The sequence below is a fragment of the Rana temporaria genome, chromosome 1, assembly GCF_905171775.1.
Source record: "Rana temporaria chromosome 1, aRanTem1.1, whole genome shotgun sequence".
NCBI classification, from domain to species: Eukaryota; Metazoa; Chordata; class Amphibia; order Anura; family Ranidae; genus Rana; species Rana temporaria.
In genome coordinates, this window is record NC_053489.1 from 385,441,122 (window position 1) to 385,585,300 (window position 144,179).

General features: G+C 44.8%; 1 protein-coding gene across 1 annotated transcript; it reads left to right on the forward strand.

The window, feature by feature from the left end:
• The first annotated feature begins 17,690 nt into the window (after positions 1-17,690).
• On the forward strand, positions 17,691-92,529 carry LOC120911588 (MPN domain-containing protein-like). Its single transcript, XM_040322537.1, has 3 exons — positions 17,691-17,776; positions 89,963-90,055; positions 92,345-92,529. The coding sequence occupies exons 1-3, from the start codon at positions 17,708-17,710 to the stop codon at positions 92,429-92,431; spliced, it is 249 nt and encodes an 82-aa protein (XP_040178471.1). The 5' UTR covers positions 17,691-17,707; the 3' UTR covers positions 92,432-92,529.
• The last annotated feature ends 51,650 nt before the right edge of the window (positions 92,530-144,179 follow it).

Consider the following 144,179-nt stretch of genomic DNA (forward strand, 5'->3'; position numbering starts at 1 on the left):
TGGGGCTGCCAGCACCTTCAAGGCTTCAACACAGGAGTGGAAAAAAATATAACTGCGCTAAACCAGGTTTTAGTGCTCTTATCAAAGAAAACTAGAGGGACAGATGCCCCAAAAAATGTGTGTCAGTACCTAATGTAAATGACACAGTGGTACGTGCTTATATAAATAAATTAAAAATAAAATAAAATAAATGACCATAAACCTAGATTGGGGCTCCAACTGCCTAGAGACCCAACACACAATTTAGGCATCAAACACCTCTACCACTGCTGAAAGGTGATAATGCATGAACTAAACAGTGTTAAAATATAAAAATTGGAAAACACCAAAAAGTTCGTATTTTTCAAACGTTGATATCATAAGGAAAGAAAGAGTCCATATTAGTGTCAGTTGTTAACACCCGTGCCAATATCGACATGCAACTTCTTGTGATCTATACAGGCTTCTGTGTGAATCCACCACCAGCTATTGCAATCTGCTTACCAGATATGGCGGTCCCAACGGACCAAGTCCAGCATGTAATTCCAAAAGAGAACCAGCGTGTGACTCCAAACGCAATTGCTACTAGTTTCCTGATGCAGCAAACTCCACATTTAGTGTTCAGTATACCAAACAGGGAAAATAAAAAAGAAATGCTTCCATAGCATAAAAACCAGGGGTAACTTTATTCAGACAATATACGTGATCTTGCGCAGCATGGCCATCCTGTAGTAGTAAATCTGCTATCAGGTGATCAGCAACTGATTAACATCATCAGCAGACGAAGTGATTCTTTCACGAAACGCGTCGGGTGAAGCGAGCAGGAAACGCTGGTGTCATCCCCTCTCATAGTACCTCTCTACTCATCCTAAATGTGAGTGCAATACCTATGTGTTATTGTCTGAATAAAGTTACCCCTGGTTTATATGCTATGGAAGCATTTATTTTTTATTTTTCCTGTTGGGTATACTGAACACTAAATGTGGAGTTTGCTGCATCAGGAAACTAGTAGCAATTGCGTTTGGAGTCACACGCTGGTTCTCTTTTGGAATTACATGCTGGACTTGGTCCGTTGGGACCGCCATATCTGGTAAGCAGATTGCAATAGCTGGTGGTGGATTCACACAGAAGCCTGTATAGATCACGAGAAGTTGCATGTCGATATTGGCACGGGTGTTAACAACTGACACTAATATGGACTCTTTCTTTCCTTATGATATCAACGTTTGAAAAATACGAACTTTTTGGTGTTTTCCAATTTTTATATTTTAACACTGTTTAGTTCATGCATTATCACCTTTCAGCAGTGGTAGAGGTGTTTGATGCCTAAATTGTGTGTTGGGTCTCTAGGCAGTTGGAGCCCCAATCTAGGTTTATGGTCATTTATTTTATTTTATTTTTAATTTATTTATATAAGCACGTACCACTGTGTCATTTACATTAGGTACTGACACACATTTTTTGGGGCATCTGTCCCTCTAGTTTTCTTTGATAAGAGCACTAAAACCTGGTTTAGTGCAGTTATATTTTTTTCCATTTGTGCTTTTTATGTTGTTTGACGTAATAATTGCTGCTTATAATTCCTACATTTTCTCTATTTCACATAGCGCAGTTGCTTTCTCTTTTTTTCAACACAGGAGTGCTTTGGGGGTGTCTGTGAAAAGACTACATTGGACTGTGTCTGTCTCTCTGGCATCATGGATGGTATCATAACTCAAAGGCAGCAGGCAGAGCAATGATAGAGTGTCTGCTGCCTGTGAGTTATCATAATGCTGTTGATGTCAATCAGTTGTTGATCACCTGATAGCAGATTTACTACTACAGGATGGCCATGCTGCGCAAGATCACGTATATACGTAATCCGGCATTTCTGGGTATGGGAGCCAATCAGCGGCTCGGCCGGACTCGATGTCCACCGGTACCCGCTGATCGTTATGTTATGTAAACAAGGCAGATTGCCGTTCTGTCAGTATGGAAGACATTGATCCTGTGTTCTTGCAAAGCAGGTACAGGGATCTATGCCTTTCCTTAGTAAAAGCACCTCCCACACATTTAACCCTTTGATTGCCCTAGATGTTATCCCCTTCCCAGCCAGTGTCATTAGTACAGTGACAGTGCATATTTTTAGCACTGTTCGATGTATTAGTGTCAGGCCCCGTACACACGACCGAGTTTCTCGGCAGAATTTAGCCAGAAACTTGATCGGAGCTGGATTCTGCCGAGAAACTCGGTCGTCTGTACACTTTTCACCGAGGAAGCCGACGAGGAACTCGTCGGGCCAAATAGAGAACATGTTTACACTTTACCCTAATGTAACCCCCCACCTGTGAAATCCCCCTAATGCAATCCCCCTAATGTAACCCCCCTCCTGTGCAATCCCCCCAATGTAACCTCCTGTGCAATCCTCCTAATGTAACCCCCTCCTGTGCAATCCCCCTAATGTAACACCCCCCGTGCAATCTTGCTAATGTAACCACCCCTATCCTGTGCAATCCCCTTAATGTAACCCCCGTGCAATCCCCCTAATGTAACCCCCCCCCCTGTGCAATCCCCCTAATGTAAGCTCCCGTGCAATCCTCCTAATGTAATCCCCTCCTGTGCAATCCCCCTTAATGTAACCCCACGTGTGCAATCCCCCTAATGTAACCACCCCTACTGTGCAATACCCTTAATGTAACCCCCGTTCAATCCCCCTAATGTAACCCCCCTCCTGTGAAATCCCCCTAATATAACCCCCCTCTCTACATTCACAGACCTTAGATCAGAGTGGCTCTATCAACATACATGCCCTTCCTCCTAGGCTCCTCCTCCAGTTGTTGATATACTATCAGTGTGGAGGAGGAGCCTAGGCTCTGTCAGCTCTGAGGAGTGTAATTGTGATAGGCAGCCTGCACCTCTCCCCGGTGCAGGCTGCCTGAACTGCTTGCTTCATTTAAAGTCCCGCTCCCCCCTTTTTCCATCTCCCCAGCTGACTGTCACAATAATAGGCAATTGCTATTCCCGGGGCACTGGGCTATGGGACTCCTGAGCTGCCTTTCTGCCTCACAATATAGTCTCCTCCTCCTCCCTCCACGAACATCATTGCGAGTGAAGCAGACACAGCAGCTGCCAGCATTAGTAACACTTTAAGTATTAAGTAGCCCCACAATTAACACTACTTTGTCACACCCGCGGGTGACCTCATAATTCTCTTCTATATGCCCAAGAGGGGGCCATGACAGATTAGATGTACTGTGCCCCATGATTTCAGGAATGCATAAAGCACAAAATGCACAGTCCTCAACACGGTGCTTTTAGATAGATCATTTTGCCCCTTTAAGCCATCCGTCTCACTGTTGGTCTGGGGCTCATAAAAATTGGCAACTAATCTATTGAATTGGAATTTACATTTCATTTAGGTTAGAGTTGTAGCTCATTCGTGCAAAATTTGACACTCTGCAAAAAAAAATACAGGCTTTCAGGAAGTGACTGGATCATCTCCTGAGCACCTCACAGCAGTGTTCCCAACAGTCAGTAAAATCCGGGCACTTTTCTCCTGCCAGTAAATGCCAGTCGGAGCAAAAGGTTGCCTTTAAAAAAAATGTCTGTGACGCTTGGCTCAGAACTGGGTATACGTAGCTCAGGTCCGGAGCCAGCCGAGTCCCTGCTACAGTGTGTTTGGGCGGTACCAGTGGGGGGTCGGTCTGGCAGAGGCGGTGCCTGAGCATGTCAAGTGATGTCATGGTGCAAGGGAGCCGAGCAGAGTGGCCAGAGCCTTGTGTGCGGGTCTGCGGGACAGGAGCAAGGCAAGCCGGGAGTGGGACTGTCGGTGCTGTTTGGACTGGAGGGGACTGAATTGACCACCTGGCATGGAGAGAGAATGTCACTGTGACTCAGGAGGGGACGTGTCATGTCGGTGATCTGTGCTGCTGCACCCTGCTGTCAATAACACTTTGAGAGTCAATTTCATGTGTGCGTGCCTGCCCATTCTAATTTCTTGCCCTCCTGCGTCCTGTCCCTGAGCCACTTACTATATTGAAAATAAAATAAGAAATATTCTCTTTGTAGGAACGGTGTATACACTGCTTCTAAAGCGCCCCTGCCCATTGAAATGGGCAGCGGCGCTGAACCGCCAGCAAAGCACTGCTGCAGCGGCGCTTTGTGGCCGTTTTTTTTATCCTTTTGGGCCGCTAGCATTGTGCTGGCAGGATGCTCAAAAAAGTCTTTGAGGCGCCCTGCTAGCAGCCGAATAGCGCCGCAAAAACGACAGTAAAGCGCTGCTAAAATAGCGACACTTTACTGCCGAAGGCGCAACGCCCCAGTGTCACATGCCCCTCCCCCTCCTCTGTGAGATTATTTTACAGATTTCAATTTTATTGCAGGGGCATTAAAGGTAGGTGACAGAGAGAGAAGGGGGGGTGCAGATATGGGACACTGGGATGGGAGCACAGGAGGACACTGGGATGGGGGAGGGGAGTACGGGGGGGGGACACTGGGATGAGGGGGGGACACTGGGATAGGGGAGGGGAGTATGGGGGGGACACTGGGATAGGGGAGGGTAGTACAGGGGGGAACACTGGGATGGGAGCACAGGGGGGACACTGGGATGAGGGAGGGGAGCACAGGGGAGGGACACTGGGATGAGGGAGGGGAGTACAGGGGGGACAATGGGATGGGGGAGGGGAGCACAGGGGGGGGGGACACTGGGATGAGGGAGGGGAGTACAGGGGGGACAATGGGATGGGGGAGGGGAGCACGGGGGGGGAGGGGGGACACTGGGATGGGGGAGTAGATCACAGGGGGGACACTGGGATGAGGGAGGAGATCACAGGGGGGACACTGGGATGAGGGAGGAGATCACAGGGGGGACACTGGGATTGGGGAGGGGAGCACAGGGGGGACACTGGGATGAGGGAGGAGATCACAGGGGGGACACTGGGATGGGGGAGGGGAGCACAGGGGGGACACTGGGATGAGATCACAGGGGGGACACTGGGATGAGGGAGGAGATCACAGGGGGGACACTGGGATGGGGGAGGGGAGCACAGGGGGGACACTGGGATGGGGGAGGGGAGCACAGCGGGGACACTGGGATGAGGGAGGAGATCACAGGGGGGAACACTGGGATGGGGGAGGAGATCACAGGGGGGACACTGGGATGGGGGAGGGGAGTACGGGGGGCGACACTGGGATGGGGGAGGGAAGTACGGGGAGGACACTGGGATAGGGTAGGGTAGTACAGGGTGGGGGGACACTGGGATGGGAGCACAGGGGGGACACTGGGATGAGGGAGGGGAGTACGGGGGGACACTGGGATAAGGGAGGGGAGTACAGGGGGACACTGGGATAGGGGAGGCGACTACAGGGGGGGACACTGGGATAGGGGAGGGGAGTACGGGGGGGACACTGGGATGAGGGAGGGGAGTACAGGGGGGACACTGGGATGAGGGAGGGGAGTACAGGGGGGACACTGGGATGGGGGAGGGGAGTACAGGGGGGTCACTGGGATGAAGGAGGGGAGTACAGGGGGGACACTGGGATGGGGGAGGGGAGTACAGGGGGGACACTGGGATGAGGGAGGAGATCACAGGGGGGACACTGGGATGAGGGAGGGGAGTACAGGGGGGGGCACTGGGATCAGGTGATGGAGAACTTTTCATACAGAAACATTACTCCCCTCCCCCATCCGATCACCCCTCCCTCCTGTACATTGTATTACCCCCCCCCCCTCCCGGTACTGCAATTGTCCTATCCTGTCCCCTCTAATATTAGAAAATAGAGAATGACTATTTCTTCACCTTGTGCTCCAAGGCAGGGTGGCGACGCCGTTTACTTCTCCTCTGCGGCTCTCCCCTCACTCGTGACCCTGCAGAGACATTGTGGGCGGTGCTGGCGCCGCACGGGACGATGGAACTAGTCCTGACGTTTGTTTCTCCTGCTCGGCTCCTCCCCTTAGACACATGATCAGTGATGCTGCTCACTGATTAGCTAGGTAAGAAGGGAAGTGCAGCGGCGAGCATGGCGCCACAACCCGCCGGCCCGCGGCTGCTTTTAACTACCGCAGTCTTCAGCTATGCAAAAGCAGCCCCAGTGAACTCAGTGCAGCCGTCACCCCTGCACAATTGAAAAGAGCGGCGGCCTCGGCAGCGGCGATGGCCGCCGTGGCTGCGGCCCGCCGCTGATTGTATTTGACTGACAGGCAGAGACAGCAGGCAAAAGCAAGCGGCCTACCAGGAATTTTCCCGGTATCCCGGTAGGCCAGTCCGGCCCTGCCCTCCAGTCTCCTGCAGGCAGAGTCTCTCTGACTGAACCCCCCCAATCCCCAGTGCGGTGTAGTGAGAGAATCGGGAGGCGGAGCTCACTGTAATTTCTGTCGGGCTGGCTGTTGTTCACACTGCATGCAGGGAGAGGTGAGCTGAGTTTTTTGTGACAAGTCTCCATGGATGGAAAGTTGTAAACTTTCAGGAGGATTTGTTTTACTGATGCATTGAAGGGTTAAGATGACATTAGAATCGGAAGAGATAGTGAGTGTGTGTGGGGGGTGGGGAGCAGTGGCGTCTCCAGCTTTCATATTTAGGGGGGGCACATGGGGGGACAGGGAAAAAAGTAGGGGGGCCAACTATAAAATGCAATTTTATATATATACAATATATACAATATATATATAAAATCTCCTGGGGCCCTTTACTATGATCCCACAACGGGTCCTTTTACATGTTCTGCAGTGAGCTCCCTTCCTACTATACTGGGGCCCCCCAGGGTGGCAGAAAACAAGAGATATATGTCACCAGCACACCAAGAAAATATAAGGGTCCAAAGCAGTGGGAGAACTTTCAGGGTTGCAAAGGTTGTCTTGCCACCGGGGCCTGGTGTTCTGCCACTGTGGGGATCCCCAGCTGTCCTGTCCCTGCTATTGACAGCGCTGGTCTGGCATCTGTCTCCTTGGCAGGGGCGGCAGTCTATTAGGACCTAGTGCTGGTGACATTATGGGTGCATGCAGGGGAAGGCTGGCACTATTGGTTATAGAGAGGCGAGCCCCCAGCTGGTCACCTAGCAGCAGTAATGCTGTATAACCTTCTCTGTTGACATGCTGATCGGGATGTGATCCAGGTGATGCTCCCAGTCAGATCTAATAAATACAGTATTTATTAGCATCAAGAGTACAACCACATAAATATATTCAACCGTATGATCAGCAGCCATGTGGGCTCTATGCCTGTAAAGTGTGGGCTTTGATCAATAAAATCACTGATATTTATGACTAGGATTTGACTAAGAGCATCACCTGGATTGCATCCCGATCAGCATGTCAGAGAAGGGTCCACTGCTGCTAAGCAACCTGCAGGGAGCTCAACTGTCTACAACCAATAGAGATGGGCTCGGGTGTGTTTGAAATCCCACATGCCCGATCCCGCCAGGAAGCCGACACTCCACAGTGCTAATCACAGGCAGTGAGACATTTCCTGATCTGTGCAGCTGCAGACCGGGAAATGTCTCACTGCCTGTGATTAGCGCTGTGCAGTGTGGGCTTCCTGGCAGGCTCTGGCATGTGGAATTTTGAACATGCCCAGCCCATCTCTAACAACAAATTGTGCTGGCCCTCCTGTACATCAGCCCCATAAAGTAACCAGCTCTGGGTTCCAATGTCCTGCCGCCGCTGCCATGGAGACAGAGACCAGCGCTGTGAATAGCCGGGACAGGACAGTAACTCTGGTTGTTCCAGCACTGGTCCACACTGGGACGATTCCCCCATCCACCTATAATGTGTAGATGGGGGAATTGGATCATTTCTTTTTTTTTTTTATTCAACCTAATAGTTGAATGAAAAAAAGTGATCAATGTATGGGCTGCCTAAGAGCTAAGACCAGCCATAGACAGTTTAAATCTCAGCTGGTTCAGGAGGAACTGGCTGAGTTTTGAACCATTAATGAGCGGATTCTCTTATGATTATCACCAGTGGTTGTTGTATAGAATACAATTGCTGGGCAGGAGGGATATTCCCGTCAGCACTGTTTGTGTTGATGGGGGAATCATGCAAGTTTCTTTCCTGCAATCTGTGGATGTAGGAAAAAAATTTGCATTGTATATTACCTGCCTAACTGAAAGTGAAAGTGTAACAGAATGGCCCGTGACACCCAGAGACTTTTGAAGGATGGGGTTTACTCCTGTGCCAGCGTCACTATGCCCTTTTGGGCATAGGGTGACTGAGAAATGATAATGATAAATTACATGGGATGGGACATTTCTGATAATTCATGTTTTGCAGGATATCTTGAAATATTACAAGTTGTTAAAGTCTGACTCCGACAGGTCAATAGAGTGTTTTCATTCAATGGGGGGACACATGCTTTTGAGGTGTTAATTGAGTCTGCTCCTAGACATTCCTTTGTGTGATGCTAATACTGTTTTGTGTCCATTGTGCTAATTAGGTCTGCTCCTAAGACCTGTTCATTGTGTATGCTAATGACACTGTTAAGATGTGGAATGTGACTTGTCAAGCTGTAGTAATTAACCCCTCTAAATGCGGAGCCAGACCGTCTGGGTAATAAGTAGTAATTAACTCATCGGAATGTTATTATCTAAAATAATGTGTATGAAGCCCCCCCATTGTGTGATGTGTGGGTGGAGTGTGTCTTTGTCCCTGTGATTAACTGTAACATGCTTGTACTGTATATAACAAAGCTAAGTTACCATTAAAGGATTCATTCATTCGTTTTGGAGCCAGTACCAGAGCTTGTTTTGTCTCGTTTATTCTGGGAAATGAAATGGGTCGTGTCTGATGTCTGTCGGACTGTCGGATAACCTGTCGTGGGGCGATGGATTGGAATATCGTAAACGGTGGTGACCGTTACAGAAAGTAAATTGTGAATGTCTTGAAAGAACAGGAGAGGGGGAGGGAGACAGATGGGGGAGAGAAGGGATAGAGATAATGCAGTTCAGTGATTACAGTGTACTGCAGTCTGCAGTGCACACACATACCCACGGTCCAGGCTAGAATCTCAGGCATCATTCACACACATGCTGCTGATTTTCATATTTCCTGAACACACATCCCCTCTCTTCAGATACAGCACACCGAGATAGTGTGGGCGGGACTGAAAGGAGAAGGAGGAGGAGCTTTATTCCTCCCTGCTCGTATGTGAGGAAAGTGGGGGGGGTGGCTAGACTCGCTGGGCTGTAAAAGAGTGTCATAGACTGACACTTGGCTCAGCTTGCAGTCACCACTCTCAGGATTTACAGGCTGGTTCTCCTGTCCTAAGGACGGGAGAAATCAGTCTGTTTTTTCAGTAACTGAGATGAAGGCTTGGGCCCCCCTCCCCCACAGTGCTCATGGAGTCCTTTCTGCAACTCGCTCTTCTCCGTGCCAATGAGGATGCAGGGGAAGGAGCAGATCGGGCGGCTGTGGTTGTGTGAACGCTCGCATTATGCAGTGTCAGCGAGCAGAGGGAGGGGGAGGAATGCCCCGCAGAGCTGACTGGGGACGCTCTCCCTCTCAGGAGAGACTGTTACTCCAGCGGCGGCCCGAAAAAAAAAAAAAGCAAAAAAAAAAAAAATTTTTTTTTTTTTTGGGGGGGCACATGGTGGGGCACAGCATAATGTTGGGGGGGTCAGGGCCCCCTCTGGCCCCCCCCTAGAGACGCCTCTGGTGGGGAGTCTGCAGCCCGATCACAGCTGACAGTCTATCTCCCAAGCCTGAACACTTGTCTGTACAAACATCCCCAAATCCTCAGTCCAGATAATGTGAAGTCATTTATGACCAATCCATTCATGTAACCCTGTGTGTATGTGGTCTGATTGTACAGACTCTGTACTACAGAGTGACTCTGAGCTTGGATAACACAGTGTTGCATGAATGGTCATCCATTAACTTCACATCATCCAGGTATACAGAGTGCTAGGAGCTGGATTGAGCAGTATTGTATATAGTAGTGGATGAGCTTTTTTTCATTATAGACATCGCTATCTGACCACTTCTCAGCCCCCCACTCCCCCCAGCTTACATCACCCCCAGACAACTTCATACAGACACCACTCAGCTGCTTCCTACCCCCAAAAAAAGCAAGGGAAGAGGCGCCTCTAAGTGTAGATGTTTTAACGTAATTTAATATGTAAAAGAGTACAGGCAACTCACATTTAAGAAGTTAAAAATAGGCATTGTACAGGTTTCTTTAGAGGTAGTCATCAGTTCTGCCACTTGTGGTCCTTCTCCTGCTGGGCACTTGTGCTGAGCGAAGCTGTCTTTCACCGCTGTAGGGTGTTGAGGCCGGCGGCGGTGGGGAAGAAAGCTTGTAGGCCAGTCAAACAAAGTGGAGGTGTTTGTAGCAGTAGGATGGCACTGGTGACGTCACTGGATTATGCAACGCGTTTCCTGAGCGTACGAACTGCGGTGGTGCAGCAGTCGCGCTCCTTTATCAAGCTGAGCGCGACTGCCGCACCACCGCAGTTCGTACGCTCAGGAAACGCGTCGCATAATCCAGTGACGTCACCAGTGCCATCCTACTGCTACAAACACCTCCACTTTGTTTGACTGGCCTACAAGCTTTCTTCCCCACCGCCGCCGGCCTCCACACCCTACAGCGGTGAAAGACAGCTTCGCTCAGCACAAGTGCCCAGCAGGAGAAGGACCACAAGTGGCAGAACTGATGACTACCTCTAAAGAAACCTGTACAATGCCTATTTTTAACTTCTTAAATGTGAGTTGCCTGTACTCTTTTACATATTAAATTACGTTAAAACATCTACACTTAGAGGCGCCTCTTCCCTTGCTTTTTTTGTTACAGTCTCGGAAGTCTTCTGTTCTCCAATGATGGCAGCCCTGAGGTTATAGTTGTGACCCCTGCAAAAAACTCTCATCCGTCCATCCCCCCGGGTTTTTCCAAACCCCCCCCCCCCCCCTCCTCTACCTGGAGCATTAGACTCTTCCTGTACTGTGCAAATCTCATGCACACTATCTATTTATTTATTTATTTATATATATTTTACATATATATTTATTTATTATCACCTTCATTGTTGCATAATATTAAGGAATCATTGTATTCAGAATTTGCGCATTTTTCTCCTTGCTTCCTACCCCCCCCATCTGAGAGACATCATTCCATGGTCACTTACCTTCCCTTCTCTACCCAACATGGTTACCTGGTAACCCCATTGACACTGCAAGAAATTCCTCCCCATACTGCCCCCATCATACCCTCCACACTCCTCTCCTGTACATACTGCCCCCATCATACCCACCACAGTCCTCTCCTGTACGTACTGCCCCCATCATACCCACCACATTCCTCTCCTGTACATACTGCCCCCATCATACCCACCACAGTCCTCTCCTGTACGTACTGCCCCCATCATACCCACCACATTCCTCTCCTGTATGTACTGCCCCCATCATACCCACCACAGTCCTCTCCTGTACGTACTGCCCCCATCATACCCACCACAGTCCTCTCCTGTACGTACTGCCCCCATCATACCCACCACATTCCTCTTCTGTACGTACTGCCCCATCATACCCACCACACATCTCTCCTGTACGTACTGCCCCATCATACCCACCACATTCCTCTCCTGTACGTACTGCCCCATCATACCCTCCGCAATCCTCTCCTGTACATACTGCCCCCATCATACCCACCACAGTCCTCTCCTGTACATACTGCCCCCATTATACCCACCAAATTCCTCTCCTGTACATACTGCCCCATCATACCCTCCAAATTCCTCTCCTGTAAATATTGCCCCCATCATACCCACCACATTCCTCTCCTGTACATACTGCTCCCATCATACCCACCACACTCCTCTCCTGTACGTACTGCCCCCATCATACCCTCCGCACTCCTCTCCTGTACATACTGCCCCCATCATACCTACCACAGTCCTCTCCTGTACATACTGCACCCATCATACCCACCAAAATTCCTCTCCTGTACATACTGCCCCCATCATGCCCACCACAGTCCTTTCCTGTACATACTGCCCCCATCATACCCACCACAGTCCTCTTCCATATGTACTGCCCCCACCATACCCACCACAGTCCTCCTGCATGTACTGCCCCCATCATACCCACCACAGTCCTCTGCTGTATGTACTGCCCCATAATACCCACCACACATCTCTCCTGTATGTACTGCCCCCATCATACCCACCACACTCCTTTCCTGTACGTACTGCCCCATCATACCCACCACACTTCTCTCCTGTACGTACTGCCCCATCATACCCACCACACTCCTCTCCTGTACATACTGCCCCATCACCCCCTCCGTACTCCTCTCCTGCTGTGCATTGCTTTGTACAGCGGTAATACATTAAATGTACTACAAAAAAAAAGGTGTGCGCTGCTGAAGTGTTCGGGTTTGGCTTGAAGAAAGGGTGGCAACCCTATACACACCATCAGTTAAAAAAAACGTTTGTGTCAGAACGCGGTGACGTAAAACACAACGACGTGCTGAGAAAAATGAAGTTCAATGCTTCCGAGCATGCATCGACTTGATTCTGAGCATGCATGGATTTTTGACCGATGGATTTCCCCACAGACGATCGTTTTTTTTCTATCGGTTTTTTAACCATCAGATATTTTTAAAACAGGTTCTAAGTTTTTTCACCGATTGGAAAAAAAATTATGGGGCCCACACACGATCGGTTCTTCAGATGAAAACGGTCCATCGGACCATTTTCATCAGACGAACCGATCGTGTGTACGCGACATTAGTCTCCTGAAGAATTCCTCCATATCTGACAATTTCTCTAAATTATACAAGTTGGTGGTTGGGCAGAATGTGAGACCTTTTGAAAGGACTGTTATTTCCGTTTTGGAAAGTTTGTGATTTGACAAATTGATGGTTCCAAGTTCCTCTGTTATATCCACATTTTCAGTCAGGTCAGCATTTACACAAGGGATACCTTCAAATTCTGGATTGGATTCCAGGTCACTGATAGCAGGAGGTATAGATGTTGTGTTTGCTTTATGTTGTTTAGGTTCTATCCAAAAGGTCTTTGTGTAGATTCTGGAGTTTTTTTTTTGCTTCCTATTCATGACACTATTCCTTCCATAAGAAAGGGTACAAGGACAAAACCATCAAGGCCAGCATAAACGCTGGATGTCACACCGCTTCCTCAAACTTAATCTATCTAAAACCAAACTTATAATTTTACTCCCCCACTTCGCTCTTCCCCTGATCTCTCTGAAAAAATCATTGGCACAATCCCATGCCAAGGTCCTAGGTGTAGTCCTGGACTTTGAACTCTCCTTTAAGCCCCATGTCCAATCACTGTCCAAATCTTCCCGCCTGAACCTCCGCAACATCTCAAAAATACGCCCTTTTCTAACTAATGGCACAACAAAGCTCTTATTTCACTCCCTGGTCATCTCTCGCCTCGACTACTGCAAATCCCTCCTCATTGGCTTACCGCTACATAGTCTATCCCCCCTTCAATCCATTATGAATGCTGCTGCCAGACTCATCAACTTTACCAACCGCTCTGTGTCTGCTACTTCTCTATGTCGCCAATCCCTCCACTGGTTTCCGTTCACCTAACAAATTAAATTCAAAATACTAACAACTATTTACAAAGCCATCCACAACTCTGCCCCAAGCTACATCACTGACCTAGTCTCAAAATACCAACCTAATTGTTCTCTTCGTTCTTTTTTTTAAGACCTCCTGCTCTCTAGCTCCCTCATCACCTCCTCCCATGCCTCTCCAATCCTATGGAACTCCTTACCACAATCTGTCCGATTATCTCCTGCTCTATTAGCTTTTAGACAATCCTTGAACACCCTCCTCTTCATCTACTCACACCTAACAACTGTATTTTCATTTTCTCCATCTGATCTTCCCCACAGCTATTACCTTTTGTTCCACTTGACCCTCCCTTCTAGATTGTAAGCTCTAACAAGCAGGGACCTCTGATCCCTGCTGTATTGAATTGTATTGTAACTGTACTATCTGCCCCCATGTTGTAAAGCGCTGCTCAAACTGTTGGCGCTAGATAAATCCTCAATAATCATAATACCGGTAATAATAAGAAAACCAGAACAGAAAATAAACCTCAATACAAAGAGAACAAACAAATAATGGTGTACCTTTATAGCGTTTTCAGGCAGAAAGTCGTGCAAATTTACCACGATTTTGCAGCGATTTTTGCGGCATTTTTTACTGTGTTTTGCTGCGATTTTGTACAGGTCACAAAGTCACCAATGTAAAAAGCAGAAAAACGCCCAAATCTGCCTAAAGAAATGTCCCAGAACTTGTTTGAGCTTCCGGCATTTTGGAGCTTCTGGCTTCAGGCGTTTTGGGTGAAGATGTGAACCATCTCCATAGAGAATAATAGATTTTTTCCCCCAGCGTTTTGTAGCTTCAGGCTTCAAGCTACAAAACGCTCAGGTGTGAATGGGGTCTTACACACGTCCACGTACAATCCAGCACTAGAAGGGATAAGAAAGATAATCAATGATTTACAACATTATAACAGATGATGAAACTGAAAGAAATATTCCAACAACCCCCAATACTTGCTTTCAGACAACCACCCAATCTCAGACATAAACTAATCAGCAGCAAACTTCATTCTGATTATGAGGTCACAAATATTGGAAGCAAACCCTGAATTAAAAAATGCTGCAAACTATGCAACTAGATCAATCTAACTAAGAGTGTCACACACACACACAAAAGGGACCTTCAGTATCCCAGGATCATACAACTGCACCTCCAGTAATGTTGTGTACCTCATCCAATGCAAAAGATGTAGCAAAGCATCTTACATTGGCAAAACAGGACAGATGTTGCGAACAAGGATGCATTTGCACAGAAAAATCATCAAGGAACATAAAGAAGATAATGTCCTACAGGTGTGCAGAAACTATTTCTCACAGTTCCACACTAAAGAAAACCTCAATGTCTTAGTTCTTAAAGCAGGGGTGCCCAACCTTTTGAGGAGCGAGGGCTACTTTATCGACTTAGTAACCGGTCGCGGGCCACAATGAGCGTCAGCGGCGTAGCGTGGCTTTGTCAGCCCCCGGGGCAAGGCAAGTAATTTGCACCCCCTAACCTGTGGAGTTTTAGCACTCCCTGAGTCCCCTCCCTTCCTACAATAGTACTGACCAGCCTGATTCCCACACTGACCACTACACTAACCTACCTACCTGATTTCTACATTGACCTACCTGACCCCTACACTGACCACTACACTAACCTACCTGCTTCCTATACTTGCCACTACACTGACCTACCTGTCCACTATCCTGACCACTACAGTACCTGATTCCTACACTGTCCACTACACTACCCACTACACTACACTGACCACTACACTGTCACCTACATTGCACTGACCACTGCACTGACCACTACACTACACTGACCACTACACTACACTGACCACTACACTACACTGACCACTATACTGCACTGACCACTACACTAAACTGTCCACTGCACTGACCACTACATTGTCCACTTCACTGCACTGACCACTACACTACACTACACTACACTGACCACTACACTGCACTGACCACTACACTGTCACCTACATTGCACTGACCACTACACTGACCACTACACTACACTGACCACTATACTGCACTGACCACTACACTGACCACTACACTATACTGACCACTACATTGTCCACTTCACTGCACTGACCACTACACTACAGTGCACTACACTGACCACTACACTACACTGACCACTACACTGACCACTAAACTACACTGACCACTACACTACACTGCACTGAACTGACCACTACACTACACTGACCACTGTACTGACCACTACACTGACCACTATACTACACTGCACTGACCACTACACTGTCCACTTCACTGCACTGACCACTACACTACACTGTCCACCTCACTGCACTGACCACTACACTGCACTGACTACTACACTGATCACTACAATACACTTCACCACACTGACAATTACACTGACTACCTCACTGCACTGACCACTACACTGTCCACTTCACTGCACTGCCCACTACACTGACTACTACACTACACTTATACTGACACCAGACGTTTTTTTTATTTTTACTGACTCTAACTCTGGCTGGCTGTTCCCTCTCTCCTTAGACTGTATCTATCCCCTAACCTGCAGCTTGTAGGTTTCATCAGTCTGTAGGAGAGGGAGAGCCTGGAGGGAAGTAAAGGCAGCGGTGTTCACAATGCGGTGGAGGCGGAAGCGGGACTCCAGGCTGGCCGCGATCACGGATAGGACAGCCCCACTATGATCACTGATAGGCCAGCCCCGTGGCCCCGCCGCGATCACGGATAGGCCAGCCCCACTGCGATCACGGATAGGCCAGCCGCGGCCACCGCACATGACCCCATTCTTCGCACTAATGCTCGGAGATGGTGGGTCGGGAACCCGCGATCTGGGCTTGCCGACCCGCCATCTCAGAGCAAGACATGGCGGGCCACATCGGAGGATGCCGCGGGCCACATGTGGCCTGCGGGCCAGCGGTTGGGCACCCCTGTCTTAAAGGGACCTTCAGAACTATCCAGGAAAGGAAAACTTTTGAACTAAGAATAATATTTCTTTTTGACACAAGAGATAATGGCCTAAATTTAAATATGGGTTTTCTTACTCATTATCCAACAGTTTTATGACCCTCTCTGTGACTGTCACTCCCATCCCCCCCCCCCACACACACCTCTAGTCTATAAGGCCCCTTTATCACGATAAGCACGATTGAATCCGCCTGTCTGTTTTTCAGGCGGATCCGAGCAGGCCACCCATTGACTTCTATGGGCAGGCGGATGTCAGCGGAGATGTGTCCGCTGACACCCTTTGCCATCCGACCTGCAAATACAGGCGTTTGGCGTTACGTTCAGTCATCCGTCTGGCAGGTTGGATCGGATAAGATCTGATGAAAATGGACATGCTGACCATTTTCATCCAATCTCCCTATAGAAATCTGCGGGGCTCTGACAGGAGATGGACCTGTCATCTGCCGACTCAGAGGAGACCTAGGAGCGATCTCATGCTGAGTTGGTGGACTCCGCTGAGCGGATCCACCTCATGTGGAAGGGGCCTAACTTTCCCTCTATTTTATCTATTTCACAGCAATTTAAAAAAACAAACAGTGCTCCACTTTAATCACTATGATGTTAATTAAAGCATCTGTATAATTTAGTTATGGCAGTAACTGAAAGGATGATTAGGAAGTTGCACATTTTACTTTTTGATGAATTCAGCTAAGATCTTTCTTTAAATTATTCTGTTTTTGTATGTATTATGCCTTACTTTATTTCTTGCTCATTTAACATTAATATTTTTCAATCAGATATGTCATAGTCTCTTCCTTCGTGGTTTGTCTTTGGTTGGATGGTACCATAGTCACCCCTTTAGTCCGGCTCTGCCATCACTACAGGACATTGAAGCTCAAATGGATTATCAACTTAAACTGCAGGGTTCTGACAATAGCTTCCAACCATGTCTTGGTGTGATATGTGGTGAGATTTTTTTTTTTTGCCTGCATTTGTTCCCTTGTACCATCCAATCAGTAAAAATGTTTGTGATGACACAAAATTCTTTATATTAGGACCATATTTCCATGGGAACCAGGGAGTTCAATCTACAATATCACCCTTCTGGGTTCTACCTCCAGCTGAGGTTAGCAAAGCATACAATTGTTTGGAGTAAGGGTTCAGCATGTTAATACTTTAAAAAAGTATTTTACGTATTGTATCATTTCTTTACAGCACCGTCCAAATGATTATGGGATGCCCATGGAGGTGGAAGTAACCTACATACAGGACAGCTTCTTAACCAGTGATGTCCTGCATGACATGGTAAATACATATATGTTTATATTGACACAGCCACAATTTATTTACTTCAAAATAATGTATCAATGTTTTTCACAAAAAGCTTTTTAAATAACCTTTTTTATTTTTTATAAACTATATCAGCTGACAATTTTTTCTGCTAATGTTACTTTTCTTTTTTTTTATATTGTTTCTATGTTTGTACTGGGGAATTTAATGTAGGTATACTCATGCATATGGAGACTCTACTTTTTATTGAAGAGTAGATTTATTTTAAGAATGCAAGTCAACGATGTTGACTTACTATAGCAATGGTGTTGACTAGTTTCTGTGATTATGTGCATATACCTCAATCATTGTAGTAGCATGGACATATACATATCTATATCTGAGAGATCTTACACCAAAGAGGTAGTTCCATCTACAATACACATTTATTGATAGGATTAGATAATATATACAAATTACACACCGGACAGTAATTTCAACACAATGTACAGTGTAGGCCCCCTGGCTTACATGGTATTTACAAATTACCCACAACGCCCATATTTACAATACAATATATTATAAGATACAAGTAAAGAGTTAGATTACCTGTTAAATTCAGGTCAGCCCATGGTGACTGGTGTCTGTCCCCACACCAAAAAAAAGAGTCTTAGCTTGCTCACAAAGCATTATATATGCAGTGGTTAATATAATTCTTCCTAATTGGTCACTGTACCTAGTAAATGTATATTGGGCACAGCCTGATTGGATAAGTCAAAGAAGGCTCTTGTTTACTGCCCATGTGAGATGTAATCAGGGAAAACAAAAGGCCACCCTTTGATATTGAGCTAATTACCGTAAGACTAACACAGCACCCAGTACTTTAAATATATTTCCTTTCAACTGAAATATATTTCTAATTGCAATATTATTTACAGCTGTTACTGGAGATTTCACATAAACCCATAAGGCAACAGATGGCCCCTTGTGGCCAGTTGAGAATATGAGACTCGGCCACACTTAGGTGGTTTATGGTTTATGTGTAATCTTCTTTAATACTGTATTTGCTGGCGTATAAGACTACCTTTTACACTTAAAAAAAATGGCAAAAAAGCAGGGGTCGTCTTATACGCCGGATCAGCTGCTCGGATGCCTGCTGGATGTGCGGTAATACTGTATGTAGCTTCGGCTACATACAGTATATACCGCTTAGCCAATCCCGGTGAGCGATGTATTCAAATGAATGCAGAGCCTGCTCGGATTGGAGTAACAACCTCTGCCAATCCGAACAGGCTACATACAGTAGCCTGCTCTGATTGGCTTTGAGAGGCATGGGCTGATGATGTTACAGCCTCTGCCAAGCCAAGCAGGCTTTGTATTCATTAATAGAATACATTGCTCGTGGTGATTGGCTCCAGCAAGAATGAAGAGGAATATGGCTCCAGAAGGAAGAAATATGAAGCATCGGAAGGGGGGTCGTCTTATACGGTGAGTACAGGCAAAAAATATTTAAAAAAATGTAAAATTAGGGGGTCGTCTTATACGCCCGGTCGCCTTATACACCGGCAAATACGGTATTTGGAACTTTGTCTTTGCCTTCTGAAATTAAAAAAAAAATTCTTTGAGGAAAAAAATACTTTTAAACTCTCCAGTCCACATTTCTGGATCTCAGTATCGGTAGTCATCACTTGTTCTGGATGTAATAAGCCATTAATAAAAATAATAGGAGACAGAACACACACAAAAAACACGGAGAATAAAAAAAAACATGAGGATCCTTGTTCTCAACCGTCCAATAATAATAGTACGAAAGTCCATAATGTCAATCTGGTCATGTTGCCCTTGCTTCTGGGACAGCCGTCCATGGTGAATCCAATTGGATACAGCATACAGTAATAGCCTTTATACCAGCTTTCCTGGCTTTCTGAGATTATACTTTATTAATGGGGGCCAAGGTAGAGAAAGAAAAACACTAGTACTTTTAAGACATATGCATTCAAATTAATGCTTATCTTGTCATTCTGAGTATTAAGGACCTTTGATTAGAATTGTTATAGATATACTGCAACATAATAATGAGACCCTTTCCCATTGACAAATTTAACAATTTGAATAGTTATGCCCTTCAGCCAGGTTGTCTGATTTTCATCCCCCATCTTTCTTCCTCCATTGTCATATGCCTGCAATGGCCCCACCTTCTGCTGAATACCCCTGTGTTTGTGTATCACCCTTCAAGTGTCCAGGGGGATCTTGTTGCCATCGCAACTCACCACAAACTCCTTTTACTGAAACTGTGTTCAGTTATACCAACCATGATGGGCTAAAGCTTTGGCTGTGCCAAACTTTTGTGCATATGGCTCTGTCCTTGGCTACCATGTGTAGCTACTGTATGAGTCCTGCCTTTAGCAGGCTACAGAAGAGGTCATAACTTTAAGAGTTCTCTGTGCAGATTTAGGCAGTGTCACCTAAGCAGACAAAAATAACATGATTTCAGAGTGCGGATAAGTGTGATGTCACCAGTTACTTGTGGTTTCAGGAACGATCAACCTAAATTACTTCTTAAGTACAATTGTACTATACTCTCTGCTATTTGCCAATTACTATGAGTCTCACAAGTCTCCGTATATCTATATGATATTCAAGCAATGCTCTTTGAACTTATGGCACAAAAAAGAAAACTGACCAACATTAAAAAAATTACCAATGACTACATATAATGACTGCCAAATATTAGAACTGTAGAGAGGACTGTATGTCACATATACAAAGAAAATAGTCACATGACTGTTGCTAAACCCAGGTGTTACTGTTAATATTGTCATAGTTGGTAATTGCTATAATGACATAAATTTATATAAAACAATTATGTCGAAAGAGAGAAAAAAAAATGTTGGAACTTTGTCCAATTCCAAAATGCTATAGGGAAGCTTTTAAAATTCTATATCAAAATGTTTAACTGTTTTAAATGTTCTCCCTATAATGTTCCCCATACTCCCCTCTTTTTTTTATTTCACCATAGCGAAACCAAACTCAAGAATCACCAAAAAAAATAAAGGTGATATAGGAAAGAAAAACAGTTTAGCAGTAAAGAAAATGAAAAAAAAAAAAAAAATGAAACAAAAAATAAATAAAAAATAAAAACAGGGGGGGGGTACAGATTTAATGCTGCCTCAACATGAGATTTGTGATACCCCTTTCTCTTTAAATTGTTAACCTCCCTGGCGGTATGATTATTTCAGATTTTAGGTGCTGAAAGCGGTACCATTATTTGCAAGGAAATTTGTCGTTTTATACTGTAGGCCTGTAATTCTTAGGAATAACTCACTTAAATCCAAATGTCTAGTAGGCATCCCGGGTATGAAATTTTTTTAAAAACAAAATTATAAATTATAATAAATAATTATAAATAATTATAAAAAATAATAATATAATTATAATAAAAATGATTCAATAATGTAATCAACTCAAAATCACTGAAATTTTCTTAGTTGCAGAATTGTCGGTGTCATTACTTTTATTCTTTTATGACGAATTTCCCCACAAATCGCTATGGCACAATTCTACAAGTGATTATAATTTATTATCGCTGTTTTCTAGCTGCTCTAAAACCATTTTTGACATAAAGGGACACTTTTGGTTGCTATGGACAATCTACAGTTTGCAGGTAGAAAGAACAGTTCTTATTATATAAAAGAACATGTAGGGCACTGGGCAGACCACTAGGGACAAGGGGGGGGGGGGTGTTTTTTTTACATACAGTACTGTAATCTATAAGATTACAGTATACTGTATGTAAGGTGTTTGTTTACGTTTTTGAATTTGGCGCCGTTCTCCACCCCCCTGCGTCGCAACGTCGCAGGGAACCGAGATCGGCGGCACATAGAGGCACTGTGTGAATCGAGCGAGCTACCGCTCGCTCACACAGCGCGGTGGCATCGCTGGATCCAAGGACAAGGTAAGTAAACACTGCCGGTGGATTCAGCGAGGCGAGCCCGAGTCTGACTCGGGGTTACCGATCGCAGGAGAAAAATTTAACCCCGAGTCAGACTCGGGAATACCACCGGGGGGGTTAAAGAGCATTGAATCTGTATTTTTTTAAACAAAAAACGATTGAAACTGCCATCAAACATTGCAGCTATACAAAAGGCAACACCCTCTCTCCATAGTGATTAACATAATAATTGATTCTCAGTGGAAATCTATTTGCAAGTCAAACAGGCTACATGAAGTTGTATCAGAGAGAGAGCCAGAAGTTTAATGAAACAGACCACTAAAAAAAAAAATATACCGTATATATTTTAGAATTTAGTTAGGCCTGACTGTAATTAATTCCATTCAAGGCTTCTCCTTAAAACACACATAACAACTGTGTTTTAAGGTCCTCTGTGTTTCAAAGTAATTTTCACAGTCTCTGTCCGATCATCCGCCCTTGTTTGTGTATTTCTCCTAAAATACAAAACTCAAAAAACATTAATAACACCTCACTATACCTCTCTAAGGCCCCGTACACACGTCCGAGGAACTCGACGGGAAAAACACATAGTTTTGCCCGTCGAGTTCCTTGTGAAGCCGCCGAGGATCTCGGTGAGCCAAGTTTCCCCGTTGACTAACGAGGAAATAGAGAACATGTTCTCTATTTGGCCCGACGAGATCCTCGTCGGCTTCCTCGACCGAAAGTGTACACACCACCGGGTTTCTCAGCAGAATACAGCTTCGATCGAGTTTCTGGCTGAGTTCTGCCGAGAAACTCGGTCGTGTGTACGGGGCCTGAGAGGTTCCTAATGGACTAACTAGCAGTGGATCCTTGGAATAGTCTTCCAGCAGAGGTAATGAGTCCATCAACAGTAAGTACAGTCAAAAATGTACAGACACACCCACATATCTATACTCTGACAAACAAAAAGTTATAGGAAAACATGGTGGGTTTGTAAGTACTTAAAGTCTAAGAAGACAACATGTAAACATAAAGGGGTAGATCCACGTACATCGGCGCATATATAGACCGGCGTAGCGCATCTCATTTACGTTACGCCGGCTTAACTTAGAGAGGCAAATACCGTATCCTCAGAGTATTTGCACCCGACGATGTGCCGGCGCAACGTAAATTCCGAGGTGTAAGCCGGCGTAATTGAAAGTAGGAAGGAAGTGGGCGTGTTCCATTCAAATGAGCCATGACCCCATACAAATGAAGGGCCGACCTTACGGCGCATGCGCAATGACGCTGACTATGTTCAGCACCTCTCTGTGTATGCTCAGAACTCGGCCCGGCGTAATCAGTGAGATACGAACTAGGACCGGCGTAATTAGTGAGATACGCCCAGGGCAAAAATATGCCCAGACATGCGCCCGTCCAGTGCAAAAGTACATCCTCTTGTTTCGCCCCCTGAAGCAAGGTGCTTTTGTTCTGTTGTTTGTAGGTGTTTGTGTTAGAGCCATGTCAGCAGCTCGGAAGAAGAGGAAGCTTAATTTCTCCCCACAGGAGAGGGCTATCATTATCAGGGCCATGGCACTGAATGATAGGTATCTCCATGGGGAAGAGAGTGCCAACACCACCCAGGCCAGGAGTAGGGAGATCCTGGCACAGATTGAAGATGATGTGAATGCATTGGGGAGTGAGACCAGGACCCCCAATGACATTTTAAAGAAGATAAATGATCTGCGGCGCGTGGTCCGAGGTAAGCTGGCCAGGATGACCACTCATGCCAGGGGCACTGGAGGGGGACCAGCAACTATGGAGACGCTCACTGCTGAGGAGCGTGTGGTTGCCCAGTGCCTCCACAGGCATCAAGTGGAGGGAGTTCCTGGCTTTGACTCTGTTACGGATGCCTTGAGGACAGGTAAGTGTGTTTTATCTCCTATCTGGTGTGTAGCATGTGTGGGGGTGGAAGGGAACATGTGACAAGTGTGTGGATCCTCCAACATGTGAATGTTTTGTGTCATCCACAGATGTGCAGGAGGGTGCTGGGCCATCTGATGCTGGTGGCCAGTCCACACCATCCCCCGGACATGAGTCTGAGTCCTCATTGGAAGGGAGTGGCCACACCTCTCCTCAGGAGGTGGTTGAGGAGGAGGAGGTCACAAGTGGCAATGAGGTGAGGCTCCATTTGGAGTTGTCTTCCCCTGTTGCTGCACCAGTCAGGCCTCCATCAGGGGTAGCCCCTCCCGCTCCTCCCCCAACAGGGCTTCCCCCCCAAGGGTCTCCCCGTCTCCTAGGCCCCAAGCCTCTTCGGGACACAGGAAGGTGACCAGGAAGACAAGGGGGGTGGCAGACGTTCTGCCAGAAAACCTCCGGAGGGACCAGGCCCGCCATCTGGGTCAGGTTGTGAGGAGTATGGAGCACATAGCAGACAGCATGGCCTCCATAAAGGAATCTATGCAGGATGTCGGATGCAATTCCTCAGCTGTGATCACCTGCATGGCTGATCTGCAGACCACCACAGCAGGTGTGGGTGAGGAGATCCACGCCCTGACAGAGGCTGTCAGGGCCAACACGGCAGCCATCCAGGCGGGGGTGAGGCTGCAGGAGGACACCAATGTGGTCCTCATCCGCATCGCCCTGGCGTTGGAGGGCAGGCCGCCAGGCATGCAGAGATCAGGGGATGCTTCTCCTCCTGATTTCCCCCCCCCATGAGTCTCCCCTGAGGAGCCGGGGCCGTGGCCGCCGCAGGCGTGGGGCACGGCAGCGCCGTTAAGTTATTTTTTTAATTTTTTTTTAAGTTCGACTCAGGTTATGAGTTTTTTATGTTTATTTTTCAATTATTCTCAGGTTATGAGTTTTATTATTTTTTTGTAGCCCAGGCAGGCTACAGTGTGACTGATGTATGAATGTGGGGGTGACATTCCTGCCGGAAAAGGGGTGTCACCCTCGGTTGTTGGGGAGAAGGGATCCCCAGGACCAGGGAGAAGTGATCCCCAGGTCCGTGTGAATGGTGTATGAATGTCCAGCAACATAATTGGAGCCTTGTCGTGGCGTTGCTGCTCCCAAGTCCTGATTGGTGGACTTGGGCTAATCCAATTTGATGAGGATGTGATGTGTGTGTGCGAGTGCATATGCAGAGTCACCTGGAAGGGAAAAGACAGGAGGATGTTAGTCGTGCATGTGCCCCTCGTGATGTCTGCATCATGGGGGCGGACAGTCATGCCTGACACCCATGTCACTCACCAACCAGCCAGCTGTCCCCATACATGTTCTGTTCAAATTCTGTGGGGATGGGGCTTTGACGGTATATGTAGCTGTCGTGGCTGGACCCTGGGTGTTTGGCACGGACGTGTCATATGAGGCATTGGGCATCGGCTATCACCTGTACGTTGATGGAATGCCAATGCTTCCGATTACGGTATATGTGCTCTGTGTCACGGGGGGGGCTGTAGTGCCACATGTGTGCAATCAATGGCCCCCCTGACAAAATCACGCATTGCCTTCACCCGCAGATGCTCCTGGGTGGGTCTGATGATTTGGTTGGCCATGCATCTGAGGATTGCGGGGACAACCTGGTGCACACATCTGCTAATGGAGGATTGTGCCATCCCAGCCACGACTCCACTTGTACGCTGAAACGAGCCACTGGCAAGGAAATGGAGTGTTGCCAGGACCTTGACCAGTGGCTCCACTGCATGTGAGCGGTGTGTCTGGCTGGTGATGTCATCTTTCAGGGTTGTGGTTAATTCCAGGATGGCAGTAGGGCTGAATCTGAAGATGCGATACACCTCAGAATCCACCATGCCAAAGACGTTTATGCGCGGTCGGTATATCCTCTCCCGTGCCCTCCTCCTCCGTGCCCTCCTCCTTCTACGCGCATCTAAAGCCAGTAGTATAGCTATGACCATGGATGCCCCTGGCATGTTGGCATACAGATTGTTGTCCTGCAAGTGTGGATGCTCAGCTAGTCCCTAACGGTGCTGCTGAAGCTGACCTGCACACGTCTGGTGCAAAGTTAAAGCTGCTTTTATGAGGGGTAACTTTAGACCGGACGTATGACCTATGCGCAGCGCGCATAGCCCGCGTCGGGCACACGTACATTCGTGGATCGCCGTATCTCCCTCATTTGCATAGCAAAACAATGGTGCGTCCAGCGTATTTTTGCGCCCACGATGCGCCGGCGCAGAAAAATTACGTCGGTCGGAAAAAACAATTTTTCAGGCGTATCTCGTTTTGTGGATACGGCGCATAGATACGACGGCGCATATTTACACTTACGCCGCGCATCTCGAGATACGCCGGCGTAAGTGCTTTGTGGATCTGCCCCAAAACCTTTACACATATTCACAGCACATGCGTCAATTTGGAAGGAAAAACAAGACAAAACACATCACTATAGCTGCAACTAACGATTATTTTCATAATCGATAAGTTGGCCGATTATTGTTTCGATTAGTCGATTAATCGGATAATAGCCTTAAAAAAAATTGCATTTTTAATTTTTTTTGGCCCAATTTGTTGTTGGGCAGATTACAAAACACAAATTCCGGCAAAAACACATTACATGCTTTTCCATTGCAGCTTCTCCATTAAAGTATATTGAACCAAAAAAAAAAAAAAATAGCACAGTTTTGCGTTAAAAAGTCCCCGTCCCTTTCCAAATACGCAGCAGCTGAAAAAAAATCATGGATGTGAACGTGTCCCATAGGAAAACATGTAAATGAACTGTAGTGTGTTTCTGCAAAAAGCACCAAAAAAAAGAGGTGTGACCCAGGGATGAGATGTTTAGTAACATAATGGGGTTAAAAAAAGAAAAACAAGTACAAAAAGAGCAAATAATCGCTACTGTAAGGGGTTAATTTTTTTTACTGTGGGACAGTGAAAGTAATATTTACAGTAGTGATTTGCTTTTTAGTTTTTTTTAACCCCATTATGTGACTGGCCGATTAATCGATTATGAAAATTGTAATTGATTAATTTCATAATCGATTAGTTGTCGATTAATCGATTAGTTGTTTCGGCCCTACACAAGACCTAATGAACCCATAAGGCCTCGTACACACGGACGGACTGTCCGCTGAAAACGGTCCGCCGGACCGTTTTCAGCGGACATGTCCGCTCTGAGATTTCTGTCTGATGGTTGTACACACCATCAGACAGAAATCCGCGCAGACACGATACGCGGTGACGTGGCCGCGCCGTCGCCACGACGATGACGTGGCAACGTGCGCGGCCCTGGAAGGTCAATGCTTCCACGCATGCGTCGAATCACTTCGACGCATGCGAGGGCTTTCGGCCGATCGGAGTCTGTACAGACGACCGAACATGTCCGACGGACAGGCTTCCAGCGGACATGTTTCTTAGCATGCTAAGAAACATTTGTCCGCTGGAAACCTGTCCGATCCGCCGGAAAATTGTCCGGTCGGACGTACAGACGACCGAACATGTCCGCTGAAACTGGTCAGCGGACCAGTTTCAGCGGACATGTTCGGTCGTGTGTACGGGGCCTTAGATGCAACAAGGTGCAAAGTAATGTATTATTATGTAGTTTCCGAGTGTCAGAGTGAATGAAACGTTACTCTAAGCCACAGGAAAGGAAAAACAAAAAAAAACAAAAAAATCCCTACAGTTTCTTCGAGGTATAGGGATCTAGATCTTCTATCTGTGCACAGGTTATTTATCAGTGAATACATTTCAATTTGTAAAAAAAAATAAACTGGTACCAGTATTGAGCTCATTACAAATGAAAAATAAAATAAAAAAACAAACATAAACAGTACAAAGCATGTGCATTAATGTGATCACACTTATTTATGGCCAAACAAAAAGGTGAGTACACACCCAAAAAAAAAATCTTTGTTTACACATGGACAGTTCATACACATGCATTCCATCACTCAGGCCCCGTACACACGACCAAACATGTATGCTGAAACTGGTTACGCGCGGACTTCTGTACGATGGTGTGTACAACCATTGTACAGAAGCCCTCTGGCAGACATGTACGGTGAAAACGGACGGACCGATTTCACCTTACATGTTTGTTCGTGAGTACCCGGCCTCAGACACAAACATTCATTTAGATTGAATCCCACATTTTTTAGATAGAGCTTTGGCAGTTTAAATTAATTTCTGTGTGTTTCTGCAAATGGGAGAAAAACAACCAACCAAGACCAACCAACAACAACAAAAAAAAAAAGCAAGCGTAAGCTTCTGTACTAGGCAATACTTTTACCCTATACCTTTAAATATTTATGGCAGCCTTCTGATCCTTTGGGGAAGATAGACACCTGTATTACTAATAACCATGTTTGAATACCTAGCCTAAGGCCCCATACACACGGGAGGATTTATCCGCGGATACGGTCCAGCGGACCGTTTCCACGGATAAATCCTCTCGAGGATTTCCGCGGATTTCCATTCGATGTAGTGTACTCACCATCGAATCGAAATCCGCGCCGAAATGTCGCGCCGTCGCCGCGATTATGACGCGGCGACGTGCGCGACGCTGTCATATAAGGAATTCCACACATGCGTCGAATCATTACGACGCATGCGGGGGATCCCTTCGGACGGATGGATCCGGTGAGTCTGTACAGACCAGTGGATCCATCCGTTGGGATGGATTCCAGCGGATAGATTTGATAGCATGTCATCAAATATTTATCCGCTAGAACTCCATCCCAGGGGATAAATATCCGCGGAAACAGATCCGCTGGAGTGTACACACCATAGGATCTATCCGCTGAAACCCATTCGCTGGGATTTTTCAGCGGATGGATTCTATCGTGTGTATGGGGCCTAATATACATTACCTTTGTTAGGTGTATGTATTTATGTATATGTACATCTATATTGATACATCTGCTTAATATGTAAATACTTTTTCATGAGCTCACTGCACCTGGAAAATATAACTTATAGACCATTTATTACCTTTTTGCCTTTCTTTGACACCCAAAGAGAGCAAACACTGCCATGTTGCTACATGTACATATTTACATTGGTATACACACTTGGATCTGGTGAAAATAAATGAATCAGATCATAGACATCTGAATGATACATTAGATCTGGTATTTCTTTCGCTGTTTCTACATTACTTATATTTAAAGCGGGGGTTCACCCTAAAAAAAAAATTCTTTATCTACCATACAAACTAGCATACTAGCGTATGCTTTTTTTTTTGCGGTGTACTTACGGTTTAATCCGTAACTTTCGTTTCAGACTCCGGCCAGGAAATGGGCGCTCCTATGAAGAGGGGTACATGATTGACGTCCAGCTATGGCGCGTCATGCCTTCCGAAAAAAGCCGAAATAGGACACGGACATATACGGCGCCTGCGCAGTCAGCTCCTAGTCTGTGCGCAGGCGCCGTATAGCGCCGTGAAGAGCCGAGTCCTACTCCGGCTATTTTTGGAACGTGTGACGCGCCATAGCCGGCCGTCAATCATGTTCCACTCTTCATAGGAACGCCCATTCCCTGCGGGTGTCTGAAATGAAACTTACGGATTAAACCGTAAGTACAGCACAAAAAAAAAAATACTGTAGCTGATGCTAGTATGCTAGTTTGGATGGTCAGTTGTGGTTTTGGGTGAACCTCCGCTTTAAGTGTTGTTCCCAGTAAAGTGAAGTCCCGGCAGATATCATAGATAAGTTGGGCCTCCCTCCTGTATTTTCTGTTTGAATGGAAACATGTTGTGATTTTTCCATTATTTTATTGGTATTTTGCCAATTATGATTACGTGACTTCAGTAGTTCAATCTCATTTTCAAGAGAGGTAATTGTGGTAATTAAAGCGGGGGTTAACCCTAAAAAAAAAAAAAAATTGTCTACCATGCCATTCAGCATACTAGCGTGAGCTACAGTATGCCTTTATTTGTTTTTTTGTGCTGTACTCAGTTTAATCCGTTAGTTACGTTTCAGACACCCCGCGGGGAGTAGGCGTTCCTATGAAGAGGGGAACATGATTGACGGCCGGCTATGGCGCGTCACGCTTCCCGAAAATAGCCGAAATAGGACTTGGCTCTTTAGAAAGCTATTTAGGGATTTTTTTTTTTTACCTTTACAACCCCTTTAAGTTCTTTCAGAACTGCTGTAATCTGAGATCGCTTTCCATGGAATTTACATCCAAAAGGGAGCATGAGGATATTTGCCTCTGGCTAGTAACTGCGGGACATGCCTATACTGTAGATCTTATATTTAGAGGCATTGTAATTGTAAGGGCCCTTTCACACCCACGGATCCTGTGAGCATCCGTCCTTCTACATCTGCTTGCTCTGTGGGGATGACTCCGTTCATCCCAGCTGAGCCGGAAGATGACAGGGACCGTGCAGGGACCGCCCTGTCAGATCTCCGCTCTCCTCTATGGGGGGATCGGATAAACATGTTCATCCCATCTGATCCGCAGACGGATGGAAAAATAGGATTTTCCTCCGTCTGTATAAACTGAGCACAGCGGAGACCGATGAGATCGGATGTTCATCCGCTGACATCCGCAATCCCATAGGGATACATGTATGTCCGTTTTTTATCCGAAAACGGATGGATGAAAAACAGACATACGGTCAGCAGGTGTGAAAGGGGCCTAATGGTGCCTCTTTCTGTTTGAAAAGGTGGCAAAGTCTCCTTTAGTGGGACTTGCTAAACAGGTATTGTTGCTTGTACTCTGGTGATATATCTTTGATTTCACAGAATTAGACCTTCTGACTACATGAAAATGCTTGTGCATACAGCCCATGATACATTGATATGAATCTTTAAGAGGATTTATAAAAAATCCACATTTAATTTAAAATTTTGGATGGGCATTCGATATTAGGAGGGTTTTGTACTCTGGGTGCTCTCTGTGTCCGTTTCTCCATTTGCCTAAATAATAAGCTGACCATAGCCTGTTTACATAAAGAAGTGGATTCTCATTATTTTCCTGTTTTGTTCTATACGCTGCTATTAAGCCTAGGTCAAAGGGAGGGATATAATATTTTTAGCAATTCATCTACCGTTTCATTGTAATCTGCTATTCTGACTCCGATTGTTGTGAAACGATCTATCCCCTATGAGACCTCTATGCCTGGCATGTATAAGCAGATATAATCACTGACGACAATCCTTATCAGATAGCTTGAACTCACCAATACCGATTCTATTTGCAGAAGTTGCTTTAATCCAAAACATCAGAATACAGTACATCAGATGACAGGTTACAGCAGATGAACAGGTTGTAGTATTGTGCGGTCAAAAGATGATACTGTCTGTAGCTTACTTATGCAGAATGCATGTGGCCATGTTACATGAGGCCTGTTAAGTTGTTCTCCATTAGACAGGAAATACAAACTAAGGATGAAGGGTGGAGCATTACACAGAGAGGAAGTGTGTCATAGATCAGACAAAGAAATACAGAATGTAAAAACAACCAAATATTAGGTTGAACGCTGCGCTGGAAAAAAGTAAATGAAAAAAATTGGCACAACTGAATATACTAAAAAAAGCTGCCAGCACAAAGAAGATAGCAATACACAACTCATAAATAGAATAAAGAAAAGGGTGTGCAGCGCTATATAGTGATAAACCAAACACAGTATTAAATATATGAACTAAATGATAAAGAAATACTGAGTGTAAAAAATGAGTGGAATTAAAAGGGGTTGTAAAGGTTCGTTTTTAATTTTCTGTTTTTCAGATTTGGTGTTTACAAGACTAAAACATTTTTTTTTGCTAGAAAATTACTTAAAACCCCCAAACATTATATATTTTTTTTCTAACACCCTAGAGAATAAAATGGCGAGCATTGCAATACTTTTTGTCACACCATATTTGCGCAGCGGTCTTACAAGCGCACTTTTTTTGGAAAAAATTCAATTTTTTGAATTAAAAAATAACACAGCAATAAATTTGGCCCAATTTTTTTTATATATTGTGAAAGATAATGTTACGCCGAGTAAAATGATACCCAACATATTACGCTTAAAAATTGCGCCCGCTCGTGGCATGGCGTCAAACTTTTACCCTTAAAAATCTCTTTTTTTTCTTATTTATTTTTTACACTGGAAAAAAAAATTGATCACTTTTATTCCTATTACAAGGAATGTAAACATCCCTTGTAATAGAAAAAAGCATGACAGGTCCTCTTAAATATGAGATCTGGGGTCAAAAAGACCTCAGATCTCATATTTAGACTTAAATGCAAAAAAAAAAAAAAATGAAAATTTTGTCATTTGAAAAAATGACAACAAACAAATGTCTCTTTAAGACGCATGGGCGCTCTCCCGCCGCCGATAACGGTGATCTTGCGGCGAATCCGCCGCGGAGACCACCGTTATCTTTTACAGGACCGCTCACACTAAAGATGGATATCTCGGTTGTGGCAGCAGCTGCTGCCGTTACCGAGATATCCATCTTTAAAATGCCGCCATATATAGTCGTAAGGCGGTCGGGAAGTGGTTAAGCTAGTGCATTGTTGGTTCACTTACCTTTTCCTTCCATTTACATTCTAAATGTTTGTTTTCTTTGTTTTCTTTGTCTGAATTTCTCACTTCCTGTTTCTCCTCAGTAAGGTATTCAGTAAGCTGTTCTAAATGACTTTCCACCACTCGGATGATGGTGGGAAGCTTACTGAGGAGAAACAGGAAGTGAGAAATTCAAACAAAGAAAAAAAACATTTAGAAGTCTTATCGAAGGAAAAGGTAAGTGAACCAACAATGCACTAGCTTAAAGGAACCAATTTAGGAAATAAAAGACGAACCTTTACAACCCCTTTAAATAAAAACCCTTATAACATATGTGAACACCAAAATGTGAATAATGATGAACAATGTAAGACAAACAATAATAGAATAAGGCGGTTAAGCATATTAAATGATGTGAAAAAATATTGAAAAATCGCAAAAATCAAAAATAATAATAATAAATGTAGGTAGTGGTGAAAAACGTTCCAATGAGAAAACTAAGGCAGTGTCCAGAAAGTGAATCTCGACTATAAAAACAAAGTCCCAATCCTGAGCGAGAATAACAACAATGAGTCAGTGTCCTTCCAAGATAAGCTATAAGGAAATCAGGTGAAAAGGTGATCATGAGAAGTGAAATCCTCCATCCAGATTAGAGAACACCCAGAGTGTGAGCAAATGATCTGCTTACCAGATAAAAAGACCACTCATGCGGTCTCACCAAGCACAAGGATATCTAGGTCTCCCAAAAACCTATGCTGTGGCTCAAGGCTGCAGAATACGGTATCACTCAAAGATAACAAGAATAAACCCTCATAGTGTAGTACTGATTGACTTCAGTTTAATGAAAGTAAAAAAGTTGCACTTACAAGAAGGCATATACAAATGCGTGGTGTATATTAAAAACGGGAACGGCGTCTCCTCGGGCTTTCTCTGCCTGTTCAGTGCCGTAACCATCGACCTCAAACAACGCAATGACATCAGTCAGCAGCCTAACCAAGAACAAAGAAATACAGAAAACTGTGCATTACCACAAAAGGTCACTAGATGGCAGTGTAGCGCTACCCCCTCAAGAGCCGCTGATTGATTTGGGATCGGCGTATTAAGTTACCTCTATGTAGTGTCTAGGGGTGAAGGTAGTGAGCAGAGCAGTAATCGAATGTCCAATCCGTAGATGAAGTTTTTTGAATGCTTTATTTTCCTGGCCCAACATGACCAACATCAACTTGAGGTAGACAGGAAAGGTTGATGAAAATAGAATAACTTTGCAGTATCAGGCTTGGATGAGGAAAAGCAGTCCTGCCTTCTGTAATTGTATCGTTATGTCGCCACTCCAGCCAGAGTGGGTGAAATGCCCCCGGACAGACCTCTGCCACAGGCCTGGCAGCCAGAGCTCCACTTAAGGTTGCTGGGAGGAACAAGTCTCTGCCACAGACTTGGCTCTGATTGAATGTTGAGACCTCTGCAACAGGCCTAGTGCAAGATTAAGTTGAACGGCAGAGCGAATCCTCCCAGTAAATCACGTTAGGGTCACCGGTTGACAGTGTGAGTGTACCTGTCAATGTCCGGTCACCAGATCCCCGATGGTTCTTTCAAGCCCTTTTGGATAACCTGCCTCCGGGTTCTCCTCAAGCCGATCCCCCACCGAACAGAATACAGCCTGGGATCTTCTCAAAAGAAGTGGGGACCCAGTAAGTCACTGGGGCCCCTTGGTAGCATCAGTTGCTCCAGGCCAGGAGGGCCCAGAGTCAGGAACTCTGCGTAGCACGCAACCCCAGGCCAGGTAGGCCATAGTGGTGGGGCCCTGTGATGTGCGCACACCCTAAAGGTGGGTGCCGCACCCGGAACCAGGAACCCGCGAAGAACCCAGAACAACGGCCTCCGCCACAGAAATACCCCTCCCCAGCATGCCCCGCGAGGGAAAACTCCTCCAATTGGCTTCTGGGAAGAAGCGCTCTGCCTGGACCCCTCTGGTGCCACCTGCCGCCCAGAGATGGAACTGCATCCCTGGAACGCAGACTGACCCACAGAACAATCCAGATTTGGCCACAGCTAAATTTGACAAAATCAAGAATGAGAGCAACATAACTCTCTCATTCCCCCCTAAATTTAACATAGCGTCCTTTCTGAAAGTAAAGGGGCGCTACAGCAGCATGTAAACAAAACATAACATCCATAGAAAATGGTTAAGAGAAACAGTATTATATACAACAAATCTATGCCCATTGGGCGGTCACATCTGCTCTTCCTTCTTTAAAATGGTCTGGTAGGGAAGACCATGGGGCAGATCCACAAAAGAATTACGCCGGCATATATCTTGATACGCCGCGTAATTTTAAATTTTGCACGTCGTATATTTGTTTTGTATCTACAAAACAAGATACAACGGCATCTCTGATGGATCCGACAGGCGTACGTCTTAGTACGCCGTCGGATCTTAGATGCAATTTTTTGGCAGCCACTAGGTGACGTTTCCGTCGATTTCCGCGTCGAGTATGCAAATTAGCTAGTTACGGCGATCCACGAACGTACGTCTGGCCGGCGCATTTTTTTACGTCGTTTGCGTTCTGCTTTTTCCGGCGTATAGTTAAAGCTGCTATATGGTGGCGTACTCAATGTTAAGTATGGCCGTCGTTCCCGTGTCCAATTTTGAATTTTTTACGTCGTTTGTGTAAGTCGTTCGGGATTTGCGTAGAATGACGTCACTGTCGTGAGCATTGGCTTGTTCCAGGGTTAATTTTGAGCATGCACACTGGGATACCCCCGCGGACGGCGCACGCGCAGTTAAAAAAAAACGTTGTTTATGTCGGGTCACGACGTATTAACATAAAACACGCCCCCATCACAGAGATTTGAATGGCGCGCCATTACGCCGCCAAAGATACACTACGGCGCAAATTCTTTGAGGATTTGGAAAAAAAAAAGTTACGGCGGCATAGTGTATCTTAGATACGCTGCGCCCGGCGGAGAGATTCGCCGAGGTACGTGAATCTACCCCCATGTGTTTAAGGTAACTGCCAATAGTAAAACTTTAACCTGATCTCTGGAGTTGGCAACTCCCAGCAATTTACATTGTTGCAAGACATTGTCTGCATGCAATGTTATATGCATTCCTGGCAATAGTTTGCCAATATTGTTAGCTACAAGTAGCACATTTTCTAAAGACTGTGGGCCAGATTCACAAAGAGATACGACGGCATATCTCCTGATACGCCGTCATATCTCTGAGATCCGACGGTCGGATCTATGCGACTGATTCATAAGAATCAGTCGCATAGATCTCCCTTAGATCCGACTGGTGTAAGTGACTTACACTGTCGGATCTTAGGCTGCAATCTTCCGCTGTCCACTAGGTCGTTTGCGTTCGGCCTTTTCCGGCGGATAGTTACCCCTGCTATATGAGGGGTAGCTAATGTTAAGTATGGCCGTCGTTCCCGTGCTGAGTTTCAAATTTTTACGTCGTTTGTGTAAGTCAGTCAGGAAAACGGACGGCCGGAATTTACATTGCCGCCGAAAACAATGACGTCCTAGCGACGTCATTTGGAGCATGCGCACTGGGAAATATCGCCGGCGGCGCATGCGCAGTTATATCGGCGCGGGAACGCGCCTGATTTAAATTGTACACTCCCCCTAGCCGCAGAATTTGAATTCCGCCGGGGGAGTTACGATCTGCCGGCGCAAGTTTGGAGGTAAGTGCTTTGTGAATACTGCACTAGCCTCGCAAAAGTGCACCGGCGGATCGTAAATCACATAGATTACGCGGATCTAAAGATCCGCTAATCTATGTGAATCTAGCCCTGTCTGTCCTCCCTAGCCATCCTTTGTGCTGTTGTTTCAATTCCTGTTGATATGCATACATGCACTTCATCCACTGCAAGAAATATCTTTCAATTTTTTTTTTTTTTTAATAGACTAAATCTTCATGGGCAACAGCTCTTTTCCTTCATTTACAAATTCTATATTATATTTATCTTTTGACATAAGTTATGTGCTCCTCCGTATACTAACAGTAGGCTCCCTATTGATTACTGTACAACAAAGCTATTTCTTATAGCCCCTTTCCTTTATTGAGCACATAGAGCACCCAATGTTCATATTTAGTATACAAATGAAAAACCATTTCATAGTGTGCCTTTTGTAGATATTGCAACCCCTTGTATATTGCTTAAAGAGACCACCAATTTTTTTCTGTCCCTTTGTCGGCTGCCATTTGTTGACTAGTTTCTGTAATTATGTGGATACACCTCAATCATTGTAGTAGCATGGACATATACATATCTATATCTGAGAGATCTTACACCAAAGAGGTAGTTCCATCTGCAATACACATGTATTGATAGGGCTACATAATATATACGAATTACACACCGGACAGTATTTACAACACAATGTACAGTGTAGGTCCCCTGGCTTACATGGTATTTATAAATTACCCACAATGCCCATATTTACAATACAATATAAGATACAAGTATAGAGTTAGATTACCTGTTAAATTCAGGTCAGCCCATGGTGATTGCTGTCTGTTCCCACACCAAAAAAAAGAGATAGCCTTAGCTTGCTCACAAAGCATTATATATCCCCCCTCCTTTCTGTACTGTGGTTAATATAATTCTCCCTAATTGGTCACTGTACCGAGTAAATATTGGGCACAGCCTGATTGGATGAGTCAAAGAAGGCTCTTGTTTACTGCCCATGTGCGATGTAATCAGGGAAAACAAAAGGCCACCCTTTGATGTTGAGCTAATTACCGTAAGACTTAGGCCTCGTACACACGACCAGACATGTCCGATGAAAACGGTCCGCGGACCGTTTTCATCGGACATGTCTGCTGGCACAATTTGGTCTGATGTGTGTACACACCATCAGACCAAATTCCCCGCGGACAGAAAACGCGGTGACGTGGCGGCGACGTAGCGGCGACGATGACGCGGCGACGTGCGCGAACCCGGAAGTTCAATGCTTCCACGCATGCGTCAAATCACTTTGACGCATGCACGGGATTTCGGGCCAGTGAAAAATTCGTAAATACGAAAATTCTGAATTAACAAATTTCTCAAAATTAGTTAAAACACGAATTAGAAACTAAACGATGAGTCGTACTGACCATCGGACATGTCCGACGGACAGCTTTCCAGCGGACATGTTTCTTAGCATGCTAAGAAACTTTTGTCCGCTGGAAACCTGTCCGCTCGGCCAGGAATCCGGTCCGCTAGGCCCTACACACGGTCGGACATGTCCGCGGAAACTGGTCCGCGGACCAGTTTCAGCAGACATGTTCGGTCGTGTGTACGAGGCCTAACACAGCACTCAATACTTTAATTATATTTCCTTCCAACTGAAATATATATTTCTAAATGCAATATTATTTACAGCTGTTAATGGAGATTTCACATAAACCCATAAGGCAACAATGGGGAATCTTCACTTAGCATTGTAAATGTTTATTTTCAAAATGACTATTCAGTTAGCTGAGTATGTCAAATACCCATAAAACACCATAGGACCACAGCACCAGGCTATGCAAGGGGCTTAAAATACCACAGGAAATCACAAAAAATAACCTTCCAAATTATGCTATTTTGAAGATAAACACATCAGAAACCTAACCTACAGTATAAATCATACAAAAACAACATAAGGGAAAATTGTTATCAAATACTTACTGTAATTTTCCTTTCCTGGCCCATCTTCACGTCAGTACACAATGGGTTAACACCTCCTCCAGAGCCCCACATGACCACCTGTATCTAGCTGACTATAAAGACAGCCCCTCCCCCAACTAGGATGTTCGATAACTTAGCCTGTGACAGGCCACTAGGGAGGGAGTCCTGTGCTGACGTGAGGATGGGCCAGGAAAGGAAAATTACAGTAAGTATTTGATAACAATTTTCCCTTTTCCTGGCCCACCTCACATCAGTATACAATGGGAAATAAAAACACGGTATAAGAATAAAACAGTTCCGTCTCTGTAGTATTAAAATACACAAAACAGCGCTAAAAAAATCAATAATGATAGACTCGTGGTAAAAACCACTGAATAAAGAAAGTCTTAGATGTATTCAAGGTGATGTAAACAATCCAAAGTGTTGAGTAGTAATCCTAGCATGCACCTTCCACCAGGGAAAACAATGATCTCAATCCACCGCGTGATGCACTCTCCCCAAGGGGGTTAAACTCACTAAACTGAAAATCAGAGCCTTAAAGCGGAGGTTCACCCTTTAAAACATTTTTTGACACTACACAAAGTCGCGCCATCCTACCGACACAAGGCCGGTGTTTTTTTTTTTTTGTCAGCACATACCTGTTAATCCCGATTTTCACCTCACGGCGATCCCGCTTCCGAATGGCGCATACTGCGCGTCACAGGTTGCCGGAAAAACCAGAACGTCGGTGTGGCTCTATACGGCGCCTGCGCACCGACGTTCGGGTTCTGTCGGCAACCTGTGACGCGCAGTATGCGCCGTTCGGAAGCCTGTCAATCACAGGCAGTGCTTGGGAACGCCCACTCCCGCGGGATCGCCGTGAGGTGAAAATCGAGATTAACAGGTATGTGCTGACAAAAAAAACAAAACACCGGCCTTGTGTCGGTAGGATGGCGCGACTTTGTGTAGTGTCAAAAAATGTTTTAAAGGGTGAACCTCCGCTTTAAGTAAGCGAATACATCAGCCACTTTGTCACGGACCATCACCAGCAGGCGGGGACATCAGGCACAGGAGCTCCACACAAGGTCATAAAAACAAGGAAAAGCAATATAGTGTAATCCTGTTTATTAATCCAAAGTACCCCATACACTAGACATGTGCACTGCCGAAAAAATCATTTTTTTCGTTTGTTTCATTGTTTTTTTTGCTTTTTTCGGAAATTCGGGAAATCCGAAAAGTTTGTTTTTTTCCGTTTTTGTTTCATTAGTTTTTCTTTTTTTGGAAATTAAAAAAATTGGGAAATTCGGAAAATATTTTTTTCCGTTATATTTGTTTTTTGGCTTTTTTCGTAAATTCAGGAAATTCGAATATTCGGAATTCCGAATTTCCGAATTCAGAATTTTAGAATTTCCGAAAAAGCAAAAAAACGAATAAAACTGATTTCTTTTTCAAATTTCCTGAATTTTTAAATTTCTGAAAAAAGAAAAACGAATGAAACAAAAACGAAAAAAAAAACTTCAAATTTCCTGAATTTCGGAAAAAAGCAAAAAAAAACCAATGAAACATAAACGAAAAAAAAGAATTTTCCCAATTTCCGAAACAAACGAATGAAACTAAAACAATTTTTTTTTCGGAGATTCAAAAATGTCAGAAATTTTCCATTTTCGAATTTTAGATGTTCGAACTTTAGATTTTCGAATATTACAATTTCGAAATTTGGAATTTTTTAATTTTCGAATTTCCAAAAATTGGAAAAAAAAAATATTCGGAATTTCAAAAATTCGGAATTTTAAATTTTTCTAATTTTTCAATTTTCGAATTTTTCAATTTTTCAATTTTCGAAATTCAAGAATTTTCGAATCTTGAAATTTCCAAATTTTTAATTTTCGATTTTTTTTAATTTTCAAATTTTCGCATTTTATATTTTCGAAATTTCGTTTTTTTTTATCTTCGAATTTTCAAAATTCGGAATTTTTCAATTTTCGAAAATTCCAAAATTAAAAAAATCGGAATTTCTAAAGTTAAAAAATTCGGAATTTCGAAAATTGAAAAAAATCGAAAAAAATCGGAATTTCGAATTTTCGAATTTTCGAAATTACGAATTTTTTAATTTACGAAAATGATCTTAATTATCAGAAATTCGAAAATTCTGAAATTCGAAATTTTCTGAAAATTTTCGAAAATTGAAAAATTCGTAAATACGAAAATTCAGAATTAACAAATTTCTCAAAATTAGTTCAAAAATGAATTAGAAACTAAACGATGAGGGGCGTGACCAGATGCAGGTGCGGAGGTGTGCTGTGTTTGTGGTGTGAGGCAGAGATGTGAGGTGAAAGCCGCGTCTCCTACGGCCCTACCACCCCCAGCATGTTGTTTAAATCCCCCTGCTGATTCCCCCTGGAAATCCCTCAGTGTGTAAATTCTGCTCTGCTGTGCAGTCCTGTGCAAAAAACTCACTGAACCCCGCCGAAACCAGCTGTCAGCTTTAACGTACCTGGCGGGGAGCTGCGGTGGTCGGGAGCGTTCCTGTGACCTGATCCGGGTCACCTTCAGCGAGGACGGAGGACGGTGGAGGTTTGGAAGGCGGCTGCCTGGAGAACCAAGCCCCTGATTGGTGAGCGGTGGTCAGCTGACGGGATCACATGACCAGTTCAGTGAATCCCAGCGTGTTGTGATCAGAGGACAGAGAAGGAGGGGACATTCGGGGGTTTCCCGGAGGCTTCCCCCTTACTTCCCCACTGTATCTTACACCGTGGGTACAGGAGCGGGTGAGTGAAAGGGGACATGTCCAAGATTCTGCTGCACTGAGAGCGGAGGAGAGCAGCTGCAAAAGTGTAGGAAAGGAAGGCTCTCATAAAAGTCTGCAGCCAGCAGCTGATTTATACAACAGGGGTGAATCGTGGAAGATCAGCGCGGAAAGGACACAGTGAGTAACCCAGTACAACACTGGAACTGTGCATTAACCCGTTAACTGACCAACTGATTAACTGACTAGTTGAGTAAACTAAAAACTGTACCAAACTCTTTATTTTTTTTTCTCCCCCCCCCCCTCTGTATAAGGAGGTGAGAGGGAAAGAACTGTTTTTTTTCTGCTGACTGTAATAAAGTAACTGTAATAACAAAGATCTGGCTGGCTAAAGCCAAAAGTCAAAGCTAAAAGGGGACCAGCTAATCTTTCCCTATACTTTGGGTGCATCTCGTTGTCCTTTTTTTTATCGTTCACTTCCATCTGTTAAAGTCTCTTTTAAGGACCATTAAGGACCACCTCCCATCCGGAATCCATCCTTTAGATTTTTTTTTCTCTCCTTAATAAAATTTTTTGGGGTACATCGTGCTGTTCTTTCTTGTCATCCATTCCCCTCCTTTTTTTGGGGGGGGGGGGATAGTCAGCCACAAGGCTAATATACAGCTAGCATACAGATACCATAGGACTTTTAAATACCTTTCCATCTGGAATTTACCCGTAATAAATTAAAGGAAGAGAAAGGAGTTTGTTTTTCTTTCGATAATAATGTCGGGCCCGCAATCACTAAGGTCAGCAAAGGAAAAGGGGGGTGTATCTGCCGTTGCAACGACTAAGCTGGAAAAATACTTTCATTCAACAGAGCAAACCCCAAGTAAAAGTGGATCATCATCCCAGACACCCCAGGCCCCCGCTAAAACAAATGCAGATAGAAGAAGCCAGGGCTAAGTAGGTGCAGCAGCAATTAAAACATCTGCTAATAAAACTACAGCCGCGGCAGTTATAGACCCAACAGTAACTTCCCCACCGGAAGATGCCCCCACAATAAAAGATGTGTTTTTGGTGGTGAATGAATGTAAAAAGACATTGGGGGAGTTATACGACCAAGTGAAGGGTATAAAAGAGGAATTGGTCCCGGTGAGAAGATACAGAAAACTAATGAATGAATATCGGAGGTGGAAGGGAGGATATCTTGAATAGAGGACGAATTGCACCCTGTCAAACAAGATGTTAAGAACACAAAGACCCAATTGGACAAATTTGAAGAAAAAATTGACGAATTAGAAAATAGACTTTGGAGGGATAATGTTAGGTTGGTGGGGCTACCAGAGAGATGTGAGGGGGCTAAGCCTATAGAATTTTTAGAAAACTGGTTTGTAAAATTATTTGGTAGAGAGAGCTTCTCACAGGCGTTTATGATATAAAGAGCGCATAAAGTCCCTTTTAAACCACCCCCCTCCGGGGGGCGCCCAAGATCGATGCTACTGATATTTTTAAATTATCATGACAAAGAGGCTTTATTGAGAAAGAGTAGAGAGATGGGAGATGTTTTCTTTGAAGGCTCTAAAGTCTCATTCTATCCTGATTTCTCCCCTCAGCTACAGAAGCGGAGGGCGAGTTTCATTGAGGTTGAACGGAAAATGCAGAAGGTTAATTTCTCATACGCTTTACTATACCCATCGCGGCTACGGGTGACAGCACTGGGTAGGACACTTTTTTTTGATACCCCTGAGGGTGCAGAATTATGGATGGAGGAAAAAAAGGTCAATTATCAGCAGGGGAAGGAGGGAACACTTAATCTCTAATTAGGGGATGGGATGGATTAAGGGGGACAATTTATAGAAGTAATGGGGAGTTGGGGGCTCAAATGAATGAGAGGAATAGGTCAAGAGTGGAACACTGAGAGAGATGGTGTGATTGGTGATGGGAGAGAGGAGTGTGGGGAGGGGGATGGGGGGGGTGAATGTAAGTATGGTAGTAGAGGAATCGGTCACAAAACTAGCCCCTAGGGGATACCTAGGAAGGTGTGGGAAGGGTATGCGGGGGGGGGGGTAGGGGGGATCCATTTTAGGGTGATATTACAGGGGAAAGGAAAAGGATTAAACACAGGGAGGGTAAATGACATATATACACAACAAGCACAAATCATGGTAAAAAATAAGAAAACACAGATAATATATCACAAAGGAATAAGTAAGATGTCACAAAATCTAAAGGACAAAAAGGATACAACACATGTATTATACGCTCACTAAATTGAAATTAGGTAATAGCCGTGCCCTATATAGGAAAAAATAAATAAAAAAGAGAAGGATGTACAAGGCTACTAGGTGGGGTGAATTGGGAATTGGTTATGTATTGTTTTTTCTTTATCTTCTTTTTCTGCTGTAGTTTTTTGTGTTCATTCCTTATGGGATTGTATATGAACTTTTAGTTATAGTATGTATAGAAGTAGGACCTAATGCAGGATAGAATATTAAAAATAGGATCTTGGAATGTTCGAGGGATGGGTACCCCAGCTAAAAGAGCAGTAGTATATGATATATTAGATGCAAATAAAGTTGGATTAATCTGCTTACAGGAGACTCACTATACAAATGATATTAGAAAACAGATTCAGTATAGGAAATTTCAATATCAATATCATACATCTTATTCAAGGGGGGTGACGATCCTGGTAAAAAGGGGGGGTGGTGTTTACTTGCAAGCACAATATTATTGATGAAGAGGGGCGCTATGTTTTCCTTCACTGTGTAATAGAGAATAGGGAATATATTCTTGCCAATATATACATTCCTCCACCATTTAACCACTTGAGATCCGCGCTATGGTCGAAAGATGTCCACAGCGCGGCTCTCAAGTGCCGGGTGGACGTCCCTGGACGTCCTGTAGTTGTTGTTCCCTGTGTGCGCACCGCTGGGGGCGCGCAGCGGGAAAAAACAACGTGCCCGGCGCATTGCTCGGGAGCCGATGCGAGTGCCTGGCGAGTGCCTGGCGGCCGTGATGTCCGCCAGGCACCCGCGATCGTCGGTGACACAGCAGGTGACAGCAGGGACGTGGAGCTCTGTGTGTAAACACAGAGCTCCACGTGCTGTCAGGGAGAGAGGAGACTGATCTGTGTTCCTTTACATAGGGACACAGCATCGGTCACCTCCCCCAGTCAGTCCCCTCCCCCCACACAGTAAGAACACAATGAGGGATTACATTTAACCCCTTCCTCACCCCCTAGTGTTAACCCCTTCACTGCCAGTCACATTTATACAGTAATTAGTGCATTTTTATAGCACTGATCGCTGTATAAATGTGAATGGTTCCAAAATTGTGTCAAAAGTGTCCGATACGTCCGCCGCAATATCGCAGCCCTGACAAAAAAATCGCAAATCGGCGCCATTACAAGTAAAAAAAAAAAATCATAAATCTATCCCCCATTTTGTAGGCGCTATAACTTTTGCGCAAACCAGTCGCTTATTGCGATTTTTTTTTTTTTACAAAAATACGTCGAAAAATACGTATTGGCCTTAACTGAGAAAAAAAATTGTTTTTTTTTTAAAAAAAATGGGATATTTATTATAGCAACAAGTAAAAAAAAAATATATATTTTTTTAAATTGTCGCTCTTTTTTTTTGTTTATAGCGCAAAAAATAAAAACCGCAGAGGTGATCAAATACCACCAAAATAAAGCTCTATTTGTGGGGAAAAAAGGACGTAAATTTTGTTTGGGAGCCACGTCGCACGACCGCGCAAATGTCAGTTAAAGCGACGCAGTGCCGGAAGCTGAAATTTAGCCTGGGCACGAAGGGGGTTTATGTGCCCAGTAAGCAAGTGGTTAAACTTGAGGTTTAAAGGATTCCTGTCATAGCAATGGGGGATTTTAACGAGGTAGTAAACAAGAAAATGGATAGGTTCCCAAGGGTAAATGTACAGAATACCTCAGAGAGCCGGCTGTATCAGTTTTTACAAGAGGCAGGTTTGTTTGATGTATGGAGGATGAGAAATCCAGAAGTGGTGCAGTTTTCCTGCTGCTCTAGTACCTATTCCACACTGTCCAGGATAGACTTAGTCCTGGGCAATGCGGAAGCTGCTCAAATACTAGGGGAAATAGCATACCAGCCTCGAGGGGTATCAGACCACTCCTTGGTGACAATGTGAGTAAACCTGGAGGGGAATAGGTCTGCCATGGTATGGAAACTAAATCCTCTGTGGTTTGAATTAATGGGGGATCCGGAGGAGACAATGGTAAAAATGAAAGAGTTTATAGAGTTCAACGAGGGAACTGCAACGAGGGGGGTGATGTGGGACACCCTGAAAGCATTCCTTAGAGGTCTATGTATGCAACAAGTGGCAAAAGTAAAAAAGGTTTCAAAAGAATGGGAAAATAGGATTAGAAAGGAATTAGAGAACACGGAAAAGGAATATATTGAAAATCCAACAGAGGAGAGGCAAAGAATATATCTGGATAAGCAACAGGAATATAAAATAGAGTTGCTGAGAAAATCAGAAAATAAGAGAATGTTTAAAAAACAAGCAGCATATGGGGAGGGGGAGGGGGTAGGAAGAATGCTGGCCCATTTAGTAACAAATTCTACCCCATCCGCTGTTCCGGCCATTAAAAGAAGTAATGTAGATATATCTACAAATGTGTCAGAGATCACGGAGACATTTAGAGAATATTATGATAAACTATATAGGTCTCAAAGAACAGCGGGTGGAGAGGAATTGGAACACTTCTTTAGGAACCTAGAATTACCAACTCTCACGGGAATAGAGAAAGAGCAAATGGAGGCCCAGATAACTCTAGAAGAGGCTCAGCTAGCAGTTAAAGAGATGGCTAATCAGAAATCTCCGGGCCTGGATGGGCTCCCGGCAGAGACTTATGGGTACTACGGAACTTATAAAAGTACTTAATGAGGCCATGGTAGAGGGGAAGCTGCCCATTTCAATGACGGAGGCCACGATAATAGTACTGCACAAAGAGGGAAAGAATCCATTGGAAACCACATCGTATAGGCCTATTTCTCTTCTATGTGCAGATGCTAAAATCCTGGCTAAAATAATAGCTAGCAGGTTAAATAAAATAATTACAAGACTTATACACCAGGATCAAACAGGATTTATTCCGGCCAGATCAACAAGTATGAATATTAGGAGGGTATTGCTTAACCTGCAAATACCCACAGAGAACAGTGGCAACAGGGCAGTAATGTCCTTGGATGTGGTTAAAGCCTTTGATAGCTTGGAATGGGGGTATATATGGCATGTACTGGAAACATTCGGGTTCGGCCCTACATTTATTAGATGGATTAAAATATTGTATAACGGCCCCAGTGCGAAAATTAGAGTTAACAACGAATATTCAGCAAGGGTAGAGATGGAGAGAGGCACGAGGCAGGGGTGTCCGTTGTTCCCCCTGCTCTTTGCCCTGGCAATGGAACCGTTGGACACTGCTATAAGAAGAGACAGGATAATGATGGGATTTGTGAGACCGACTGGGGAGGAGAGAATTGCTCTGTACGCAGACGATGTGCTCCTCTTCCTTGGTGACACGGGTCACTCCATTAGGTAGGCAATGAGTATTTTTGGTGAATTCGGTAGCATATGCAGGCTGGTAATAAATTGGGAGAAATCGGCTTTAATGCCGGTAGACCCAATGAGGAACCAGATCCTGGCTGAGATTCCACAGCTAGAGACAGTGGGGAAAATGAAGTACCTAGGAATAGTCATTGCACAGGATCTTAACAAATACATAGAGAATAATTTGGCTCCACTGCTTCTTAAATTTAAAAAAAAAATCGGTACCTGGCGACACCTCCCATTGTCGGTGGCAGGGAGGTGTAACCTGATTAAAATGATGTGGATGCCTCAATTATTATATGTATTACATAACGTGCCAATTACGATACACAAAAAATGGTTTAGGAATATAGATACCCTGTTTAGAGATTTCATTTGGAAAGAAGGACAAGCTAGAATAGGGCTGCAGACCCTGCAACTACCAGTGAGGAAGGGGGGAATGGCAGTACCACACCCACGCTGCTATTTTTTGGCAGCACAATTGCAGCATCTTGGAGTAAAAATAGATCCAGAAGGAGATATAAATGGAAGTTTAATGATTCAAGGGGCCCCTCATAAAACAATTATAGAGGTGCTGGAGGCTAATTCATTTATTAACTTAACCCCTATGGTTAAGATGGCAATTAAAGTATGGAAAGCCGCAACGGCAGCTGGAGGACAGGTGGGAGTGACAGAGAATGCACCTCTGTGGAACAACAGGAACTTCCGGGAACTGGAGACAGTGGGAGAAATTAAAGAATGGGCAGTAAAAGGGATAGTTAGACTGGCTCAGCTATATAAGGGAAGTACTTTAAAAACTTTCTCTACCTTAAGAAAAGAATACGATATCCCTAAATGCACGTTCTACAGGTATCTCCAAATTAGACACGCGTTAAATGCACAGTTCGACAGAGCGGGGCCAAATTGGATCAGGAATCTAGTCTCTCAAAAACTAGGTGGGGGGTTAGAAAAGAAAGGGTTTATCTCTGAAATCTACCCATATAAATGTGAGGGGAATATTGAGGGGCCAGAGCAGCTTAAATGTAGAAAGAAATGGGAGGAAGAACTTGGAACCATAACGGGCGATCAGTGGAGGAAGGTGTTGGAGAGAGGGCATATGGCGACAGTTTCGCCCGCTCAGAAGATATCATTTTTAAAGCTGATACACAGGACATACTATACCCCAAAAATATTATTTGGATTAGGTTGGAGAGAAGATGCAGGATGCACCAGATGTCAGGATACGGGGGATTTGGTACATATGCTGTGGAGGTGCCCAAAATTATTCAGGTATTGGCTTGGGATCATCGATATTATTAACATGACATATGGGACTAAGTTGGAGATGGATCCTAGAACGTGTATATTGGGAATATGGGAGGAAAGAGGTGGAATGGTGAGTACTATAACAGCAGTGTTAAGGTGCCCCTTTCAGGCAAGAAAACTAATCGCTCAAAGATGGCAAGCAGTAAACCCCCCAACAATAAGTGAGTGGACTAATGTAGTGACCTCAACAGTATGGAAAGAGAAAGCAGTTTATGTTAAGAGAAGAAATATCAAGGAATTTGATAAAATCTGGAAACCGTGGCTGCTTAGAGTAGGATACCCTGTGTAAAATAATGTTTATTAAACTGAAGAATAAGGGTGGGTGGAGGGTGGGGGGTGTTAGGATAAATAAATCAATGGGGAAATACATAAGCTTATGACATGCGGGGAATGAGAATTTTTTTGTAAAAGGAACATTATGAATGTAACCTGTTTTTATACATGATGAAAAAAAACGTAATAAAGAGAATAAAAAAAAAAAAAAAAGAAACTAAACGATATGCACATGTCTACCATACACTGAAAGCCCCCTTAAACCTATCTACGTACGTCAAATCACAATAAAATGAGCATGAAAGTGACCCCAGAGGGCGCTATCACTAGATCCAGCCATCAATGGAGAGCAGGGGAATCCTTGCAGACACCGTAGCAGCTTCCTAGTTTGGAGAGTGGAGTGGGTGAAGTGCACAAGTCACTTCCGGGTTAGCGGGGATGTCGTGGGTCACGCTCTGACGCGGCGTTTCGTCTAACGACTTCAACAGAGAGCGTATATCATTATTGATTTTTTAGCGCTGTTTTGTGTATTTTAATACTACAGAGACTGAACTGTTTTATTCTTATGCCGTGTTTTTATTTTCCTTTTAATTTTTAAACGGCTGCTCAATGGTTTTATATTGAAAAATATTTTACTATTATTGTCTCTTTAGGTGCTGCTTAGGGATCTGTGGTTTGATTTGGTGCTGAGTGGGTTTTCTGCAGGCCTTTACATACACCCCTCTATACATACAATGGGATATACCCAAGCAATAGGGCAGGAGAGAACAAACGAAAAGAGACACTGACAATCAAAAAAACAAAAATGCTAAAGCCAGAAACTCTCTTGTCCGAAACTTGCTGGTCGCATATTTAGCTTGTAATCCTACTCTAGGCTGCTGAACATCAATAGACTGGGGGATATTTACTAAAGGCAAATCCACTTTGCACTACACGTGCACTTGGAAGTGCAGTCGCTGTAGATCTGAGGGGAAGATCTGAAATGAGGGGAAGCTCTGCTGATTTTATCATCCAATCATGTGCAAGCTAAAATGCTGTTTTTTATTTTCCTTGCATGTCCCCCTCAGATCTACTGTGACTGCACTTCCAAGTGCACTTGTAGTGCAAAGTGGATTTGCCTTTCGTAAATATCCCCCACTGTGTGTTATTACCAACAAGGTTTAGTCACAGACCCACTACAAAACAGGAGGGGATAATGGACATGTGAGACATAAACAACAAAGGCCAGAGGGCCAGAGATTATCATAGGCTTGCCAGCCAGCAAAGCCAGGCTGGTGACCTGACTTTTCTCTACTCTAGTCAAAGCAGATTTCCAGGCACAAAAACTTTAAACATATTTCTCAATAGATACAATTGATACTAATCTGTAACGGGAGGGCCAGTGGAATCCAGAAGCTCTTACAAAGTATGAGCCAGGAACTAATGGACATATGTTGGATTGCTTGAACAGGGGTCTGTAATCCACAATATATTCAAAAATGTCTGCAAGAACTATGTACAGGTTGTTGATTCTGAACCCAACAGGTCAATTGAAAGAGTGACTCATTCAATGTCGGAACATAGACTGGTAGGGGTTAATGTCATCTGCTACTGTGATGTAAATGAACCTTAGTATGGCTCCTAAGAACCTTTCAATATGTTATGCTAATTGACACTGTATTGTGTGAAAGTTCTATTGATGATAGATGTGTGTTGTGAGTTAGCACAGTCTAAAGGTCAGATGTAGTTAATTCGCTCATGTAAATTATGTCTACTAAAGGAATGTGTATTGTATAGCAGGTGTCTATCTTGAAAGGTCATATCTTGGACTCACCTTGTCTGGGTAAATGATGTGTATTGAGGGGGGCTTGTTAGGAACCATTGTATGATGTTGTGGGTGGAGTGTGTCATTGTCCATTTGATTACTGCAGTATTCTTTTTGGTGTATATAAGAGCCTGCCTCCTCAATTAAGATTGTCTATTCGTTTTGAACCAGATAACAGAGCTGTGTGTCTTGTTTCTGGGGGAATCCGTATGGGTCTTGTTCGCCGGATTGTGGAGTGTCGATAAACTGTCTTGGGTTCGGAATGGAATATCGTAAACGGCGTTAACCCCTGTCCCATTTGGGGTTTCCGTTACATAATCCAAATCACAAACCCAAATATGTCCCTGTATAAGTAGAGGTGACATCATCACTGTACAGAGGCAAAGTGCAGAAGTTGCTTCATGCTGGAGTACTACACAGAAAATACAGAAAGGATAGAAAGGGGGAGATTTACTAAAACTGGAGCACAACAAATCTGGTGCTGCTGTGCATGGTAGCCAATCAGCTTCTAACTTCAGCTTGATCAACTAAGCTTTGATAATAAGGGTCGATTCATACTGGTGCGGCAAGCGACAATGAGGCGATATGTTGCTTCTTCACCACCTGATTTGACCATGAATGCCATGCAATGCACGCAATTGTGACACATCAGTACGTCAATTTGAGGTTTAAATCAAGTCTGAGGAGGTGACACTGTGCCCGGTGATCTTTGACTTATCCCGTATTGTTCAGGTAGATCTCCACCTCTTTAAGGTTGCCTACCCCTGCTATGTAAGAACTGTCAGACATCGGAACTGACAGAATGGCTGGAGCCAGCATCTGAGGAGGAGCGTTTTTTTCTTTCAGTGGGTTAAAGTCAAAACCGTCAGATATTTTTATTACACTACTTGGGTGAATGGGTACTATGTACCCCATACTTATTCACATGGGGGGGGCAAAATCTGGTGCCCCGCTTCTTCCAGATTCCGATAAGCCCCCCACTCGCAGACCCCCGCAACAACAGCCCCAGCCATCAACACGGGGACAAGGTGCTTTGGGCCCCCTTTTTTTTATTTTGCCATGAAGTTTCCCCTCAAAATCCATACCAGACTAAATGGTCTGGTATGTTCTTAGGGGGGACCCCATGCCAGTTTTCCTTCTAAAATTTGGGGCGTGGGGTTTCCTTTCAAGATCCATACCAGACGCAAAAAGCCTGATATGGATTTGGATGGGACCCCACACCGTTTTTTTTGATAATTTTGGCATGAGGTTTCATCTATTCCAGAGCCAGAGGAATTATTTTGATTGGTTCTGTCCTGTTTATTAAAGTCGCATGGAAGTCGGATCCCAAGTCGCAGGGCAAAGTTGGATCAGAAGTCGTGCGACTTTCATGTCGGATCAGTGTGAACATGGCCTAAAAGCTGGAATCCGATTGGTTACTATGCACAGGTGCACCAGATTCTGTCAACTCTAGTATTAGTAAATGTTCCCCCAAAGAGACAAACAAGAATACATATTCCTTTTGTATTTTAACAGGATTTGTTTATTTTGAATCTTAGCTTTAACCACTTCAGCCCGGACTATTAGGCTGCCTAAAAACCAGAGGACTTTTTACAATTTGGCACTGTGCTGCTTTAACTGGTAATTACACGGTCATGCAATGTTTTTGTACCCAAACAAAATTTGTATCCTTTTTTTCCCCCACAAATGGAGCTTTCTTTTGATGGTATTTGATTGCCTCTGCAATTTTTATTATTTGCGATATAAAGTGAAAAAGACAGAAAATTTTGAAAAAAATTATAATTTCTACTTTTTGTTATAAGAAAATACAATAAACTCAATTTAGGCCAAAATGTAATTAGCCACACGTCTTTGGTAAAAAAAATGGCAACAAGCGTATATTTATTGGTTTGCGCAAAAGTTATAGCGTCTACAAACTAGAGTACATTGTCTGAAATTTACACAGCTGCTAGTTTATGAATGCCTATCTCATTTCTTGAGGTGCTAAAATAGCAGGGCAGTACAACCCCCCCCCCCCCCCCCAAATGACCCAATTTTGCAAAGTAGACACCCCAAGGAAATTGCTGAGAGGCATGTTGAGCCCATTGAATATTTAATTTGTTTGTCCCAGGTGAATGAAAAATGACAAAAAAAAATGTCACTCCTCACTACCTATCACAGTTTTGAATGTCATAAAATGCCCAGATAGCACAAACCCCCACCAAATGGCCTACTATGTCATGTGCAGTGCCCACTATGCCATGAGGAGTGCCATGAGGTGCCCACCATGTCATGTGCAGTGCCATGAAGTGCCCACTATGTCATGTGCAGTGCAATGAAGTGCCCACTATGTCATGTGCAATGCCAGAAAGTGCCTACTATGTCATGTTTAGTGCCCACTCTTGCATGTGCAGGGCCTACTATGTCATGTGCAGTGCCCACTATGTCATGTGCTGTGCCATTAAGTGCCCACCATGTCATGTGCAGTGCCATGAAGTGCCCACTATGTCATGTGTAGTGCCCAATATGTCATGTGCAGTGCCATGAAGTGCCCACTATGTCATGTGCAGTGCCCACCATGGCATGTGATGTGCCATGCAGTGTCCACCGTGTCATGTGCAGTGCCCACTATGTCATGCGCTGTGCCATGAAGTGCCCACCATGTCATGTGCTGTGTAATGCAGTGCCCGCCATGTCATGTGCAGTGCCCACTATGTCATGTGCTGAGCCATGAAGTGCCCACCATGTCATGTGCTGTGCCATATAGTGCCCACTATGTAATGTGCAGTGCCCACCATGTCTTGCTGTGCCATACAGTGCTCGCCATGTCATATGCAGTGCCCACCATATCATGTGCTGTACCATGCAGTGAACCCCATGTAATGTGCAGAGCACACCATGTCATGTGCTGTGCCTTGCAGTGCCCACCATGTAATGTGCCATGCAGGGCCCACCGTGTTGTGCTGTGCCTTGCAGTGCCCACCATGTAATGTGCCTTGCAGTGCCCAATATGTAATGTGCAGTGCCCATCATGCTGTGCTGTGCCTTGCAGTGCCTGCCATGTATTGTGCAGTGCCCACCATGTCGTGTGATGTGCCATGCAGTGCCTGCCATGTAATGTGCAGTGTCTGCTATGTCATGTGCTGTGCCTTGCAGTGCCCACAAGGTAATGTGCAGTGCCTACCATGTCATGTTATGTGCCTTGCAGTGCCCACCATGTCATGTGCTGTGCCATGCCTTGCCCACCATGTCTTGGGCAGTGCCCATGTAAATTTCTGTTCAGTGCCCACCATGTCATGTGCTGTGTTGTGCCCACCATGTCATGTGCTGCGCCATGCATTGCCTACCATGTAATGTGCTGTACACACCATGTAATGTGATGTGCATTGCCACCCATGTCATGTGCCATGCAGTACCCACAATAGAATGTGCTGTTCAGTGATCACCATGTCATGTGCTGTGCCCACCATGTAATGTGCTGTGTCGTGCAGTGCCAGCCATATCATGTGCAGTGCCCACCATTTCATGCGTTGTGCCATGCAGTGCCGTGTTCAACATGTCATGTGCAGTACCTACCATATAATTTGCTGTGCCCACCACATAATGTGCTGTGCAGTGCCATGTAATGTGCTTAGCTGTGCCTGCCATGTCACATGCTGTGCCCACCATATATGGTGCTGTTTCCACTGTGTGCATGTGCTTTGTTGTGCCCACCATGCAATGTGCTGTGTAGTAGCAACCATGTCATGTGCTGTACAGTGTCAACTGTAATGTGCTGTGCCCACCATGTAATGTCCTGTGCCATGCCCACTGTCATGTGTTGTGCCCACCATGTAATGTGCTGTGCTTTGCCCACCCTGTAATGTGTTGTATCCATGTATCCACCATGTAATGTGTTGTGCCCACCATGTAATGCAACATACTCTGCTGTGCCACCCGTGTAATGTACTGTGCTATTACCCCCCCCCCCCTGTAATGTACTATGCTGTGCCCCCCACAGACTCACCCCCTCACTCTCTCTTATCCTCTCTTTCACCCCTCTCTCTCTCTCTCTATCCTCTTTTTTACCCCCTCTTACCCATTTCTCTCTCTCCCCCCTTCACCCCCTTTCTCTCTCTCTCACCCTCTTCACCCTCTCTTTCCTACCACCCTTCTCTCACCCTCTCTCTCTTTCACCCTCTCTCTATTCCCCTTTTTCTCCCCCCTCTCTCTCTCGTTCACCCCCTTTCTCTCCCCCCTCTCATCCCCTCTCTGTTCAAAGAAAACTCCCCCATCTATCCACGTCTATATGCTTTATTTTGTTGAGAAATCATTTTGAAAAACAACCCTCTAGCATTTCTGGCTGTGGCCATCTTATGTAAAGGGCAAATGATTCATGTAGCATTTACTTCCTGGATTCTGTCTACCCTTAGCTCATGTATGTCATCATGCCATCTTGCCATTTCCTTGGCAAGAAACCAGGAAGAATTGTAAAAAAAAAGTTCAAGTTAAAAGAGAAGTATGGGAAAAATAATTTCCCCATAATAATACTAACCTAGGTGGATGAAGCATTGGACCAAGGCTGCATCTGTCCCTCGCCGCCTCTGCACTGAGAACCTAGTCATCGAACACTGTCAATCAGCAGCTCTCCTGCTCTGCTTCTCCATGCTTACTGGAGCGATGAGCTATGGAGGGGCAGGGAGCAGCCGTCTCAGCGATGAGCTGAGAGGCTGAAACGGCCATCAGTCCAGAAACCTGGCAGGTCCAGACTTCCAGAGTCGGGATGACGCAGTGCCTGGACTAATCTGTGACACCAGCAGACAGCGGACTTCAGACCGCTCTCTGCTGAAAACAGGTCAAAGGAGTGCCAAACGAATTGCACTCCTGTGACCCGAAGGAGAAGCCTAGCCAAAAAAGATCATGGATCATGGTACCCTTACTTCATTGGAAAATGTCTTAAGTATATTGAACAATAACAATCATAACATCAGATTGACTTGTGAATACAACAAAGAAAGTGTACACTTCCTAGACCTACAGATCTATAGAGATGGTGATAAATTGGGGACACAAGTTTATTTTAAACCGACCGATGCCAATAGTTTTTTACCGACACAAAGTGGACACCATCCGACTTGGTTGAGAAACATACCAAGAGGGCAGATCATGAGGGTACGCCGGAATTGTTCTAGTGATGAAGACTATGTCTTACAGTCCACAATCTTGAAGAATACATTTGTTGAAAAGGGCTATTGTGAAAAGAAGTTGGATGTAATCATAGAACAATTGACAGTTCTACCACCCCCTTCTAACCAGAATATTATTCCTTCTGTTAAACCTCTGATTAATCACGAATGGAGCTTTGTCTCGGGCTTCCATTCACAATACAAAGAAGTTGAGAATATATTTACCTCTCATTGGCATATTCTAATGCTTGACAAGATTTTAAGAAATGTGATTCCGCCGAAACCGAATTTTATTTATCGAAAGGCTCCTAATTATGGTGATAGGATCGTGAAGAAAGTCCTTGATCCACCTACTAAACCTGCCTCCTTCTGGCAAAAAGATGGCTTTTTTGCATGTAGAAAGTGTGGGCCCTGCAAGGAAGTATCTTGCCGCATGAGAGGCCTAGATACGTTCACGTCTCGCAATGATGCTAGGTTTCAGATCAAGGACTTCATGACTTGTAATTCTACCTACGTAGTGTATGTATTAGAATGCCCTTGTAAACTACTCTATGTGGGCCGTACAAAAAGGAAATTAAAGATACGTATTGCAGAACACATAGCCAATATTAAAATTGGTTATAAGGATCATAATGTGTCTTTACATTTTAAATTGTTCCATGATGAAAACCCAACTGGACTCAGATTTTGGGGAGTTGAGCATCTGAGCCCAAATTGGAGGGGTTGCAATCGGGTGAGAGAGCTCTCTTGAAACTAAATGGATCCATTGTATTGATACACTTGCCCCGAGAGGCTTAAATGTAGAATTAGATATTAATTGTTTTATTAGTGACTTTTAACTGCCTCCCATTATACAATATTTGCTATTAATACCTTCCTCCAGTAATTTGCTATTTTTAGATTTCTTTTATACGTACTTTTATGTACGGTTTTTTATACATCTTATCTGTGTTTTTAATATCATCTGTGTTTTTAGACCTAATTTTTATATATATATATATATATATATATATATATATATATATATATATATATAAATATTTTTATGCTGTTTATATATAACTTATATGACATCACTGTGCATAGATACCATATACTATAATTTTGAGCATATGGTTAGCCAGTTCGCATATAAATATGGATATGAACTATATATATATATTTTTGTATAGGTTTGTTTACTTGACTATGTCATAATCTGAGCTAATTATGCCTTCCTGATAAGGAACAAATAGTTATGTTTGGCCGATATATATATATATATATTTTTTTAAACCATTTATTGAAATATTTCTAATGTGATTTCATGTGTGTTTATATGTGTCTCTCAATGTGAGATCGTGCATATTAAATACATATGAATTAGATGTATTATTAAAGGTTAATGTATATTTTGTACCTATATCCTGGTTACAGGAGGTGGTTCCTATTGGTGATCCATGACCCCAGTACACTATATATATCTGACTCGCTCTATTTTCCAGTTTTTACCTATGTGTCAGCTGCGGAATATTGATACAATACTATGTGCCAATTTATTCTGTAAATTGACATGTGCAGCATGAATTAGATGTCCCTGGTGTAATATTAAGTGTTTTTGAGTCTTCCCGGCATCCGTGCTGGTTTATTGATTGCTGACGCTGTTAATGTGCGCCACTCACGTACACTGTGTGAACGATGAGCTATATATAAAAGGGACATCCACGCCGTTAGTCCACGCCCTCTGTAGAAGTTGATTGGACAACGAAACCGGTCAGGGCGGGACTATAACGGCGATCCGGAAGTGACGCGTGCGCTCCAAGTGTGCGCTCCAAGTGTACGCTCCATAGGCGGCTATTCCTGTAAGGAGTCCAGTTTTGCTTGAATCTTTTACCCTGGGGAATTGGACACCAATCGGAGGGCACCATCACTTACCCATATCACGCCTGTTTTTCATCTATTTGTGGTACGTGCATTTAGAGCGGGGATCTTTTATTGTAAAGGGATTGCTTCCTCTTTTTTTTTTAAATAAACGGGATTACACTATGTTCGGTACCCTTTTGTGTTTTATGTGGAGCACTTCCCTTATCTGATACCAGCCTGTGAACGGAGGATCCAGTGAGAAAGATACCTTTCATTGCATATTATATCTAATTTTCTTGTGAGTGAGTACCCCGAAGGGGAGTGTGCCCCACGAGTGATGTCTTTTCCTGGGAAAAGGTGTAGGATATACTATCAACTTTCTTCACTCCTATGATCTCAAAATCCGTTTTAGATGAATGCTATATATGAAATTGGACATTTATAACCAATATTCAAGCGCTGTTTATCATGTTGGACTTTTCTTTGTTCGTGTTTTGATTTTTTTAAATGTTTTGGTACATGCGTCTTTTGACAGTATGTTTTAAATAGCTGCTCTCACACTTTTACCTACCTCATTTTTTGGTTTAGAATTTGGTAGTTTTTTTACCTTATGGTTCTAACTGTCTAAAATTGTTTAAGTGGGATAAGCTTCGCTGTCACATATTATCAATTTTTTTGATTGATTCACTAATCAACAAATTAGGAATTACCTCCCATCAAGGCGCTGAGCTGTGCCACTAGGCCTAGTGCTGCACTCTTTTTTTTTTTGCAAAAAAGATCAATGTTGATTGGGAGAGTGAAGTTCCACTTTAATAATAAAAAAAAAAGGAGATATCTATTTTTATTTACCAACAAATGAAGGCCCAATGTGTCCTGTTATAATATTGGGCCGCTATGTAGTTGCCATGATGTATGCAGCTTTACTAACACATGCCAAAGTTGCAAAAGTGGTTTCAGGAATTAAAGTGAAAATAAAGGTTCCCTTTTAAAAAAAAAAATAACAAACATGTCATACTTACCTCCACTGTGCAGTTCATTTTGCAAAGAGTAGCCCTGAACATCCTTTTCTGGGGTCCCTCGGCGGCTCTCACGGCTCCTCCCCACATTAGATAACCCCTCTGGGAATCTCTCCCCCGAGGGGGTTACCTTGCAAATGCGCTCCTGAGGCCCCGTCCCCCGGCGCCCGCATCATTGAATTTGATTGACAGTAGCGGTAGCCAATGGCTGCACTGCTATCAATCTATCCAATCGAAGTCGGGACTCCGTGGAGAAGAGAACCGCGGGGACGTGCCGAGCAGGTGAACTGGCTCAGGTAAGTAAAACGGGGGGGCTGGGGGGGCCGGTGATTGCCAGGTGTTTTTTCACCTTAATGCATAGGATGCATTAAGGTGAAAAACCGCAAACCTTTACAACCCCTTTAAGATTTGTTTTACCTTTGTCATGAAGGGGTTATAATGTAAAGGGAAAAAATATGTGCGCTACCCAAAAACAAAAATAAGTGTAACAAAGAATGAACCCTGAACGGGAGTGAAGCAGCTACACAGGACAAGCAATGGCTGTATAAACCTAGGGGGTGTGACCATATATTGTGACACAAAGGATGTAATGGCAAAAATTGCACCACAACAAAATGTGAAATTCAAATCAATAAAGTGAAAAATATAAACAAAAATGTAATGTAGTGTCCATAAACAATAAAACGATGAAGATGTCATGAGATGATGAGGAACTTCCCAACAGAAATCTTCAAATATGAGGTGGAATACATATGCGCTTACCGCAACCATTGGACCCAAATGTCGTACGACAGTGGATCGATCGAGCTTGGAATGTCACCGGAAGTCCAGAAGGAAATGGAGTCTACCTCCTAGGCAGTCAGATGTCGTCAACCCAGGAAAGGGCAGGAAGACCAGATGTTCATCGGCCACCGACTACTCCAATACTGAAGATCCTAGTAAACCTTGGGTATGGCAATCATAAAAGATCCTCCAAGCATCCAAACACGATCTGGTTCAGGTAAGTGAGAACCCTGGCATGGGTACTGGAAACCAACTGGAGAGGGCTCAAAAAAAAACTTATCTTCCACAAATTCATGTAAAGAGAAGAAAAAAATGGGGGCCCAATGGTGTAGGTCATAAAGAGGTTTTAATAAAAAAAACAATATACATAATAAAATATAAAAAAATATAAAAAAAGTGATCACAATTCATAAGTATTAAAAGCAATATGGGGAGCAAAATGCATGGCCCGACGCATTTTGATCCAATAGGACGTCTACAGGGGCATTAACCTGCTCCCCCATATTGCCTAATATTTATACTAAAACATAAAAGGCCATACTCAATGGCCAGTCAATCAAACAGGATGTGGTAAGTGGAACCGTGTGGTTGGACAGAATTCAGTCACGTGATATGACCATGGTCCAATTTCCTGTTAACGGACCAATCGCTACAATAAGCAAAAGTCCTTCCTGGTTCAAAGTGAATCAAACCAGGAAGTAACCGCAGCACATGGCAAACAACCTGCCAAAAAGTCCGCCAAAATGAGGTCATTCTCTCATGTGACTGTCATGTGACTGTCTCTCATGTGACTGCCCCTGCCCAATCACCATTATTTCATGTAGACATGTCAGCAACAAACTGTGTGTCAAATGTCAAATCTGAGAGAGAAAGACAAGGAGGGCTCCCGATCCCAATCTGATACACACTCCAGTACCTGGCATTGTATACTGTATTGCCACAAAACATGGGCAATAGTGCACGAATGCCGCCTGCACGGGACACAAATGATGTCACTGATGTGACGATCGTGTGACCCAAAGGAACCAGGAAGGACATCTGACCAGATGGAATCGGAAATGTACCCAAAGTCTAGCATCGCGCACCGCATCATCACGGCGATCGAACAACAGCCAATGGTGTACGTGCGTCACGATCACGTGACATGGATGATGTTGTCAGCGCGGCAATCATGTGATGAAAAAGTCACGCCCATCATGTCAGAACGACATGGAAGAAAACAGCGCAGACGCAGTCATCTCTACAACTATTACGTGATAGGAATGATGCCCAACGCTATCTAAATGGAGCAAATGGGCGTCATCTCACTTCCTGTTATGCACTCAAATGGCCATTCTCACCCACTGTCTCAAAATAGAACAGTAAGTGAAACGAAAGCCACAGAGGCCAAAGCAGTTTCAATACATACCACAAACATTATAATAAATACGGAGAAACTAGTCAAACATCTCAAATACAATGACCTAGGGTTGAAGCAATGATAAATAAAACAACGAAACAAACCTCAAAAGTAAATAGCTATTTAGGCTGAATTAATGAAAGAGTTGACGTCCCACTCAACGTTCATACCAAACGGCGTGTAGGTACGTAACTCAAAAATCCAATAGGTTTCCAAACGACACACCGCACCCGAGATTACCCTCTCCAGTGTGGGACGAACTGGTCTATCACCAAAAACTGTGGTTTTTGGTGATAACACGGGTGGAGAAAGTCCTAATGGTACATCACACATATTGTTGTTTGCAAGGACATGTCAGGAGATATACAATATATTGACTAGCGCATGTTGTAAAGCGCTTTATTTGGTAAGTGCGTAAAGTGACAGATGATTAAAAAAAATCACTTTTGCGTTTGCCGCTGATGTTTATTAACCCTCTGAGCGGTGTTCCTGAGTCTGACTCGGGTGAGATTTTTTGGCCAGGATCGGTAACCACGAGTCCGACTCGGGCTCGCCTTGCTGAATTCACAGGCATTGTTTACTTACCTTGTCCCTGGATCCAGCGATGCCACCGCGCTGTGTGAGCGAGCGGGCCTCGCTCGATTCACACAGTGCCTCTGTGTGCCGCTGATCTCCGTTCCCTGCGACGTTACGACGCACAGGGGCGGAGAACGGCGCCAAATTCAAAAAGGTAAACAAACACAATACATACAGTATACTGTAATCTTATAGATTACAGTACTGTATGTAAAAAATACACACCCCCTTGTCCCTAGTGGTCTGCCCAGTGTCCTACATGTTCTTTTATATAATAAAAACTGTTCTTTCTGCCTGCAAACTGTAGATTGTCCATAGCAACCAAAAGTGTACCTTTATGTCAAAAAAGGTTTTAGAGCAGCTAGAAAACAGCAATAATAAATTATAATCACTTGCAGAATTGTGCGATAGCAATTTGTGGGGAAATTCATAATAAAAAAATAAAAGTAATGACAGCGACAATTCTGCAACTGAGCAAATTTCAGTGATTTTGAGTTGATTACATTATTGAATAATTTGTATTTTAATTATATTATTATTTGTTATAATTATTTATAATTATTTATTATATTATCTTTTATTATTTTGTTTTTAAAAAAATGTCATACCCGGGATGCCTACTAGACTCTTGTTTGGTCAGATTTAAGTGAATTATTCCTAAGAATTACAGGCCTACAGTTGAACCGCCAAATTTCCTTGCAAATAATGGTACCGCTTTCAGCACCTTTTTTCTGAAAGAATCATACTGCCAGGGAGGTTAAACATACGTTGCACTTACGGCAAGGGAAGTAACCCTTGCAATCCTGAAAAAATTAAACCTTCTTGGGTGGATCCATCACGTTGGGGGCTATTTGACCCTGAGTTGATCGTGCGCCTCTAAAGATCGCACCTGCCCTCTCAGGAAGCACAGGTCCCAGAAGCCTATTGTTTTGGAGTACCTCCCAGTGTTTCTTGAGGATCTCCTTTACCTGTCTGGATTGTACAGAGTAGGTAGTGAAAAAAGACCACCTGAACTTGGTGTCCATTGTCTTTTTAGGCTGAACCTGTAGTAGTGAATCTCGATCAATCCGTAAGATTCGATCGATTTCACTATCGGCAGGCAAATACCCTTTCTCGAGGAATTTCCCCTCAGGATACTAGACTGCACAATGTAGTCCTCCGCCCTAGTGCAGTTTCTCCGTAAACGGAGAAACTGGCTGCATGGCACAGATTTGAGCCATTGGGCATGATGGCAACTATCGACCGGAATGTAACCATTCCGATCGGTTGGTTTGAAAAAAGTGGTGAACTTCAAGTGGTGCTCAACGACTTTAATTTCAAGGTCCAAAAAATGAACAGAAGAAAGACTGGCCTCATGGCTCAGGCGTATACCCCTATCATTGGAATTAAAGCGGGGTTTCACCCGAAAAAAATGTTTTAACATTAGATTGAGGCTAATTGTGGGAAGCACAATCGGGTGTTTTTTTTTTAAATCAATGCAGTACATACCTTTTTAGAGATAGATGTTCTCCGCGGCTTCCGGGTATGATCTTCGGGACTGGGCGTTCCTATTTGATTGACAGACTTCCGACCGTCGCATACAGCGCGTCACGACTTGCCGAAAGAAGCCGAACGTCGGTGCGGCTCTATACGGCGCCTGCGCACCGACGTTCGGCTACTTTCAGCAACTCGTGACGCGCTGTATGCGACGGTCGGAAGCAGAGATGGACTGGCCATTGGGACTACAGGGAGTTTCCCGGTGGGCCGATGGCTCAGTGGGCCAGCTTCAGTGACAGCGGACTGCCGCCCCCCTCCGCTCCTCTGTCTCTCCCTCCCCGCAGCGCTCACCTGGGGGGAAAAAAGAAGCAGGGGGAGGACCAGAAGAGCAGGGGGGACTACAGAGGAGCAATGGGGGGAGGGGACAGACAGCTGACTCAACAGCTATGGCCTGGGAGTTTCTCACTTCTGCCTAATCTTGTCCCATAAGAGGGCACCAAACTGATTCTTTGCCCCAGGTGAAATAATGTCTAGCTTCCCCACTGGTACTGCCTATAAGAGTACCAGTACCAGCCGTTCTACTGTAATAAAGTAGAATGGCTAGTTGCTAGTGAAGGGGAGAGGGGGCTTGGGTGGCCGGGGGGGGTGCGGGAGTTGTCCGGCCGCCATGGGAGAGACCTATCAAAGTGGGCCAGTCTGGATGAAGTCCAGGGCCAAATTTCTGTCCCAGTCCAGCCCTGGTCGGAAGCCTGCCAATCAAATAGGAACGCCCAGTCCCGCACTCCATACCCGGAAGCGGCGGAGAACATCTCTAAAAAGGTATGTACTGCATTGATTTAAAAAAAAACACCCGATTGTGCTTCCCACAATTAGCCTCAATCTAATGTTAAAAATTCTTTTTTTTGGGTGAACCACCGCTTTAAGTAAAGACATAAACTCATCCAATGATTCCTGGCTGCCTTTCCATAGGAGGAGGATGTGGTCTATATAGCGGGCCCAAAGGACCGATTCGGGTCTCTTATAGGCATAGACGACACCCTCCTCCCATTTGGCCATGAATAAATTCGCCAAACTAGGGGCGAATTTAGCCCCCATGGCAACTCCTCTAGTTTGCACATAAAACTGGTTCTGAAACCAGAAATAATTATGTTGTGCAGCAAACCTGAGGAGGTCCATGATGAAATTCTGTTGTATAATGGAAAGGGTGGTACTCTGGGACAAGTAGTATTCTACTGCCTCAAAGCCCAAATCGTGTGGGATGCATGTATACAAGGCAGCAACATCTGCCGTCGCTAGAATCATGCCCTCCTCATTTACAATTGATTCCAACAATCTAATAGTGTCACCAGTGTCCTTCAAATAAGAGGGCACTTGTCTCACTAATGGTTGTAGATGAAAATCCACATACTTCCCGATTCATGCTGTGACCAAGTCGATCCTACTGACTATGGGCCGGCCAGGGGGATGGACTGGGTCTTTGTGCACTTTTGGAAGGTAGTAGATGGCTGGGATACGGGGAGCTAAAGGAACAAGATAGATCTTCTCTTTCTTGTCAAGTATGCCCAAAGCAAAGCCCTCATCTACCAATACAGTTAAGGCCCTCTTGTATTGTACAGTCGGGTGCGTCTGGATCCGGCTGTATTTACTAGAGTCTCCAAGTATGTTATCCATCTACTTAATATAATCATCTTTGTCCAACACCCTTGTCGGCTGGACGTATGATGAGGTTTTTTCGGTCACAAAGTTGCTTCAAACCCGCTCCAATACTCGGGTCAGTATAAATTTTCTTAGATAGTAATTTGTCTAAATCTTGTAGTACAAGGCTACGGAACACATTAATGGATGGTGACATAGTCCCAGGAGGATTAAATAATGAGGGATTGGACAGTCCTGTGTGCACATGTCCATCATTCAACATAGGGGTATTGTTGGAGGGAAAGGTCAAGAAGTGTCTCTGGATACTGAGTTTTCTAATGAACTTCTGCACGTCCATAAATGTGGAGAACCTATTAAGAGGTCTTGGAGGGACATATCAAGTACAAGTTTCTCCTCATCTGTTAGACAAGCAGAGCTCAGATTGAAAGCCCCAGAGACAGCGAGACCTGCTGCATCGGATTGGGTAGCAATGCGTTGTCATGATAACAGAGGCTCTGCACATGTGCAGTGGTAAAGCTTTTGGACCGGTGTGAGGAGGTATGATCTCTGCCATTGGAGTCCATTGAGTCTGTGGGTGATTTGATTTGACCTATCATTACAGTTGAGCGGACACCTGGATGTTCGGGTTTGATGGGTTCGGCCGAACTTCGGAAAAAAGTCCGGGTTCGGGACCCGAACTTGACCTCAACTTGACCCCGAACCCGAACCCCATTGAAGTCAATGGGGACCCAAATTTTTCAGTACTAAAATGTCTCTAAAACACTAATGGAAAGGGCTAGAGGGCTGCAAATGGCAGCAAAATGTTGGTAAGAGCATGGCAAGTACGCAAATAACTGGATAGGGAAATAACTTAAAATAACATAAAAAAAATTAAAATAAAAAAACACTGCAAACACTGGAGGAAACACTGCACAATATATTTTTTGCCCTAAATGGGTGTTTTTTGAATAGAACAATAGAAGAACACTAGCTAAAGTGTTTATCTCACATGTACAGATATGGAGGAAAAACTGCAAACACCGGAGGAAACACTGCAAAATATATTTTTTTGCCCTAAATGGATGTTTTTTATATAGCACAATAGAAGAACACTAGCTAAAGTGTTTATCTCACACATACAGATATGGAGGAAAAACTGCAAACACTGGAGGAAACACTGCAAAAAAATTTTTTTTGCCCTAAATGGATGTTTTTTGAATAGCACAATAGAAGAAAAGTATCTAAAGGGTGTATCTCACAGTAACATATGCAGTGCTGGTGTAATTTGATTTCTGAAGCAGGAGTGACTCCTATATATTTCTGTCCCTATAAGCACAATCAGGAACCTTTCCCTAAAGTATCTAATGCAGAGTATCTCACAGGAACATATGCAGTGCTGGTGTAATTTGATTTCTGAAGCAGGACTGACTCCTATATACTGTATTTCTGTCCCTATAAGCACAATCAGGAACCTTTCCCTAAAGTATCTAATGCAGAGTATGTCACAAGAACATATGCAGCGCTGGTGTAATTTGATTTCTGAAGCAGGACTGACTCCTATATACTGTATTTCTGTCCCTATAAGCACAATCAGGAACCTTTCCCTAAAGTATCTAATGCAGAGTAAGTCACAAGAACATATGCAGCGCTGGTGTAATTTGATTTCTGAAGCAGGACAGTCTGACTCCTATATATTTCTCTCCCTACAAGCAGCAGCATCAGCAGCCTTTCCCTACACTAACTAAAGCAGAGTGACGTGCTGTGCTATGTGCCTCTAGCTTATATAGAGGCTGGGTCACATGCTGGGTCACATGCTGCACTGGCCAATCACAGCCATGCCATTAGTAGGCATGGCTGTGATGGCTTCTAGGTCAAACAATTAAAACAAATGGTGATTGGCTGCCCTGCAGCGCGCCATTACATTGCCAAACACCGAACCCGAACTTACAGCAAATTGTTCGGGTTCAGGTTCGGGTACCAAAAACCCAAAAGTCTGGTATGAACCCGAACTTTACAGTTTGGGTTCGCTCAACCCTACCTATCATCATTCGGATTTGGCTGGAGAAGAGTGACCCGCATCTGTTTTAAAGCTGTCTTTGACCCTCTGTAATAGGGGGTCACTGAGATCCGGTAAGCAGGCACTTCTCTCGGTGGTGGATTCTATCAAACAACTTCTATCTGTGAAGCAATTACAGCATTTGGAAGAGACTGTTTTTTTACATGGGTATTCCAACTCTTGAGTCTATTATAATATTTTTATAATATCTCCACTGGTGTTTTTTTCTGGTCTTTTTTTGGTTCATACAACACTTATTTGCTCCACGTATTAATCCAGTGTTTAGTTCATTGGACTATAATATTATTCATTTTTGTATTTATTCACTTATACAGTATTTACTTACTTATTTGTACTAAGTGACAATTATTCACTATTTTTGTTCATATTTGGTGCAGATTGACTATAGTTAGCGCAACCTATATTTTTCCATTTTTGTACACTGTGGGCCAGATTCTCGTATAACTGTGGCGGCGTAACGTATCTCCTTTACGTTACACCGCCGCAAGTTTTACGGGCAAGTGCTTGATTCACAAAGCACTTGCCTGTAAACTTGCAGCGGCGTAGCGTAAAGTCCACCGGCGCAAGCCCGCCTAATTCAAATGATCCATGTAGGGGGCGTGGATCATTAAAATTAGGCGCGTTCCCGCGCCGATCGTACTGCGCATGCTCCGTCTCAAATTTTCCCGCCGTGCATTGCGCTAAATTACGTCGCAAGTACGTCATTGGTTTTGACGTTTAACGTAAATGGCGTCCAGCGCCATTAACGGACGACTTACGCAAACGACGTAAATTTTTTAAATTGCGACGTGGGAACGACGGCCATACTTAACATTGAGTACGCCACCTAGGGGGCATGTTTATCTTTACGCCGCGTAACTCTTACGGAAACGACGTAAAATCACTACGACGGGCAATCGTACGTTCGTGAATCGGCGTAACTAGTCATTTGCATATTCTACGCCGACCGCAATGGAAGCGCCACCTAGCGGTCAGCGTAGATATTGCACCCTAAGATACAACGGCGCTGGCTGTCGTATCTTAGGCATGTTTAACCACTAGCCGACCAGCTACCGTCATTATACGGCGGCAGGTCGGCTCTCCTGGGCGAGAGCCCGTAGCTATACGTCCGCTCTTTGAGCGGACGATCGCCGCCGGGCACCCGCGATTGCTCGTTACAGAGCGGGGACCGGGAGCTGTGTGTGTAAACACACAGCTCCCAGTCCTGTCAGCAGGGGAAATGCTGATCTTCTGTTCATACAATGTATGAACAGAGGATCAGTGTTTCCCCTAGTGAGGCCACCCCCCCCCCCACAGTAAGATAACACACAGGGACATACTTAACCCCTTCCCCGCCCCTAGTGTTAACCCCTTCACTGCCAGTGGCATTTTTATAGTAATCCAATGCATTTTTATAGCACTGATCGCTATAAAAATGCCAATGGTCCCAAAAATGTGTCAAAAGTGTCCGAAGTGTCCGCCATAATGTCGCAGTACCGAAAAAAAATCGCTGATCGCCGCCATTACTAGTAAAAAAAATATATTATGCCATAAAAATACCCCCTATTTTGTAAACGCTATAACTTTTGCGCAAACCAATCAATAAACGCTTACTGCGATTTTTTTTACGAAAAATATGTAGAAGAATACGTATCGGCCTAAACTAAGGAAAAAAAATGTTTTTTTATATATTTTTGGGGGATATTTATTACAGCAAAAAGAAAAAAATATTCATTTTTTTTCAAAATTGTCGCTCTATTTTTGTTTATAGCGCAAAAAATAAAACCCGCAGAGGTGATCAAATACCACCAAAAGAAAGCTCTATTTGTGGGAAAAAAAGGACGCCAATTTTGTTTGGGAGCCACGTCGCACGACCGCGCAATTGTCAGTTAAAGCGTCGCAGTCCCGAATCGCAAAAAGTGCTCTGGTCTTTGACCAGCAATATGGTCCGGGGGTTAAGTGGTTAAGTGTATCTCAGTTTGAGAATACACTTAAACATACGATGGCCTTAGATTCTGACTTTTGTCGGAGTATCTGCTGATACGCCGGCGTAATTCTATGTGAATATGGCCCTGTTTGTTTTTCAGCAGTTTTGCAGCTTTCTTATCCTCACAGATTTATTTATTTATTCAATTATCTTGGGATCACATATATATTTTTCAATTAATATATTTTTTAGCACGGTTTAGCGCAGTTTCTTTCCCCATTATTTTCGAATACTCTGCAATACCCTGCCCCATATTGTGCAATTCTCTGCAATACCCCACAATACCCTGCAATACTCTGCAATACTCTGCAATACTCTGCAAAATACTCCTCAATACCCTGCAATACTCTACAATACTCCGCAATACCATGCAATACTCCGCAATACCCTGCAATACTCCGCAATACCCTGCAATACTCCGCAATACCCTGCAATATCCTGCAATACTCTGCAATACCCCGCAATACTCCGCAATACCCTGCAATACCCTGAAATACCCTGCAATGCTCTGCAATACCCTGCAATACCCTGCAATACACAGCAATACCCTGCAATACTCTGCAATACCCTGCAATAACCACTTCCTACCCGCCGGCCATCATATGACGTCCTTGATTTTGTGCAGGGATATCTGAATGATGCCTGCAACTACAGTCATCATTCAGATATCAGCTTTTTCAGCCAGCGATTCCCTACACCATAAGAATGATCATAGCGGCTGTTCCACCGCTTGATCGTTCTTACGGGAGGTGAGAGGGGACGCCCCCCTCCCGCCGTTCTCCGGTGCTTCAAGCAACTCACCGCTACGATCGAAGCCAGGATAGGTTTTTTTATTACATTTTTTATTTCAGGCTTCCCAGCCTAGAGGTGAGATGTGGGGTCTTATTGACCCCATATCTCACTGTAAAGAGGACCTGTCATGCCATATTCCTATTACAAGGGATTTTATATTCAATAGGAATAAAAGTGATCAATAAATTTATTTTTGCGGAAAAAAGTGTCAAACTAAAATAAATAAAGTAAAAAGAACAATAAAATATAATTTTTTTTAAAGCGCCCCTGTCCCCGTGTGCTCGCATGCAGAAGCGAACAGATATGTAAGTCCCGCCCACATTTGAAAACGGTGTTCAAACCACACATGTGAGGTATGTGCAATTTTGAAGGGTGACATGTTGGGTATCTATTTACTCGGCGTAACTTCATCTTTCACATTATGCAAAAACATTGGGCTAACTTTATTGTTCATTTTTTTTTAAAGCACAACATTTTTTTTTTCGTAGAAAAACGTGTTAGAAAATTGCTGCGCAAATACAGTGCGAGATAAAAAGTTGCAACGACCACCATTGTATTCTCTAAGGTCTTTTCTAAAAAAAACATACATAATGTTTTGGGGTTCTATGTAATTTCCTAGCAAATAAATTATGATTTTTACATGTAGGAGAGAAATGTCAGAATTGTCTTGGGTGCTCCAGAACGCCTGAAGGTGCTCCCTGCATGTTGGGCCTCTGTATGTGTCCACGCTGTGTAAAAGTCTCACACATGTGGTATCGCCATACTTGGGAGTAATAGCAGAATGTGTTTTGTGTGCATATGCTCTGTGTGAGAAATAACCTGCTAATATGACAATTTTCTGAAAAAAACTAAAATAAAAAAAATCTTGATTTTGAAAAGAATTGTGGGAAAAAAATGACAACTTCAAAAAACTCACAATGCCTCTTTCTAAATACCTTGGAATGTCTTATTTCCAAAAATGGGTCATTTGGGGGGTATTTGTACTTCTTTGGCATGTTAGCGTCTCAAGAAATGAGATAGGCCGTCAGTACTTCAGGTGTGATCAATTTTCAGATATTGGCACCATAGTGGACTCTATAACCTTCACAAAGACCAAATAATATGCACCAATTTGTACTTATTTTTAGCAAAGATATGTAGCAGTATAAATTTTGGCCAAAAATGATGAAGAAAAAATACTAATTTGCTAAATTTTATAACAGAAATGAAGAAAAATTCACTTTTTTACTGAATTTTCAGTCTTTTTTCTCTTATAACGCAAAAAATTAAAAACCCAACGGTGATTAAATACCACAAAAAGAAAGCTCTATTTGTGTGGAAAAAAAAGGAAGGAAATTTCATATGGGTACAGTGTTGTATGACTGAGTAATTGTCATTCAAAATGTGAGAGCACCGAAAGCTGAAAATTGGTCTGGTTATAAAGGGGGTTTAAGTGCCCAGTTGTCAAGTGGTTAACAACCCCTTTAAATACATTCATGTTTTCTAAAAGACAAAACATAAGACAAAAATACTAATGTCAGTCCAGACTCTACCAATCTTTATCCCCATATATAGGCCACAATCTCAAAGCAGTATAACCCAAGTTAAAAATAGGGGGCCAAATTCTCAAAAACTCTGCGTAACTTAAATTTCAGCAGTTAAGTTACACTGACTTAAAATTTCTACCTAAGTGCCTGATCGTCAAAGCACTTAGGTAGAAATTACACGCTGTGTAACTTAAGTGCCGCCGTCGTAAGGCGGTCCTCCTCTCCTGGGGGCGTTTAAAATTTAAATGAGGCGCGCTCCCGCGCCGGCCGTACTGCGCATGCGTGTGACGTCATTTTCCCGACGTGCAGCGCGCGAACGTAATTAACGCCGCTCGGCTTTGAGAATTTCGACGGGACACTAAAGTTGCGACGGGTGAAAAAAAAAGACGCGCCGGGAAAACAAATAATTATAAAAAAAAATGTCAGCATCGCTCAGTATGCATTCCTGAGAGGGAGAACTCCATGCCAATTTTCAAAGAAAAAAACGGCATGGGTTCCCCCCCCAGGAGCATACCAGGCCCTTAGGTCTGGTATGGGTTGTAAGGAGACCCCCCCACGCCGAAAAATTGACGTAGGGGGTCCCCCTACAATCCATACCAGACCCGTATCCAAAGCACGCTACCCGGCCGGCCAGGAATGGGAGTGGGGACGAGCGAGCGTCCCCCCCCTCCTGAGCCGTGCCAGGCCGCATGCCCTCAACATGGGGGGTTGGGTGCTCTGGGGCAGGGGGGCGCACTGCGGGCCCCCCCACCCCAGAGCACCCTGTCCCCATGTTGATGAGGACAGGACCTCTTCCCGACAACCCTTGCCATTGGTTGTCGGGGTATGCGGGCGGGGGCTTATCGGAATCTGGGAGTCCCCTTTAATAAGGGGGCCCCCAGATACCGGCCCCCCACCCTAAGTGAATGGATATGGGGTACATCGTACCCCTATCCATTCACCTGGAGGCAAAAAGTAAAATGTAGTAAACACACAACACAAGGCTTTTTAAAATAATTTATTATTCTGCTCCGGATGCCCCCCCTGTCTTCGTTATTAGCTCAATTACCAGGGGGGGCTTCTTCTTCCACTCTCCGGGGGTCTTCTCCGCTCTCCGGGGGGGGCTTCTCCGGACTCCGGGGGGCTTCTTCCATCTTCTCCCCTCTTCCGCTCTTGACTCGGCGAACCCCGGTTCTTCTGCAGCTCTCCGGTGCCTTCTTCTTCAGCGCTGGCTGCCTGCTATGTTTGTGTGTTAGCTCGATTTCAAACAGGCAGCCAGCGCGGTCTTCTGTGGCGTCAGGGTCTTCTGTTCTTCTCTCTTCCGATGTTGCCTCGTCGCCTGTTGTCGCTGTAATGATGGAAGCGCGCCTTGCATCCCATTTATATAGGCATCACCGTCCCATCATGCTCCGGTAGGTACCCACGTGGTGGGTGCACGTGGGTAGGCACCCACCACGTGGGTACCTGCCGGAGCATGATGGGACGGTGATGCCTATATAAATGGGATGCAAGGCGCGCTTCCATCATTACAGCGACAACAGGCGACGAGGCAACATCGGAAGAGAGAAGAACAGAAGACCCTGACGCCACAGAAGACCGCGCTGGCTGCCTGTTTGAAATCGAGCTAACACACAAACATAGCAGGCAGCCAGCGCTGAAGAAGAAGGCACCGGAGAGCTGCAGAAGAACCGGGGTTCGCCGAGTCAAGAGCGGAAGAGGGGAGAAGATGGAAGAAGCCCCCTGGAGTCCGGAGAAGCCCCCCCCGGAGAGCGGAGAAGACCCCCGGAGAGTGGAAGAAGAAGCCCCCCCCTGGTAATTGAGCTAATAACGAAGACAGGGGGGGCATCCGGAGCAGAATAATAAATTATTTTAAAAAGCCTTGTGTTGTGTGTTTACTACATTTTACTTTTTGCCTCCAGGTGAATGGATAGGGGTACGATGTACCCCATATCCATTCACTTAGGGTGGGGGGCCGGTATCTGGGGGCCCCCTTATTAAAGGGGACTCCCAGATTCCGATAAGCCCCCGCCCGCATACCCCGACAACCAATGGCAAGGGTTGTCGGGAAGAGGTCCTGTCCTCATCAACATGGGGACAGGGTGCTCTGGGGTGGGGGGGCCCGCAGTGCGCCCCCCTGCCCCAGAGCACCCAACCCCCCCATGTTGAGGGCATGCGGCCTGGCACGGCTCAGGAGGGGGGGGGACGCTCGCTCGTCCCCACTCCCATTCCTGGCCGGCCGGGTAGCGTGCTTTGGATACGGGTCTGGTATGGATTGTAGGGGGACCCCCTACGTCAATTTTTCGGCGTGGGGGGGGTCTCCTTACAACCCATAACAGACCTAAGGGCCTGGTATGCTCCTGGGGGGGAACCCATGCCGGTTTTGAATTTAAAAATTGCCGTGGAGTTCTCCCTCAGGAATGCATACCAAATGCCGTCGCTCGAATGGGCCTTTACAAGGTTTGGCTAACTTTCCACATTATAAAACCAGCCCTAGTTTTGCGCCGGCAAATGCGGAACTTAGGCAGAAATCAAAGTGCTGAAATGCTTTGAAAATCTGCTTAAGTCCTCATTTGCATACGCAAAGCTGGATTTCAATGAGAAATGCCCCCAGTGGCGGATGCGGTACTGCATCCTAAAATCTGACCGTGTAAGTGTCTTACACATGTCAGATTTTCTGCCTAACTTTGGAAAAAGCCTTTTGAGAATCGTTTCCAAAGTTAGGCACAGGGATACGCAGGCTGAACAGCAGTTAAGTCTGCGTATCTCTTTTGGGAATTTGGCCCAGGATTTTTTAATACAGCTTACCTGTAAAATCCTTTTCTTGGAAATACATCACGGGACACAGAGCCTTAATTACTTAATGGGTTATGTAGACACCACAGGTAATTGGACACTGGCAAACCCAATTAAAGTTGAGTTTCTCCCCTATATAACCCCTCCCAAATGGAGAGTACCTCAGTTTTGTAGCAAAGCAATAAGTGTTCCACGTTAAATCCGAAGAGGGTTGGGAGCTCTGTGTCCCGTGATGTATTTCCAAGAAAAGGATTTTACAGGTAAGCTGTATTAAAAAATTATATTTTCTTGATCATACATCACGGGATACAGAGCCTTAATTACTTAATTGGATATCCCATAGCAATGCTAAAATTAGAGGGGAGGGAGACACAGATCAGAATAAGACCACTATCGAGCCAGAGGATTTATAATGCTGCCTGCAGCACACTACGCCCGAAGGCGGCATCCTCGTAACCTCTTACATCTACCTGATATAATTTGGTAAATGTATGAACCAAAGACCAAGTAGCAGCCTTACAGATCTGAGCCATGGAGGCCTGGTGATGCACTGCCCATGAAGCACCAACTGCTCTAGTCGAGTGCGCTTTCACCTGAAAAGGAAGGATCTTCTTTTCTAAATCATAGGCCTGAATAATGACTTGTCGAATACACTTTGCAATAGTGGATCTTGACGCTGCCTGGCCCTTCTTTGGGCCTTGTGACAGAATGAACAGACAATCAGTCTTCCTTATCTGAGCCGTAGCTTGCAGATAAACCCTTACTGCTCTTACAACATCTAGAGAGTGTAGACTCTCTTCCAACGCAGACTGCGGATCTGGAAAAAAAGACGGTAGGACTATATCTTGGTTCAAGTGAAAACCTGAAACCACCTTAGGTAAGAAATTCGGGTGAGGATGTAGCACCACGCTGTCTTCATGAATAATCATATACGGTTCTTTACACGAAAGAGCCGCCAATTCCGATACCGTTCTAGCTGAGGATATGGCTACAAGAAAAAACTGTTTCTGTGTCAACAGACTTAGAGAAATCTGCTGTATAGGTTCAAAAGGTAGCTTCTGTAAAACAGACAATACCAAATTCAAATCCCATGGGCACACGGGAGACTTAATCAGCGGATCTAACCGCAGTGCACCCTGAACAAAGGCCCTAACTAGGGAATGAGAAGCAAGCGGTTTCTGAAAGAATACCGACAAAGCCGAGATTTGGCCCTTGATAGTGCTCAAGGCCAACCACATATCTAAGCCCAACTGAAGAAAGTCAAGAATCCTATTAATGGCAAACTTCCTAGGATGCCACTTTCTGGGTTCACACTAGGAAACATGTGCCTTCCAGATTCTGAAGTAGATGATCCTGGAGTCCAGCTTCCTAGCATTAACCAGTGTCGATAGGACTGGTCCAGAGAGCCCATGTTTCTTCGGAATGTGGGTCTCAACAGCCAAACCGTCAAATTTAGACTTTGTAAGGCAGGATGGAATATTGGACCCTGTGATAATAGATCTGGGTGTAATGGCAGAATCCAAGGTCTTCCTACTGCCACCCTTATGACTTCTGCGTACCAGGGTCTCCTGGGCCAAGCCAGGGTGACCAAAATTACAGACTTTCCTTCCTTCTTGACCCTCTGAAGGAATCGTGGGAGGAGCAGTACTGGAGGGAACGCATAAATCAGGGAATACCGATCCCATGGGATTGTCAGGGCATCTGAGCCTTGAGCATAGGGATCTCTTGTTCTTGACACAAAACTGTCCAGTTTTGCGTTGAACCTGGAAGCCAACAGGTCCACATCTGGGGTTCCCCATTTCTGACATACGATTTGAAATATGTCTGGGTGTAGAGACCATTCTCCTGGACTCAGTTGCTGGCGGCTTGAAAAATTTGCCTGCCAATTTTCTACCTCTGGAATGCAGACTGCATATAGGCTAGGAATATGCCTTTCTGCCCAGGCCAAGAGGTGATTCACCTCTTTTTGGGCATCCAGACTTCTGGTGCCTCCTTGGTGATTGATATAGGCTATGGCCGTAGCATTGTCAGATTGAACCCGAACAGGCCAGCCTTGCAGTCTGCAAGACCAAACTTTGAGGGACAGATGAATTGCCCGAATCTCCAAAATGTTGATGGGTAGGAGCTTTTTGTCCCCGGACCACTTTCCCTGGGTAGATGCTTCTTCTAGCACTGCCCCCATCCTTGTTCCAAGCTGACAGAATCCTGCCCTGTAACGATCTTGAGTGAAACTGGGCGTAAGGGACATGCTACCATCTTTCCCAATAATCTCATGCAAAGACGGATGGAAGGTTTTCTTTTTGCCTTTACCACTCGGACCAAGTCTCTTATGGCTTTTTTGATCATGGTCATGAAGTGCGGCCTCAGGCCCAACTGATGCCATGTAATTTTGCAAATTTTTTATTAAAAAATTGTGCAACACACAGCACGCCATTACTACATGGTTGCGTTTATACTCTGCCAGATTAATTGAGGTCTGAAACAGGCTGAACCGGCTGGCCATTATGCCAAATGCATTTTTGACCACTCTTCTGGCTCTGGCCAGCCGATAATTAAACACCTCAGGGGTGAGGGTCCTTTAGGGAAATGGCCTCATCAAATGGGTTCCAAGTCCAAATGCTTCATCTGCCACGAAGACAAACGGTAGTCCCTCAACGTTCTCTGACGCAGGTGGCAATTCCAGGCCACCACTCCGTAGACGTAGGGAGAACTCCGTCTTGGAAAATACTCCGCCATCGGACATCCGGCCATTTTTTCCCACATCCACATATAGGAATTCATATGTCGCCGACACCATCGCCATCATCACTATACTGTGGAACCCCTTGTAATTGTAGTAGTAAGAACCAGAATGGGGTGGTGGCACGATGCGGACGTGCTTCCCATCTATTGCCCCTCCACAGTTGGGAAAGTCCCACCGCGTGGCAAACTGGGATGCCACAGTCTGCCATTCCTGTGGTGTGGAAGGAAACTGTGGAGTAAAACAAGAGAAAAATATTTTAGTACTTTTGAACATAACATTGCAAGCATTCTTGGCCAACATCAGTATAACATTTATTTTAAGGAGTATTTAAAGACAAATATATAAGGTCCACTTATCAGATTCCTCACCCCCTCTGATGGACCATTGTAAAAATTCGGGGGGGGGGGGGGGTTCTAGCTGAGTTTGGGAGCCCCAAAAAAAAGCCTCTGCCACTATACATGAAATGAATGAGAAAAATAACTTTGTACACATTTTGGGGGGGGGGGGGGGGTTCTAGCTGAGTTTGGGAGCCCAAAAAAAAGCCTCTGCCACTCTACCTGAAATTTATGAGAAAAATAACATTTGTACACATTTTATGGGGGGGGGGGGGGTTCTAGCTGAGTTTGGGAGCCCCAAAAAAAAGCCTCTACCACTCTACCTGAAAATAATGAGAACAATTTGTACACATTTTAGGGGGTTCTAGCTGAGTTTGAGAGTCCAAAAAAAATCCTCTGCCACGCTACCTGAAATTAATGAGAAAAATAACATTTGTACACATTTTAGGGGGGAGGGGGTTCTAGCTGAATTTGGGAGTACAAAAAAAGCCTCTGCCACTACCTGAAATTATTGAGAAAAATAATATTTGTACACCTTTGGGGGGGGGGGCAGGGTTCTAGCTGAGTTTGGGAGCCCCAAAAAAATCATCTACCACTCTACCTGAAACTAATGAGAAAAATAAAATTTTTACACATTTTTAGGGTAAAGCACTACAATGGAGCTGACAAAATACATTGTTAGGTGACTAGGCTAGGTGTGTATGGGGCCCAGGATAGCATGCTGGAGAGGTTTGTGAAGGCAACTATGCATGAAGGCCAAAAAAGGAGCATTTAAAACTTACATTATGCATGGGGACAATCACAGAATATTACAATCATGGTAATTAGGGAAGGATAAAATAAATACAATACATTAGCATACATTAAATACATATAGCCAGATTCAGGTACGGCGGCGCATCTTTCCGGCGGCATAGCGTATCGTATATACGCTACACCGCCGTAAGTCAGAGAGGCAAGTGCTGTATTCACAAAGCACTTGCCTCCTAACTTACAGCGGCGTAGCGTAAATGGGGCCGACGTAAGCGCGCCTAATTCAAATGAGGGGGGCGTGTTTTATGTAAATGGGTGGTGACCCGACGTGATTGACGTTTTTTACGAACGGCGCATGCGCCGTCCATGTACATATGCCAGTGTGCATTGCTCCAAAGTACGCCGCAAGGACGTATTGGTTTCGACGTGAACGTAAATTACGTCCAGCCCCATTCACGTACGACTTACGCAAACAAAGTAAAATTTTCAAATTTCGACGCGGGAACGACGGCCATACTTAAGATTGACTAGGCCACCTAGGGGGCAGCTTTATCTTTACGCCGGCGTACCTCTTACGGAAATGGCGTATCTTTACTGTGACGGGCGCACGTACGTTCGTGAATCGGCGTATCTAGTCATTTACATATTCTACGCCGAACTCAACGGAAGCGCCACCTAGCGGCCAGCGGAAAAATTGCACCCTAAGATACGACGGCGTAGGAGACTTACGCCGCTCGTATCTTAGCCTAATTTAAGCGTATCTGGTTTCCAGAATACGCTTAAATTTACGACGGCGCAGATTCAGAGTTACTACAGCGTATCTACTGATACGCCGGCGTAACTCTCTGTAAATCTGGCCAATAGAATGTGATGTTAAAGGAGAAAACTTACCTTAATATAGTCCTTCTACAGGATTTGAATGATGGCAGAACAGGTCTCCAGGGGACCCGGTACATCACAGATCACTGTAAAATGCTGCTGATAGCGGCCGTTAACCACGTGATCGCTCTGCCAAATGACGGAGCGATCACTTGTAAACAAACTGGCATCATGTCATGATGCCGGTTCCTTTCTCCCCTCTCTGTACCCATCGGTACAGTGTGAGAGGAGAGGGGGAGAGAGCAGGTGGCAGCAGCGCTGTGGGCTGGCTGCCCTGTGACAATTGCAGTCACAGATCCAGCTATCCATTCATCCATGCTCAGCTATCCCTGCCATACTCTGCAATACCCTGCCATACTCTGCAATACCCTGCCATACCCTGCAATACCCTGCCATACTCTGCCATACTCTGCCATACCCTGCCATACTCTGCCATACCCAGCTATACTCGGTGATACCCGGCCATACTTTGGCCATGCTCTGCCATGCTCGGCTGTACTGGGCCTCTGTATGTGGCCAGGCCCATGGAAGTCTCACACATGTGGTATCGCCGTACTCAGGAGGAGTAGGAGTATCTATTTTGGGGTGACATTTTTGGTATGTACATGCTATGTGTTAGAAACATTGTATAAATGGACAACTTTGTGTTAAAAAAAACAACCTTTAACCACTTCCCGCCCGCCAGCCGTCATATGACGTCCTTGACTTTGTGTGGGGATATCTGAATGATGCCTGCATCTACAGGCATCATTCAGATATCAGCTTTTTAAGTAAAAAAAATATATATTTTTTTTAAAGCGCCCCTGTCCCGTGCTCGCATGCAGAAGCGAACGCATATGTAAGTCCCGCCCACATATAAAAACGGTGTTCAAACCACACATGTGAGGTATTGCTGCGAACGTTAGAGTGAGAGCAATAATTTTGGCCCTGGACCTCTTCTGTAACTCAAAACATGTTACCAGTAAAAAAAATTAAAGCGTCGCCTATGGGGATTTTTAAGTAGAGAAGTTTGGTGCCATTCCACAAGCAATTTTGAAGGGTGACATGTTAGGTATCTATTTACTCGGCGTAACTTCATCTTTCACATTATGCAAAAACATTGGGCTAACTTTACTGTTTTGTTTTTTAAAGTGCAAAACAGTTTTATTCCAAAAATTGCTGCGCAAATACCGTGCGAGATAAAAAGTTGCAACAACTGCTATTGTATTCTCTAGGGTCTTTGCTAAAAAATATATATAATGTTTTGGGGTTCTATGTAATTTTCTAGCAAATAAATTATGATTTTTACATGTAGGAGAGAAATGCCAGAATTGGCCTGGGTGCTCCAGAACGCCTGAAGGTGCTCCCTGCATGTTGGGCCTCTGTATGTGTCCACGCTGTGTAAAAGTCTCACACATGTGGTATCGCCATACTCGGGAGGAATAGTGTTTTGGTGTGTAATTTGTGGTAGGCATATGCTGTGTGTGAGAAATAACCTGCTAATATGACAATTTTATGAAAAAAAAATTAAAGAAAAAAAAATCTTGATTTTGCAAAGAATTGTGGGGAAAAAAATGATAACTTCAAAAAACTCACCATGCCTCCTTCTAAATACATTGGAATGTCTTCCTTTTAAAAATGGGTAATTTTGGGGGTATTTGTACTTTTCTGGCATGTGATGCCCCGTACACACCATCACTTTATGTGATGAAAAAAAACGACGTTTTTAAAAACGTCACTTTAATTGACCGTGTGTGGGGGAAAACGTTGTTTTATGTCTTGTAAAAAACGACCAAAAAAAATTGAAGCATGCTTCAATTTTATGTGTCGTTTTTCAAAACGTTGTTTTTTTACTTCACAGAAATTGACCGTGTGTAGCAAAAAACGTTGTTTAAAACGACGTTTTTACACCCGCGCATGCCCAGAAGCTACTTATGAAGCAAGCTTCAATGGAAAAACGTGGTGAGCGTAACCTCGCTTTGCTAGAACATTGTGAAAAAAACGATGGTGTGTAGGCAACTTCGTCTTTGAAAATTGAAGTTTCAAAAACGTCATTTTTTACTTCACAGAAAATGTCAATTTTTTTCATCACAGGCCATCAGTACTTCAGGTGTGATACATTTTCAGATATTGGCACCATAGCTTGTGGACTCTATGATTCACATACATCGGCGCATATTTATGCCGCCGTAGCGTATCTCTTTTACGCTACACCGGCGCAGCGCGGAGAGGCATGCACTGCATTCAGCAAGCCATTGCTCACCAAGATGAGCCAGCGTAGAGTATTTTCGAAGGCGCAGGCCAGCGTAAGTGTAAGTGGGCGTGACCCAATGCAAATGATGGTCCGAGCGTGGTGCAGTGGTTTACGTCCGGCGTATATCGCAAACGGCGCATGCGCAGTGACGTGGACGTATGTCCCGTACCCCTCTGCGCATGCTCACAACCACGCCCGGAGTAACCCCTAAGATACGCCGGCCCACTGCTTACGCCGAGAGCATAAATACGCCCAGACATGCGCCCGTCGAGCGCAAAAGTACACCAGCAGCTTGTCTTCTGTGGTGCAGGTACTTTTGCATTCTGAGTGATGTCTGCTCCTGAGAGGGAGAGGAGGAAGAAAACATTTCTTCTGAGGAGAGGGCGTTCCTGATCTCTGCCATCTCTAGGTACGATGTGTACCTCAGTGGCGCACAGAGTGGCATGACCAGTAAGCGCAGGAAGGAAGAGATCCTCCAGGAGGTCACCCTGGAGGTCAATGCCCTTGATATGCGTCGTCAGGTCAGAGATAAGATGGCCAAGGTGAAGAGGCCCGTCAGGGGCACGGGAGGCGGACCAGCCAGTACTGTCAGGCTGACTGCCGATGAGGAGGTGATTGCCAGATGTCTGGAGCGGGAGCAAGTGGAGGGCCTGGAGGGCTTTGACTCCGGTGAACAGGCCTTGAGGACAGGTAAGTGTTTTTTATCCCCCATCCGGTGTGTAGCATGTTAGGCCGGGTACTCACGAGCAAACATGTACGGTGAAACCGGTCCGTCGGACCGTTTTCACCGTACATGCCTGCCAGAGGGCTTCTGTACGATGGTTGTACTAACCATCGTACAGAAGTCCGCGTGTAAACACTACGCGTGGCGTGTCCGCGTCGTCGCCGCGACGATGACGCGGCGACGTGGGCGGGCCTGCCATTTAAAGGCTTCCACGCATGCGTCGAAGTCATTCGACGCATGCGAGGGACGGCGGGCGCTCGGACATGTACGGTAGGTCTGTACTGACGACCGTACATGTCCGAGCGGGCAGGATTCCAGCGGACGGTTTTAAAACACGTCCAGGAATATTTGCCCGCTGGGAAAAGGCCCGGCGGGCAAATGTTTGCTGGAATTCGGCCCGCTCGCGCCTACACACGACCGAACATGTATGCTGAAACTGGCCCGCGGACCAGTTTCAGCATACATGTTTGGTCGTGTGTACGGGGCCTGAGGGGGTGCAAGGGAACATGTGACAAGTGTGTGGGTCCACCAACATGTGAATGCTTTGTGTCATCCACAGATGTGCTGGAGGGAGCGGGGCCATCGTCTGCTGCTGGACGACCCACGCCATCCCCAGAGGAGAGTGCCCACACCTCTCCTCTAGAGGAAGTTGAGGAGGAGCATGTTGATCTGGATGAAAGTCTCTACCTCGAGGATGATAACATCTTCCCTGGAACCTCCGAGACCTCCACCCCCATCAGAGGAAGCCCCTCAAGGGCCACCCCCATCAGAGGAAGCCCCTCAAGGGCCACCCCCATCAGGGGAAACCCCTCAAGGGACACTCCCACCAGGGGAAGCCCCTCAAGGGCCACCCGCATCAGGGGAACCCCCTCCAGGGCTACCCCATCCAGGGGAACCCCCTCCAGGGCTACCCAGCCTCTTTATCCCCCAGGAAGGCTATACGAAAGACCAGGGGTGTACCCGAATCCCTTCAAGAAGGGCTGGTGAGGGAGCAGGGCCGGGAGACACGCCACATGGGTGCTCTTGCCAGTGACCTGCGCCGTGTGGCTGACAGCCTGGCCTCCTTGGCCAAGACCCAGGCTGAATGCACACTGGCTGTGCAGGGCACCGCAGCCACTGTGCAGCAGTGCCTCATGCAGCAGGCTGAGCAGAGCAGCTCGATCTCTGACTGCCTGCAGGATGTGAGCGCTAACTGTGCAGCCATGGTGACCTGCATGGGTGACCAAGCCCAGACCCTGGAGGTCATGCGGGACCACATGGTGGCAGGGGGTCCCTCACCATCTGGTGACCAGGGCTCTAATGTGCAGGCCAGCCTGGAGCGACATACCCTGGCCATTGGGGAGCTGCAGGCCACAGCAGCAGGCCTCGTGGCAGAGGTGAAGAGCCTGGGAATGGCTATACAGGCCAACACTGCTGCCATCGAGGCGGAGGGAAGGCAGACCAGGCGCCACCAGCGGCAGACCACCACCCGCCAGCTAGGGATGCAGGCAGAGACGAACTCTGTCCTCACCCGCATTGCCCTTGCGTTGGAGGGCATGCAGCCAGCATCTGCTAGGAGTGACAGACCAGGGGATAATCCTCCTCCTGATGCCCCACCCCCCCCCACCCGAGGCTCCAACCAGACAACTGAGGAGCCGTAGCCGTGGCACCAGGCCTGGCCCACGAGAGGGCAAATGAGTGCTCTTTTTTTTTTGTTTGCTCAGACTATGAGCTTTTTTTTTTGGGAGACATGCACAGAAGGATGTGCTGTCCTCCTATAAGGGCATGCCATGTCGGCCAATGGCATGATCCCTTTTATTATTATTATTTACGGTCAGTAGTGCAGGCTACAGTGTGACTGGTGTGTGAATGTGTGGGTGATATTCCTGCCAGCAAGGCGTGTCACCTTAGGTGGTCGGGGAGAGGTTATCCCCACGACCGTGTGAATGTGGTATGAATGGACAGCAACACCATTGGGGCCTTGGCATGGCGTTGCTGCTCCCAAGTCCTGCATGGTGGACTGTGAGCTAGGGACCACAGTGGTGTGCATGCGTGCATTGTCCGTGTACTATGATGAATGTGTGTTTTTAACGTGCAAAGATGCGTTCCACGAGGCAACTCCTGACTGCTGTTCCCTCAGCAGATGGGGTAGCCTCGGGCAGGGGGGGACTGTCTGGTTCGGGGGTCAGGTCATCACATATGTTAATCTCCAGGCACTTTCTCATGGCGTAGTTGTGCAGCACGCAACATGCACCGATGATCTGGCACAAGAAGTTTGGGGAATACAACAGGGTCCCCCCGGACTTATCCAGGCATTGGAAACGGGACTTCAGGATGCCAAATGTGCGCTCCACCACTGCACGGGTACGTATGTGTGCAGCATTGTATCTTCTCTCTCCTCTGGTTTGGGGATTCCGGTATGGAGTCAGGAGATGGGGCCCAAGTGCATATGCAGAGTCACCTGTTAGGAAAAAAACAGGAGGATGTTAGTCTTGCATGTGCCCCTCGCAATGTCTGCATCATGGGGTCGGACAGTCATGCCTGACACCCATGTCACTCACCAACCAGCCAGCTGTCCCTGTACACGTTCTGTTCGAATTCTGTTGGGGTATACGTAGCTGTCGTGGCTGGCCCCTGGGTGTTTGGCACGGACGTGCCATATGAGGCATTGGGCATCGGCTATCACCTGTACGTTGATGGAATGCCACTGCTTACGATTGCGGTATCAATGGCCCCCTCGGTGCGTGGGAATCCGGCAATTCTGTATAAATCATGCATTCCCTTCTGCCGCAGGTGCTCATGGGTGGGTTTGATGATGTGGTGGGACATGCATGTGAGGATTGCCGGGACAACCTGGTGCACGCATCTGCTCATGGTGGATTGTGACATCCCAGACACGACTCCACTTGTACGTTGGAACGATCCACTGGCGAGGAAATGGAGTGTTGCCAGTACTTTGACCAGTGGCTGCACTGCATGTGAGCGTTGTGTCTGGCTGGTGATTTCATCATGCAGGGCTGTGGCTAATTCCAGGATGGCATCAGGGCTGAATCTGAAGATGCGATACACCTCCGATTCCCCCATGCCAAAGACGTTCATGCGTGTTCGGTATATCCTCTCCCGTGCCCTCTTCCGTGCCTGTGGACGCAGTAGTGCTATGACCATGGCTGCCCCTGGCATGTTGGCATACAGATGTGTTGTCCTGCAAGTGTGGTTGCTGAGTTACACCTGCTTTATGAGGAATAACTTTAGACCGGACGTACAACTTACACCCACATCGCGTAGCCTGCGCCGGGCGCAAGTACTTTGTGAAACGGCGTATATCCCTCATTTGCATATTTGAATATAAAATCAATGGGAGCGCCAAATGCGTCCAGCGTAAATATGCGCCAAAGATACGCCGGCGTACGCGAGTTACGTTGGTCGGATGAAGCCTATTTTTAGGCGTATCTCGGTTTGTGGGCACGGCGCATAGATACGACGGCGCATATTTGCACTTACGCGGCGTAACTCGAGATACGTCGGCGTAAGTGCTTTGTGAATCCGGGACTATAACTTTCACAAAGACCAAATAATATGCACTGATTTGTACTTATTTTTACCAAAGATATGTAGCAGTATCAATTTTGGCCAAAATGTATGAAGAAAAATTACTAAGTTGTACAATTTTATAACAGAAACAAAGAAAAAATGCATTGCATGACTCTATCCATGGCCGCCACCGCCACCCCCTATTCAGATGCTGGGTGCCTGAATTACAGCAGCGGGGGTGTATTTTTGAAGTACCTGATTAGAGCCATAGGCTTTAACCACTTGACAACTGGGCACTTAAACCCCCTTAATAACCAGACCAATTTTCAGCTTTCATACAACACTGTACCTATATGAAATTTTTGTCCTTTTTTTCACACTAATAAAGCTTTCTTTTGGTGGTATTTAATCACCACTGGCCCAGATTCAAGTAGAATCGCGCAATATTTGCGTGGGCAAAGAGCAAATTTTTTTCTCTGCGCCCACGCAAATATTGCGCTTTGCCCGCGATTCACGGAGCAGTTGCTCCGTAAATTGCGCGGGCAATATGCTAAGCAGCCGGGCGCAAGGCTGCCTAATGTAAATGATCCCGCCGGGGGCGGGAATCATTTAAATTAGGCGCGCTCCCGCGCCGAGCGAACAGCGCATGCTCCGTCGGGAAACTTTCCCGACGTGCATTGCGGCAAGTCATTTGCTTGTAAGTGAACGTGAATGGCGTCCAGCGCCATTCACGGTTCACTTACGTAAACGACGTTAAATTTGAACGTCGCGAGCGGGAGGCGCAGCTATACTTTAGCATTGGCTGCGCCTGCTATTAGCAGGAGCAACCTTATGCTAAAGGCGCCGTACGGAAACTCCGTACCTTGCGTAGGCAGGGCCCGCGCAACTTTTGTGAATCGGTGGTAGTATGCAATTTGCATACTACACGCCGATCACAAAGGCCGCGCCCCCTAGCGGCCAACGCAAGAATGTAGCCTGGGATGTGAAGGCATAAGGAGGCTTATGTTTATCACATCCTAGGCTGCATTCGGTGTAACGAGGTTCCTGAATCAGGAGCACTCGTTACACCGGAGCAAGTAAGCACTTGCGCCGCGCAACTATGGTTGCGCGGGCGCAAGTGCTTCTTGAATCTGGGCCACTGTTTTGTTTTTTTCGCTATAAAATAAAAAAGACTGAAAATTCAGTAAAAAAATGAATATTCATATAGGGGGTGGCTGGAGTGAGCAGGCGGTGCCTGTGCGCCCTTAATAGATGAACAGCCACTGTGCTGGGGTGTGAATGGGGCCGTATTGTAAAAGTCAGTGTTACAGGATTATGGAGAAGTAAGGGAAGACAATAAATTTGGATTATAAAAAATGTGGAAAAAAGGCTAATAGACTAGATTTTCTAGGACCCTGTGACATAGATAAGGATGGTGGTCCAATCCATCATTTACAGAGTGCCGCTGAACAATTGATACAGACAATAACAGCGCGGCAACACGGCAGTGAATGCATTGTTGGTCCTCCGGTGGAGTGATTTGCAGCTGTGCGATCAGTGTGTTGCAATGTGACCCCCCTGCCACTTAAGTCCGACCCATCGCTGCACTCCACTTCTGTTGATACCTTTCCCTGCAACTCTGGATGGGAGCTGGAATCTAGACGCAACCTAATGCTGAGCCTGAACATCATTCTGATGCGCAAACTGCCTGCCAATCATTAAAAAAAAAAATAATAATAAAATAACACATTACAGCATACCAGTCCTTAGATGTGATAAATGCATTAGGTTACTTTCACACCTGTAAAGCACCTGAAAAATGTCTCCCCTGCCTCTCCAGTTTGAAAGCCTGAGTGCTTTCAAACTGGAGCAGTGCGCTTGCAGGTTGGGAAAAAAAGTCCTGCAAGCAGCATCCTTAGGACAATGGCCAGCATTAACCCTTTTTCACCCGCTAGCGGGGGTTAAAAGTGCCCCTATTACCGCCAACGCCCCAGCGCCACAGTGTGAAAGTGCCCTTAGGGTTCTTTTTTTAGACTCTTTTCCCCATATTTTTTACATGATAATCCTGCCAGTATGCTATCCCATCTTGGGGTTATAACATTTACTGTTTGTACTGTATCTACAGATCAACATGATCTTCAGAAAATATGTTAGGACTACACCTCTTCTTTTTTATAACAAAGGGGAGGTTTCTGTAGTGCTTGGAGAAAACAGAGAATGCTAACTGATAAGAGTACAGCACAGGTAGAGTGTACATGAAGTTGTCAGCAAGCTTTTTGTTTTTTGGACTTGTACCTACAGGTAAACCTATAATAAAGCTTACCTGCAGGTACCTTGAATATCTCCTAAACTTGCGGGGCCAGATTCAGGTAACACTTACGCTGACGCATCTTGAGATACACCGCGTAAATGCACAGATGCGCCGTCGTATCTATGCGCCTGATTCTTAATGCAAGATACGCCTGAAATGTGGCTTCGTCCGACCGACGTTTGTTCCCTACGCCGTCGTATCTTGGGCGCATATTTACGCTGCCCGCAAGGGGCGCTACCATTGATTTACGCGTTAAATATGTAAATGACCGAGATACGCTGATTCACGAACGTACTTGCGCCCGTCGCAGTAAGCTACGCCGTTTACGTAAGGCGTACGTCCGGCGTAAAGTTATTCCACATATAGGAGGCGCATCTCATGCAAAGGTATGGACGACGGAACACCCGTTGTATTTTACGTCGTTTACGTAGTAGTACGTGAATGGGGCTGGGCGTAGGTTACGTTCACGTCTTAGGCATTGAGCCGTCGTATCTTAGGGAGTATGTTCGACGTGATTCTGAGCATGCGCACGCATGCGCCGTTCGTTCGGACCATCATTTGCATGGGGTCACGGTTCATTTAAATGGATCATGCCCACTGTCCACCTACTTTGAATTAGGCGGGCTTACGCTGAATGATTTACGTTACGCTGGCACAATGTAGGGAGCGAGTGCTTTGTGAATACTCTGCTTGCCTCTCTGGGATACGTTGGCGTAGCGCATATGAGATGCGCTACGCCGGCACAAAGATGCTCCGATCTACCTGAATCTGGCCCGCGGTGTTTAGGAGATCTTCTCACTGGTTGCAGCCATTGACGTCACCTTGCCCGACCTTCAGAGCTCCGTGCGCGCACACACGGGAGTGACGTCAACCCCTGCGGGCAGCCCCAGCCACTGATAAGCCGGAGCCCGTTAACCTGGACAGAAGACCGGGGGGAAGATGGAAGCTCTGTCAGCGGTGACAGCGCACCGCTGGAGAGCTTCATTCAGATGCATGGTAGCACATTATGTTTTTGCCTTTGCAGAAGATTTTTTCTTTGCAAGCCGCAGTTTACTACCGAAGATCTAAGGATGAATAGGTATTTTGTGCACATATCAAACAGGTATGACAAAACACTTTAAATGATATGTATGTAATCCTAGCTGCGGTAAATTTAATTGGCTCATCTGCAGGCAGAGAAGCAGGGATCAGCGTGCTTTAAACTATGTAGTGCTTCAAGGCTGTGGCACTGGATAGTTCTATAACTTAGAGGGAGTAGGAACTGAGGCTGCAGCCTGAATATTTATGGAGCTCCCACCAATCCCTGAGGAGGCAGGGCTCAGTAGGTGGGGAAACAGTCCCATAAAAAGCCTGACAGTCAGAGAGCAGAGTCCAGGAACTAATTGCCTGGAGGGCACCGCTGTGCTGAGGGGGGGGGGGTGCTCTAAAATAGACGAGGAAGAAGACAGAGGAAAGAGGGAGCAGCTGGGAGCCTCACAACCTTGACCAGCCTCAGCTAGCTGAAGCCACCCTGAGAAGCAAGGCCTGGCCTATATAGCAGAGTGCCATACACCAGTCTCTTGGATTCCAGGAACAACTTAAAGGGATTGAGTGAGTAACTTCCATTTCAACCTACCCCAAGACAGACATAGGTAGATTCAGAGAGAATGGTGCAAAGTTGCTGCGGCGTAACTTAGCGTGTTTAGGCTACGCCGCCGTAAGTTAGCGAGGCAAGTACTTGATTCTAAAAGTACTTGCCTGCTAAGTTACGGCGGCGTAGCCTAAAGCGGGCGGGCGTAAGGGCGCCTAATTCAGATGTGTGTAAGGGGGCGTGTTTTATGTTTATGGGGCTTGACCTTACGTTTTTGAAGTTTTTTTTCAATTGCGCATGCGCCGGGCGCCTACATTTCCCAGTGTGCATTGCGGCTAAGTACGCCGCACGGGCCTATTGATTTCGACGTGGACGTAAACGACGTAAATCCCTATTCACGGACGACTTACGCAAACAACGTAAAAATTTTGAATTTCGAAGCGGGAATAGTACTTTAACATTACTATTCCATCTATTAGATGGAATAACTTTAGGCCTGATATTGCCTTACGGAAACGGTGTAAATGTACTGTTCGTACTGGCCGGGCGTACGTTCGTGAATCGGCGTATCTACTAATTTACATATTCTACGCCGACCGCAATGGAAGCGCCACCTAGCGGCCAGCCTCAATATTGCAACCTAAGATAGGACGGCGCAAGCCGTCGTATCTTAGATATGTTTAAGCGTATCTCTGTTTGAGAATACACTTAGGCCCCGTACACACGAGAGGATCTATCCGCTGGGATTTATCCGCAGATCAGTTCCAGCGGATAGATCCTGTGGTGTGTACGGCCCAGCTGATATTTATCCGCGGATATTTTTCAGGCCGATGGATTTCCAGCGGATAAAAATTTCTTAGCATGCTAAGAAATCTATCCACTGGAATCCTGTCCAGCGGATTGATCCGGTGGTCTGTACAGACTCACCGGATCAATCCGTCTGATCCCCTCCCTCGCATGCGTCGTAATGATTCGACGCATGCGTGGAAGTCTTTACCTTCCAGCGTCGCGCACGTTGCCGCATCATCATCGCGACGACGGCGCGGCCACGTCACCGCGGATGGATTCCACGCGGATTTCGATCTGATGGTTAGTACAACCATCAGATCAAAATCCGCCAGAGGATTTATCCGCGGGAACGGTCCGGAGGACCGTTTCCAGCGGATAATCCTCTCGTGTGTACGGGGCCTTAAACATAAGTCGGCGTAGATTCTGAGTTAGGTTGGCTTATCTACTGATAAGCCGGCCTAACCCTTACTGAATCTACCTATACATGTCCAGGAACAGGGGACAGCTTAGAGACAGTGCAAAGCAGCATGAAGAAACCCCATATCTCTAGCTTGGGACAGCAGTGGCCAGGTGTTTCGGCATTTCTACAAGGAACAGCACTTGCATCTTCAGTTTGTAACCTTTTTTGTTGCTACCTTAGCTGTGCCATCACTTTCACGGTTAGACAGCACATTTGAAATCAATTCTTAGCAGCAATAGACATAAGTCCTCAAAAGTTTATTCAAGCGCTTCAGTTCTGGGCATGGCATGCATCCCTAGTCCCTATCCAAGTTATCCCATAAATGAACAAAAATAAAACCAAAACCCCTAGACCGTTCATTGAGCCTATGAATAATGTGTAAAAATTCCTGTTACTTGGCTGTGTGGGGAAAAGACCCAACAAATCCAGCAACTCCTATGGGAGAAAGCGGTATATTAAACTGACCAAAAGAGAGAACATAAGAGCAGCATAATACCTCATAATAGGAGTAGTTCATTAATAGGGTTTACAAACACATTAAACTGTAAATTACACTTATTTAGAAGGTTTTAGTCCTTGCAGGAGTATTAAAATACTGAAAAAGACCTTCTAAAAGGGGATTGCCAATCTATGGTGGTGAAATTAGTAACCTTAAAACAAGGGCATCAACCGACTAAATTTGAATTAACAAATAAACATCTATTTAGAGTAAGACAAGTAAGATAGCATTATGCATGGTCTGTTTTGGAGAGGGCAAAAAATAACCTGTTAGGGGTAAGTGACACATGTCCAGTGCAGGGCAGAGCTCTACTCACTTGTGCTGCAAAATAAATACCAGAAAGTTTACTTCTTGGCATTGATGCTATTATCTTATGTGTCTTTTTGTCATATACTGTGAGTGCCCCCCCCCCCCACTGGCCCCTTCCTTTTCTGGATGGCCACAGTGAGTTATCAGTACTGCACTCACGGTGTCCATTCATAACTGAAGCATAGTAACGGTGCTTACTATGCTTCAGTTTTTGAATGAATGGGAAGCTCTGTATAGAGCTATTCCTGTCCATTCATTGTGTGCAGCTGAGGATGCAGAAATGGAGATTGAGGGCCCCGGACTCGGAGGAAAGAGCTCCTGCCAGGGTCGATGGGGCCCTTCATGGTTTATTGCACTGGGGCCCTGAAGATTCTAGTTATGCCTCTGTACTGTATATGTTTATATACTTTTGTCATTTGACAGATTTTGCTGGTAGAGTTCTACAAAGGTGGACCAGACCAAACAATGTTTCAAGACTTATGGAATGAAGAAAAAACATTTTTGGACAAAATAAAGGTGTGTCATCTGCACAAACACACACACACACAAACTTGTATATAATGGGGTAGAATCAGGTACAGCTGCGCGCTCCTTACGGAGGCGCAGTGTACCCTTTGTACCCTGCGCCTACGCAAATTATTTGAGCTACGCTTCATTTATGAAGCAGTAGCCACGTAATTTGCGTGGGCGCTCCTCAAAAATGCCCTGCGTAAGGGTGCCTAATGTAAATGATCCCGTAGGGGGCGGGAATCAGTTAAATTAGGCGCGTTCCCGTGCCAAGCGTAGAGCGCATGCTCCGTCGGGAAACTTTCCCGACGTGCATTGCGGTAAATGACGTCGCAAGGACGTCATTTGCTTCAAAGTGAACGTGAATGGCGTCCAGCGCCATTCACGATTCACTTACACAAACGACATAAAATTTAAACCTTGCGACAAGGGAACGACGGGTATCCTTAGCATTGGCTGCCCCTGCTTTTAGCATGTGCAGCCTTACGCGAAACCCGACGTACGCAAACGACGTAAACTGCGTACACAGGGCTCGCATAGGGTTGTGAATCGGCGTTAGTATGCAATTTGCATACTATACGCTGACCACAACGGGAACGCCCCCTAGCGGCCAACGTAAGAATGCAGCCTAAGATATGAGGACATAAGAGCCTTATGCCACGCATATCTTAGCCTGCAGCTGGCGTAACGAGCTCTTTGAATCAGGAGAAGTCGTTACGCCGGCGCAAGTAAGCAATTGCGCTGCGTAACTATGGTTACGCAGACGCAATTGCTCTCTGAATCTGGGCCACAGTGTATAATAGGGATGCACCGATATATCGGTGGCCGATACATATCGGCCGAAAATAGCAATTTTGGGTCCATGCCGAAACACACTACAATTGCCGATAATGAACGCCCTCCGTGGGCGGTACCATTTGGTCTAGGAGGGGGCGCAGTTCTTATACTCACACAGACCGCGGCCGCCAGACCAGTACAGAGCGGGGGCAGTGGCAGTGGCACTGTACAAATTGTGTGCCGACTGCCGATCGCGCTCCACCAGAGTCCTAGCTCCATTTCCTCAATTTTTGACTCCCCCTATGGGGGAGTCTCTTGGTGTAGTCCAGCGGCGTGAGCCGCGTGACGTCACGGCCAGAGGCGAGGGAGGACTCGGAGCGCAAGCAGTGTGCTGATAAAAAAGTAAGCACTAGCAGCACCTGTTAAAGAAGTTAGAAATAGAACTTAGATCATAGAACGAAATGGCTGGATTCGGGGGGGCGGGGGGGGGGGGGGTTTAACTGACTGAGGTGACCAGCACTTTCTTAATGAAAAAATGACAGATAAAAAAAAAATGTTATCTGCCATTTTTTCACAGTGGCACAGTGAGGCTGCAATTGATGTTTTTTTTGGTAGTCAGAGAAGGCAAGTATGGCTCAATAACACACAAAGTTTTTTTTTTTTTTAAAACATTTGTGTGTTATTGAGCCATGCTTGCCTTCTCTGATTACCAAAAAAAACATTAATTGCAGCCTCACTGTGCCATCACATGCAGCCACTGTGCCAACACACGTCGCCACTGTGCCCATCAAACTCATGCCACTGTGCCCATCAAACGCAGCCACTGCGCCATCACATGCAGCCACTGTGCCATCACATGCAGCCACTGTGCCCATCAAACGCAGCCACTGTGCCCATCACATGCAGCCACTGTGCCATCACATGCAGCCACTGTGCCATCACATGCAGCCACTGTGCCCATCACATGCAGCCACTGTGCCCATCACACACAGCCACTGTGGCCATCAAACGCAGCCACTGTGCCCATCAAACGCAGCCACTGTGCCATCACATGCAGCCACTGTGCCATCACATGCAGCCACTGTGCCCATCAAACGCAGCCACTGTGCCATCACTTGCAGCCACTGTGCCATTATTTAAAAAATTGAAATAGGAAAAAAGAAAAGTCATTTTCGGTTTCGGATAAAATTTTTTTTTTTCCGGTTTCGTTTCGGTTCTGAAATTTCCATTTCAGTGCACCCCTAGTAACTACCATGTCCTGGGCAATGAGTCCTGTACTTAATTAAACAGAGCCATGGCTCTCTGGGAAAAAATTTTTTTGGACTTACCTATAAATTCCATAAATGGTGTAATGAATACAAGGTAAAACAAGCATGTAAAACATATATATTTGTTTATTCATGAATAAGTAGATTTATACTGTATTTGTGGGCAGAGTGGGCCACCAATGAACAAAAGTCAACAAAAAAAACTCAGAGGACACTACCCACAACTTAACAACATTTTTGTTTTATTTTGCAGGAATCTTTAGGTAGTCGAACTCCTAAGGAGCCAGGATATGAGACAGTTCTTGACCAGATTTACTCACTTCTGTCACAGCTGGGTTGACTCTCCCCTCAGCAAGGAACATTCTGTCTTGTGTTCTAAATATGGAATGTGCACAGGAATATGCTAACACAGAGACAGTAAATATTCTACATTCAGAATACACGCTTAAAATCCTTCAAATTGTGAGTGTTACACAAAAGATGCGGTACATTGGTACTTACACTTGCTTGATACAGTTTTTGCCATCAGCTTTCTTTGGGTAAGGAAAACATTTTTAAGATTAAGTCCTTTTTTTAAGTTGTAGTTACAATGAACAAGGGTTGGAATGTCTATCAGGTTTTAAATTGTTTGACCCTGTTGAGGTTTTCCCTAACATTCTGTACCCAGGACAGGTATTGAGAGGAAATCCTTCCAAGTGAGACCAAAACATCTCTGTTATACTACAATTACTGTATATATGCCCACTGGAAGACTTACCTTAATTTCCTGTGTCAACAACACTTTGGCTGCCTGTTTAATAATGCAGTGAATGTGACATTCAGCAAACTGCAGGTAAATATTGGAGGAGGGTGGGGGGTGGTGGAAGGGGGTGAGGGGAGGGTGGGAGAGGGGACGTGACACAGGAATAAATTGTTCATTAATGCATGTAAAATATGAATTAAATGAGAGTCTAAGAATTAAGGTTATAACACTAAAGAATATTACAGAGAAACACGTTGCAATGTAATACACAACGGGAGAATGATTGCTATAGTAAGATAGAGTTTGAAATTCACACAAAAACAATTTTTGATTGTATATACACCCTTTGGGTTGCTGTGCTAAAAATTGTAAAAAGTATGGTAAAAGAGAAGTACAACATAAAACAAAGGATATTAAGGTAGAGATCAGTTACGTATTATTAATTAATTTATTTTTGAATAGGTACCCTCAACTTTTTACGATATATCCCCTATCCCCAGATGCAAAGTAAAACATTAAATATAGGCTCATGGAATGTCAGGGGCTTGGGGACAGCAGTTAAAAAAAGCAGCAGTGTTTTCTATGCTGGAGAGATATGGGGTAGAGCTGGTCTGTTTGCAGGAAACACACTTAACAAAGTATACAATCCAACACAGAGCAAGAAATACCCAATTCAATATTATTCAGTATGCTCCTCATATTCCAAAGGAGTAAGTGTTATGGTGAGAGCTGTGGTGAGTTTTTCTGCAGAAAGGCCAGCATAGATGAGAATGGCCTATACATTTTCTTGCATCGTTCAATTGATAATATAATGTATGTAGCAAATATCTATATCCCTCCACCATTTAAAATGGATGTAATGTTTAGATTAAACAAATTTATGTTGGGTAAGGAAGAAGCTCGCACCCCACACTCTCCAGGATCGATATGGCTTTGGGGAATGATAGAGCGTTGCAGATCATGGGAAAGATAGTATATCTGCCAAGAGGAGTGTCAGATCATTCCCCAATGGTTCTTACCTTAAATTTAGGGGGACAAAGAGCCCAGAGAGAGTGGAAAATCAATCCATATTGGTTTGAGCTAATAAAGAAAACAGATGAGGTCCTGCCCAAACTGAGGGATTTTGTGGGATACTCTGGGATACCTTGAAGGCATACCTTAGGGGTATCCTGATCCAGCAGGTGGCCAAATTTAATAAAAAAGCCAGAGAAGGGGAGGAAAATACCCGGAGAGAGGCATTGGAGGCCGAAAATAATTATGTAATAGATTCAACCCAGGGGAGGAAAAAAATATGGCTAGATAAACAACAAGCATATAAGACAGTAATTACATGGGAAGTTGAGACCAGATGACTCATTTTGCGGCAGTTCTCCTTTGCAGAGGGCGAAAGCGTGGGAAGGATGCTGGTGCAATTGGTGAAGTCTAACTTCCCTCCCACTATCCGGGCTATTAGATCTACAGGAGGAGAAATAACATCAAATACTTCAAAGATAGTGCAGATCTTTAGGGTGTACTATAAAAAACTCTATACCTCACAGAGGGTGGGGGTGGAAGGAGAAATGGAGGATTTTTTGGGGAGGTTAGAGATTCCGACCATTACACAAGTGGAAAGTGAAGAATTAGAAACTCCAATAACTCTTGTAGAAATCCAGCAGGCGGTAGCAGATATGGCAAACCAAAAGTCGCCCGGCCCTGATGGGCTTCCGACGGAGATACTGTATATAAAATTTACAAGGAAATATTACTTCCAGAGTTTATAAAAGTATTAAATGGAGCAGCCTTGGAGGGAAGACTCCCTGCGTCGATGCCGGAAGCAACTATTATAGTTGTACCAAAAGAAGGGAAGGATCCCCTAGATCCTGCTGCATATAGACCAATTTCCCTCTTATGCTCCGATCCAAGATAGTAGCTAAGGTTTTGGCAGCTAGGCTTAATAGATTTATCTCAAATCTGATTCACCCAGATCAGACGTGATTCATAGCTAATAGATCTTCCAGTATGAATATCAGAAGGACATTTCTAAATTTACAAACCCCGACAGAGAATGAGGGAACAAGAGCCGTGCTGTCACTGGATGTGACCAAGTGTGGAATGGGGTTATATTTGGAGGGTGTTGGGGAAATTTGGATTTGGTCCGATATTTACAGGTTGGATAAAAATGCTTTATGATAATCCTAGCGCCAAGCTCAGAATAAATAATGAACTCTCAAAAAAGATCGTCCTGGAGAGGGGGACGAGACAGGGGTGTCCTTTGTCTCCCCTGCTCTTCGCCCTAGCGATGGAACCTTTGGCCATTGCCATAAGGTCAAGCTCTGAGATAACTGGTTTTCAGAGGAAGACAGGAGAGGAAAGAATCGCGCTATATACAGATAATGTCCTTCTCTTCCTGGGAGATACGGAGCAATCATTGGTAAAAGCTATGAGTATAGTAGAGGAATTTGGTAGTTTAACAGGCCTAGAGATAAACTGGGAGAAATCTGAGTTACTACCGGTGGACCCGATTGGAGAAGTGATAATACCAGGAATGCCGCAACTGGCAGTGGTGGATACGTTGAAATACTTGGGGATATGGGGATATTGGAAAAAGGGAAAAAACGGCGCTAAGCCACAGAAAAAGGAGCAGCCAGCACTCAAACAAACAAAGTAAATGAAAAATATAGATAATTAGTGCAGCGCTAAACGTGTCAAAACACAATGCTTATAGTGACATAAGATATATGACATTAAATATAATAAATGCGACTCGATGATTAATTAAGTCCATGTGCAAAGACCAGATACCACAAGCAATGTGATATTGGAAAACATAAAACACTGTATGTGAGATAGTCCGTGTACAAAGAACATGTGTATCTTTCCAATCGCTGGCATAAACTGATGAATATCTAGTTGTCTGCAGGGATCACCAAGGCATCAAGTATAGATAATAAAATACTCTTACCATGTGGTATAGACTCAGCTGTTTTGCAACAGTAAGTCTGATACGCTTGTTGGCCTCTATGGACCTGGATATGGACCTGGATATGGACCTGGATCACTGCAACAAAGACTCCCAGGATGATGGTGCGTTTCTCGATCACTCAGGTGGAATGAATGCCATTAACGACAGGAACCAAAACCGATGGGCCTTCAGATGCAGGATGGGTGGGAAAAGACAATTCCAACAAACTCGGAGAAGCAAAAAGAAAGAAGAGTGCTCCAGATGGCGCAGGTCAAAAATAAACCATGACAGGTTTTATTTAAAAGGTCATATAAAATGACAAAAATACATAAATTAAAAAAGTGATCACATAAATAAAAGCAGTATGGGGTGCTGTAAAGCGGAACCCGACACGTTTCGGCTTAGAGAGCCGTCAACAGGGGCACGTTACTGCACCCCCATACTGCTTGCTTTTTTACATGTACTAAATTGAAACCGCCCTCAAGAAGGGGGCGGGAACTAACAGGATGTGATGTAACACATTAATAAAACAGGAAGTGATATAATACATATCTTATACATAGCAATGACATCAGGCACAGCCATGCCCCAATCTTCACAAATGCAACACCTCATATATAAAACATACAGTTTATCAAATGTACTGGGATGTCTGTAGACCCCATACACACTGAACAGCATTGACAAACATCTGCATCAATATATATCCAATGGTCTACTTCCTTATACAAGAGCCAAACCTCATTAATACAATGACCCCTGTAGAGGTGAGACCACTAGAAAGAGCATCGCATGGGGACACCTTATAGACCAGTAGTGTAGAATATCACTATGCTGCGCACATTGCTGTGCATGGATCTCCGTCATGGCGCCATTCAGTGACGTCATAGGCGTTCCTGCATGAATGGACATCCGTGGTCACACCATCACAATTGAGTATGTCGGATAGGTCCGCCCCTCTTAAAACCATATGCAGACAGAGAGTCCGCGGCCTCCATGTCTGTGATGGGCAGCATTGTGGCAACTTATTAACCGAGGAGCAAAAAGTTAACCAAACAACAATATAGCACCTTATTGGCCCGAGGGGGAGATGGATTGCGATTTAATAATAAATACAGGAAGCTGAAAAAAATGTATATAAAAATAAATGAGAATTGATAAAAAACAACACGGTGTCTATGTTTAACGTGCACCGCCCCTCCGAGAAGGGAAGGCGCACGTACAGAGACACAATATTACCAATATCCAAAGACAAATGTGCAAAATATCCACAATCCAATGAATGCTAATTGCATTGCATGAAAAAAAAAATATATATATATATATATATATATCACTCAAAAAAGGAATGTAGATGAATTATACATGTACCTCCAAATATACCCCATAGTTAGGCAGATTGAAGAAAATAACTCAAAGTTAAAGATATTCTAATAGTCAAACCAAAAGGCACGTACACAATAACAAGTCTCAACGGTATGGCCACACACTGGGACACGAGCCCAGGGTACTCACGCCCGGTTAATTAAGCAATTGATGTCCCAATCGACATTCATACCGTGGGGTGAGTAACACCTGAGCTCATGTATCCAATACGTCTCCAACCTGTAGACACTTCATAAACAAGAGTCTCCCCTCCAAGGCAGAACAAACCTGTCAATGACTTGGAACTGTGTGCCCTTGGGGTCTTTAGCATGGTGTTCTAGGTAGTGCCGTGACACTGTATGTTTGGGACAGCCCTTACGAATTTTAGCCACATGTTTGTTCACTCTAATGGCAACATTTCTAATGGTGCATCCCACATACTGCAGCTTACAGGGACAGGTTATAAGATAAACGATAAAGCTGGTATAGCAGGTAGTGAAATGCTTCATGGTGTATGTACGATTAGTGATGGTAGAAGAACAAGTGTCAGACCTACGTCTACCCATGACGTTAACAACACACACGTTACATTTCCGACACGGATGGTAGCCATTGGCTTCAGGAAAAAAAGGGGGCCTTCTTAGGGGGGTCAATAGTGTTAGGAGCTATATCTTTCTGAATAGACCGTGCACCCCTAAAAATGACTCCCGCGTTCTCCGATAAGGAAGGTCCAAGGATTTTGTCATTGCGTAGGACCTTACAATGCCTGTTTAAGATCTTTTTGACTTCGCAATTTTGGGTAGAATATGATATAAAAAATGACCACTTAAACGTGTCATTTCTACCAACTTTAGGCTTATCTTCCAGGAGGGAGGGTCTGCCGATAGCAGATACAGCATTGATGGCATCATCCAATGCAGTGGGCTGATACCCTTTGTCTAAAAATCTCCCCTTTAGGATACTACATTGAGAATGAAAATCTCTTTCGTTGGTACAATTTCTCCTAAGACGGAGAAATTGGCCTCGGGCAGAGGCGTCCCTAGGGGGGGGCCAGAGGGGGCCCTGACCCCCCCAACATCATGCTGTGCCCCACCATGTGCACAGCATGATGTTTTGCTCCCTGAGAGGGAGAGCGCCTCCAGTCAGCTCTGCGGGGGATTCCTCCCCCTCCCTGTGCTCGCCGACACTGCATAATGCGAGCGCTCACACAACCAGATATTCTAGCCTGGACCGTGTTTAAGTGTGTGCACTGCAGACTGCAGTACACTGTAATCACTGAACTACATTATCTCCATCCCTTCTGTCCCCCCCCGATCTGTCTCCCTCCCCCTCTCCTGTTCTTTCAAAACATTCACAATTTACTTTCACTTTCAGTTAGGCAGATAATATACGGTGCAAATTTCTTTCCTGCATCCACAGATTGCAGGAAAGAAACTTGCATGATTCCCCCATCAACAGACAGTGGTGACAGGGGAATATCCCTCCTGCCCAGCAATTATATTCTCCCGACAAACAGTGATTATCACTAGTGGCTATACAGCAACCACTAGTGATAATTATAAGAGTTATAAGAGAATCTGCTCATTAATGGTTCAAATCTCAGCCAGTTTCTGCTGAACCAGCTGAGATTTAAACTGTCTATGGCTGGTCTTAGCTCTTAGGCAGCCCATACATTGATTAGCACTGTGGAGTGTCGGCTTCCTGGCGTGATCGGGCATGTGGGATTTCAAACACACCCGAGCCCATCTCTATTAGTTGTAGACAGTTGAGCTCCCTGCTGGTTGCTTAGCAGCAGTGGACCCTTCTCTGACATGCTGATCGGGATGCAATCCAGGTGATGCTCTTAGTCAAATCCTAGTCATAAATATCAGTGATTTTATTGATCAAAGCCCACGATTTATAGGCATAGAGCCCACATGGCTGCTGATCATACGGTTGATTATATTTATGTGGTTGTACTCTTGATGCTAATAAATACTGTGTTTATTAGATCTGACTGGGAGCATCACCTGGATCACATGCCGATCAGCATGTCAACAGAGAAGGTTATACAGCATTACTGCTGCTAGGTGACCAGCTGGGGGCTCGGCTCTCTATAACCAATAGTGCCAGCCTTCCCCTGCATGCACCCATAATGTCACCAGCACTAGGTCCTAATAGACTGCCGCCGCTGCCAAGGAGACAGATGCCAGACCAGCTCTGTAAATAGCAGGGACAATGGGGGGCCCCAGTATAGTAGGAAGGGAGCTCACTGCAGAACATGTGAAAGGGCCCATAGTGGGATCGTAGTAAAGGGCCCCAGGATATATATATATATATATATATATATATATATATATATATATATATATATATATAATTGCATTTTATAGTTGGCCCCCCTACTTTTGTCCCTGTCCCCCCATGTGCCCCCCCTAAATATGAAAGCTGGAGACGCCACTGGCCTCGGGGGACAGATTCCAACCACTGGTGATGATGGCAACTATCGACCGGAATGTAACCATTCCGGTCGGTAGGTTTGAAATATGTTTTAAATTCAAAATGTTCGCGTATGGCGCGTCTTAATTTTCACCACAGTATTTTATAATTTAGTGAAAAGGATTCTTTTTCTATTACATTGTTTAAATAGAGGTTCCTGACAAAGTAAAAAAATCTTGATGCAATAAACAAATTTATGTGATACTTATAGACATTCAAAACCTGAAAACGGGTCGGTTCTGACCCTAACACAAGAGGAGGGTTAAATTAAAAATGCCTGCGCCTATTGCACTCTTTTTCTTTTTAGAATAAGAATAGGGATCATAATGGCGTTGGGGTGTATGACTCTCATTATGATCCCTATTCTTATTCTAACAGGGATGATGATGAATACTCTAGAATACCATACAACATCACGATGACCCCGGACAATCTCAGTTGCAGCCTTTGTCTTAGGAAGAATCTTATCATCCACCCCACTGACAAAGGGGGGGATAGTAATATTAGACAAAGAGTCCTATGTTTGGGAGATGAACAGGCTCCTGGAGGACAGGACCACATATACCATCCTACCGGGTGATCCCACCTCAAAATATAAAAAAAGCCTTGATCCAAATCATCAAAGAAGGCTCAGCTCTTAACATCCTAAACAAAAAAGATCTTGAATATTTGGTCCCATTAGCACCTCGTATCCCCATTGTCTATTATTTGCCCAAGGTGCATAAGGACCCAGTCAATCCCCCTGGACATCCCATCGTCAGTGGGATTGACTCGGTCACTTCAAGAATAGGTAAATACATTGGCCATAATCTTCAGCCTTTGGTCAAGTTAATTCCATCCTATTTGAAGGACACTGGGGATACGATAAAACTGTTAGAGAAGATTCAATATCAGGGTGATATTCTACTGGTTACAGCAGACGTATCAGCACTATATACGTGCATCCCACACCAACTGGGTCTTGCTGCGGTAGAACTTTTTCTTTCAAGAAATTCACCTTTGTCTATAGTCCAGAGAAACTTTATTATGGAATTATTGAGTTTCGCTACCAGACACAACTACTTCTGGTTTCAGGGAACTTTTTTCTCCCAAATCAAGGGCGTGGCTATGGGGGCTAAATATGCCCCCAGCCTCGCGAATTTTTTCGTGGCCCAGTGGGAAGAGGATGTCGTCTATGCCCTGAAGAGACTTGAATTGGTCCTATGGGCACGATATATAGACGACATCCTCTTCCTCTGGAAAGGCGATAGGGAATCGTTAGATTCCTTTATGGCCTGCCTGAACAACAATGATCGCGGCATCATTTTGACCTACGAAGCCAGCCATACGTCCATTAATTTTTTTGGATTTTTTAGAGATCTCAGCCACTGGCGAACATTTTGAATTTAAAACATATTTCAAACCTACCGACCGGAATGGTTACATTCCGGTCGATAGTTGCCATCATCACCAGTGGTTGTAATCTGTCCCCCGAGGCCAATTGCTCCGTCTTAGGAGAAATTGTACCAACGAAAGAGATTTTCATTCTCAATGTAGTATCCTAAAGGGGAGATTTTTAGACAAAGGGTATCAGCCCACTGCATTGGATGATGCCATCAATGCTGTATCTGCTATCGGCAGACCCTCCCTCTTGGAAGATAAGCCAAAAGTTGGTAGAAATTACAAGTTTAAGTGGTCATTTTTTACATCATATTCTACCCAACACTGAAAAGTCAAAAAGATCTTAAACAGGCATTGGAAGGTCCTACGCAGTGACAAAATCCTTGGACCTTCCTTACCGGAGAAGGCGGGAGTCATTTTTAGGGGTGCACGTTCTATTCAGAGCGATATATCTCCTAACACTATTGACTCCCCTAAGAAGGCCTCCTTTTTCCTGAAGCCAATGGCTACCATCCGTGTCGGAAATGTAACGTGTGTGTTGTTAACGTCATGGGTAGACGTAGGACTGACACTTTTTCTTCTACCATCACTAATCGTACATACACCATGAAGCATTTCACTACCTGCTATACCAGCTTTATCATTTATCTTATAACCTGTCCCTGTAAGCTGCAGTATGTGGGACACACCATTAGAAATGTTGCCATTAGAGTGAACGAACATGTGGCTAAAATTCGTAAGGGCTGTCCCAAACATACGGTGTCACGGCATTACCTAGAACACCATGCTAAAGATATAAAGGGATTGGTTCTGAGGTCCCCAAACCAGAGAGCCAAAGGGGGTGGGGCCATTGTTGGACTATTGCGGTACTGGTAATATAGATATAAAGGGCCAGATTCACAAAAGGGTTACGCCGTCGTATCCCTGTTTCTATCTATGCGGCTGATTCATAGAATCAGTTACGCATAGATATCCCTAAGATCCGGCAGGTGTAATAGTTTTACACTGTCGGATCTTAGGATGCAGTACCGCGGCCGCCACTGGGGAAATTTCTCGTTGTAAACCAGCGTCGGGTATGCAAATTAGCACTTACGGAGATCCACAAGGGTTTTTCCCTTCGTGAAGTCGCCGTAAGTGTTAGTTTGCCGTCGCAAAGATAGGGTACCTTTTACAAAGTGTAAAGTTAGTACACCATGTAAAAGTATACCCGTCTTTCCCGCGTCGCTGTCAATTTTTTTTAAAAATTTTTATTTTTCCTGCCGCAACTCTTTTTTACCCATCGCGATTCACAAAACCTTGGCGCAACGTAACTTCGCGCAAAGCACGTCGGGAAAATAGCGTCGGGAGCATGCGCAGTACGTCCGGCGCGGGAGCGCGCCTAATTTAAATGGGACTCGCCCCATTTGAATTGGCCCGCCTTGCGCCGGACTGATTTAGGATACACCGCCGCAAATTTCCAGGTAAGTGCTTTGTGGATCGGGCACTAACTTGGGCAATTTGCGGCGGTGTAACTTAAATCGGAAAAGTTACGTTGCGCCCGCTGGTTGTGAATCTGCCCCATTGTGTACAAACACAGGTATACAATTATATAGAAAGCATTTTTATTAGATACAACATCAATAAAACACAGCAGGGGGTGAAGAATAAAATGACATTCAGCTTGACTAGTTTTGCGGCTTTGGCCGCTTCATCAGAAGCATGTCTAAAATTAGAATAACAAACAATAAACAGTTATACTTTGAACAAAATATAAAAAGGGTAGATTGGGGAACAAGGGGCTCAGCTGCTCACCTAAAAACCCCACAAGCGAGCGAGACGGGTGCCACCGCACAGGGTCCCGTATGGCGACCAGGGGGCGCGCATATGTCTGGATGGACCTACTAATTGGGTACATAAAGTAGAAATGGTAATTAGTATGGCAAGCCCAGGCCTTGGGTGAGGAGGGGAGTGCACACACGTGTAATGGTGACCGTGATTAAAAAAAGGGGAGGTGAAAGAAGGTGATGTGAAAGTGTAGGTGGTGGGTGGGAGGGGGGGGCGACTGAGAAGTGAAGGACAGAATAAACCAAAAAAGGGAAGGGGAAGGGATGAAAAAGAGGAGATTTGAAATTAAAATAAGATGAAAAAAAGGGGGGGTAAAAATTGTGTACCTAGGATACAAGGATGTATTGCGTGTAGGGGGCCCCGGGATCAGGAGCCCAAGCTGAGACAGGTGTATGAAGCCACATATAACCTCCACAGGGAGAGTCCATGATAATGAACCAAGAGGGAGGGGGACCACATTGGATCCCAGGGTGGCGTCAGGGTAATGAAGCCTACCAGTGGCACCTGAATAAAAACACATAGAGTGATTACAACCGGTGAATGGATATGAGAAGGGTGAGGGGAGGGGGGATATGGGGGGGAGGGGCAGGAGTGATCTGAGCACATCAGTGAAGGAGAGGGAGCATGAGCTGTTTACTTACTGTGGGCTGGGTAAGATCCCGGGGTCCAGCATCCATTGCGCTATAAGCAGAGGAGACTGCTTTTATACCCCCTGTCCGGCGTAGCTGACACACGTCGGAAGGACGTTGATGTGCAGCATTGCCGGGTCTGGGCGTCAGCATGACGACAGCGCGTTGGTTGTGCGCATGCGCCGTGCAGTATGATCCCGCGATGTGAGGGCGTCAGCATGACGGCAGCGCGTTGGTTGTGCGCATGCGCCATGCAGTAATGTCCCGCGATGTAAGGGCGGAAGCCCACACCGCGAGGTCTCCGAATGGAACACACCCCCAGGGGCGGGGGTGGTCTCCCCATGGAGACAGGGGCTCGGTCACCGCAAGGAGGAGTCCGGGAACGCCCCGACTAACCCGCAGAAGGTGGGAGTGGTGGGCACCTGAATCCAGGTTAAAAACATAGATTATATGTAAGACATAGGTAAAATTATAATATAATAGTTAAACATCGAGTACATAGGATATAAATAAAGTATAGCTACAGTAAACATTGTAATGAGGTGCCCAATGGGTAATGAGCACCAGGGTGGACTAATGCCACGTATTGTAAACACTGAGGGCCTGTGTAAGATATAGGCAAAGAGCCTTGGATGGCAATATTATGTGTCCCACTGCGGCAAGAATTAACCCAGGGGGATAACACCACTCAGACAGAGCTGGTGACATACACTTAAGATGGTCAGAGATACTCAATGTGTCCTCTTCCTTTTTTGGTTTATTCTGTCCTTCCCTTCTCAGTCGCCCCCCCCCCTTCCCCTCCCACCCACCACCTACACTTTCACATCACCTTCTTTCACCTCCCCTTTTTTTAATCACGGTCACCATTACACGTGTGTGCACTCCCCTCATCACCCAAGGCCTGGGCTTGCCATACTAATTACCATTTCTACTTTATGTACCCAATTAGTTGGTCCATCCAGACATATGCCGCCATACGGGACCCTGTGCGGTGGCACCCGTCTCACTCGCTTGTGGGGTTTTTAGGTGAGCAGCTGAGCCCCTTGTTCCCCAATCTACTCTTTTTATAAGTTGTTCAAAGTATAACTGTTTATTGTTTGTTATTCTAATTTTAGACATGCTTCTGATGAAGCAGCCAAAGCCGCGAAACTAGTCAAGCTGAATGTCATTTTATTCTTCACTCCCTGCTGTGTTTTATTGATGTTGTATCTAATAAAAATGCTTTCTATATAATTGTATACCTGTGTTTGTACACTTTATATCAATATTACCAGTACCGCAATAGTCCAACAATGGCCCCACCCCCTTTGGCTCTCTGGTTTGGGGACCTCAGAACCAATCCCTTTATATCGAAATTCAGGATGATGGTACATTTTTAAGTGTTTACTGATTTTTAACCTCAGAGGCTCCTTTTTCAAACCATGCTAAAGACCCCACTGGCACACAGTTTCAATACATTGAAAGGTTTGTTTTCCGCATTGGAGGGGAGACTCTTGTTTACGAGGTGTCTCCAGGTTGGAGACTTATTGTATACACAAGCTCAGGTGTTACTCACCCCACGGTATGAATGTCGATTGGGACATCAATTGCTTCATTAACCGGGCGTGAGTACCCTGGGCTCGTGTCCCAGTATGTGGCCATACCGTTGAGACTTGTTTTTTTGTACGTGCCTTTTGGTTGGACTATTAGAATATCTTTATCATTGAGTTATTTTCTTCAATCTGCCTAACTATGGGGTATATTTGGAGGTACATCGCATAATTCATCTACATTTCTTTTTGGAGTTTTTTTTGTACGCCTATATATTTTTGCGGATATATATACATTTTTTTCATGCAATCCAATTAGCATTCATTGGATTGTGAATATTTTGAACATTTGTCTTTGGATATTGTTAATATTGTGCCTCTGTACGTGCGCCTTCCCTTGTGGGCGGGGCGGTGCACGTTAAACATAGACACGATGTTGTTTTTTATCAATTCTCATTTTTTTTTATATACATTTTTTTCAGCTTCCTGTATTTATTATTAAATCGCAATCTATCTGCCCCTTGGCCAATAAGGTGCTATATTGTTGTTTGGTTAACTATTCGCCCCTCGGTTAATAAGTTGCCACAATGCTGCCCATCTGTCTGCATATGGCTTTAGGAGGGGCGGACCTATCTGACATACTCGATTGTGACTGTGTGACTTCAGGTTGCCGTCACATGATCCATGGTGTGTCGGGATTCGATTCCCCCACGCTCTGGACCATGTGACTTTAGGTGGCGGTCACGTGACTTTTCGCACTGGAGCGCGATTGGCCCATCGCATGTCACATGGTTGATCGTGCTGTATGGTGAGTGGCTAGCGTCCCAGACCGTTCCGAGCGCCGTGACGTCATCGCGTATGGAATGTGTCGATCGCGATGAGCACAAAGATAGGCGTTGGTCATGTATCAATGATGGGGATATGCCTGGGAGTTAGCTCCCCCACGGATGTCCATTCATGCAGGAACGCCTATGACGTCATTGAATGGCGCCATGGCGGAGATCCATGCGCAGCAATGTGTGCAGCATAGTGATATTCTACACTGCTGGTCTATAAGGTGTCCCCATGCAATGCTCTTTCTAGTGGTCTCACCTCTACAGGGGTCATTGTATTAATGAGGTTTGGCTCTTGTATAAGACCATTGGATATATATTGATGCAGATGTTTGTCAATGCTGTTCAGTGTGTATGGGGGTCTACAGACATCCCAGTACATTTGATGAACTGTCTGTTTTATATATGAGGTGTTGCATTTAGGGGGATATTGGTGAAAAAAGACCCCCAACCAATATATAAGTAAAAATCTAATACCATTAATGTATATCTGGAAACGATTCCCCTTGTCAGCGGCTGGTAGATGCAGTCTAATTAAGATGATTTGGCAGCCACAACTGCTGTACATACTGCATAATTCTCCAGTTTGGATTTGCAGAAAATGGTTTAATAAAATCGAAAGCCTTTTCAGAGAGCTAATATGGAAAGGGAGACAAGCCAGGATCCGACTTCGTACAATGCAGCTGCCGGTAATGGAAGGAGGCCTGGCAATTCCTCATCCCAAGAGTTACTGTTTATCGGCACAATTGCAACATCTAATGGGATGCGATATCCCAATAGGAGGCACCCCCCCCCCAATGGGAGAATAATGCTGAATGGAGCACTACATAATACAATTATTGAAGTATTAGAGGCGGACACCTTTAGCTATAGGAACCCAATAATGAAAATGATAACCAAAATATGGAAAACAGTTAAAAAACTGATGGGATATACTGGGCTCACTGAATACACCCCCTTTGGAATAATAGCAACTTGCAGGAAATCCTCCAGATAGGAAAGGTTAGGGAATGGGAAATACATGGTATTAAACGGCTGAGACAACTGTATGAGGGTGACAGATATAGGAAATTTCTGGACTTGAGACAGGAATTTAATATACCGCAACACCCATTTTTAACTTACCTCCAGCTGGGGCATGCCCTTGAAGCCCAATTCAGGACACAAACCTTAGAATGGAACAAAATGCCTCTCTTTCAAAAATTACTTAAGGTAGGCTCAACTAAGGGTCTTATATCTGAAATATACGGACAGATAAGCAAAAAAGTCAACACTGGGATTAAACTCCTTAAAGTAAGAGAGAGATGGTAGGAGGATATAGGGGAAATACCACAGGAGCAGTGCAGCAGAATCCTTGAGATGGGGCCGAAGGTATCAGTTTCACCCCCGCAGAAAGTCTCCCACCTGATGTTGATAAATAGAGCTTATTACACTCCCAAGCTGCTGTTCAAGTATGGTAGAAGACCACATGATAAATACCCTAGATGCCAGGGGTCTGTAGACCTTATACACATGGTGTGGCATTGTCCAAAGTTGTTACGGTATTGGGAGGGAGTGCTTAATATCGTGAGTGACACTTTTTGAACACCTGTGGACATGGAGGCCACACTATGTGTATTGGGATATAGGAAGGAACAGGCGGAGCAGAAGAGTACCACAGTTGTAATATTAAGATGCTTGTTCCAAGCTAGAAAATTAATAGCCATGAGATGGCAGGCGACAACGCCCCTGGCAGTAAGGGACTGGATCAGGGTAATAAATGAGACGATCTGTAAAGAAAGAGCAGTTTATATAAAAAGAGGTAAATTAAGGAATTTGAGAAGATGTGGAGGCCGTGGCTGGAAAAAATGGGTGTAAGAGGTATAGTAGGGGTGGAGAATAACCAAAATAGAATATCTGACTGAAAAGTCACATATTTGATAATTCAGCAGAGTCAAGGTTATTTTTGCCGCCTGATTAGGCTAGGGGAGGGGAGACAACCGGGCGACTGAACTGCAGTAATAGGCGGGGAGGAAACGAGGGGTGGAAGTAATGAGTAACGGTATGTTTATAATATCGAAATTAGGTAGAACAATATACAGGTTCCCTGGGTCGGTTGTCTCTTTTCCATTAGGTGTTTTCTTTTCAGTATGTCATTCAATGTGTCTGTACTTTTTGTATAATTACTAAGTCTATGATGTAGATAAGGAATCATTTTTTCCTTTTTTTAATGAATTGTTAATATTTGAATGAGAAAAAAAGGATAAAGAATAAATATATTTAAAATATATAAAAAAAAAAAATATTTACCTGATGCAGAAAAAAACTCCCTTAAAAGAAACATTGCATACACACAGGCCATGCAAAGTAATGCTTTACAAATCTTTAGCCAAAGAGCTGCTAAAAATTAAGAGGACATCCATATGTTAACAGCAGAAATACACAATGTGGAACTTAAACAAAGCTATTATGCATAGGTCGATGACCTAGAAATTAAATGATGCCAATACAATTTAAAGATTAACTTCATTATGTTCATGTCTTAAACTACTGAACCTCCCTTTATTTTTAAAAATATATTACCTTCAATCTGTTCATATATGAGGGGTCCTCTTCTTTGTCTGGCTGGTAGGTCCTAAAATTAAATCCACATGATGTAGCTCCCATCTCTGCAGCATTCAGTATTGATATCATATTTGTAAAAAATCAGTCAATGAAATGCTACATTTCTAATGTTTTACTTTATTCTTCTTCTATGAATTAAAAAAGAAATGGAATTGTAATTTTATTATACCAGCATTTTTTTAATTATATATCTAAGGCCCCGTACACACGAACGGACATGTCCGCTGAAACTGGTTCGCGGACCAGTTTCCGCTGACATGTCCGACCGTGTGTACGGCCTAGCGGACAGGTTTCCTGGCCTAGCGGACAGGTTTCCAGCGGACAAAAGTTTCTTAGCATGCTTAGAAACTTGTCCGCTGGAAACCTGTCCGTCGGACATGTCCGATGGTTAGTACGACTCATCGGACATGTCCGCTGGTTATGACGTATAACCAGCGGCCCGAAATCCTCGACGCATGCGTGGAAGCATTGAACTTCCGTGTTAGAGAACGTCGGTGTCTTCTACGTCACCGCATTCTCTGTTCGCAGGGATTTTTGTCTGATGGTGTGTACGCACATCAGACCAAAAGCTCCCAGCAGACATGTCCGATGTAAACGGTCCGCGGACCGTTTTCATCGGACATGTCTCCTCGTGTGTACAAGGCCTAAGATCTAAGGATCTAATTGTTGATATTGCTATTTTGCAAGAGACTTTCAATCAGTAAGAAAGATGGAGTTATCATTCTGTTTAACAGGAAAGTACATTATAAATATGTTGACACCATTTCACATAAAGAGTAGATACATTATTAAAATTTGAATTTTTGAGAGGAAGAACATAGCAGGGGCATCGATGCCCTGAACTCCACAAATAGATTTTTTACTGTTTTGATGTTTATGATAAAAAAAAAATCTTATCAATAGTTAGGCTCTGCGCTGGATTTCCTATACCTCTCACCTATAGCTGCCATTTCATAGGTGTGATATTCATACTAATAAGAAATATGAGTTTAATTGTTCACTCTACCTAATTATAAACTACCACATAAATGTAACCAGTCTTGTTATACAAATATGAACCATGATTTATGTGCATAAGATCAAATATCGTTATCATGTTAGTAAATAAACGTTTAAACACTGCTCTTTTTTGTGTTGTTTCTTTCAAAAACACATTCACTTCATTTGTGCGAATCTTCAAATAACCCACAATAACCACAAGCCACCTAAAGTCACTCTTCATTTTCACTGACTTGTGTCCAATAAACAATAAAACCTATTTATGTGCCCTGTCACCTCCATGTTCCCCTTCTCCAGGGTTGACTCGCCAGATATTGTTGACCTTTAATACCAAAAGGTCACCATGTGCTTGTTATTTAACCACTTAAGACCCGGACCAAAATGCAGGTAAAGGACCAGGCCCCTTTTTGGGATTCGGCACTGCGTCGCTTTAACTGACAATTGCGCGGTCGTGCAAAGTGGCTCCCAAACAACATTGGCGTCCTTTTTTTTCCCACAAATAGAGCTTTCTTTTGGTGGTATTTGATCACCTCTGTGGTTTTTATTTTTTGCGCTATAAACAAAAATAGAGCGACAATTTTGAAAAAAATTCTATATTTTTAACTTTCTGCTATAATAAATATCCCCCAAAAATCTATAAAAAAAAATGTTTCCTCAGTTTAGGCCGATTGGTAAAAAAAAATCACAATAAGCGTTTATCGATTGGTTTGCGCATTGTCATTTTCATTTTCACAGCAACAAATGCTATAAAAATGAATTGTTTACTGTGAAAATTACAATTGCAGTTTGGGAGTTAACCACTAGGGGGCGCTGAAGGGGTTAAGTGTGACCTCATATGTGTTTCTAACTGTAGGGGCGGGGCTGGATGTGTGACGTCATTGATCGCCTTTCCCTATATCAGGGAACAGACGATCAATGAAAGCGCCACAGTGAAGAACGGGGAGGCTGTGTTTACACACAGCTCTCCTCGTTCTTCAGCTCCGGGGACTGATCGCGGGACTCCGGCGGCGATCGGGTCCGCGGGTCTCGCGGCTGCGGTCACGGAGCTTCGGACCGCGCCTGCGACCCACGGCTGGGCACTTAAAGAGGACGTACAGGTATGTGCTTGTGCCCAGCTGTGCCATTCTGCCGAAGGAGACGGTCCTTAAGTGGTTAATAACATCATTATGCCTGCATTATTACTGCAAACTCATTCAATCTACAGTGTGGCAGTCTGGTTAGTGCCACAAATTCAAGAATCAAAAGAACCCACAAAGCATAAAACCTCCTTTATTATTTTATATAAACAAATAAAATCGTACTCACAACATACTAAATACCTACTAAACACATAGGAACTGGGGTGCAGAAAAATGGCAGCTGGTGCGCTGAACTGATGAGTCAACATTTGAAATATTTGGTTATAGCAGGAGGCAGTTTGTTCACCGAAGGTACAATAATGAGTGACTGCCGGTGAAACATGGTGGAGGTCCCTTGCAAGTTTGGGGCTGCATTTCTGCAGATGGAGTTGGAGATTTGGTCAGGATCAATGGTGTCCTCAATGCTGAGAAATACAGGCAAATATACCATGCCATACTATCAGGGAGGCGTATGATTGGCCCTAAATGTATTCTGCAGCAGGGCAATGACCACAATCATACAGCCAATGTCATTAAGAACTACCGTCAGTATAAAGAAGAACAAGGATCCCTGGAAGTCATGATTTGGCTCCCACAGATCCCTAATCCCAATATCACGTGGGGCAACACAGTGGCTAAGTGGTTTGCAAAGCTGTTAATCACTTTTACTAAACGTATGCAGCATCTTATCTACGGTAGGAAAGAACCGTATGCCATATAAACGGAACATTGAATATCTAATACTTAGCACAATTTTCCTTTCCTGACGTACTCTATGTCACTCTACCACTGGCTATGCTCCCCCCATACCCCCACCTGCAAGACCTAACTCGTAAATTTGACTACCCTCCTCAGGCTGGCGTTCTATAACTCGATTTACGCACCTGGGTGGGAGTCTCTGTTGACATGAAGCACGTCAGGAAAGGAAAATTGCGGTAAGTATTTGATATTCAATTTTCCTGACAGCTCCATGTCAGCCTACCACTGGGAACTATCTAGCTTACCAGGAAAAAAGGAGAGTTCCCCCAGGATGGGGCTTTACCGGTAACAATAATTGGAGAGGGTATAAGGTGTAATAAAATGTATTATATAAAGAAATACAAAAAAAGGAATTATATAGAGCAACACGATTGTTTAAGAACAAGGTACATCAATGGGTGGTGTGTGCATGGCATGTGAGTTCAGGCCCTACGCGTTTCGGAGTTCCGTCCCTTCTTCAGGGGCCAGAGTCCATGCGAAATTTATACTGTATATAGTAAAAATTATAATGAAACAAATTACAAAGTGTATTCATATTCAAGAAAAGAAAAGCAAAAATTAATTAAAATCTGCACAATACATAAACCACATACCCATCACCACGTATATATGGACCGAGAGGATATATATTTTCTGTGCATCGGTCACTATCTACATGGTGACTAATGTCATTACCCCTTATAAGACTAGTGTTTTTGTGCTCCTGACCCTCTTTGCTTGGATTCCCTCTAATTTTCGGGTCCTTTTGGTTGCCCGTGTATCGGTCCTGGTGCAGTCCCGTGTGTGTTTTCTTGTGTTGCCATGGCAGCGCATGATGCCGGTGGACACCGCTCTGCGTGTGTTCGTTTCGCGCGGCGTCCATTTCCGGGTCCTGCGCTTTCGTTGGGCGTCCCCTAGTAACCACAGGCACTCCCCCTTCTCTTGTGTGTTATCATCCCGCCCTCACTAGGCGGCCCGGGGTCCGACCAGGAGCGGTGACGTCACACGTTGGTCACCGCCGCCCACACGCCTGTCCATCACTTTCCCCTCTCATCCCTGTGCTCTCACGGAGATGCCGCTCCTCTGCACCAATCGGACCAAGGGGCGTCAGCTCCCTTGTCCCTCCCCGCATCTATCAACCAGCTACTTAATCACATAGGCTGCCGCACTAGGACAGCGCCGGCTGATCGTGGTTACCAGCCACATATCCTCCTACTAGGTAAGCTTTTTTACTTTCTTTGCCATGGTTGGATACACGCTGGGCTTTGCCCCCCAGGTCCTCCCCTCATGTTAATTAATGGATTATCCTTTGCTTTTTACAGAGTCTTGGATAAATTGGTGTTTTTACACTATAGTCCTCTCTGACCCCTGGGACCGTCCTTGGCTCATCCCCTGCTTCATTGCAGGCATGCAGCATGTATAGGTTTCCCTGTAATTCACGTTGAGCATTGGTTTCTCATGTGCTATATACTGCTTACAAATTTATTACACTTGATTTCAATTACCACCCATACATCTGCCTTTTCTATTTTTCCTTGCTCTCTTAGGAGCTCTGTTTACAAATGATTCTGGATTCCCCGATTGAGTGCTTGGTTATGTTCTAGATGTTTGGGACCATACTTTTACCTCTTGGCTGCTCCCCTATTTCCTTCCAAGCAATTTAAGCCCTATCCCAGGTACACGCCTCCCTAATTTTGGTCTAATTACATAATTGATGTTTATGCATACCTACAACTACCTATGCCTATTTTAGCTATACTGCATTTTTTGCCTTCACAGGAGTCGTGTGTGCATCATCCACACCTTCTTCTGCTCGCCCAGGGTTTGTCTTTAGGAGTTCTGGGACCCTTTATTGCGTCCCCTTTGGCTTGCTCCCTATCCACCTCAGGGATTCGGTACCACGGTGCTCTCCGGTCCTCTCGGTCCATATACGTGGTGATGGGTATGTGGTTTATGTATTGTGCAGATTTTAATTAATTTTTGCTTTTCTTTTCTTGAATATGAATACACTTTGTAATTTGTTTCATTATAATTTTTACTATATACAGTATAAATTTCGCATGGACTCTGGCCCCTGAAGAAGGGACGGAACTCCGAAACGCGTAGGGCCTGAACTCATCCCTGCGGATGCACACACCACCCATTGATGTACCTTGTTCTTAAACAATCGTGTTGCTCTATATAATTCCTTTTTTTGTATTTCTTTATATAATACATTTTATTACACCGTATACCCTCTCCAATTATTGTTACCGGTAAAGCCCCATCCTGGGGGAACTCTCCTTTTTTCCTATATAAACCAGGGGTGTTGGTAACCTTTTAGGGTCTTCCATACAAGATACTTTCCCTTCAATATAGCTTACCAGGGAGGAATAATGCAGAAACAAAATAAAGTTAATTATGGCCTCCACCCTCCCGAGGAGTCCAGAGAGTGCAGGTCTGCACAGGGGAAGCCAGAGAGTGCAGGTGTGCACTGGAGAAGCCAGAGAATTTTCCTTTCCTGACGTGCTCCATGTCAACCTAACACTGGGTATGCTCCCCCCATACCCCCACCTGCAAGACCTAACTCGTAAATTTGACTCCCCTTCTCAGGCTGGCGTTCTATAACTCGATTTACCCACCTGGGTGGGAGTCTGTGTTGACATGGAGCACGTCAGGAAAGAAAATTGCGATAAGTATTTGATATTCAATTTTCCATTTTCCTGACAGCTCCATGTCAGCCTACCACTGTGAACTATCTAGCTTACCAGGGTGCAATAATGCGGAAACAAAATAAAGTTAATTATGGCCTCTGTCTAACAAGATAACCGGTTTGCCAAAGTTAACACTTAAAAATCAAAAATGACAGATCTTTGTGAGAATAAGAAATAAAGGTTTGTATGGATGACCACGTTGCCGCCTTGCATATTGACTTCTTTAGCTATGAATAAGCACTAGTTTCAGTGCAAACTAGTTTCAGTGCGAAACACGTCAGCAGTCAGGTTTTTTACTTTATTTTGCTGTGACTTGTAGTGCTGTCCTTCTTTTATTAAAGGCTACAATTTGTTCAGAGTGCGGCTGTCCAGAGACATATATTTTTTGTTCCTGCTTTGCTAAGTGCATTGCCTGCACCTGAGTTGTCTGCAGCAGAGGATATTCATCTGGGTTTCCACCTGGAGCGGCTACACCCTTTTCCCTTGCATATTGACTTCATTTAGTCTTTAAATGCGCTGCCCAGGAGGTTGAGACGCTTGTTGTGGAGTGTGCCATTTTTTCTTCTGAAAGGGCCAACCCCCTATTTTTATATGAGAGGGGGATCACTTTCACAATCCAAGAAGCAATCGCTCTGCTCAAAGCTCTGATCCCCTTGCATGAATCTCTGGGAACCACAAACAGGCAATCTGATGACCTGAAAATCGGGGGAGCATGGCTATACATCTTCAGTGTCTCCCTGACATCTAAAGGTCTAACTTTTTTTGTCCATCTTCCAGATGAAAAGTAGGCAACACGATTTCTTGACTTATATGGAATCTTGAGGCCACATTTAGAATAGAATCCAGCATCGGGAGCAGAATAACTCTGTCCCCCAGGAAGGACTTATAGGGTTCTTTATACCCTAAAGCCGCCAACTCAAAAACCCTCCTAGGTGAGGCTACTGCCACAAAGAAAGATGGTAATTGCCATAGCGACAACTACATCATGGATTTTTGGAGCAGACAGGTAGCTGAGTACTATTGTGAAGTCCCATGTAGAAACGTGGCGCTCTGGGAGGCCTTAGCTTTACTACGGCCTTAGGAATTTAAGAATCAGAGGTCCACTGCATGCTGCTAAGGGCCGACAAGGAAGGGATGTGTCCTTTGAGTGTGCTTGTGCTCAGGCCCATGTCGAGACCTTTTTAAAGAAAAACAAGGACATGACAAACTCTTCCTTCCTTGGAGAAAATTTCTGAAGTAGCATATTCTTGTAATTTGTGTCAATTATTTTTCTAAACTTTGTTCATGCTGCTCTTCCGTGATCTCATGAGGACTTCTATCATTTTTAGAGAGCAAGCTAAATCTGTGAACCTTCCCTCTTAAAATCCAGGTCGCTAACTTGAGCTTCTCCGGAGCTGGATGGAGAACTTGACCTTGTGCCACTGTCCTAAATTTGTACTAGGTGTCTGTGAGATATAAATAGTTTAGGGCATATCCACTGTTGAAGAAAAACCCCTTGAGAGGGTATCTTCTCCAATGAGCCCCTCAAAACAAGGACAGGAGAGACCATGGTCCCGATAGTTACCAGGCATGTAGACGATGACAGGTGAAGAGAGGAACATCAACACAATTCAGTACCCTTACAACCGGTATGTTCTCTAGCAGCAGGGAAAAGAAAACTTTGAACCATGATTAGTTGGGCTTCTAATTACAGAAGGACTGTGTAAGGGTCAGATGACTTTGTTCTTTATTCAACAACCGCCAACTCAGACATGTATCTTGAGACAGGAAGTGTCACGGAAGCATGAATCAGACGTACAACAACAGATAAATGAAATAGGAAGGCTTTATTAAAAACCAAACAGCAAGGTTAAAGTCCAAACGGATGATCAAACAGTAAGCAGAGTCTTCCACCGGAGCCAGGGTCGATAGCCAGGAAATGGGAGTCAGCCAGCCGGAGTCCGTAGTCAGAGAGAGGTGGTGAAACGAAGCCGGGGATCAGGAGCCAGAAGGATCGTCCGTGGAAGCCGGGTCGGTAACAAAGAGCAAGCAGCACAATCACAGGAACATGTAAACAAGAGGCCCAAGCAAAGACATGCTGCAACAGCCCTCATATATATATGCTGAGCATCCAGCTCCTCCCAGTGGGAAGGAGGAGCCGCAGGGCATGGTAAGTTTAAAAAAACCCCAGGAAGCAAGATTGTCAGTGATAAGAAGCCTGCAAGGAGGTAAGACCATGACAGGAAGCCAGACTGTCCACAATCACAGAACCTTTCTGTCAATTCATCTTCATCTTCTATGAACAAATGCAGTGAATGGGTTCTTCCTTGAAGGCTACATCATCTTCTAATAATAAAGTAATGTATCTGGACAATCCCATAAGGGACACACTGAACAAAAAGGGTGACTCTGGACACCTCTCTCTTCACAAAGGCATAGTTTTGACATCTGCTGTGAAAACATGCTTTTTGCTACATTCTTCTAGTCACTATAGGGAAATTGCATAGCGGTCTTCGGAGGCACTTGAAAAATACTTCCACTGCTTTAATTCTATCTTGAGGCATCTCACTGAAAAAAATGGATAAAGGTCATCTTCATTAGGGATGAGCTTCGTGTTCGAGTCGAACGTATGTTCGACTCAAACATCGTGTAGGGCGGCCTCGTGTAGTGTGTTCCGCCGCTGGTTACTGATCAGACAGAGAGAGAGATTGTCTTTATCTAGCTAGCTAGAGCAGGCAGGCTAGTCAGTTAAATTTACAGTGTGTAGAGGATATATATACATCCCAGGTGTTGTACATATATTTATACACTGTATAGTTTAGTTAGATTAGTTCTTCCTAATCTGTCAGGCAGTTGATTGTGTTAGCAGCAGTGTTCTTCTCACGTGTTGTATTGCCCGTCAGTGCACCTAAACCTACTTGGTGCATACTGCAAGTGTGCTCATTAGTTTGCACCTAAACCCACTTGGTGTATACTGCAAGTGTGCTCATTACTTTGCACCTAAACCCACTTGGTGTATACTGCAAGTTTGCTCATTACTTTGCACCTAAACCCACTTGGTGTATACTGCAAGTTTGCTCATTACTTTGCACCTAAACCCACTTGATGTATACTGCAAATTTGCTCATTACTTTGCACCTAAACCCACTTGGTTTATACTGCAGTTTGCTCATTCCTTTGCACCTAAACCCACTTGGTGTATACTGCAAGTGTGCTCATTACTTTGCACCTAAACCCACTTGGTGTATACTGCAAGTGTGCTCATTACTTTGCACCTAAACCCACTTGGTGTATACTGCAAGTGTGCTTATTACTTTGGACCTAAAGTGGGCTTGGTATATACTATACCTAAAGTGGGCTTGGTGTGTACCAAGTGGGCTTGGTGTATACTGCAAGTTTGCTCATTACTTTGCACCTAAACCTACTTGGTGTTTACTGCACTTGTGCTCTATAGTTTGCACCTAAACCTATTTGGTGTATACTGCAAGTGTTGTCTGTAGTTTGCACCTAAAAAAATGAAAAATTCCTTTAAATATTGTACCTGCTGGGTGTCTATAGTATACCTGTGAAAACGTCTTTGAGAACCCGGGTCTTGCCCGAGGGAACATGTATCAATGGAAAAAAAGTTTTAAAAACGGTTGTTTTTTCAGGAGTCCTGAAGTGGATACCAATGATGAAAAAAACTACAGTTTTTAAAACTTTTTTGTCCATTGATACATGTTCCCTTGGGCAAGACCCGGGTTCTCAAAGACGTTTTCACAGGCATACTATAGACACCCAGCAGGTACAATATTTAAAGGAATTTTTCATTTTTTTTATTTAAGCATCAATAAAATCACTGCTCCTGAAAAAACTACCATTTTTAAAACTTTTTTTTCCATTGATACATGTTCCCTGGGGCAAGACCCGGGTTCTCAAAGACGTTTTACGACAAAAACTTGCATATTATGCTTTAAAATTAGCACTTTTGAATTCGAACTTTCGAGTCCCATAGACGTCAATAGGGTTCTAAATGTTCGCGCGAACGTTCGGTCCGTTCGAACGGGGGGGGTGTTCGGCTCATCCCTAATCTTCATCTGCATCCTATTCTTTGGAAGAGTCTGAAGAAGCTTGGTTGACCTGAGAAAGCTCTTGAGAACAGTTACTGGTTTTGGAAGGAAAACTGAACCTTGCAAGCATAGATGACTCTTGCACAAGGGAAGTTTGAACAACACAGTGTTTTGACCATCTGCTTAATAAATTGTGACAACCTTTGGTCCTCATCACGTCCGTCATTGACTGCTTGGACAAGGCAGGATTCATTCAGTCATGTTTATCCATGTCTCTCTCTCTCTGGAAGAGTCTGAAGAGGGCTGCTTGCAGATAGGCACCTTCCTTCTTTGGTAGCTGTGGTAGTGTGGTACTCCACCAGTGTATGAATACAGAATACAGGAGGGGCTCCAGTATATTTGCTTGTTTGGGAGGAAACTGGCTTTTCAGTTTCTTCATTATTTAATAAACTCCACTTTGGGACCTGGAGCCCGGGGATTTCTTAGAGATTCGGGTGGGATGAATGAATGAATGAATGGCAAACTTATATAGCGCGGCAAATGCGAACTAAATCGCCTCTGGGCGCTTGTTGTTCCTGTCTCTTGACATCAAAAGAGCAGAGTTTTAATCTGTCTTCTGAAGGTCAGGTGGTTTTCCTCCAACCGAATGCTGGTTGGTAAAGCGTTCCATAGTCTAGGACCTTGAAAAGCAAACCTTCTTTCTCCTTTGGACTTGTATCTTGCTTTGGGTACCTTGACCAGATTTTGGTCGGTGGATCGCAGAACGCGATTGGCATTGTGGGGTCTATCTTGTCGCAAAGATATTGCGGAGCCTTCCCATGGATGCACTTATGGGTCAGATAGAGTGCTTTAAACACAATTCTGTCCTTTACTGGCAACCAGTGAAGGGTTCTCAGCGAAGGTGAGATTCTCCCATGTTTTTTTCCCAGTCACAAGTCTGGCGGCCGTATTCTGAACGACTTGCAGATGAGAGATTTGGTACTTTGGGAGTGCGAGGTAAAGGGCATTTGCATAGTCCAGTCTGGAGTTCACAATTGTTCCTACCACGACTGCTACGTCTTCTTTGGGGATAAATGGAATAAGTCTGCGTAGTAGGCGCAACAGATGGTGAGATCCGCTGACTACTGACCCTATTTGTGCATCCATTGTCATGTAGGTGTCGAAGATGACCCCGAGACTTTTGACTTTGGAGCTAGGGGTGATGATTTGGCCCAGAATGGGCGGAGGTGTCCAGGTTGTTGCCAGTTGACTCTTATGGCTGGCGTGGAACATGAGCAGTTCTGTTTTGGAACTGTTGAGTTTAAGATAACTCTTATGCCCCGTACACACCATCACTTTATGTGATGAAAAAAAACGACATTTTCTGTGAAGTAAAAAATGACGTTTTTTAAACTTCAATTTTCAAAGACGAAGTTGCCTTCACACCATCGTTTTTCTCACAATGTTCTAGCAAAGCGAGGTTACGTTCCACCACGTTTTTCCATTGAAGCTCGCTTCATAAGTAGCTTCTGGGCATGCGCGGGTGAAAAAACGTCGTTTTAAAACGATGTTTTTGCTACACATGGTCAATTTCTGTGAAGTAAAAGTTGACGTTTTGAAAAACGACACATAAAATTGAAGCATGCTTCAATTTTTTTTGGTTGTTTTTTAGAAGACATAAAACGACGTTTTCCCCCACACACGGTCAATTAAAGTGACTTTTTTAAAAACGTCATTTTTTTTCATCACATAAAGTGATGGTGTGTACGCGGCATAAGTCATCCAGTTTTCTGTCAAAGAGAGACATTTCTCTAAACTGAGATGATGATCCTTTTTGTTGCAGATGCAAAAATACAGTTGCGTGTCGTCTGCATATGAGTGATAGAGTAGTTCTTGGCTACTGATAATTTCAAAGAGAGGGCGAAGATAGATGTTGAAAAGTACGGGTGACAGGGGGGATCCTTGGGGCACTCCACATGACACTGTGCGTTTTTCAGACGTGAAAGATCCCAGTTTCACTGTTTGTGATCGGTTTTCCAGAAAGGAGGAAAACCATGGTAAATCACCTTCTGCGACTCTGGCTACCTCAGCCAGTCGCATCAGTAACAGTTTGTGGTCTACCATGTCAAAAGCTGCGCTTAGGTCCAGTAGAACCAGGAGACAAGATTCTCCTTCGTCTGCGGCCTCAAGGGCGTCGTCCCATATTTTGAGTAATGCTGTTTCCGTCCCGTGTCCGGGACGGAAACCTGATTGAAAAGGATCAAGTAGATTATGGGTATCAAGATGCTGTTGCAGCTGTTGTACCACTACTTTCTCCATTACCTTGGAGAGAGTGTTTAGGCCTGTTATGGGACGGCGGTGAGTTGGGTCCTTGGGGTCTAGGGTAGGTTTTTTCAAGATGGGCTGGATTGTGCCCTCTTTCAAGAGGGGGGGGCACCGATGATATTTTTTGTGGCATCGATGGAGATGGGTTCCAGAGTGAACTTTGTTGATTGTGGAAAGTTTCTCTCTGTGTTATGTGGTTGATTGAGGGGGGGGGGGTTGAGGGGGGTATTGTTTTGCAGAATGCTTTCCCGGATTCTCTCAATTTTGTTGATGAAGAAATCCGATAATTCATTGCAAAATTCTTGGGTATCTGAATTGGGGGCTTCAAGACATCCTGGATTCATGGTCTGGGTGACCATCTTGAAGAGTTCGCTGGGGCGGTTTAGGGCGCTGTTGATAGCCATAGAAAAATTATGTTTCTTGGCTTTGAAGATTTCTTTATGATATTTTCTCGTTATTGCCTTGTAGATGATGAGGTTTTCCTCTGAAGCGCTTCTTTTCCAGGCGGCTTCCACCCTTCTGCGCTCTTGCTTCAGTAGCGACAGCTGGTTGTTGAACCAGCCAGACTTTTTTTTCTGGGTGCGGGCTTTGCGTTTCGGTGCTACTAAGTCGGCTGACTGTAATAGGGCTACATTTATGGCATCCAGTGTATCTGAGGCTGTTTGATGTGGATGGATTGTTTTGATTTTATTTCCCAAGGTAGATTTGAAGAGTTCCGAATGGAGCTTCTTCTGAGATCTAGTCCAGTGTATTGTCACCGGCTTGGGTGCTTTTATCGATGGGGGAATTTTGGAAATTATGAATTGAATTGCATGGTGATCTGTCCATGGCAATGGTTCATTTTCCAAAACGCTTATTTTCAGATTTTGTCTGAAAATTAGGTCGAGCGTGTGGCCTGAAGCATGTGTTGGCCCGCATATAAGTTGCTGTAGCCCTAATCCTTCCAGGTGATCAATACAGGCGTCGGCAACGGGATCCTGTGAGGAGTTGGCCCCGAGATTGAAGTCCCCGAGCAGCAAAAGGTGTTTGCTGTTAAGGGGCTGAGAAGTGGTCAGATAGTCTTTAATGAAAAAATGCTCATCCACTACTATATAGAACAATACTGCTCAATGAAAACAATCTGGTATAAGAAGTACATCTCTATATACTGTAAGCTTCTAGCACTACCTGGATGATGTGAAGTTAATGGATGACCATTCATGTATCCCTGTTATCCAAGCTCTGAGTACAATCAGACCATACACACAGCACAGGGTTACATGAATGGTCATTAATGACTTCACATTATCTGGACTGAGGATTTGGGGATGTTTGTACAGACAAGGGTTCAGGCTTGTTATCTGTCAGCTGTGATCGGGCTCCACGGGCTGCAGACTCCCCCCTCCCCCCACACACACTCACTATCTCTTCTGATTCTAATGTTTAAGATACCCTTTACAGCATCAGTAAAAACAAATCCTCCTGAAAGTTTTCAGCTTTCCAGCCATAGAAACTTGTCACAAAAAAAACCCAGCTCACCTCTCCCTGCATGTAGTGTGCCATCCCGACAGTACAGTGAGCTCCGCCTCCCGACTCTCTCACGACACGGCACTAGTGATGGGGGGGGGGGGGTTGAGGCAGAGAGACTCTGCCTGCAGGAGACTGGAGGGGGGGGCACAGAAAGGAGCTTTGGAAATCAATACACACCACAGGCACAGTGTATAGAGAAGAAATGCCTCTTCTGCTGTCTCCACAGTGGCAGGTGTTCTAATGTCCCTCCCTGCCCCAATGGTTTGTCCCTGGTCTGCGGTGAGTAATGTGCCCGGGTCTCAAGCAGTACAAAACCCGGGCACATGATTCAAGACCTGTACGTCCGGGTGAATCCCGGACAGGTGGCAACCCTAGGTTTACGCCAGATTTTGAAGAGAAAGACACAATAATTGCACAGCTGTGTCTTGGGCTTTTTAGTTCTGACCTGACATGGCTCAGAGCCCCACCCAACAGACAGGAAGTCTGTTCCTGGGAATCAGGTTGATGCAGCTAGTGCATGCATGTCTGGCTGCAGGAGGCAGATGTCGTTTGATGATTGAGCAGCAAGACGCTTATCAGGAGAAAGCTAGGTTTGAGCTTATCTATAGGAAACTGTTTGTTCTGAGGAACAGAACTTAGGCCTAGGCTAAAGGCCTGAAACAGCCGGATGGCAAGGATGAAAGCCAGGAGGCTAAACTGTTGAATATACAAGATGCAGAAATACTGTTGTATTTGTGAACTTTTGTGCTTTTAAATAAAAGTGGGCTACCAGGCTCTTAAAAACTCAGTTCTGGACTGGCGTACTCACTGGAAAACTCACCTACCGCTGGAGTCTGGTTCCCCAATCTTACATATGGTGGAGGTATTGCTTCGGGCAGTTTTGGAAGAGTTCCAGATCCTCGCATACCAAAAACAGTGAGTAGAAAGAAACTGTGTGTTTTGCAGCAATGCTGTGATGAGCAGCCAATGTGAACTGAAAGTCAAAGTTTTCTGCGGTGAACTTCTGTTAGCTGTGTGTGGCAGCCGGGCGAACTGCATTGCACAGGAGTTCAATTGATGGACTGTGTTGCATACAGGTGCTGTACCTTTGGAAGTGATCTCAGCGTGGCCTGAGAAGATGTATCCACTTGGGAAGGCCCAGTGAGTGGATGGTTCAAGCGGAATCGCAAAGAGTGAAGTCTGCATGTGAAAGTGTGTCATTTGCAAGTCTTGGAGACACCAACATTTTTCTGTGTTAAAAAAAGGAACTGTGTTAAAAACATTGCCCTGTTTGCAGTGATGGGGAGGTCAAAACGCAAAAAGGAAGCAATGATTGCAGAAATGAGAGACAGAACCTTGTGGCTGGAGGGGTTGTTACCGACAGAACAAGCCCCAGACTGGTGCAAGATGCACTTGGCTGCACTAAACCAAGTCAAAGGGAAAGTGCATGCTGTTGCCCCTGGCAACGCTGGTGTAGGCCGGCCAGCTATCAATGTGAAAAGTGTTGAGAGCCAGGTGCACTGTTTGCGGTGCAGTGAGTGGGGGCGTGAAGTTTCCAAATGCCCTTTGTCCCAAGCTTCAGCAAAGCAAAGGTATGAGAAGCCTGCTCTGAGTGTAAAGAGTGAGCAGATGGGTACAGTTGCCCATAGCAACACCTGTGATGTCAGGTCAGTGGACCGCAAGACAAGGATATTGTCTACAGAGGTCGTGGCAAGTTTAAAGCAACATCACTTCATGGAGAGAGAAGTCTACGTGTGTGGGAGAGCCAGCAAAGTGCAGCTGGGAGAGTACCGTTTCCATTGGCAACAAAAGAAAATGTGCCAATGGGAAGGAGGAGCTACAGGGAATCCCCATAGAGATACCAGTGAAATTCTGCGTGTTGGGAGAGTGTCATCTCCCTTAGCAACAGGAGAAAGTCGCCAAACACCATGCCTGGAATGTGGTCAGCTGGGGCACGGCATATTTTCTTGCCCTAGATTCTGGGGTGCAGCTGGAGGTAATGTTGCTGAGCAGAACTCTTTATCGGTGGGCCAAGATTCCTTTACAGATATGTTTGCAGTCACCCCTGGCAACAAGGAATTTTCAGTTGTGTCTGCAGGGGGTGCTAAACAGTGGGAGATGCCTGCTGTGATTTCATCCTGTGGCCACCAGGGGGAGTTGGCCAGTAAATATGCAACTGAGAGACAGTGCACTCAAATGAATACAGAGTTACCTGCTACGGGATATGGTAAGACTGTTGCAGTTTGTGATCCAAGTGAAGTAGCAGTGTGTCCGGTGAGGAGATCTGCAGAAGGTGTAAAAATGGACTTGCTGCAGTGTGCTACCCAGATCAGTGGGGAGACACAGGTTAAAACCCTGCTTGCAGCAAGGTCAAAGACTGAAAAGGACATATGGACTCTGGGTGCACCTAAAGTAATCCAGCAGAGTGCTGGGAGAGATGTGCTAGGGGTGACCATAGTAGTTGATGTGCCATGTTCCCTAGTGACAGAGACAGGTGCTGCAGAGTTGCCAAGGGAAACCACCAAGGAGCCTGTAATGGTGAGGCAAGTGGTTTCCCAGGACAACTGTGAAGCCGCCCTAGTGGGCAAAATAATTCCTTTGGAGGAAGAGTGATGTGCTGAGTGCCATGCATTCTGTCAAAAGACAATCTGATAGAGATTATAAAACTGCTATGTTTATGAATGCTGATGATGAAGATATTGCTGATGATACATGTACTTATGGTGATGTGATGCTTACTGAGGTAGGGGTGATCGCAAAGCAGGATATGCGATTCCCCTTAGCAACCGTATTAAAGGCTGCAGAGGTGTCCTTAAAAACCTCCAGGAAGCTCTGTGTGTTGGATCCAGAGGTTGCCTGGGACAACTGTGGTGCCGCTCTGATGGATAAGAGGGTACTTGACCTTGGTGATGAGAAAAATGGTAAAACTCAAATGTCTGAAAATACTTGTAGTGATAATGGGGTACTGCGGTCTGTCACTGCTGGCAGAAAAAGTCCTCATGAGTTTAATGAAGCGCCACCTGAGCAAAGTGGTGAAGTTATGTTATTGCAGCCTGCTGTGTTTAAAAATGTGTCTGCAGTGGGTAACAGTGGAGTGGACACAAGTTCTGCTATGCAAAATGGAGAGACTGCAGGGCCGGTAGACACAGGTGCATTAGCTTTTGCAGAAGTTAACCCTCTCCAGTTGGAAGGATCTGAAAAGGGAGCATACATAGCAGAGGTTTTGTCCAAAGCAAAAGAGATGAGGAATGTTGAGCTTCAGGGTGATGGGGTAATGGATAGCGATTTGGAATCGCTCAGTGTTGCTGAAAGTGACTCAGCCTCTCACGCCTTAAATGAGCCCCTCCACATCGTTAGTAAAGAAAAAGTTCCTAGAGTTCTGTGTTTAGATGCGGCATGTCTAGAAATAACTGAGATGTTGTTGGAATTGGTGAAAATCTTTCCAATGTACACCTGCATGTATCCACAGCAGAGGCTCGACATGGTACTGCGTAGTACCAATCGGTGGACACAGGTGGTACCGGCGATGTTAAGCAATGTTGATGAAAGTTGGTTGCTGTACTGTTGGTTAATTTTGTGGAAAGTTGTCTCACAGTTCTCTTTGAGAGTGCTTCCAGCGGCGGTTGTGTGCAGAAGGCACTCAGGGGAATTGTTAGAGGAATTTAGAAATAATAGACATAGTGGAAGTCTCTCCGTCTGCTGATGTGATGGGGTGCATTCCTGCTGGTGCGGTCCGAGGTACGGCTGAGCAGTGGTTGGTAAATGGCGCGCGTACTGTCTCACCCTCTAGACCTCATGTAAAGGAAGGGTATCGGAATGGACGTGGCAGTAGTGGGAATTCAGTCCATCACTCGCAGAGAGGTGCAGTTTGAGGTACCCGGAGACACTTTGACAGGAAATAACAGTAATGGTAACTGTAAAAGTGTATGAGAAGCACTGTAGAGCACTATCGGACAACTCAGAGGTATTGGTTGAGGTACCAATGGACACAGAAATGGTTAAAGAGATTGGTGTGGGAAAATGTGCGTTGGTAGGACAATTGCTATTGGTGTGTTGGACAACAGGGGGCGATGTGAAACTGCGGGACTTTCCCATAGGGAGTAACTGCTCGCCTGTAGATGGTCCCTCCATAGACACTGTCCTAGCAAACAAGAGGACAAGAGGTCCCAATGACAATGTTGAGTTGAATAACCCCTTGTGGAACATTGCTGTTAAGGTTTTAACAGAAGGATGTGATGTTGATCTCAGATGGTTTGAACCTGAGAAACAAATGTTGTTGGTTAATGTTGCGTCAAGTAGTGAGAGTGGTCAGTCCCTGACAGATTTTATGGAAGTGAGTCCCCAACAGTCCCAGGAGAGTAGATCTGTGGGAGGAAAAAGAAGGATCCTGAGGCCAGAAGGCAGAAGGGATAGAGAGATTAGTGGGAGCCCACGGTTTAGGAAGAAGTGCTGGTGGAAGCACACCCAGAAGAAGATGTGGGTGGAGTGCCCCTTTAGAGAAAAGGTTGGGCAGATTAGGACTCCTGCTGCTGATAGTTGGCACAGAGGCACCACGGTGAAGTGTTGGTGGAAACATACCCAGGAAAAATGGGTCTACGCAGCCAATGGCTGGCACAGAGGTGTCCCATTTGTGATGATGGGTCTATGTGTTCCTCCCTCCGGTTTGAAACAGGGGGGGAGGATATGTGATGGTGGGACTCTGTGCTATGTGAAAGATTGCTGGTTTATGCCAGGTTTTAGAGAGAAAGACACATTAATTGCACAGCTGTGTCTTGGGCTTTTTAGTTCTGACCTGACATGGCTCAGAGCCCCACCCAACAGACAGGAAGTCTGTTCCTGGGAATCAGGTGGATTCCCAATCCCTCTGAGAGGAGTCAGAAACGCTGCATGGGTGCAGCTAGTGCATGCATGTCTGCAGGAGGCAGATGTCGTTTGATGATTGAGTAGCAAGATGCTTATCAGGAGAAAGCTAGGTTTGAGCTTATCTCTAGGAAACTGTTTGTTCTGAGGAACAGAACTTAGGCCTAGGCTAAAGGCCTGAAACAGCCGGATGGCAAGTATGAAAGCCAGGAGGCTAAACTGTTGAATATGCAAGATGCAGAAATACTGTTGTGCTTTTAAATAATATATATTTTAAGGTTTTTAATTGCCAAGTGTATATACATAGTAGGAAAAAATGAAAGGAGGTTACAATCGTAAGTGTACATAATATCACATAATTTTCTTTATGAAGTTCTAGACATCCATATTTCTAAGTTCATTATACCTTGTTTTGTTTCCATGCTATGTATAACATAGACATTTAAAGAGGTAAAAAAATAATCCAGAGGTAAATTCCTCCATAAACTCTTGTGATATGTGCTGTTATTCATCCATTATCTATATAGCATATTCTCATATTTCTATGCTTCAGATCTCAGGGCATACACACTTCAAAGGAAACAACCTTAATAGCTGGATTCATGTAGGGGCGCGCTTCTTTGCGGCGGCATAGCGTATTTACGCTACGCCGCCTTAAGTTAGATAGGCAAGTACTGTATTCACAAAGTACTTGCCTCCTAACTTCCGGCGGCGTAGCGTAAATGTGGCCGGCGTAAGTGCGCCTAATTCAAATTAGGCTGAGGGGGCGTGTTTTATGTTAATGGGGGGTGATGTGATTGACGTTTTTTACGAACGGCGCATGCGCCGTCCGTGTACATATCCCAGTGTGCATTGCGGCAAAGTACGCCGCAAGGACGTATTGGTTTCGACGTGGACGTAAAGTCCGTCCAGCCCTATTCACGGACGACTTACGCAAATGGCATAAAATTTTCAAATTTCGTCGTGGGAACAACGGCCATACTTAACATTACTAGTCCAGCTATTTGATGGAATAACTTTACGCCTGAAAATGCCTTACGTAAACGGCGTATATTTACTGCGGCGGGCAAGCTTACGTTCATGAATAGGCGTATCTAGTGATTTACGTATTCTACGCCGAACTCAATGGAAGCGCCACCTAGCGGCCAGCCTAAATATTGCACCCTAAGATACGAGCGCAAGCCATCGTATCTTAAATAGGTTTAAGTGTAGGTTTAAGTGTATCTCTGTTTGAGAATACACTTAAACTTAGGACGGCGCAGATTCCGAGTTAGGTCGGCGTATCTAACTGAATTTTTTTGAGCATCCTCTGGCATTATAAGTAATTTTATATAATGTTACATTGGCATTAACCAGGTCCTTCCAGGAGGCTAATGTGAGGTGGTCTCTTTTAATCCAAATAATCAGTTTACGGACATAGAAGAATAGTAAGTGCAGCAAAGTTCTCATGTTGTTACTCATCACTTCATCCTCAATAATGCCTAGAAGTCCCAATTGTGGGCTACAAATATTTGGGAGGTCAAATGTATCAGCAATAAATTGGGTCACCTGTGACCAGAGAGGACGTATCCTGTTACAGTCCCACACCATATGAAGAAATGACCCCTCTGCTGCCAAACATTTATGACATGTGGGGGAGTCTCTTCTCTTTTATACAGTTTCTAAGGGGTGTGTAGTACATTTGGTGCAATTACCTGAGTTGTATAATTTTGTCCCTGGCCGAAATAACTATGGGCGTATAGGAGGCCAACACTGTCTCCCACTGTTCCTCCGTCAGCCCAGGTATAATAGTGGTCCATCTTTCCCTTAGGCCACGTACACACCACCGGATCTCCGCTGGAAACGATCCGCCGGATCGTTTCCAGCGGAGATCCCTCCTCCGGATTTGGATCCGATGGCGTGTACACACCATCGGATCAAAACCCGTGTGGAATTTCTCCGCGGTGACGTGTTGCGCCGTCGCCGCGACGATGACACGGCGACGTGCGCGACGCTGGAAGGTAAGTACTTCCACGCATGCATCGAATCATTACGACGCATGCGAGGGAGGGGAGAGGACGGATTGATCTGGTGAGTCTGTACAGACCACCGGATCAATCCGCTGGTCCTGATTCAAGCGGATAGATTTCTTCGCATGCTAAGAAATTTCTATCCGCTTGAAATGGACCGGCCGGACGAATCTCTGTGGATAAATATCCACTAGGCCGTACAGACGACCAGATTTGTCCGCTGGAACTGATCTGCGGATCAATCCCAGCGGATAGATCCAGTCGTGTGTACGGGGCCTAATTCTCTTCTCTTTTGTGTTTTCTTTGCCTATCAATTAGGGATAAGCCGAACACCCCCGCGTTCGGTTCACACCAGAACTTTTGAACGGACCGAACGTTTGTGCGAACATTAAGGACCCCATTGAAGTCTATGGGACTCGAACGTTCGAATTCAAAAGTGCTAATTTTAAAGCCCAATATTCAAGTTATTGTTGGAAAACGTCTTTGAGAACCCGGGTCTTGCCCCAGGGAACATGTATCAATGGAAAAAAAGTTTTAAAAACTGTAGTTTTTTCTGGAGCAGCGATTTTAATGATGCTTACAGTGAGAAAAAAAATGCAAAATTCCTTTAAATATCGTACCTGCTGGGTGTCTATAGTAGTGGCACGTGTTTAGAAATGTCCCTGCACAAAATTACAATAAGAAAAAAGAAATTTAATACTGCGTGCGGCTTTAATGTAATGTTTGGTCCCTGCAATAAGGATAAAAATCATTGAAAAAAATAGCATGGGTTTCCCCGCCACCACTCCCCCCAGGTCATTACAAGACCCTTTGGCCCTATATACTTTGAACAGCAGTATACATGCGGTGAAAACAAGACAAGGACTGTAGGTTTGTTAAGTAGAATCTGAACAGTGTTGCCAACCTACCGGATTGAAATTTACTGACACAACACCCAAAAATTACTGGCACAGCCAAGCTTTTACTGGCATTTCCAAAAGTTACAAAATTACAGTTTTAAGTGCAAATTAGAGTATTTAGGCTACAAAAAAACAATATGCAATATGCAATTAGCAATATGATTTAAGGTAGATAATAAGGCAAAAAACATGTTTCTTATTTTATTTTTGATATAGTAAGTAAGTAGCTCAGGGACAGGACTCAGGAGGACAGGAAATTAGAATGGATGGAACACACACATATAATTTACACAGTGACACTGACAGCAGTGTGCAGCCGCACAGATGATGGTGAGACCTCACTTCTCCTGAGTCACAGTGACAGTCTCTCTCCAAGCCAAGTGGTCCCTCCAGTCCACTCCAGTCTAAACAGCACTAACAGTCCCGGTCCCAGCCTGCCTTGCTCCAATACCGCAGCCCACACACAAGGCTCTGGCCAATCTGCTTGGCTCCATTGCACCATGACATCACACGACATGCTCAGGCACAGCCTCCACCAGAGCTGCCGGATCACGCTGTGACCATCCGATCACACTCGGATGGTCCCAGCCGGCTCCGGACCAAACTGAGTGCCACAGACATATTTTTTACAGGCAACCTTTTGCAAGTTCTTTCTAACTACGGAACTTGCGCCCTAATTTACGGCGGCGTAACGTATCTGAGATATACGTTATGCCCGCCGATAGATACACCAATGTATCTGAATCCGGGCCAGTGTCTTTTCTACCAGATAGATAGATAGAGCAGGCAGGCTAGTCAGTTTAGTTAAATTTACAGTATGTAGAGGATATATATACATCCTAGGCATTGTACATATATTTATACACTGTATAGCTTAGCTAGATCAGCTATTCCTATTTGTTAGGCAGTAGATTGTGCTAGCTGCAGTGCTCTAACGTGTTGTATTGCCTGTATGCTGTTTAGTTTACACCTAAACATAGTACTCAGTGTTAGTGGACGTGTGCTATTTAATTGCACATAAACGCATTAGCTGTTACTGCACCTGTGCTATTTAATTGCACATGAACGCATTAGCTGTTACTGCACGTGTGCTATTTAATTGCACATAAACGCAGTTTCTGTTAGTGCAACTGTGCTATTTAATTGCACATAAACGCATTAGCTGTTACTGCACGTGTGCTATTTAATTGCACATAAACGCATTTGCTCTTACTGCACCTGTGTTGTTTATTTTCCCCATAAATGCAGTCGCTCTTACTGCACGTGTGCTGTTTTTTTTGCCCATAAACGCAGTCACTCTTACAGCACGTTTGCTGTTTTTTGCCCATAAACGCAGTCGCTCTTACTGCACGTTTGCTGTTTTTTTGCCCATAAACGCAGTCGCTCTTACAGCACGTGTACTGTTTTTTTGCCCATAAACACATTAGCTGGTACTGCACGTGGGCTATTTAATTGCACATAAACGCAGTTGCTGTTACTGCACGTGGGCTATTTAATTGCACATGAACGCAGTTGCTGTTACTGCACGTGGGCTATTTAATTGCACATAAACGCATTTGCTCTTACTGCACGTGTGCTGTTTTTTTGCCCATAAACGCAGTCGCTCTTACTGCACGTGTGCTGTTTTTTTCCCCATAAACGCAGTCGCTCTTACTGCACGTTTGCTGTTTGTTTGCCCATAAACGCAGTCGCTCTTACTGCACGTTTGCTGTTTTTTTGCCCATAAACGCAGTCGCTCTTACTGCACATGGGCTATTTAATTGCACATAAACGCAGTTGCTGTTACTGCATGTGGGCTATTTAATTGCCCATAAACGCAGTCGCTCTTACTCGACGTTTGCTGTTTTTTGCCCATAATCGCAGTCGCTCTTACTGCACGTGTGCTGTTTTTTCGCCCATAAACGCATTAGCTGTTACTGCACGTGGGCTATTTAATTGCACATAAACGCAATTGCTGTTACTGCACGTGGGCTATTTAATTGCACATAAACGCAGTCGCTCTTACTGCACATGGGCTATTTAATTGCACATAAACACAGTTGCTGTTACTGCATGTGGGCTATTTAATTGCCCATAAACGCAGTCGCTCTTACTCGACGTTTGCTGTTTTTTGCCCATAATCGCAGTCGCTCTTACTGCACGTGTGCTGTTTTTTCGCCCATTAACGCATTAGCTGTTACTGCACGTGGGCTATTTAATTGCACATAAACGCAATTGCTGTTACTGCACGTGGTCTATTTAATTGCACATAAACGCAGTCGCTCTTACTGCACGTGTGCTGTTATTTTGCCCATAAACGCATTAGCTGTTACTGCACGTGGGCTATTTAATTGCACATAAACGCAGTCGCTCTTACTGCACGTTTGCTGTTTTTTTGCCCATAAAAGCAGTCGCTCTTACTCGATCTTTGCTGTTTTTTTGCCCATAAACGCAGTCGCTCTTACTGCACGTGTGCTTTTTTTTGCCCATAAACGCAGTCGCTCTTACTGCACGTGTGCTGTTTATTTGCCCATAAACGCAGTCGCTCTTACTGCACGTGTGCTGTTTTTTTGCCCATAAACGCATTAGCTGTTACTGCACGTGGGCTATTTAATTGCACATAAACGCATTTGCTCTTACTGCACGTGTGCTGTTTTTTTGCCCATAAACGCAGTCGCTCTTACTGCACGTGTGCTGTTTTTTTGCCCATAAACGCAGTTGCTCTTACTGCACGTTTGCTGTTTATTTGCCCATAAATGCAGTTGCTGTTAGTGCACGTGTGTTATTTAATTGCACATAAACGCAGTCGCTCTTACTGCACGTGTGCTGTTTATTTCTGATTTTGTCCTGTGCAGGCCATTAAAATGTCTGGAAGGACAACAAAGAGAGGCAGAGAGTCACGAGGGCAAGCAGGCTCTGCATCTAGAGGCAACGCTGGTGGTGGACACGGTGCATCCTCTTCAACACGTGGCAGTCTGACACGCTCGTCCTTTTCGGGAGCTGGCCGTGTTGAGCCTCAACATGCAGAGAAATTAGTAGAGTGGATGACCAAGCCGTCCTCATCCTCCTCATCCTCTCTCACCCAGGCTGAGCTTAGTTTGTCTGGCAAAGCAGCTGCCAAGGCATCCTCTTCCCTCTGCACAATGGCATCACACAATCCTTCCCTAGTCCCACCATGCCCTCCTGAGGAGTCCCCCAAACTGTTTCAACACAGTGTTGGGTACATGCTGCATGAAGATGCGCAGCGTTTTGAAGGCTCCGATGACGGAACACAGATAGAGGAAGGCATTGATGTGAGCCCAGAGAGAGCAGGTGCCCGAGAGGGACAGCAATCTGGCAGTCATGTTCCCCCAGCTGCAACATACTGCCAGGTTTTCGACAGTGATGAGGAGGGAGGGGATGATGAGGTCACTGACTCTACGTGGGTGCCTGATAGGAGAGAGGAGGAGGAAGAGTAGGAGGAGGAGGAAGAGGCATAGGCACATCTCCAAAGAGGCAGGATGCCCTCCAGGGGCCAGCTTAAGGGCAGCACACCAACTGCATTACATCGCAGAGCTACGCCTGTGCAGGGCGCTGCTGTGTCTCAACGGTACTGCAAAAGTTCTTTGGTGTGGGCCGTTTTTGAGACATGTGCATCAGATCGCACCGTTGCTATTTGCAACATATGTCTCAAGCGTATCTCGCATGGCCAAAACATCCCCCGCTTGGGCACCACATGCTTGACCAGACATATGTTGACCTGCCATGCAGTTCGTTGGCAAGCATACCTGAAAGACCCACACCAATGAACAAAGCGGACCTCCCCTTGCCCCTCATCAGCTGGGAGCTCCAACCCCACTAGACCCTCAGTCCTCTCTGAAGCCTGCACTGATAGGACTGAAGGTGTAGAAATAGGTGTGTCACAACCTAGTAGTACATGCAGGAAATCTACTGATGGTAGCAGACAAATTTCCCTGCCCCAGCTGCTGCAGCGACGAAAGAAGTACTCTCCCAGCCATCCACATGCCCAGCGGTTGAATGCTAGCTTAGCTAGCAACTGCCTTTTCAGTTGGTAGATTCTGCCCCCTTCCGTGAGTTTGTGGAATGTGCGGTACCTCAGTGGCAAGTCCCCAAACGCCACTTTTTCTCACGGAAGGCGATTCCGGCTCTCTACCGCCATGTGGAAGGCAATGTCCATGCCTCGCTGGACAGGGCGGTCAGTGGTAAGGTGCATATTACCGCTGACTCATGGTCCAGCAGGCATGGATATTACCTCTCTTTCACGGCGCATTGGGTGACTCTGCTGGCAGCTGGGAAGGACGCAGGAATGCAGGCCAAGAGATGCCATGCGGTGCTAGAGCTGGTGTGCTTGGGAGACAGGAGTCACACTGGGGCAGAGGTTCTGTCAGCTCTACACGGGCAGGCTCAGAGGTGGTTGACGCCACGCCAGCTTAAGCCAGGAATGGTGGTTAGCGACAATGGCACCAACCTCCTCTCTGCCCTGCGACAGGGACAACTGACCCATGTGCCCTGTTTTGCTCATGTTCTGAATTTGGCGGTGCAGCGGTTCTTGGGCAGGTACCCAGGCTTACAGGATGTCCTGAGGCAGGCCAGGAAAGTCTGTGTGCATTTCCGAAGGTCATATAATGCCAGTGCTCGGCTGACAGACCTCCAAAGGGAATACAACCTGCCCAAGAACCGCCTAATCTGTGACATGCCCACCAGATGGAACTCTACATTGGCCATGCTGCAGCGGCTGCACACGCAGCAGAGGGCCATCAATGAGTACCTGTGCCAATATGGCAGCAGAACTGGGTCAGGGGAGCTTGGTTTTTCCCCACGCCAGTGGGCCTTGATCAGGGATGCATGCACTGTCCTGTCACCATTTGAGGAGGCCACGAGGATGGTGAGCAGTGACAGTGCATGCATCAGTGAGACTGTCCCTCTTATTCACATGTTGGAGCACACGCTACGTGGAATAATGGACAGGGCCCTTGAGGCAGAACAGAGGGAGGAAGAGGAGGACTTCCTTGCCTCTCAAGGCCCCCTTTATCCAGACAGTGGTCCTGCATGCCCGCCTAGCACACAGGAAGAGGACAAGAAGGACAAGGTGGAGGAGGAGGAGGATGATTGTATCAGCAGCATGGAGGTGGAGCCTAGCACTCAGCATCAGCATCAGCAGTCTTCAAGGGATCACTTACAGTCCCAAGGAACCCATGGACATTTACGTGGCTGGGATGAGGTGGCTGCGGATCCTGTCATCCTCAGTGACCCAGAGGACTGTGCCCCGAATGCCTCAGCAAACCTACGCTGCATGGCCTCCCTGATCCTGCAAAGCCTGCGTAAGGATCCTCGGATTTGTGGTATCAAGGAGAGGGATCATTACTGGCTGGCAACTCTCCTTGATCCACGTTACAAGAGTAAGGTTGCGGAGCTTATCTTGCCGTCGCAGAGGGAGCAGAAGATGAAACATCTTCGGGAGGCCTTGCAGAAAGGTCTGTGCAACGCGTTCCCAGAACCTGGGGGATGGACAACGTGTTGCTGAGGCTTCGGTGAGTCACAGAAGGAGCGGTGGAGAAGGTAGCCATATGACCGATGCGTTCAGACAATTTTTTAGTCCGCAGCCCCAAGGTATGACCGGTTCCAGCAACCAGCACAGGGTGCGCCTCTCCACCGACTCCGTCGATCGACTGACCTTCATAAAAATGAATCAGGCTTGGATCAACAACAGCTACCAAGCACCTGATGCTGACGTAACTGAATAATTTTTTTGAAATGTCAGATCCCTTGTAGACTGCCTATGCTGATGCTGAGTGACTGTCCTGTTATGCTGTTATGCTGCCGACTCAAAATCCTTTTCCTCCTCAATGATCTTGCTGATAGCTAGTAAGAACATTGTTGGTTCTGTCCACCGCCACCAGTGCCTAAGGCCCAATTTTTTTGCCCCTGTTTAACAGGGGCGTATAATAACAATTTTTGATGCAATACTTTGCATGTGGCTCTTTGCTGCGCTCCAATGACATTATCTGTGAGGGGTTGCAGTGTTGTGGCACCGCCACCAGTGCCTAAGGCCCAATTTTTCTGCCCCTGTTCTAGTATTTTTCTTTGTTTGATTCTTTACTAATTTGAGTTCATTCTTGCTTGCTCCTATGTTATCATAGTGTCATGTTTATTTTCCTGTACTAAATTCTCATCATTGTCAATGTAAACACCACAAATCTAGATTTGTTCTTTTAGGCAGCATTGATATAATAATAAGCCACACATTGTTGAGTATCCAAAAATATTTATTGTTTCACACTTAAAATGTGTCATTTTTATTTTTTCCAAAAATATCTTAATAGAAATTCTTTATTTTTTTTTGTCAAGAAATATATTTTTGCTTTGAAATACTTGTCTATATCTATTTTTTTTAAAACCCTCCCCAGCACACCAATCAGATTCTTGAGTTTTCGGTCCACCACTTGGGTTTTCTTTTTAAGCTTCCCTAAGGTGAGGTTTATGTCCTCAATTTCTGCCCTGCAGGACAAGATCTCCCCAATTAAGACCTGGGCACTGTAGGTGTCCAATCCTCCCCCAACAGCTCGAACACCTCCTGAAATTTGGAAAAAAAACATGTATTACAATTATGCAGGCCTACATCTATTACATGAAGCTGTGCTGTATGACACTGACCTGATGTGGTGGCATTTTCCACTTCCTGCACATCCGGCGAGGGTGGGGCTTGGCTCTGTGTGGGGTTGGTCGGCTCCACTGCTGAAGCTTGATTGCGCCCTATGAGATTGTAAAAAAAGGGATACATGAATCAAAAAGATTAGAGATCTAAAAGAGGAATATCAATCATTCTTTTTATAAAGTGTGGTACAATTGTCTGTTTTTACAATCCTTCAAAGCTTAACACAGGATTTTATCCATTACCAAAGCTGCTGCATTTCTCTATCTTTGGCCAAGTTTCCTACATGGAAAAACACCAAGTATCCACTGTATGACCTCTGTGTGACACCCTAACTAGGTTGTTCTTGTGGCCAACACTCAGTGCCGATCCTGACCTCCCTGGGGCCCTAAGCAAAATGACATGGCACATTAAAAATGAGAAGCGGGGGGCACTGGCGACAGTAACATGTCACATTAAATAAAGTTGAGAAGTAGGGGGAAAGGGGGTGTTCTACTGTCAGAAATGACATCTTGCATGAAATTGAGAAGCAAGGGGTGCTGACTTCTTGCCTTTTCTCCCATGCAGCCAGCTAGTTGAGAAGCGTGGTGAAGGGGCGAAAATGACTTCTTACCAGACGGGGCCTCTAGTAATTTGGGGGGCCCTTCGCAGCTTTGCGGGGCCCTAAGCGGCTTGCATCGTGAGCCTATAGGGCGGATCAGCCATGCCAACACTTGTGCTACTGAGTCCATATGTGTAACCAACTGCTGAGCTGAGCATACTCTCCTTTTACTGTATATTGACTTAAGTTGGATTATTTAAATATAGTTAATAACACATCTACATTAAAAAAAAAATTGGTCTCACATAAAAAGATCATAAATAGAATGAAAAACCAATTATTATGCCCACAAACATGAACCTTGAGACATCTATTCTTGAACTGTATATATACACAACCTAAAAGAAAGAGCACAAATGCCGCAAAATAATAAAAACAAATAATCAGAGTACACATGAAAGTTACTTACGTCTTCTGATGACTCTTCGAATCCTCTCCATCTGCTCCGGCTCTCTTCTTTTAAGGTCAGACCACCTTTTCCTTAATTGCTCCCTTGACCTCTGCACCTTGAATTTCTGATGGAGAGTCCTCTGAACCTTCTCCATTATCTGAGCCTTGACCTTCTTTGGGTTCTTGTAAGGCCCATTTTTACAAGCATAGTCCTCCTTTTTAAGAATAGCATCCATCTCCACCATCTCATCGAAGGACATGTTGGTGGCTTTGTAACTCCTCCTGCTCCTGGTGTGTGCCTGGCCTCTCTCATGCCTTGAGGTTGCAGCTTGCTGTCTCTCCTGAGTCTCCTCCATCATGTCTTCACCGTCTTGCATTGACCGACCGAAAAGGGGCGTGGCAATCACTAGAATGATCGTCATGGGCGGGGAAACGTGCAGAGCTTCTTGCATGCGCAGTGTATAAAGGGATATTGCATGAGTGAGAACGTCATTCACAGTTGGTAGAAAACGTCGGAAAAACGATTGTGCAGTACGACGATACGAAACTTGATTTTGGACTTTATGATCAGTGGATGAGTTTGTGGGTTAGATATGGTTAGAAAGCTGAGGCTTGACTGACATTAGCTTTTTTTGCTAAATTTTGACTTGCAGAAATAATGAAGGCCTTCAGAGAACAGGAGTTCTTCACAGAATTTGTTCAAAGGGGGCCCCGGCTGGCAACCCCCCTTTTTTCTAGAATTTTTCTTTCCCAAAAAAATAATTTATTCAGCCAAGATCTGGCATTGTAATGGCCCACCACCCCACCCCTAAAATAATCAACATATTGTTGCCACACAGCACGTGCGCTTTGGGGGGCCAAGCCTGTATGACCACAGGCTCACGGGCCACCACTGGAACATCAATGGCCTCATCAGGCACAAGTGTCATGTAGTTTGTTGAGGGTCTCTTTAGGAAATTGTGCAATATGCAGGAGCAAAGTATGACATGGTTCAGATTCTACTTAACAAACCTACTATCCTTATCTTGTTTGCACCGCCTGTATACTGCTGTTCAAAGTATATAGGGCCAAAGGGTCTTGTCAGGGCCGATCCTCCCTATAGGCTCACTATGTAAGCCACTTAGGGCCCTGCAAAGCTGTGAAGGGCCCCCCAAATTACTAGAGGCCCCGCCTGGTGAGAAGTCATTTTCGCCCCCTCACCCCGCTTCTAAACTCGCTGGCTGATGAGTAATTTCCGACAGCAGAACACCCCCTCCCCCCACTTCTCAACTTTCTTTAAAGCGGATGTGCCATTAAAAAAAATATTAAAAGCCAGCAGATACAAATACTGCAGCTGCTGACTTTTAATATTAGGACACTTACCTGTCCTGGAGTCCAGCGCCGTCCGCAGCAGAGGATGAGCGATCGCTCGTCTCTCTGCTGCTCCCCCCGCCATCCTCAGTGAGGGAACCAGGAAGTGAAGCGCTCCGGCTTCACTACCCGGTTCCTTACGGCGCATGCGCGAGTCGCGAGTGTTCCCAGCACACAACGGGCGACAGACGGGAAGTCAGAAAAACCCGTCTTTTGCCTGTAGCGTGTGGCCGGAAGTGGGTGCAAATACCTGTCTTTAGACCGGTCCCCCCTCCCCCTGAAAGGTGTCAAATGTGACACCGGAGGGGGGGCGGGTTCCGATCAGCGGGACTCCACTTTAGGGTGGAGATCCGCTTTAATGTGATATGTCACTGTCGTCAGTGCCCCCGCTTCTCATTTTTAATGTGCCATGTCATTTTGCTTAGGGCCCCAGGGAGTTCAGGATCGGCACTGGGTCTTGTAATGACCTGGGGGGAGTGGTGGCGGGGAAACTCATGCTATTTTTTTCAATGATTTTTATCCATATTGCAGGGACCAAACATTACATTAAAGCCGCAAAGAGTATTACATTTCTTTTTTCTTTTCATTTTCTAGTAATCTCATGTTGTGCAGGGACATTTCTAAACCTGTGCCACTACTATAGACACCCAGCAGGTACGATATTTAAAGGAATTTTTCATATATTTTTTTTCACTTTAAGCATCATTAAAATCGCTGGTCCAGAAAAAAACTACAGTTTTTAAAAGTTTTTTTTCCATTGATACATGTTCCCTGGGGCAACACCCGGGTTCTCAAAGATGTTTTCCAACAATAACTTGAATATTGGGCTTTAAAATTAGCACTTTTGAATTCGAACGTTCGAGTCCCATAGACTTCAATGGGGTTCGGTCCGTTCGCAAGTTCTGGTGCGAACCGAACGCGGGGGTGTTCGGCTCATGCCTACTTGGAATGTCTGGTGTGAATCGCTTTCTTGAGATCATGCCACAGCAACTCAATCGGGTTGAGGTCAGGACATTGACTGGGACGCTCCAGAAGGCGTATTTTCTTCTGTTTAAGCCATTCTGTTGTTGATTTACTTCTATGCTTTGGGTCGTTGTTCTATTGCAACACCCATCTTCTGTTGAGCTTCAGCTGGTGGACAGATGGATCCAAAACCAATAGAGAAGAGAAGGGATCACCGCTCCAGGTGGGTCACTATGTAGAGATGGACTGACTCAGGATACCGTGGGTGCTGGCGATGCACTGACCATGCATAAGATACGAAGAAAGAGGATGGATAGCCGCACTCCAATGACCAAACGGTTGTCTTTTATTCAAAAAAACACAGCAAGTACATCACTTCACAAGGTGCAACAAAGGAACAGGTAGATAGCCACGCGTTGGCTATCTACCTGTTCCTTTGTTGCACCTTGTGAAGTGATGTACTTGCTGTGTTTTTTTTGAATAAAAGACAACCGTTTGGTCATTGGAGTGCAGCTATCCATCCTCTTTCTTCGTATTTTATGCATGGTGGACAGATGGCCTTAAGTTCTCCTGCAAAATTGTATTGGACACACGCTACTACAAGATAATCCTGTAAAGGAAAGTCCTTTTTGAGCGACTATTTTGAAACATGTGAGATGAGTCGCTACTAGGCAGGAATCAATTAAAGGATCAACTATACAGTTCAAGGATAACCAGGGCAGATAGAGTGAATCGCATCACTGTGACATTGCAGAAGATTAATTCGAGCTTCACTATGTAATCCAGAAATGGCTGAGAAATATAAGAAATGGATACTCTTACCAGACGTAATAGACACACTCGTCAGCGACGGTGTGTCAATTGGGCATAAACGAGATCCTCAAGATGATGCCATCTGTAGACCGAGTCTTAAAGCCTTTAGGGATATCGTTGAGATTCAACGTCTGTAAATCTTGTGTATCCAGAGCTGGATGAACCACTTTAGAAACTCATCATGGAGGGCAGCAGAGAAGCATATTCAAAATGAGGAAACATGAAAAAACATAAAAAAAAACTCCACATAGTGCAGTTAATCCCAAAGGGAGGTAAAATTTAGCCTTTATTGGCATATATAAAAAATAGGATAAAAACAAGCAAAGATACAGGCCCAGTGAAAAGGCAGGTACAGGTGATCACATAAAGGTAAAGCGTGGTGATCCGTTTTGTACTGCTTCTATCTACTGCCTTTTTGAATATATTTGATGATCCTATTGTTCACGCAGCCAGGGCCGTCTTTACCACAGGGCAAATGGGGCAGCTGCCCAGGGCCCTGTCACTGTTGGGGGCCAAAGCAACCCCCTTTGGAATTTTTTTTTTTTTTTTTTAGGGGTCCGGAGGCCCGAGATGGCAACCACCCCCTTTTTTTTATTTATTTTTAAATAAAAATTTTTTTTTTTAATATATATATATATATTTTTAGGGGTCCGGAGGCCCCAGATGGCAACCCCCCTTTTTTTTTATTTATTTTTAATTAAAAAAAATACATATTTTTTTAATATATTTTTATTTTTTATTAAAGAGACAACTTTTTTTTTAGGGGTCCCCAGGGTCCCGGAGGCCCCAGATGGAAACCCCCCCCCCCCTTTTTTTATTTATTTTTAAATAAAAAAAAAATATTTTTTTAATATATTTTTATTTTATTTTTTATTAAAGGGCCAATTTTTTTTAGAGGTCTGGGGGTCCCCAGGGGCCCATAGTTCCCCAGGGCTCCGGATGACAACCCCCCTTTTTTTATATATTTATTTTATTTTTAATATATATACATATATATATATATATATTATAAATGTTATTATTATTATTATTATTATTATTAAAGGACCCAGAGGTCCCCAGGGCCCCCGGATGGCAACCCCCCTTTTTTTTATTTCTTTTTTTATATATATATATTTTTTTTTTATTAAAGGGCTTAGAGGTCCCCAGGGCCCCATGTGGCAAACACCCTTTTTTATTTTTTTTATAAATGTTTATTTTTTTATTTGTGTTTATATATATATATATATATATATATATATATATGTATATATATATATATATATTTTTATTATTATTATTAAAGGGCCCAGAGGTCCCCAGGGCCCTGGATGGCAACCCCCCCTTTTTTTTATAAATGTTTCTTTTTTATATATATATTTTTTTTAAAGGGACCAGAGGTCCCCAGGGCCCCAGATGGCAACCCCTTTTTAAAAAAAATCTATATATATTTTTTATATATATTTTTTATTTCTTTTTTTCTTTTTATTAACCACTTTCCCACCGGACCATTTGTCAGCCTTAAGACCAGAGGTGTTTTTACAATTTTCCACTGCGCTGCTTTAACTGGTAATTGCGCGGCCATACAATGTTGTACCCAAACAAAATTTGCGTCCTTTTTTTCCCACAAATAGAGCTTTCTTTTGATGGTATTTGATTGCCTCTGCGATTTTTAATGTTTGTGATATAAACGGAAAAAGAGCGAAAATTTTGAGAAAAAATTATATTTTCTACTTTTTGTTATAAGAAAAATCGAACAAACTCAATTTTAGTCATACATTTTGGCCAAAATGTATTCAGCCACATGTCTTTAGTAAAAAAAATGCCAATAAGCGTATATTTATAGGTTTGCGCAAAAGTTATAGCATCTACAAACTAGGGTACATTTTCTGGAATTTACACAGCTTTTATTTTATGACTGCCTATCTCAATTCTTGAGGTGCTAAAATAGCAGGGAAGTACAAAACCCCCCCAAATGACCCCATTTTGGAAAGTAGACACCCCAAGGAACCTGCTGAAAGGCATGTTGAGTCCATTGAATATTTTTTTTTTGTAACAAGTGATTGAATAATGACAAAAAAAAAAAAAAGAAATTACAAAAAGTTGTCACTAAATGATATATTGCTCACACATGCCATAGTTATATGTGGAATTGCACCCCAAAATACATTCTCCTGCTTCTCCTGAGTACGGGGATACCACATGTGTGAGACTTTTTGGGAGCCCAACCACGTACGGGGCCCCGAAAACCAAGCACCGCCTTCAGGATTTCTAAGGGCGCAAATTTTTGATTTCACTTCTCACTACCTAAGACAGTTTTGAAGGCCATAAAATGCCCAAATAGCACAAAATCCCCCCAAATGACCCCATTTTGGAAAGTAGACACCCCAAGGAATCTGCTGAGGGGCATATTGAGCCCACTGAATATTTTTTTTTTGTTGTACCAAGTGATTGAATAATGACAAAAAAAAAAAAAGAAAAAAGAAATTACAAAAAGTTGTAACTAAATGATATATTGCTCATACATGCCATGGTTATATGTGGAATTGCACCCCAAAATACATTCTGCTGCTTCTCCTGAGTACGGGGATACCACATGTGTGGGACTTTTTGCGAGTCTAGCCGCGTACGGTGCCCCGAAAACCAAGCATCGCCTTCAGGATTTCTAAGGGCGCAAATTTTTAATTTCACTCCTCACTACCTATCACAGTTTTGAAGGCCATAAAATGCCCAAATAGCACAAACCCCCCCCAAATGACCCCATTTTGGAAAGTAGACACCCCAGGCTATTTGCTGAGAGGCATGTTGAGTCCATGGAATATTTAATATTTTGCCACAAGTTGCGGGAATATGACAATTTTTTTTTTTTTTTGCACAAAGTTGTCACTAAATGATATATTGCTCACACATGCCATGGGCATATGTGGAATTACACCCCAAAATACATTCTGCAGCTTCTCCTGAGTACGGGGATACCACATGTGTGGGACTTTTTGGGAGCCTAGCCGCGTACGGGACCCCGAAAACCAAGCACGGCCTTCAGGATTTCTAAGGGCATACATTTTTGATTTCACTCCTCACTACCGATCACTACCTATCACAGTATTGAAGGCCATAAAAGGCCAAGATGGCACACAACCCCCCCAAATGACCCCATTTTGGAAAGTAGACACCCCAAGCTATTTTCTGAGAGGCATTTTGAGTTCATGGAATATTTTATATCTTGCCACCAGTTGCTGGAATATGACAAACTTTTTTTTTTTTTTTTTTTTTTGCACAAAGTTGTCACTAAATGATATATTGCTCACACATGCCATGGTTATATGTGGAATTGCACCCCAAAATACATTCTGCTGCTTCTCCTGAGTACGGGGATACCACATGTGTGGGACTTTTCGGGAGCCTAGCCGCGTACGGGGCCCCAAAAACCAAGCACCGCCTTCAGGATTTCTAAGGGCGCAAATTTTTGATTTCACTCCTCGCTGCCTATCACAGTTTCGGAGGCCATGGAATTCCCAGATGGCACACAACCCCCCCAAATGACCCCATTTTGGAAAGTAGACACCCCAAGCTATTTGCTGAGAGGCATGGTGAGTATTTTACAGCGCTCATTTATTTTTGAAAATGAAGAAAGATATATATATATTTTTTTTTTTCTTTTTTCAATTTTCAAATCTTTGTGACAAAAAGCAAGATCTGCAAAATACTCAACATACCTCTCAGCAAATAGCTTGGGGTGTCTACTTTCCAAAATGGGGTCATTTGGGGGGGTTTTGTGCCATCTGGGCATTCCATGGCCTCCGAAACTGTCATAGGTAGTGAGGAGTGAAATCAAAAATGTACACCCTTAGAAAGCCTGAAGGTGGTGATTGGTTTTTGGGGTCCCGTACGCGGCTAGGC

Excerpts from the sequence above, each read along its gene's own strand:
- LOC120911588 (XM_040322537.1), top strand. The coding sequence starts at position 17,708 with ATGCCCATGGAGGTGGAAGTAACCTACATACAGGACAGCTTCTTAACC. Across the intron at positions 17,777-89,962 it reads GTGATGTCCTGCATGACATG|ATTTTGCTGGTAGAGTTCTA; the intron begins GTAAATACATAT and ends GTCATTTGACAG. Across the intron at positions 90,056-92,344 it reads CATTTTTGGACAAAATAAAG|GAATCTTTAGGTAGTCGAAC; the intron begins GTGTGTCATCTG and ends TTTATTTTGCAG.